The 137980-nt window shown below is 35.5% G+C and overlaps 19 protein-coding genes and 2 long non-coding RNA genes across 35 annotated transcripts in view; 16 read left to right on the top strand and 5 right to left on the bottom strand.

The window, feature by feature from the left end:
• Positions 1-2117, top strand: part of LOC105130446 (organic cation/carnitine transporter 7-like) — a 5174-nt gene extending 3057 nt beyond the window's left edge. Inside the window, exons 5-7 of the mRNA XM_011032960.1 lie at positions 1-346; positions 453-655; positions 1666-2117. The exon at positions 1-346 is cut by the window's left edge and continues 198 nt beyond it. Coding sequence (XP_011031262.1) covers positions 1-346; positions 453-655; positions 1666-1932 — 816 coding nt within the window. The 3' untranslated portion in view covers positions 1933-2117. The remainder of the gene's footprint in view (positions 347-452; positions 656-1665) is intronic.
• A 3082-nt stretch (positions 2118-5199) lies between these two features.
• On the top strand, positions 5200-8662 carry LOC105130444 (organic cation/carnitine transporter 7-like). The gene is made up of 6 exons (XM_011032957.1): positions 5200-5448; positions 5603-5871; positions 6390-6627; positions 7045-7573; positions 7681-7883; positions 8229-8662. The coding sequence occupies exons 2-6, from the start codon at positions 5603-5605 to the stop codon at positions 8499-8501; spliced, it is 1512 nt and encodes a 503-aa protein (XP_011031259.1). The 5' UTR covers positions 5200-5448; the 3' UTR covers positions 8502-8662.
• LOC105130445 (uncharacterized) lies at positions 8654-10245 on the bottom strand. Of its 2 annotated transcripts, XM_011032959.1 has the most exons (4): positions 9777-10245; positions 9445-9659; positions 9092-9333; positions 8835-9051 (listed from the first exon to the last, which is right to left on the bottom strand). In XM_011032959.1, the coding sequence occupies exons 1-4, from the start codon at positions 9864-9866 to the stop codon at positions 8993-8995; spliced, it is 606 nt and encodes a 201-aa protein (XP_011031261.1). In that variant the 5' UTR covers positions 9867-10245; the 3' UTR covers positions 8835-8992. The 2 variants fall into 2 exon arrangements, with proteins under 2 accessions (XP_011031260.1, XP_011031261.1); XM_011032958.1 differs by having other exon boundaries at positions 8654-9333.
• Positions 10246-11126: 881 nt separating this feature from the next.
• Positions 11127-16288, top strand: LOC105130443 (uncharacterized). 4 transcript variants are annotated; one of them, XM_011032954.1, is made up of 8 exons: positions 11127-11380; positions 12219-12295; positions 12443-12569; positions 12768-12844; positions 12922-13428; positions 14057-14596; positions 14969-15181; positions 15483-16288. In XM_011032954.1, exons 1-8 carry the CDS (start codon positions 11329-11331, stop codon positions 15849-15851), a joined length of 1962 nt encoding a protein of 653 aa, XP_011031256.1. In that variant the 5' UTR covers positions 11127-11328; the 3' UTR covers positions 15852-16288. The 4 variants fall into 4 exon arrangements, with proteins under 4 accessions (XP_011031256.1, XP_011031254.1, XP_011031257.1 ...); XM_011032952.1 differs by having other exon boundaries at positions 12395-12569; XM_011032955.1 differs by having other exon boundaries at positions 11128-11380; positions 12258-12295.
• A 1796-nt stretch (positions 16289-18084) lies between these two features.
• LOC105130441 (uncharacterized) lies at positions 18085-21668 on the top strand. Its single transcript, XM_011032950.1, has 6 exons — positions 18085-18536; positions 18781-18931; positions 19235-19495; positions 19936-20017; positions 20699-20895; positions 21227-21668. The coding sequence occupies exons 1-6, from the start codon at positions 18280-18282 to the stop codon at positions 21500-21502; spliced, it is 1224 nt and encodes a 407-aa protein (XP_011031252.1). The 5' UTR covers positions 18085-18279; the 3' UTR covers positions 21503-21668.
• A 786-nt stretch (positions 21669-22454) lies between these two features.
• Positions 22455-27519, top strand: SRF5 (STRUBBELIG-receptor family 5). The gene is made up of 16 exons (XM_011032951.1): positions 22455-22919; positions 23566-23698; positions 23795-23866; positions 23973-24038; positions 24190-24261; positions 24341-24412; positions 24506-24577; positions 24651-24716; positions 24905-24970; positions 25108-25397; positions 25574-25848; positions 26047-26315; positions 26469-26589; positions 26718-26854; positions 26967-27123; positions 27240-27519. Exons 1-16 carry the CDS (start codon positions 22835-22837, stop codon positions 27303-27305), a joined length of 2019 nt encoding a protein of 672 aa, XP_011031253.1. The 5' UTR covers positions 22455-22834; the 3' UTR covers positions 27306-27519.
• A 7503-nt stretch (positions 27520-35022) lies between these two features.
• Positions 35023-40567, top strand: LOC105130437 (beta-amyrin synthase). Of its 2 annotated transcripts, none has more exons than XM_011032946.1 (17): positions 35023-35201; positions 35334-35569; positions 36737-36922; positions 37036-37125; positions 37210-37407; positions 37511-37595; positions 37708-37874; positions 37975-38166; positions 38253-38366; positions 38458-38577; positions 38717-38839; positions 38948-39046; positions 39161-39217; positions 39299-39489; positions 39567-39825; positions 39980-40063; positions 40281-40567. In XM_011032946.1, exons 2-17 carry the CDS (start codon positions 35369-35371, stop codon positions 40395-40397), a joined length of 2283 nt encoding a protein of 760 aa, XP_011031248.1. In that variant the 5' UTR covers positions 35023-35201; positions 35334-35368; the 3' UTR covers positions 40398-40567. The 2 variants fall into 2 exon arrangements, with proteins under 2 accessions (XP_011031248.1, XP_011031247.1); XM_011032945.1 differs by having other exon boundaries at positions 35023-35218.
• Positions 40568-41025: 458 nt separating this feature from the next.
• On the top strand, positions 41026-43268 carry LOC105130438 (beta-amyrin 28-oxidase-like). The gene is made up of 3 exons (XM_011032947.1): positions 41026-42344; positions 42426-42613; positions 42748-43268. Exons 1-3 carry the CDS (start codon positions 41393-41395, stop codon positions 43051-43053), a joined length of 1446 nt encoding a protein of 481 aa, XP_011031249.1. The 5' UTR covers positions 41026-41392; the 3' UTR covers positions 43054-43268.
• A 1349-nt stretch (positions 43269-44617) lies between these two features.
• On the top strand, positions 44618-46655 carry LOC105130439 (uncharacterized). Its single transcript, XR_843236.1, has 3 exons — positions 44618-45021; positions 45103-46198; positions 46306-46655. It is a non-coding gene; the product is annotated as an uncharacterized LOC105130439 (long non-coding RNA).
• LOC105130440 (cycloartenol synthase-like) lies at positions 46434-53642 on the bottom strand. The gene is made up of 18 exons (XM_011032949.1): positions 53316-53642; positions 53046-53228; positions 52682-52771; positions 52228-52422; positions 52051-52135; positions 50837-51003; positions 50533-50721; positions 50237-50350; positions 49917-50039; positions 49714-49836; positions 49537-49635; positions 48961-49017; positions 48352-48398; positions 48110-48253; positions 47850-48027; positions 47573-47653; positions 47192-47275; positions 46434-46787 (listed from the first exon to the last, which is right to left on the bottom strand). Exons 1-18 carry the CDS (start codon positions 53532-53534, stop codon positions 46674-46676), a joined length of 2292 nt encoding a protein of 763 aa, XP_011031251.1. The 5' UTR covers positions 53535-53642; the 3' UTR covers positions 46434-46673.
• A 17590-nt stretch (positions 53643-71232) lies between these two features.
• LOC105130436 (beta-amyrin synthase-like) lies at positions 71233-76464 on the top strand. Its single transcript, XM_011032944.1, has 15 exons — positions 71233-71352; positions 71542-71825; positions 72606-72791; positions 73152-73241; positions 73354-73542; positions 73681-73765; positions 73865-74457; positions 74554-74676; positions 74763-74861; positions 74986-75042; positions 75144-75190; positions 75290-75611; positions 75700-75780; positions 75908-75991; positions 76113-76464. Exons 2-15 carry the CDS (start codon positions 71625-71627, stop codon positions 76233-76235), a joined length of 2280 nt encoding a protein of 759 aa, XP_011031246.1. The 5' UTR covers positions 71233-71352; positions 71542-71624; the 3' UTR covers positions 76236-76464.
• A 622-nt stretch (positions 76465-77086) lies between these two features.
• On the top strand, positions 77087-79569 carry LOC105130435 (probably inactive leucine-rich repeat receptor-like protein kinase At1g50610). The gene is made up of 3 exons (XM_011032943.1): positions 77087-77771; positions 77882-78499; positions 78584-79569. The coding sequence occupies exons 1-3, from the start codon at positions 77087-77089 to the stop codon at positions 79243-79245; spliced, it is 1965 nt and encodes a 654-aa protein (XP_011031245.1). The 3' UTR covers positions 79246-79569.
• Positions 79570-80101: 532 nt separating this feature from the next.
• LOC105130598 (kinase with adenine nucleotide alpha hydrolases-like domain-containing protein) lies at positions 80102-85682 on the top strand. Its single transcript, XM_011033173.1, has 10 exons — positions 80102-81071; positions 81326-81396; positions 81668-81789; positions 82442-82608; positions 82708-82795; positions 82906-83281; positions 83617-83718; positions 83790-84215; positions 84607-85419; positions 85647-85682. The coding sequence occupies exons 1-10, from the start codon at positions 80876-80878 to the stop codon at positions 85680-85682; spliced, it is 2397 nt and encodes a 798-aa protein (XP_011031475.1). The 5' UTR covers positions 80102-80875.
• A 1171-nt stretch (positions 85683-86853) lies between these two features.
• On the top strand, positions 86854-91895 carry LOC105130432 (Mitochondrial transcription termination factor family protein). The gene is made up of 7 exons (XM_011032937.1): positions 86854-87528; positions 88175-88312; positions 88579-88821; positions 88986-89099; positions 89685-89867; positions 90963-91180; positions 91462-91895. The coding sequence occupies exons 1-7, from the start codon at positions 86974-86976 to the stop codon at positions 91763-91765; spliced, it is 1755 nt and encodes a 584-aa protein (XP_011031239.1). The 5' UTR covers positions 86854-86973; the 3' UTR covers positions 91766-91895.
• LOC105130434 (uncharacterized) lies at positions 87733-94304 on the bottom strand. The gene is made up of 3 exons (XR_843235.1): positions 94091-94304; positions 90845-90858; positions 87733-87743 (listed from the first exon to the last, which is right to left on the bottom strand). It is a non-coding gene; the product is annotated as an uncharacterized LOC105130434 (long non-coding RNA).
• LOC105130433 (uncharacterized) lies at positions 92436-94162 on the top strand. Of its 4 annotated transcripts, none has more exons than XM_011032938.1 (4): positions 92436-92569; positions 93111-93258; positions 93374-93474; positions 93564-94162. In XM_011032938.1, exons 2-4 carry the CDS (start codon positions 93161-93163, stop codon positions 94067-94069), a joined length of 705 nt encoding a protein of 234 aa, XP_011031240.1. In that variant the 5' UTR covers positions 92436-92569; positions 93111-93160; the 3' UTR covers positions 94070-94162. The 4 variants fall into 4 exon arrangements, with proteins under 4 accessions (XP_011031240.1, XP_011031242.1, XP_011031241.1 ...); XM_011032940.1 differs by having other exon boundaries at positions 92450-92537; XM_011032939.1 differs by lacking the exon at positions 92436-92569 and adding an exon at positions 92775-92825.
• Positions 94305-96973: 2669 nt separating the features above from the next.
• Positions 96974-102953, bottom strand: DWA1 (DWD (DDB1-binding WD40 protein) hypersensitive to ABA 1). 7 transcript variants are annotated; one of them, XM_011032929.1, is made up of 16 exons: positions 102867-102952; positions 102697-102775; positions 102444-102483; positions 101877-102103; positions 101760-101791; positions 101593-101685; positions 101417-101493; positions 101187-101232; positions 100867-100927; positions 100693-100746; positions 100467-100547; positions 99717-99756; positions 99003-99115; positions 98501-98611; positions 97518-97634; positions 96980-97411 (listed from the first exon to the last, which is right to left on the bottom strand). In XM_011032929.1, the coding sequence occupies exons 4-16, from the start codon at positions 102057-102059 to the stop codon at positions 97322-97324; spliced, it is 1098 nt and encodes a 365-aa protein (XP_011031231.1). In that variant the 5' UTR covers positions 102060-102103; positions 102444-102483; positions 102697-102775; positions 102867-102952; the 3' UTR covers positions 96980-97321. The 7 variants fall into 7 exon arrangements, 6 of the variants coding, with proteins under 6 accessions (XP_011031237.1, XP_011031231.1, XP_011031232.1 ...); XM_011032930.1 differs by having other exon boundaries at positions 102444-102477; XR_843234.1 differs by lacking the exon at positions 96980-97411 and adding an exon at positions 98289-98418 and having other exon boundaries at positions 97568-97634.
• A 6-nt stretch (positions 102954-102959) lies between these two features.
• On the top strand, positions 102960-117995 carry LOC105130431 (Prolyl oligopeptidase family protein). The gene is made up of 11 exons (XM_011032936.1): positions 102960-103313; positions 103884-104170; positions 104288-104482; positions 105251-105597; positions 105848-106139; positions 106889-107047; positions 107829-108194; positions 108664-108729; positions 108915-108963; positions 117293-117416; positions 117693-117995. Exons 1-11 carry the CDS (start codon positions 103022-103024, stop codon positions 117778-117780), a joined length of 2265 nt encoding a protein of 754 aa, XP_011031238.1. The 5' UTR covers positions 102960-103021; the 3' UTR covers positions 117781-117995.
• Positions 117996-119261: 1266 nt separating this feature from the next.
• On the top strand, positions 119262-121001 carry LOC105130429 (E3 ubiquitin-protein ligase). The gene has a single exon (XM_011032928.1). The coding sequence runs from the start codon at positions 119440-119442 to the stop codon at positions 120730-120732; it is 1293 nt and encodes a 430-aa protein (XP_011031230.1). The 5' UTR covers positions 119262-119439; the 3' UTR covers positions 120733-121001.
• Positions 121002-131654: 10653 nt separating this feature from the next.
• Positions 131655-133942, top strand: LOC105130426 (Leucine-rich repeat (LRR) family protein). The gene has a single exon (XM_011032926.1). The coding sequence runs from the start codon at positions 131936-131938 to the stop codon at positions 133718-133720; it is 1785 nt and encodes a 594-aa protein (XP_011031228.1). The 5' UTR covers positions 131655-131935; the 3' UTR covers positions 133721-133942.
• Positions 133943-134143: 201 nt separating this feature from the next.
• Positions 134144-136056, bottom strand: LOC105130427 (high mobility group B protein 7-like). Its single transcript, XM_011032927.1, has 8 exons — positions 135792-136056; positions 135394-135476; positions 135245-135296; positions 135031-135138; positions 134874-134931; positions 134740-134784; positions 134553-134639; positions 134144-134457 (listed from the first exon to the last, which is right to left on the bottom strand). The coding sequence occupies exons 1-8, from the start codon at positions 135893-135895 to the stop codon at positions 134410-134412; spliced, it is 585 nt and encodes a 194-aa protein (XP_011031229.1). The 5' UTR covers positions 135896-136056; the 3' UTR covers positions 134144-134409.
• Between the last annotated feature and the right edge of the window lie 1924 nt (positions 136057-137980).

The following is a 137980-nucleotide window of genomic DNA, read 5'->3' as shown; positions in this document are numbered from 1 at the left end:
ACCGATAATGAGATTGAGCTACAGGGAAAGAACATTCCTATAGAAGACATGGTTTCACTGCCAGCAAGTAGAGATGGAGATGTTGCTCCTCTTCATCCTCCTCCGAAGTGGAAGGATTCTGACATGGGGGTCCTAAAATCTCTGTTATTGCTTATTTCACCTAAATTAGCTAGGTCAACCGTGCTTTTATGGGTGGTATTCTTTGGGAATGCATTTTCATACTACGGCCTTGTATTGCTGACAACTGAGTTGAACAATAGGAACAACACGTGCAATCACGCTAAAGCGCAGTCAGATAAGTCTTCTGATGTTGATTACAAAGAAGTCTTCATCACTAGTTTTGCAGGTGAGTTTTCACAGCAATTACAGCAGTGTTTTTATTTTTACAATAAATCTGATTTTGCAATCTCTCCAAGGAAGGTTATTAACACCTAACTTTTATTTGGCTCAAGAGTTTCCGGGGCTCATTGTGTCAGCTCTCATAGTTGATAGGATTGGTCGTAAACTTTCAATGGCGGCTTTGTTCTTTGTGGCCTGCATCTTCCTGCTACCATTGGTAGTTCACCAGTCACCAAGGATAACAACAATTCTTCTCTTCGGTGCTCGAATATGCATCACAGGAACGTTCACTATTGTCTTCATATACGCTCCAGAGGTGAGTCATGGGAATTGAATTTTCACTCCAGAGCCGCCTATTGATTATTGAATTTTTCGCTTTAATATTTCATAATCAAGAACGTTCAGGGAAAAAAAAACAGAGTTTAGCTCACGCCAATTCATTTGGGACAGATTGATCTTTAGTTGGGTTGACGAGAAACTATAGAGAAAAAAATGCAGGATTATTTGTCTGCATTAGAAGTTCTTTTGATGCCACTGAATTAAATTATTTGTTATACATGAGTTTATTCTTTCAGAAAAAAAAAAACTATGCATTGATGATACCCAATACAAATCTGAAATTGAACATCACTGGCTTTTAAGAGCTTTGGTTTAGAAGACTAGGCGACAGGGCCTGTACAATGTCTGTATGTGCATGCTTGGTGTGGATTGAACAGTGAATTCTAAGGGTGTGATGTCAGGATAGGCTGGGGGGGGGGGGGGGGGGATGGATGAGGGAATGAGAAGTGGAGGGATTGGATGTTCACTTTGTTTGTCAAGGACGGGACCTGATCCTTCCAGTACCTTATCACTTGTAATTTTTAATCCTCCTAATTTGAGCGGTTTGACTCTCATCCTTTGCCTCCGTTGTAATTTTCAATGCTCTCAATTTGGATGGATTGATTCACATTATTTCCTTCCCTTGTTAGCCAAACAACTAGATGGATGGTAACCTGTCCATCCTTTCCCTCCCTCATCCTGCTACCACTTTACCCCATCCATCCCTCCTAACAAACACGGCCTAAGGTACTCAACTCAACTGAGCACTTTAAAGTTAGAAGAGTGCTTGTGGCCCGTGTAAATCACTGCAGTTCTTGTGTTAAGTGTAACATCTCACCCTTTGATGTCTGCATTTTTCTTTACTTTCATCCCATTCATGGCAGCAATCTACAAGCAACTTTACATCCAGCACTCAACAGTACGCATGGCTATAGGAATTGAATCTTGAAAGCATCCTCATTTCGCTAAGTTGCTGGCTGCAATAACATGCCTTTTTTTTCCTTCCAGATTTACCCAACATCAGTGAGATCAACAGGTATGGGAGTTGCAAGCGCAATGGGAAGAATCGGGGGAATGATTTGCCCGCTTGTGGCAGTAAGTTTGGTGCAAGGATGCCATCAGACAGCAGCACTTGTTCTTTTTGTGTGCGTCATGTTCGTAGCAGGATGCTGTGTAATGCTGTTTCCACATGAAACCAATGGTCTTGAATTGACCGAGAGTGTATCCAGTACAAAAAATGAAAAAGCCCAGGCTGTGAAGCAACAAGAGCCTTGATCTCTCAGTCATCATGTCAAGTGCTAGGTTGAAGTTGTCCATAATATTAAAAACGGTCAGACCATTGCTGTGTGTACAATCGCTTGTATTTTTACGTAGACACTCGCTGTATGTAAAATGTTTGAAGTGTGATGATAGTACAATCACTGGAATTTGGAAAGTACATTGTCTTCTCTTTCTGTTTAGCATATTCTACTTTACCTTTTATTTTTATAAAAAATGTCATAAAAATCTAAGATTTAAAAGAATTAGTGCTACTACATACCAAGAAAATTTAAAAAATTTAGTGCTACTACATACCAAGAAAATTGAGTTTTATTGAAGGATCTATTAGCTTTGGATCCCAGGACTTGTTAAAATTGAGCCTTAGCACAATGCACAAAAGAATTGAATCCTTAGCTTGAGATCTAGACACCGAACTTAAAAAAATTAAAAAAATTAAATCAATCCTTAGCTTGAGATCTAGACACCGAACTTAAAAAAATTAAATATTAATGCAATACTTATTAGCCTTGGATTATTAACTTTGGATTTAAATACCGAATCCATTAAATAGGTCCTACATGCATTGCTCTTTTTGTTTGGCATGTATTTAGATAATTGTCATGTGATACTCGAGTTAAAAACAATTTTAACATAAAAAAATATTTAATTGTTATTAATTATATGAGAGTTTAGTTGATATAACTTGGTTAACTATACTAGTTCAAAAATAACTTATATATCTTATTAAAATAAAATTTGATTAAATAAAATTTTAAAATGATATATTTTTTAATATTAAAATAATGATATATTAGATTAATTTAAGATAACTTGATTAACATGTTAAGTCTATGATTTAGGTTACGAGACCAATAAATTTATAAAAAATAAATTCTAAAATTTAATTCTCAATTAATATAATATTAAAGAATAGAATTGAAAAAAATCAATTAAAAAAATTTAAAAAACAACTCTAATTAATATGTTAAAATTGTAATTTGAATTATAAAATCAAGATAATTTCATGAAAGCAAATCAAAATAAATAATAAATTTTAATTCTTGTTAAATATTAAAGGATAAAATTTAATGTTAAAAAATAAAAATATTAATTAAAAGATAAAATATAACAATGTTTTAATTAATATTGCAAGGGGTACAACACCCACCTTCTTTATTAGTTTATAGTTAATGTAAGAATATCAGTTCACAGAGCCATGATCTTTTTTATGTCCCATCTGACTAGCTACACTGCAGAACGATGATGATATGATTGGAAATATAGTTTTTATTTAAAAATATATTAAAAATATATATTTTTTATTTTTTTAAAATTATTTTTAACATTAACATATTAGAGTAATTTAAAAAATAAAAAAATGTTAATTTAAAATCAAAAATAAAAATTTTAAAATATTTTTAAAATTAAAAAATAAAGATTACAATAATTTTCAGAACACGTGCCAATCATGAGACTCCATCATGTAGCTTATTATGTTGGATCTTCGTTACTGTTCCTTGAAGGGTTTTTTTTTTGGGTTGGTCTATATACTGTTTATCAAGTGGTAATTATGACGAGGAGGTTTGAAACCTCTAATGAGGCCAGAGTCTCTCGTCCAAACGAGTACAGTGAGTGTGTGTGTGTATATATATATATATATATATTCACAATAACACGGCTGACAAAAAAATTTCTCAAACAAGCAATTTTTTTCACAATGGAAGATATTTTCTTCCGAACTAGCGTTGCTTGAGCAAACCAGTTAAGCTCCTGATGCCTGTAATACAGCAAAGAAGATCCAGAGACAGACAAGTGTCAGTGTGAGTAAACACCATGCATTCATAGAGACAGACAAGTACAGGTACTTTAGGGTCGAGGTAGACACCAGTCACAGAAATAGAGGACCAGCTTCAAATTTTATTTCCATATTTTTATATATTTTTCCCATTTTGTTGTTGCGATTGCATTGGAAGCCTGGCAGTTTTTCTAGGAATCTGGTCGCATGAAATTGCATCATTCAATGTTATAGCGGATGAGCAAATTAAGAAAACAAAATACACTGAAACCCTACCTACCTATCGATAATCACATCTCATTTCAGTCTGCAAACCCTACAAAGAAGAGGGAATCTTTTTCTTGGATCATCTGCATGTATAATCTCTGATAAGGTCTGTTTTCTCTATCTCCATGAACACCCCATTTTGTGCTTTGTTATTTTCGTTCTCAGCCCACCTGATGTTTTGGATTATTTCTTGTTTATCCTTTCGTGCTTTTCAAATTTCAGGATGTTGGTGCTTTCATGATGGGTTTTGTTTGGTTTCTTGTTGAATGAAAATCCATTCATATTGATGTTCGGTTCTCTTTGATATTAATTAACTCTTGCTTTGATTGTGTTTGAAACAACAAATAAATCTCTGGTGGATCCAATCAAGAAACTCATTGTTTTTGGCACAATAACTTATCATCAGCGGCTAATCCTAACCAGTACGTGAAGGAGAGAGTGGATTCATAATACCTGCATCTCTGTCAAATCCCAACATTCTTCGGCAGATAAGGTGAGATGGAACAAAAACACGTACCACTTTATATTGAAATGAACAGTAACCTGTAAGTCATAGGATTCATACTCGAATCGAGTCAACAAATCATGCTAGGCTAGACACTAGTCGGAATTGTTATCACAATGGAAAACATGTACAATTCCACTGCTTAATGCCTCAGTACTTCACCCTTGCACTGTCTCAGAGTCTTCTCTACTCTTGGAGAGGGAACTTGAATGGAAATAAAGCTTATAGAAGCAAGCTATTCAGCTAGCAAGTTATGGAGAGCATCAGTCAAGCAGAGAGATAGCTAAATTAGAGAAAAGTTCTCTAGCCTATGCTTGAGACTAATAAATTTATAGCTAAAACTTTGGCCCATCAAACAAAAGAATGAAAAAATATTCTGCATGTATGGCCCTTGATTATCTCTACCTAACCATTCCACTATGAGTGGTCTTTCAACACAGAAGGTACTGTCTTGAAATGACAGCTTATACATGTAATCAATGCACTCATACATGTAATCAATGCACTCATAGTGGAGTTCGTCATGATAACATGGACAGTATTGTAACTCTTTCCTAGCAATTATTTTTTATTTTATATATATATATATTATTTTTTTAAAATTATTTTTAATATTCATATATCAGAATGATTTGGAAAAAAATAAATTATTTTTAATATTCATATATCAAAATGATTTGGAAAAAAAATAAAATTTTAAAAAGATTATTATTTTTTTAAATTTTCATCGACATTGTTTTTGAACGTGAACAGAGCCGCCATGGCTTTGATTCTGCTGGCGAGTATATTGGCCATCCATGTAGGTATCCAGGATTCAAGCCTTACTGGCTCCGATTTTGGTGCTTGGGACTATTTGACCCTTCTGGGCCCTCCCATAGACCAATAAAAACTGAAGTTTTCAGGGGACTAACAGCATCTGTTCGCCCACGATTATCAACTCCTTCACAGTGTTACGCTTTTTGCGGTAGTTGAAACAGTACATGATATTGCAGGATCGTTCATTTGGCTAAAGATCATAGTCGCTCTTGATCTATTTAGTTCTAAGCTGTTTTCACTCATACAAGCAGCAAAATTAACTTGTACTTGATTTGGGTAGCTTATTTGCTTTACATTTTCAGATGGCGGATGGAGGTCCAAGGTATACAGTTGATGAAGCTCTTGTCACCGTGGGTTTTGGGAAATTCCAATTCCTTGTGCTACTCTATGCTGGGATGGGTTGGGTTTCGGAGGCGATGGAGGTTATGATTCTCTCGTTTGTTGGACCAGCAGTTCATTCGAAATGGGGTCTTACTTCTCGCGAGGAAAGCCTCATAACCACTGTGGTTTTTGCTGGCATGCTGGTTGGAGCATATACATGGGGCGTAATCTCAGACAAATATGGAAGGAGGTGCCTTCCTCTTCTTCTTTTCTATACGCAACCCCCCCTTTTTTTTTACTTAATAGACAAAACAATATGAAAATAATTATATAAACAATATGAAAATAATTATATAACCATCTTGAAGATGATTCTGCAATCATCCTGGTGGATCACTTCTTTCCATCTGTAGAGAGGGTCTCATGATGTGTGTGTTTTACTCCCTTGTCTGTCGGAGATAGGTGATATATTAAGCCAAAATACTCATGATTGGAAGTTGGAAGTAGATATTTGAGTTGTTTCCTCTAAAGTTGTTGAGTGACCTTTCATAACAAAGGAATAGAAGGAACCCTAGAAGATCAGGATGGAAAAGAAGGTTATATATTACAATTTCCAGCCACCATGATCTAGCAACCGTGGTTTTTGTGACTCTTATTTCTTGTTAAACACATATACGTGCTAACTGCTGTTATTTTGGGAATTTTTTTATGTACATGTATATATTTTAGTCTCTGAAATGTGTTTTTTGTTATTTTTTATTCCTTCAGGAAAGGATTTTTTGTTACAGCAATAATGACATCAGTCGCTGGTTTTCTTAGTGCCTTTGCCCCGAACTACATCGCGTTGCTTATTTCCCGTTGCTTGGTTGGCTTTGGGATTGGGGGCGGTCCTGTGCTCTTAGCATGGTTTCTAGAGTTTGTACCTGCACCAAACAGAGGCACTTGGATGGTGGTTTTCTCAGCATTCTGGACCGTCGGAACAATTTTTGAGGGTGGTCTGGCCTGGGTATGCTAATGATTTCTTGATTGTTTTATGGTCTTACATCTTGGTGGAAAATTATTGAACAGTGGACATCCTTCAACGATCCATGCCATGCCATGCCTTCTTTCTTTCTTTGTAGTGTCTGATTGTTATAAAATATATAGGGCCCTAAAAAATGGGAACTCTCATGCTTTTTAGCATCTCCTCCTAGAATTGATATATATCGATCCTTGAATATCGTCATTTTCGATATTTATTTTGTCTCCATCATGGTTTGACCCCCCCCCCCCCCCCCCCCCTCCAATAAAGGCCACATGGTAGTTGTTTCTGGTTCTAGGGCTGCATTTGTTGATGATAATCTTATGATCGGTGTCTTTTTTCTTTTTTTTTTGATGATAATCTTATGATCGGTGTCTTTTTTTTTTCTTCATATATTTGCAGATTATCATGCCAAGATTAGGTTGGAGGTGGCTACTTGCTCTGTCTGCTCTGCCCTCATTCCTCCTCCTTGTATTTTATACTTTGACACCTGAGTCACCAAGGTATTTATGCTTGAAAGGTCGAAAAAATGAAGCACTTGTTATTTTGAAGAAAATTGCCAAACTAAATGGAAAAGAATTGCCTCCTGGTGTTGTTGTTGCTGGTAACGAAATTGAGCTGCAAGGAAATAATCATCTACCCGTGAGTAAAGATAAAAATGTGTGTGCCGCACCTCCTCCTCCTCCTCCCAAGCAGAAGGATTCTCGCATGGGGGTCTTCAAATCAGTGCTAATGCTTTTCTCACCAAGATTAGTTAGGTCAACCTTGCTTTTATGGGTGGTAATCTTTGCAAATGCATTTTCATATTATGGCCTCGTGTTGCTGACCACGGAGTTGAACGATAGGAGTAATTCATGCCATCAAACTAAAAAGCAGTCACAAAAGCCTGCTAATATTAATTACAAACAGGTTTTTATCACAAGTTTTGCAGGTACGATTTCATACTTATTAGAAAAATGTTTGTACTTGTATGGTAAAGTTGATTCTTGTACTCTCTTCAAAGAAACTTTGTGACGTTGAACTTTTATTTGGTTCAAGAGTTTCCGGGGCTCATTCTGTCCGCACTCGTAATTGATAGACTTGGTCGTAAACTTTCAATGGCGGCTATGTTCTTTGTTTGTTGCATCTTCCTGCTGCCATTGGTAGTCCATCAGTCTACAGGTGTAACAACAGCACTTCTGTTTGGAGCTCGAACATGCATCACTGGAACATTCACGATTGTTTATATATATGCTCCAGAGGTAAGTTATGCAAATTGAATCTCTTACTCAAGCAGCCTTTTGTTGTTGAATTTTCATTTTGATTGCCTCATAAACAAGAAACACTAGAGAGGAAAGAAGACACTTTTTTAAAGCAGATTGTGTATTTGTGTCAGATTCATGTTGAAAATAGATAAACCATATTGATTATCACCAGAAATCTTTCAGATATAATTGTTATTTGTTAATTCTTTTTTTCCTGTGACAACACAAATCCGTCAAACTGAACACAATGGTTAGATTCTTCATTTTGTTTATCTGTGAAATTTCAGTTACTGATAGGTGATTATAGATGGTAACATATGGTTATTTTTCTTAACCATGCAGCTTTACCCGACCTTTATGCGAACAACCGGCGTCGGGGTTGCAAGCTCAGTGTCAAGAATCGGAGGAATGGTTTGCCCTCTTGTGGCAGTCAGTTTGGTACAAGGATGTCATCAAACTGCAGCAGTTGTTTTCTTTGCGAGTATAGTGTTTGTAGCAGGGATCTGTGTATTGCTCTTTCCATTTGAAACTAAAGGCCTTGATTTGGCTGATAATTTATCTAGTACAAAACAGGAAAAACCCCAAGACTCTGAGACAGGAAGAGCTTTGATCTGAGTAATTCTACTATATTAGGCCGAAGTGTCCATAATGAAATGGGTCACACCATTGCTTGGTCTATGAAGGGTTCTTTTTTCCTTTTCTTCTTCAGGGTTTGCAATCTGCACTTTCTTTGTATATTATACGATCTGTTCACAAATAAATAACCATTGGAGAAAGTATTTTGTTTCACTCCACAGCAATCTCTCCCTATCAATGGAGAGAGAAAATACTGACTTTTTGAGAACCTTGTACCATTTTGATTACAAAGTTTTATTCTTGATCTATGCTACGAAGCAGCAGAGCAACATTATAGCAGTTCATTCATCTAGTTTCAAAGCTCTCTCTGAATGATGCTTGCTTGGTTTCTATATTATAATGAGCATATCAATTCAACAGAGAAAATAACAACAGGAATGAACAGAGAGAAAAGAACACATACACACCAAAGCCTTTCATGTTCATATTGTAAATAACAATATTTAGGTGGAAAATATTTCTTATTTTCTTCAATAATGTTTGATCCTCTCACCGAGTCCACTTGATATTTCAAGCTTTGCCTCCTCCTGTGGTCTCATAGTCTGTAATTAGAACTTGACCATATTCACCTTTCTTTTCCTCTTCTACTTCATCAAAGTAGTCCTCTCTAGCGTTGCTTGTGAGCATTAGGCAAACCAGCCAGAAGAGGGAAGCATCTAAAGCCAAGAAGGCAGCACCACCAAAGAGACCAGTCTTGGCTGTGGGACAATCAGTACTGTCCACGTTATGACGGTGCACAGTTTTTGTCAAGTGAATGAGCTCAGTGGTTGTTGCCCACAGCAGCATCCCTCCAGCCAACATGGACACCGACCTGTTTCCACACCAACAAAAGAATTAATTTATTAGGCATGAATAACTTGACAATATCACAGCAGAAAATAAATCTTGGAAATGATGAGAACTCGTTTGCTTGTACACTTACAGGGCAATTTGGAAGAACACAACCATGCGAGTGCTGTGAAACAAGCCCTTGTAAGGAACAGATTTGCCCTTGTAAGGATAAAATATAGAACAGATTCCAACTAAGGTGCAAGCAATGAGAGCTGCGATCGATAAGAAGCCAAAAAAGAGTGATGGGTCTGGTGGATATTTGCAGGTAACAACTCCATGTGACATGCTAGCCTCTCCAGAAGCAGGCTGCATGCAGGGAATAAGTAGTAGAAAACAACAAGAAGACATGTTCAGAGAAGGAGATTAGCAAATCCTCTTGTCAATTTTGTATTGAATACATCGAAAAAAATATAGAGTTATTACCTTTTTTATTTCAGCAAGAATTCCAAATATAAAGGCTTTGACACCAAGTGCCGCCACTATAATAGCTATGCTCTTGATACTCACAGCCATAATTAACTAGCTCAAGTCCTCAAGCTAACTATTTCAATGGTAAATAAGACACAGAAAGAAGCAGTTTGATACCTGAACATTGATAAAGAAAAAGCAAAAGCACTGCATGGAGTCCTGGTTGCCCTAGGTGTAGTTAATATACCACCTGTCAACTCATCAATCATTGGTATCATCTCCATTTTTGTTAGTTTCCTTGTTTCCCTCATTCTATGGAAAATGACGTTCTTGTCGATCGCCCCCCACCTGAAATAAAAATGGAAACAAGGACAAGCTGTCTACATCGAAGACAGGTGCCTGCAGTGGCACGACACACAGAAGAGAGAGAATAAAAACCATAAGCAAACATCATAATTTGTTTGTTGTTCAGGGCCTTAAGGTCTACAATGCAAATATGTAGGAGGACGTGGTGGTAGCTTGGAACTAGTCAAAGTGATCACTGACGACATAAATAGCAACGCTGCCCAGTTCACTGACGACATAAATAGCAACGCTGCCCGGTGCTATATAACATTTTGATTCTCGCTATCTCAATTAACGAAAGCCACAGCAAATTCAAGCAACACACACCAATTCTTAACCATTAGCAAATCTCAAGCACCGATATTATTATTATTATTATTACTACTATAATTGCCTTTTAGTTTTATTAATTATACCTTCTTGCTAAAGAGATTAAGCATTGTTAATGCTTTAAAAAATATATTTAGCTTGTGTTCTATATTGTATTGCGATAATTTTTAGGATTTATATGATTTTTTTTAAAAAAAACTATGAAATGTAATTTTTTTTAATGGAATTCATGTAAAATTAAGGTATGTATTATTATTATTTCAAAAAAAAAAAGTTTAAATGAAGACTAAGGTAAGAAAGATGAGGAGGATCAAGGTATGGTTTTATGAATCAAAGTCAAAGTCATAAATTTATGATCTGGGCAAGCCCTGAACATATGTAAAAAAAGCTCATAAACTAGATAGGCCTAGAATTGTTGGTGTTGGGATTGGACAGTTTCTAAGACCAAACTCTCAAGGCTATGCTTTTTTTAAAAAAATTAAAATGTTTTTTTTTTTATTTTTTGATATGGATATAAAAAATAAAATTTTAAAAATAAAAAATAAAATTTTAAAATAAAAATATTTTAAAAAATAATCAATACTAAACACTATCAAATTCGATTCCACTTCTCCAACCACCACGTACCCAAATATAGCCCAATCTATGGACTTACCTTAACAGGCAACATTTCTTTTCAACTGTCCAATAAAAACTAATTCATTGCCAAAAAAGAAGACCTAATGTTAAATGTCTACTGTACACTGCTTATATAGATATAGGAAAGCATTATTTTTTATTTTCTCCCTCTCACTCTATATATCCATGTGAAGAAAAAGATGAATACTTCTTTGGTGTTTTGAGCTTGGATTCTGGTGCCCGTTCTGAAGAGATCATCCTCTGATCCATTCATATGGCGGCAACCCAATCACCATCACAACCTGCTCCAGATCGTGTCCCTGCTGGTACTTTTCTCCCTACCCCACTTCTTATCTTTATCATAATTATGTAAAGTTTTGATCTTTATGTTAATTCAAACTCTCCTTTTTGCTGGTTTGAGGGGTCTAAGTCATTTGGAGGATGAATTGGCTTGTGGGTTTTTTTTGTCTTGTTCGTTTGAACATGAAAAAAATCAATCTTTCTTTTGACTTTATGCTGTTTTCTTGGCCTTGTTTTTTAAGGAATCGTCTTTTTTATATGCGGAGAGATTGAAACTTGCATATGTTGATAAATCTGGGCTGTGCTTGGTGTTTTATCTTGAGATCTGAGATCTAGGTTGTGTGAGGTGACCTTAATTATTGCGAATTCTCAGTTTTGCTTGTCATGTTTAGATAATTATTCAGTAGAGTATTTTGGAGTGGAGGTTCAAGAAACTTAGTTGACTTGTTGATATGGTTGCTTTCTGGAATCATGAACCGGTGGTTTCTTGAATTCATGAAAAGAAAAAATGTTTGATACGCTTGAGATTTCAAGGCGATGTCCTGTATTTATGAGATTATTTATTATTGTCAGCTGATGAGATCTTTGACTGATCAAAGCATACTTGTAGTGTATAGAACCTGGTTATTAAATGAGTGGTTGCTCATTGTTTTGTATTATGTACGAAGGTTGCCTGTTTCATTATAGTATCGACTAGATCTCAATGGTTTTCCATTTTGAAAGTATTTTCATGTTCTTATATTTATCATGTGTGCATAGGTGTGAATGTGTGGATTTGTGCGCACATATTCATAGCTTCAAGTTTCAATATCCCCAATTTTAGCTTTGGTTGGTCAATAAATTTGTACTGCCTGTGTTTCTAAGACTCTACTAAGTCACTGAACTTACTAATCATGGATGCAGAAGAGAAACCTGGCGAATCAGATAACATGAAGGAGCAGGTAGTTCTTCTTAAACTTCAATCATTTTTTTTTCTATACTCAAATTTTAATGAAAGTATTTTTTTTAGTAAGAAACCTTATTTGTTAACTTATTTTCAGCCTCTATCGGCAAAAAATGAGACGTCAGTTTCTCCTAATTCCTCACAGGATACTGCCCCTTCAGGTCATCCTAGGGATACCACAAGTCAACTGGGAGCATTTGGTTCTCCTGGAGATCGTTCTGTCTATCCACCTAATATTTATGCTCCTCAGGCACAGGCGTTCTACTACAGAGGTTAGTCTTACAGTCCATTTGGAGGCCCTGAACTTGACAGTCACTGATCATACCTATCATTGATGGCACACAAAAGACACTAAATATTAATTTTTAGAAATCAAATGCATCTAACTGCAACATTCTTGTATTAGTTTCTGATACTTGATATCCTACATGAATTAATCGATGGACCATTTTATTGATGTGGTCAACCAGGTTATGACAGTGCCACCGGTGAATGGGATGAATATCCTCCATATATAAATGCTGAAGGTTTAGAAATCGGGTCTCCTGTAAGCAACCCTCCATCACATCATTTTATTATACAGACTGCCTTTGCTATTGTTCCCTGACATTTTGTCTTAACTAGGGTGTCTACAATGACAATCCTTCTCTTGTTTTCCATGCTGGATATGGATATAATCCACAAATGCCTTATGGGCCATATTCTCCAGTCACCACTCCTTTACCTTCTGTTGGTGGAGATGCACAGTTATACTCCCCTCAGCAATTTCCATTTTCTGGGCCACCTTATTACCAGCATCTAGGCCCTAACATGTCATATATCACTTCACCAACACCAGTTTCACAACCGGAGTTCAATGCATTGGCAAACATCGACCAACAAGGAGATAACAGGCTATTCGGGCCAAGGCCTAGTTATCCTCCTCCAGTAGGATCAATTGGTAGGGGCAGCTTTCCAGGAAACCATGGTTTTCATGATCAACAGCACGGGTTCGATGGATTGAGATCTGGAGGACTTTGGTCAGATTGGTCAAAGCCCTCAGATAGAAATAGGCCTTTGACTCCCTTTTCACCTTCAGTTTCCCCACAGCCTATTGGCAATTTTGTGTCATTTGGGCAGAATGCTGGAATGGTTTGTATTCTTACCCCTCAATTTTTTTTTTTATTAAGAATCTGTTGAGTCACATGATGCTGCTTTCTGTTTCTCATTACGAGATGTTACAGTATATAAGGAATCCATATAGCTAGTTAAGAAAAGGGGTTGTACATTATGGTGCAGATTGTTTTATCCTAGGTCTCTTTTATAAGCCTTGGTAAATGGAAATTTTATCAAGACTTTCAGTTGTGATATATGCAAGATGTGTGTAGCCTAAGCAACACCAATCATGTAAAGGTCCATATTTCTTATTTGCCAATATATGGGTAAATGATTGTTTGAAGGCTCTTGCTTGTTTCATAATAAATCTAGTAGGTCAACCGAATATGTTCTTTAGAATTTGTTACTTGGTATTTTACTAACCTTATCCTTCCTTTCTACCCAAACCTGAAAGATGGCATAAGAGGCCTGATAACAGCCCTTGGTTACTTTGCTTTGCCATGCATTTTCGGTCATGACTGCAAACAGTTTTCATGTTTGATTTGCATGCTTTGCTATTACTGATTACTTAAGTAGGAAGCGATGAGCACCAGGTATCATCATTACAATTGATGAAGCAGATTATGGCTTTTAGTGGTAATGCTAACTGACAAAGTTTTTGCAGGCATCTCAACAACAAAGATCATTTTATGGCCTTGGATCTGGTTCAAACTCCTACAATAGAGCCTATCTGCAGAGTGGTTACAATCAGGGATCTAGTTTTGGAAGTGCATCCATTTCTAGTTTGGGGACTAACAATCGGGGTTGGCTTTCTCTTGAAAACAACAGACGGCGAGGAAGGAGCAGTGTTTCCTTATGTGGCTGCAATGGTAGTCTTGATATCCTTAGTGAGCAAAACAGAGGACCAAGGGCATTAAAGCCTAAGGCCCAAAATACAGCTGAACATGGTCCTTCTGTTGAGAATAATAAACATAGCAAGCCATCTGCCAAGATCCACAATGAGTCATACAACCAACCAGATTTTGTAATTGAATACAAGGATGCTAAGTTCTTCATCATCAAGTCATACAGTGAAGATAACGTTCACAAGAGCATCAAATATGGTGTTTGGGCCAGCACTCCAAATGGGAATAGAAAATTAGACACCACCTATCGTGAAGCTAAGGAGAAGCAAGATCCTTGTCCTGTTTTTCTCTTATTTTCGGTAAATACCTGATTCTTAAGTGCTCACAAAACAGTAACTTGGAAGTTGGAAGGCAGACCAATGCCTTGGGGAAAAAATAAAAGAAAAAACTTGAAATATATCGTTAATCTAGAGAAACATATCTTTTAAATGCATCGGTACATTACTTTTGTTATCACTTGTATCGAATATTGAAGGAAAACTGAAGCTTCTGCAATGTCTTTGTTTTGCCTCTTGAGCTTCTAATTCTTTCTGATTGCTGTTTTTCTGTTATATTCATCTAAAAACAATTATTTTTTCCTCTTAGAGCAGGTGAATGCTATATCTTTGTTATTTCCTCTAAACTTCTAATTTCTTGTTTCTTCTGTAAGTATTTGTTACTCTTGTATGCAGGTGAATGCTAGTGCCCAGTTTTGTGGAGTGGCTGAAATGACTGGACCTGTTGACTTTGACAAGAGTGTGGATTACTGGCAGCAGGACAAGTGGAGCGGGCAGTTCCCTGTCAAATGGCACATTATTAAAGATGTCCCTAACAGTCAGTTTCGTCACATTGTATTGGAAAATAATGACAACAAGCCTGTCACTAACAGTCGAGACACACAGGAGGTAGGAATTCCTTTGGAACTTTGCTAGTTATGGGAATTTCTTAGTGCTCTATCAGAAGTGTTTTTTCAGTCCTTGAAAATCCAATTGGAGGAGAAGCTAGGTGGTTAGTTTATATTGACTCACTTGTGGTTGTTTGTGTGATGTCACAGGCTACGTGTAAGCTTAAATTTTAATGATTATGTGGCTGCTTCTTTTGTAGGAAATTATTTGGTTTTCATTGACATTTCTATAAAAATAGAAACTCCTAAACACCTATTTTTTCAGCTCTGTTGTGCCTAATATCAAGTTTGAATTCTTGCAGGTGAAATTGGAGCAGGGCATTGAGATGTTGAACATCTTTAAGAATTACGAAACTGATATGTCAATCATAGATGATTTTGATTTTTATGAGGACCGACAGAAAGCCATGCAAGAAAGGAAGGCTAGACAGCAAGCCAGCCTGATGGCTGTAGGTGTAGTTGGAGAAAGTGAGCACAGAAATGCAGTTACCTTACCAGCTGATATTATCAAGCAGATGACGAAGAGTTTTGCTCAAGTTGTCTGCCTGGATGAGTCTAGCAAAGAAGGCACTGTTACTGATAGGGTTAGTTCTGGCTCTGATGGTTCTGCAGGCGGTAGAGTTAAATTGGAAGATGGTATCACAACTGTCTCCCCCTCGCAGACCAGTTAGGAAGAAACAAATACTCCAAGATTTGGGCAGGCTCCTGGTAGTGTAAGTGACATGAACTTTGATTCCATCTTCTAGTCTCCCATTGTCTTGTGTGGAGGTGGATAGTCATATCGCAGAATTGATTGGAGTGCATCAATAGCTGGATGACGGGTCTTCTAAGTTTTGCAGGGACAATTCGCTACATGTATAATACATGGTTTTTTGAGTGTTGCGTTGTACTTGTAGTCAGTGTTCCTTTTGTTTTCTTGGTCCTTTACATTGCATTTTGAGCGAGAATAGTTAATGCGGAGATAGTGGTTGACATCTTGCATTTGCAAGAGTAACTCAACTTTGCAGGCAGCTTAATAAGGGAAATATAGCAAAAGATGTTGAAGGAAGAACCTCTTAGTGTTAATGCTTTCTACATAATGAGCTACTAATTTCTGTCTTTCATGTTATTCATCAATTTGTGAAATAATCAATGGCAGTGATACGACACAGCAAAGTTGGTAGTGGTGGCAGCCCGCGCTTGGCATCAGGTAACCCGAGTGGAACAAATGATTTTACATCTCAGTGAAAGGAGGACGAAGACAATGAATAACAAAAAGGAAAGTTGGGAGGACTGATGAAAACAATGAACTAGCTGTTTACTTTGTTTTTAAGCAAAGCATAATCACTTTCTTTCAGTCTGTAGTCTCTTCCTTGTCTAGCAAGATAATGACACTTAATTCAATTTCCAAGATGGACTGATCATCTTGAAGACTTCATCAAAGTATGATCCAAACCTAAACCTTTTCTTAACAATAGTACCTAAAATCCCGCAATGGGGTTGCCTCAGCACTGCCCGAAGTTGTTGGATCATCCCTGTCACCAATAAATTGCTACTTGCCTATGGCCATTGCTAGACAATTGGAGAGGATGGAAATTGTTGGTAATGCTGAGGCTAGTAGCTTATGCATATCCTCTTCTGCATGAACAGGAAAAACACCTTTCTAATAATTTGATATGACTTGGAGAAAGGAGTGGACTGGCCAGATACTCAAGCGATCCCGACATGATTCTCCACTAAAATTAAACACAATAAACTCCGTTCATTTTTCTCAAAAGTGACCAACCACATATTTGCATCAACTAGTTATCAAAACAAACTTTGGTGGATCATCTAAAATCAGACAAAATCTCAACATAGTAGTTGGCAACGCTAGAAATCAACTAATACATTAACAAAATAATAATAATAAAAAACATGACACCTAAACTGTCATCCTCATGATCTTCTTAGGCAATGTTTATGAGTGTGGAGGTATTTTGATAGTATTTATTTTTTAAAGTATTTTTTATTTAAAAATATATTAAAATAATTTTATTTTTAGTTTTTAAGATTATTTTTGAAATTACTATATAAAATAATTTAAAAATACACAAAGATTAATTTTAAATATATTTTTTAATTTTTTTATAAAATACCGTTTTAAACGCAGTTCTAATCAGAGACTTAATTTTCTAATATCCTGCTCATAATTTATCTGATTCTTTGAATCTTTTCAACTTTTCATATGAAAAGGGTAGTGAGAGTTACCACCAACTGGTAAAGTAGTCTTTCATATTATAGAAATTTAAAATATTTTTATTTGAAAATATAATAAAATAATATTTATTTTAATTTTTTTTACACTAACATACTAAAAAAATATAAAAATATAAAAATTAATTTTTATATTATAGAAATAATTTAAAAATATAAAAATAATATTTATTTCATATTATAGAAATAATTATTTTTTAAAATATTTTTTATTTGAAAATATAATAAAATAATTTTTTTTTTACACTAACATAATTTAAAAATATAAAAATTAATTTTTTTCAAAAATTCAGTGCCATTACAAAAACAAAAACTAAGAAGGGATGAGAAAAAGGGATAAATTATTTTATTTAGTCCTAAGGTTTTAAATGTTATTATAAATTAGTCCTTCATGTTTAGAAACCTTTAACATAGTGGCTTGACTCTTGTTGATCATTGTCTTGCTTATACATTATCTGGTTTCTCCTTCATCCAAAATGTACCATTTGATGATTTTAAGTCTTAGCAACAAACCATTCAAAGTTTATGAAAGACAACGATCGACAACAGTCAAGGGACTATGTTATAGGTTTTTAATTACAAAGGACTCAGTTATAATTCCTTTCAAGAATCAGATACTAAAGAATAATTTACTAAAAGAGAGAAGTATAAATATGCTGTAGGAACAGAACGTGAGGGAAAATCGAAGCAAAGCCAAGCTGTGAAGTTCAGCAATGGCCTAAACAACGGCGGAAATCCCAATTCATTAATGGCCGAAACAAAGGCGGGAGCCCCAACCAACCAGATACCCATCCCTTCTCTTCTTCTATAAGCCAAAAAAATAAAACATACTTGGTGGGTTTGATTTAGATTTGCAAAGGAAAGATGAGTTTCTTTGGTTTTAGTGGATCATCACTACATTCTTCTTCAAATGCTTCTTCTTCTTCAATGGATTTTTGGTTTCAAAATGAAAGAATGAATTTTGGTTATGGATGGGCTACTCCCTTTGCGCTCCTTCTCATTCTCATTTTCCACTTCTCCAAGCGACTCTTCTCTTCTTCTCCTCCTCCTCCTCCTAAACGAAACCTCGTTTCTTCTTCTCCAGCTTCCACTGCTACTGATATTGGTTCCTCTAATTTCAGGTACTTGCTTTTCTTATCTAGTTTGGTCCCTCTTTTTTTAAGATCAAAATGAAATCTTTTCTGCTTTTCTCTCTCTCTTTTTTTTTCTTACACGGGAATGCTTTGTTTTCGTTCTTTTTCATTTTTGTCAATAATTTGATGTTTGTGTTGGATTGGGGGTTGGTTTAATTGAATCAAAGTCCCAATCTTGGGAGGGTTTTGATTAATGAAATGCAACTTCTGTTATTTGCTACTGTTTTTGCAGAATTTCAGAGATCGTTTCAGAAGCTGATTTGAAGTTTTTGATTGAAGTTTTGGATGGGAAACTAACTGAGAACGAGAGTGAGAAATGGGAAAATGTTACAAATAAGAAAAACAATCTTCTAGCTTATACCGCCAAATGTTTCAAACCAAAGGTTGTTGCCTTCTATCCCTAATGTTGTACTGTTTTCAATTTCCTAAAGTTTTCTCCTTTTGGTTTGTGGAATATGTCAATAAAGTTCATTTCGAAGTTTAGTTTGTTTTGTGTTTTATGAGTTCATTACTTGCGGTAGAAAGGCTGGCTAACCAATCGATATCTCTTTTAAATTCGGATTGAGTTGAAAGGCTGGCTAACCAATTGATATCTCCTTTAAATTCGGATTGACTTTTATTGGTGGAGTATGGTTTTAGAGAGAATTGATGTAATATGATGGTGTTTTCTGGTTGTGTATTTGCAGGATGCTCCGATAAAGTACTTGAGTGTGATGGTTTTTGAAAACTGCACCACAGAGGTGCTTAGGGACTTCTACATGGACAATGACTACAGAAATCAATGGGATAAGACCATAGTTGAGCATGAGCAACTGCAGGTGGATAGAACTAATGGAACTGAAATTGGTCACACAATAAAGAAATTTCCACTGTTGACCCCAAGAGAATACGTTTTAGCATGGAGATTGTGGGAAGGAAAAGATAAGACATTCTACTGCTTTATTAAGGTAATCATCCACAGCAACTGGTTTGACAGCATAACTTAGTTGCTTCTACCTATTGCTATGATTGTGCAATATGTTCACCTTCGTGCACTTTATGTGGAACAATCAATTTGGTTATATGTATTTATCAAGAAATGAAATATCGTTAGCTGGTGGGAAAACAACGGACTAGCAATAACCTTTTTTTTTTTGGAAAAAATAACAATTATGAAGTAGATTTTCAATGGTGAATGGTGATTGTTTACTGGCTAGAGCAAATGAGATAATAAGCTCTTAAACTTTTTAATGCAAGAATTTCCTTTTGATTTTGTTAAATTTATTCCGCCATAATGTCTGGGAAAATCATTTTATATATGCAATTGGCGATTTAGTTCTCTTCACCCTATTTTTAAGTCGATTGTCTAATCCTTAATTTTTAATTTGATGTTGATTACTATAATTAGGATTGTGAACATCCTTCAGCTGCAAGACAGAAGAAGTTTGTACGAGTGAAGTTCTTTAGATCTGGTTGGAAGATCAGTAAAGGCAATTTCCTGACCTCCCTTTTTGCAGTATTTTTTGTAGTTGCAAGATTGATAAACAAGCAAAAAAAAAAAAAAAAGAGAGAGAGAGAGAGCATAAAGTGTCTTGTATTGAGCTTTTCTAATATTATTTTCTGGCCTTCATTTGGATATATTTTTTTATTATTTATTTTAAATAAACCGTATCTTTCTGACATTGCAGTATTGACAGCAAAAAAAAAAAAAAAAGAGCATGAAATGTCTTATATTGAGCTTTTCTGACAATGATTCTTGGGCCTTTGTTTTCTTAGTTGTTTGGAATTCAGTATTTTATAAAAATTGCATGTTTTCTCCCAGCATGAAGTATATAGCGTAGACTGTTTCATTTTCTGCTGGAGCTTGTATTATTCTTTATATAGTGAGAAATGAAAGATCTTTATATGCTGCTGAAGCTTTACTTATGGAACATATGGATCTTTCTCCTTTTATTTTTTTATGTGGTACAGAAAAGATGCATCATGGAACATATGGTCTGTGTTTTAGGAGGTTATAAGCATGATTTTCAATTTGCCTGGTCTTTAGTTCTTCCTAAATGAAAACAGTTGCTTTTGGATTGCCTATTTACTTGATGCTTTAATTCTTCCTAGATGGAAATAGTTTACTCATGTATTGATTATTTTGTAATTCCTATCGCTTTAACTTACAGTCCCTGGTAGAAATGCCTGTGAGATCAAAATGTTTCACCAAGAAGATGCTGGTTTGAATGTGGAGATGGCAAAGTTGGCTTTCTCTAGGGGCATATGGAGCTATGTATGCAAGATGAATAATGCACTGCGCAAATACCCTGTGATTAGTCATCCTCAGACAGGTCCAGCTGTCACTGCAGTATCTTTAATCCAGAAGGTGAGGACCGGCATCTTGAAATACTGATGCTTTTAAAGAACACATTCGTGACTTAGCACAGCCTATCAATAGAATGATTGGTGAAGTCAGGTTTCCTTTCTAACATCACACGTAATATATGAAAGATGTAGTTTAACAGAAGTTTCCAAAACCATAGTGAGGAGATAAAATTAATGGCTTTATTATATTGAGATCATGAAATGTGTGTTAAACTGACTGAGTTTCCAAAACCTTTGGTTGGTGATTAAACTGCTGCACATCAGCGAGGAGATGATAATACTGGCTTTATTATATTGAGATCATCAAGTATGTGTTTCCTCTTTTGGCACAGGTTCCACCTGAACTAGAAACAATGAACAGTCTTTTGGATACTCAGGCAACTCTGACATTGACTGCCCCACGGGGATTAGTTACTGGTGAAGCCAAAGAGAAGAAATTCCCAAGAAGGCCATCTAGGAAAATTATAGGAAATGGTCTGCTTCTTCTAGGGGGTATCATCTGCCTGTCTCGTGGGCGCTCTAGCCTATGTGCTAAAGTTGCCATGGCATATATCCTGACAAAGCTGAGAAAACGTGATGAGTCGTCAAGCAAAGGAAGGGAAAGATGAGGTATATGATGACGTTGTATGACCAATACTAATGCTGCCGGACTCAATAATATCACGCAGTTTTATTAAGCATGGAATCTGACCTGTATACCTTTTAAAGAGATAGCATATTAAGCCCCTTTGTCTACGAGGAAGCTGAATTTCTTTCTAATCAAGATTTTTGTTCCATGAATGCCTTTGTACAGAAAATTTGCAACTTCATTACCCTTATTACCATTTCCACGAATGTAATTATGAAACCAACTTCAGGAAGTCAGGAGCCAACACCAAAGTTTGAAGATTTGAGTCAAAACTAGAAAGCTTAAATTGAAGAGAGCTCTCACTCTTGAATCCTCTTGAAGACTTGAGTTTTGTAGTATCCAGTTTAGCCATGACCAAATTGTTGGGCTATATAATGACCCTTTTCCTCTTTTCCTCTTTTTTTTTTTTTTTGCCGTAGTTAGTTTGACTCAACATTCAATTCAAGGCTGCCATCACTCTTTTCTAGAGGTCGGCCTCGTAGTGATCAAGGATACCGAGTTAGCTTGAGAAGGGTGGGAATGATATAAGAATATCATAATGAAGCTTGATATTGTAATATTACCAAATTGGGGAATAATGATTGACAGGAGACGTTTTCTCCTTGTGATTCTCCAACCCCAAAATATCATTCATATATATTCAGTAATTACACCGGCATAATTATTGCCATGTTCAGTTTAGAAAACACTTCAGTTATGGGATCATGTTTATATAATACATTGATGTGTATAAAAAAGAAAATGATGCCTTTTCCAAACTGTCTTTGATCTACAAAAGCTATTCTTAGTATACCGATGATGTTTATGTATAGTCTTTGTTTATGTATAGTCTTGGTTGACACGTAAGTTGGTTCGACATATATATATATATATAAGTATGGATTATGAAGAAGGAAGAACGGTTAGTATAAGAAGGCGGGAAGATAGTAACAGGAGGCTTTGTTAGTAATAACTCATAAAGCCGGAAAACCTTGACGAGCTCTCATTTCTCCTAATCATTCGCAGTTTTTTCTTCTCTGAAAAAAAACCACTCATTGTTAGCTGTCTTTTCTTCAAATATAGCCTCTCTCTCTTAAAAAAAATAATAATTCAAAAACAACAAAAAAAGGAAAAGACTCCTCTTTTCTTCCTTCTTGTTCCTAGAAGGAAGGCCAGAATCCTGTTGTTGATGTCTGACTTCTGAAACGTCATTCATAACCATCCTCTTGAATCTAGATAGCTTCAAGCATAACAAAGAAACAAAACCCAAGTTACTCTTTTTTTCTTTTTTTTTTGCCTGCTTCATTTTTGTTTTACGTTTTGGGGTAGAAGAATGTACCATAGTCTTTTAGGGTTCTTGATTGTCTCTCTTGTAATCCTCACCACCTTGGTCCATTCGAAGACTGATTCTGAAGATGGTATGCACACTCCATTTACACATGCACTGCAAAGTTTATTGATCTTGCCTTACATTTTGTTTTGATTCTCGAATGAGGTAATGGTGTTTAGGAACACGTAATTATCTGTAACGTTTCAAGGTTCCACACACACACATGTTGGTTATCAAGGTGAAATTTCTGTACATGTTTAATCTCAGGAGAGAATGAAATTTGATTTATATAAGGGAGATCTATGATCTTTATTGCCTTTACTAATACTATATTCGTTTGTTGTTTAATCTATGGGTAATAAAAGCCGTCTCTCTTTAAATGCAATTAACTTTTGATGGGGTGTTCTTGGTTTTCATGGATTGCATCCATCAAGGGATGTTTTCAACTATTTGTTCATGTATATGTAGATAAACTCATTCAAGAAGAAAATAACTATGGTGAAAAGTTCAGTGCATTTACAACGGGGTTACTGAAAAGTGCTTGTTTTAACTACAAATTTGCAACAAAAAATGGATACTAATAGGCTTAACAACTGCAAATATTCAAAGACAGTATTGAAACTCAGAACCCTTCTTTTATGATATTCAGTTACATAATCATAATTTTCTTAAGAATTAATTAAATTTGCATTTCAGTATTCTGATGCTTCCCGTATTGTGATTGCTGATTTCAGTTTCGGCTTTGAATGTGATGTTTACGAGCTTAAACTCTCCTTCAAAACTGAGTGGATGGCAATCAAGTGGTGGGGACCCTTGTGGAGACTCATGGGAAGGAATCCAGTGCTCAGGCTCATCTGTGACTCAAATGTAGTTAGATTTGCTTGTCAAATATTTCTGGTGAAGAGATTTTACATCTCACATATTTAGCAGGAATAAACCTGAATTTTCTGAATGCTTTTGCAGAAAGTTATCTGGATTTGGACTTACTGGATCACTGGGTTATCAGCTATCAAACTTGAAATCTGTCACCTACTTGTAATGCCCAGTTTCTAAATCATAGCACTTTTTTTTTTACACCAGCTTTTTTTCTGATGAAGGAACAAAACCTCAAGACTTTTGGTATTTCTTTGTCATAGTACAGTGATGTGAGCAAAAACAACCTCAAGAATGATATGCCATACCAGCTTCCTCCTAATGCAGCTACGCTGTAAGCCTACTGACATTTTCTTTATCTGGAACACTGCTAAACAAGTTAATATATGTTGTGATTGTTCTTTACCCAAGCTCATTTTTTTTTTACTGGACTGATTCATGAATTTAAGTGTGTTCGATACTAATCTTGCAAGCTTAACGTGCAGAGATCTTTCTAATAATGGCTTCACTGGCAGTGTGCCCTACTCAATTTCACAAATGACTAAACTTCAAAACCTGTAAGCATACTTGGTTCTTTTGTTACAAAACCTTCCATTTGTTCTGAATACTCATTCTTAATTTTGATGCTTCCTCCAGAAATCTTAATCAAAATAAATTAAATGGACAGTTGAGTGATATGTTTCAGAAACTCTCAAAACTTAAAACACTGTAAGTATTACTAACTGGAATGATCAAAAGGTTCTTAAAGTCTTCTGTTTGTTACAATAAAAGTTATGATTCACTCATGGAAATGACTTACAGGGATCTATCCCACAACTCGATCTCAGGGAATTTGCCTCAGAGTTTTTCTGCACTTTCAAGCCTCAGCACATTGTAAGAAGTGATAATAAAATTTTTATTTAGGTCCTCTTAGTTTATTGCAGTGATTGTTTATGTCTTCGTACAGGCATTTGCAAGACAATGAATTCACCGGTACCATAGATGTCCTTGCCAGACTTCCCCTTAAAGATTTGTAAGTAACATTCTGAGTACTTCAATTGAGCAGCTATTGTTTTTCAGTTTAGGTCAGAAATATTGATGTCTAAAATTCTAAAGTCCGATGGTTCATTGATAAGAATGATGGTTTCAAACTTTAATACAGTAGTTGATGTTAGTGAAAAGTAAAGAACTCACAACATGAATCCACTGTTCCACTGGCAGGAATATTAAAGACAATGAGTTCACTGGTTGGGTCCCTGATTCGCTGAATGGCATTGATAATCTGGAGTAAGAATACCCTAATTGCCATTGATAATCTGGAGTAAGAATACCCTAAATTTGCCTCTCTCTCTCTTTGTTTTTTTTTTTGAGGATGTAGGCTGTAAGATATTGCTTCTCTGACTTCATGATTTTATTTTCTGAAGAACGGGCGGGAATGCGTGGTCATCTGGTCCGGCTCCTCGTGGTAAATCTAGTTCAGCACATGGCAAGGGAAGTGGGAAAGGTGGCATGAATGGACTTGCTATAGCGTTAATAGTTTTGGCTTCACTGGTTGTAGTTGGACTTCTCATTATACTACTTTCAAAAAGAAGGTCCTCTCCATCTTCAAATTTTCTTGAGGAAGATAATGGCAGCTGGCATAGAGCATTTACTCCCCTTTCATCACATGAACTATCCAATGACACCCGTGCTGCCATAAAGAAAGAGTTTAAAGGTAGTTGATTGACTTCAGCATAATTTTATGTGGAGAACTTTGCAAAATCTTTGTTATAAATATTTTACTTTGTGTTCGCACCTTTATGTCCCTTTTTAATGCTGTCCTGTTTCAATACTGTGCATGCTGATGGACATTGTTGGTGTGGACTTAACAATATGATTTACTGGTGAAAGAAATTGAACCAATGAATTTGTCTGGTTCGATTGATATAAAGAATCTTCAAAAAGCTCCTTCCGTGGGTTACAAGCCTCCACCTTCTGATTTTTCCGAGTCTATAAGTGATAACGAGTTTGCCATCCGTCTAAATGCTGGAAGAAGCACCTCTGTTCGTTCCATAGCTTTTTCCTTGACAGATTTGCAGACTGCTACTGGCAATTTTGCATCTGGCCGACTTATTGGTGAGGGATCCCTTGGTCCTGTTTACAGGGCCAAATATCCTGACGGGAAGGTATAATTAGTCATTTCATATTTTCCTTTCCATTTATTTTCTGGCACTACCTAATACTTGATCCCTAGTTCGTTGTCAACTTTGGCACATCATATATTTTATGTGCTTGATTGTTACTGGATTGTAACTAAAAACACAATTTGCAATGAATAGTTGGATTTTGCGTTCCTGCAACATAATTTATTTTTTGCTTATCAGGTTTTAGCTGTCAAAATGATTGATTCATCACTTTTTCAAGGCGCAAAACAAGAGTTTTCAGAAATTGCTTCAAGCATCTCAAAAGTTCACCATCAGAACATTGCTGAGCTTGTTGGTTATTGTTCAGAACAAGGGCACAGCATGTTGATATACGAGTATTTCAGGAATGGCTCACTTCATGAATTCCTGCATGTGTCAGATGATTATAGTAAACCACTAACCTGGAATACCAGAGTTAGAATAGCTTTGGGCACGGCACGTGCTGTCGAGTAAGTCAATATAAGCACATGCTCATGCAAATCTATTAGCCTAGTGGCTAAATGCTTAAACTGTAGAGAAAGAATGCAGATGAACGCCCTCCTGCAGATTGATCCCCGTAGCTGTTTCCTTTTTCTCTAATAAAATATCAATTCTTTGGGCAGGTACCTCCATGAAGTTTGTTCTCCATCCTTCATCCACAAGAACATCAAGTCATCTAACATTTTGCTTGACCTTGAGCTCAATCCATGTCTTTGCGACTACGGGCTGGCAAACTTCCATCATGTTAGTATTTCTTGGGACATACAAGATCTCCATACTGCTAGCATAGTCTGGAAATACGATGCCTGTTGTTTTGACAGCTTTTGGTATTAACATGTGAATTTTAATTATCGCTTTTCTCTTTTTCGCAGCGGACAAGCCAAAACCTTGGTGCAGGCTACAATGCTCCAGAGTGCACTAAGCCTTCAGCTTATACAATGAAGAGTGATGTTTACAGTTTTGGAGTGGTGATGCTGGAGTTATTGACTGGCAGGCAGCCTTTTGACAGGTATGGTTTTTCTGCTGCTGCAAAGTTCACCGTTTGCCAGTGGATGTTGATATCCAATGTAATCTCCATATCATAACTAATTAAGTTGCCATATTCCCTTGCTTCTTTGCAGTTCAAAACCGAAATCAGAACAATGTCTGGTTCGATGGGCCACCCCTCAACTACATGACATTGATGCGTTGGACAAAATGGTAGACCCTGCATTGCGCGGGCTATACCCTCCAAAGTCTGTTTCTCGATTTGCTGATATCATTTCCCTCTGTGCACAGGTAAGAACCATCGGGAAATTGTTGGTGCAGGGTATTGTTTGTGCTTTACTGTCTTCAAGCATGGTGATCTCTTCAAACAGAAGTAATATTTTGCTTTGCATTCTTTATATTATTAGGTGGAGCCTGAATTCCGGCCGCCTATGTCAGAGATAGTGCAAGCATTGGTGCGATTATTTCAGTGATCGAGTATGAACATAAGAGACGATATTGCAGTTTCTAATCAGATGGAGGATTCTGACTACTAGTGCTAGCTGTATTCTTTCAAGTTTGATACAGAACAAAGTCATTTCTTTTTGTTTGGTTCTCCCTCTTGTACATGTCTGCTAGTAGCCTTGGTTACATAGGACTCTTGGAGATTTTCTTTGCTTTTTTAACAACTTCAAAGGGTTTACTTTCTTTCTTCTTTCTTCTTCTTCTGCATGAAAGATTTTATGGAGAAATTCGACTTCCTGAGTGAGGTAGTCTGAGTATCGCTTGTCATTCTCACACAACCAAATTTCTCCTCTCGTCCGGACTGGCCCAAAAGAAATCTCCAAGCCCTTGGACAAGATAAGCTGTAACCTCATATATGGCTCAGGGCTTTTTTTTTTTTGACATGGCTCAAACCAAAGAATGATGGATCAAACCCTTCTTCCACGTCGAGCTGGTGAGTTCAGATAAATTATTCTGAAAACTTGAAACTTTAAATTTTGACTGGCAATATAAAACCCTATGAGCAACTGTCATTATAGCTTCCTTTGATAAATAAACTGTACAAAGCATGGTGTGATTGACTTAAAACATACAACAAAGTCCTGATTTCTTAATTGCTTTGTTGTTTAAAGCTTGCAAGTTTGAACAATCCCTTGAGAATTTAGTGAGATGAAGCGCTCAACAACCAACAACACTTGATCTCTTCCTAGCTACCAATCTTAATCTGTCCATCTGTATCGTGAAGTATGAACGTAGATAAAGTTGTTAAGTCAGAATCTACCAAGAAATTGAGAGAGAGGGGGAGTAACCTGTCTCTGTCTTTCTTTCCTTTCGGGGTTTGCTTTTGCGATTTTGATGTACCAAAAGTTAGCTTAGAGCCAACTAAAACACGTTACCGACAAATACCATATGCGATTAATCAGTGGTCAGTCAACTCAGCCCATTTGAACTCAGATGTGGTAGGATCCAGGACTCCTAAAGTGGGAATATTGTGTCAGCTTCAACTACCACATGTGTGTCTCACGAGGCATCTCCACTTACTTACTAGGAGTGCACTACCACATGTGTGTCTCACGAGGCATCTACCACATGTGTGTTTAGAAGTGTAATTGTTGTTGTTTTTTAAAGTATTCTTTATTAAAAAAAATATTAATAATATTTTTTTTATTTTTTAAAAATTATTTTTAAAATTAACATATCAAAATAATTTAAAAATATCAAAAATATATTAATTCAAAACAAAAAAAATTCAAATTTTTCCAGAAGCGCTTTTCAAACACAGTGCCAAACATACGTAAATGTTGATGGGAAATGTAATTCAATTTGTATTTTTAAAAAATTAAAAAAAAATTATTTTTTATTTTTATTAAAATTTAATATAATTTGTATGTTTTAAATTATTTTGATGTGCTAATATTAAAAATAATTTTAAAAAATAAAAAAAATTATTAGCATGTATTTTGGCATGAAAAGTTATTTGAAAAACAACCGCTATCACACTACCAAACATACTTTAAAACACTAGTCAATTAGCCTGTCAGCTCCGTTTTCATTTAAAATGTGATATATATATATATATATATATATATATATGAAGAGGGTTTTTTTTTAGTGTCATTTAAAATGACCAAAACCTCCAAAATTCAATATTTTAATTAAATAATATGATACTTGAGTTAATTTAAATCAATTAATTTTATAAGTTTAAAAATAATATAAATAACTGATAAAATCATGTTTTAATTTTCAGAAAGACTTCAAGATAATAATTTTTAAAAAAGATGTGGAGATAACAATAAAATGGATCAACCTCAATTAATCTCCTATCGACCTGGGTCATGGACTCTATTAGATTTAATAACCTATTTTATAATTTTTTTTATTTAATTATGTAATAAAAATAAATACTCTTAAAATTGAATACCAACCCTAAAATAGATATTTATTGAAGATTGTGATAAACCTATAGAAAACAAAAAAAAATAAATCATAGGTGTATTTCCTAACTAATCTAATATTGAAAGATAAAATAAAAAACTCCAAACTTGTGAACTAGGTTATGAACTTCACTAAGATTATAATTTTTTTAAACTATTTTTATTTAATTATATGATAACAAAAATAAAAGATTGCAAAATCGAACACCAATTTGCTCAAATTCCAAATTATTTTTTGTAATTGGGACGGATGACATGTTGTCTGCCTCAATTTGTTTTTAAAAAAACAACTAAACAACGTGTAGTCTGCTGAGGCAAACAAAGCATTGTCTGATTTGGCCAAATTTTGATCACTATAGTGACCATAAAATAAAAGCTTAAATTTTTTAACTGGAAAACTCATTTTTCAACCCATTTTGACCCAAAACATTAGAGGAATCGTGATAGACATATCTATAATCTTAAAAAACCCTACCAAAAACCAAAATCAACTTGAATTTAGATATGTTTTTTCATGAATTTTAAATTAAAAAAACATAATATAAACTCCCTTTATCAAATGGAATCGTTTGACATAAATTTTATTCATTTTGATAGCTTAAATCAGTGTCAAGAATATTTTTATATCTTTATCGCCATAATTCGGCGATCGTTGTCTCTCTTTTTCAACCATGGACTAAAAAATAATAAAAATTAAATTTTATACTAAAATTAAATTGAAAAATATTAAGGTACTGAAATTGTATAATTTGCATGATTTTTAAAGTTGAAGGACCAAAGTGTATATTTTTACTAAACTTATGGCATGCCACCCATGTTTAACATCTTTTTTTAGTTTGATCTTTTTTTTTTCAATCCCACCTTTTCATAAGAAATCAAGATTAATTAATCTTTAATTTATAACTAAATCATCAAAAAAAAATTAAGAATTAAATTGAAAAAACCCAAAATTTTCATAGCATCCACGGTAATGCATAAGAGTACGAAGAATAAGCAAATCAGTGCTTGGCCTAGCGGTGGAAGGGGCTTGTCTCCTTCCACTGCACCTGGGTTCGAGCCCTGACGTGCACGCCTATCACCCCCGTGGTGCCTTACATGCCTACTGGGTTTGCAGGATATTCAGTGGGCCGTAGGAATTAGTCGTGGTGCGCGCAAGCTGGCCCGGACACCCCACGTAAATAAAAAAAAAAAGAGTACGAAGAATAAAACCTTGTGCAATAAAATACAAAAAAAGACCCATGCATTTGAAAGTAATATTTAATGTTAATAATAATGGTGTGGAAGTAGTACGGATTTGATAAATGATGACTTGTAAGTCAAAAGAGATACTGCTGATAAAATTATGGAGTAACATAGGAAGGATGGGAGTAGGCAAATTTCATCATGTTATGAACATTCAGTGGTGTTTGGTTAATATATGTTAGGGCAAAAGACAACAAGCGAAAAGAAGATAGGATATCAGAGGTAGGATATCAGTGATCAAGTTTTATCTTGGATGATATTGAAGAAAGATTATAAATCAAAACCAATCTGCCTCCGTTGGCAAAAGGCCACTAAGTTAACTTCATCACCTACCTCGCTAGCTTCAAATGATGAGTTTGACTAGTTTGATCTTCATTGTAATCATATTTTTTTGTTTTTGTTTTGAGGTTTAGGGTTTGGCAGTTCGCCATGGATACAAGAAGGGCGATGTCCATCTCAAGAAGTGCCAACCCAGAACGGCGGCAGGTAGGTATCCTCCCTATTCTTTGCCATATAAAATGAGTCCGGGCGGCAGGTAGGTATCCTCCCTATTCATGTTAATTTCAGCAAGACTACATGTTTGGCGACGTTCCTCTTAATTATTGGCTTTCCCTGGTCACACATGGCCCACTGATCCTTTCTTGCATGGAACGTGGAATAATTGCTGTATATATCTCTGCTCACATTTTAAATATTTAGCACTGTAAATTAATCTCAAGAACCAGTACCATCGAGCTTCGCCTTGATGGAGCCCTCCATTACTGCACCTTGAATCCATCCCTGGTTTTAATTTTTCACGTGATCACATCACCTGCAAGGATAGTAATGGAGGGCTCCATCAAGGCTTTTGGTTAATTTTCTCCTCTGCTTGGTACTTAATTGAAACAAATAAAAAAAATAAAATTGAATAAACTTGCCCCACATGCAATTGTGCATTAGGGTGGGACATATGCACACCTCATTTATTTCTATACTTGGCCTAATTTACTTTTAGCGAGGTTAATTAATTAAAAGCTTCTTTATATTCAACTAAATCTAGGCGGTGGTTAAATGGTAAGGACTTGGGATCAAGGAGTTTGCTCCCTCTGTGGTCTCAAGGTCGAGTCCTTGGTTGCTCATATGATGACCACTAGAGGCTTATATGATTGTTAACTTCAGGACCCGTGAGATTAGTCGTGATGCGCGCAAGTTGGGCCGGACATCCACGTTAATTTAAAAAAAAAATGATATATATATCATTTTAGTTGAATATAAAGAAGCTTTTAATTAATATATAAACACTTGAATGCACCTTGTGTGCCCATTTTTTTTTATTAATTAAGATTAAAGTAAACATATAATTAATTACAAGCCCTGCTTGTGATTTGTTTTATTCTTATTCCTCAATAAAAATATAAATATATTCAGGTTAGTTTATAGATTAAAATTAAATTTCTAACTTTAAGGATATATTTTTATATTGGCCTGATGTATTCTAAAAAACTCAATAAATCCTTTTCCAAAATCCAGAGCATAATACATTTAAGGGTGCATTAATATACTCTTGAATCCACCCTAGCTACATGTAAATAAATACCCTAAGAATTAATTATCAATATACACAAAGTTAATGAACTTTGAACAAGAGTACCTTTACATAAACTTCAGTGGCAAAATACCAATCTAAGATTTGATTTTCTAGCTGGTGGTGAGATGATGCTGAAGTTGACATTATCTCAGCCCATTAATGTTTGTTGCATTCCACTTCTCATCAAGAACAATTTATCAATAATAAAGAGTTATTAATTGATGATTCATCTTTCTTTAGCTATCAGTCTTTTATGCCGTCTGCTGGCCCTCCCTCCTCCCCTCTTGCGAGGCGAAGTTCCTCCATTGAAGTCATGCATTGTTTATGACCAGGAATTTGGGTCATCAACTTCTTAAGTATACATGAGATAAATCCTTGACATACCATGGAGTTCTTTGCCGAAATTGATCTGCGACCTCCAAGTTCTTACCTTGTTTTTCTAGCCATGTATAATTGTAGACAGATTAACATATTTCTTAATTAATTGTTCAGAAGATTTCTGTTGTAGCCGAGTGATTAACACGTAAAAGTAATGTAAAGAATTAGAAAAAAGGCTAAGCCTTTTTTATTTAAAGAATTAGAAAAAAGGCTAAGCCTTTTTTGTTTTATTTATTTTTAGGTTGGTGGTAAATTAATTTTGATATTTTTTAATAAAAAATTAAAAAATTAACTTAATTAAGTGGAGTTCGTAACTCGAGTTATAAAATTAAAAAAATAACTAAATATTAATTTTATTTTATTAAGTTTAATGATAATGATAAAAAATTTAATGATTGAAATATATATTTTTATGTTTTAAAATTCATGTGTTTGACTCACAAAAATCTAACATATTTTAAATTTTTATTTAAAATTAATAAAAAAATTTGAATGAAACTCACCTAATAAAAAAAAAAAATGAAACTCACCTAAAATATTAAATATAAAGTATAAAAGTTACTTAGTCAATCAATTAATAGTTGAAATTATAAAAGACAACCAATCTTCTCGTCAATCGATACGTTTTGGGTAGGATCTCTCCACCAAGTATAATAATTTTACTTGTTAGACTCCCAGTCAACACTACAAGCAACAAATTCTTAGAAGGAGACGGGAAGAAGACATTTCACTGTTTTTTCTTTTTTTAGTATTTTTGAAGAGAGATAAATTATGTTCGAATGAATGACAGAAAATTGATAACTTTCTTCTGTTTGAGATGTTAAGAGTAATTTTTCCTATAAAATACAACAAGTAATGGTGATCGGTGAAACTTGTTTCCTGCACCTACTTCTTGCCGATTATTTATGGTATGGTTTATTTTCGTATTTTAAAATATTTATATTTTTTAAATTAATAATTTTTTGATATTTAAAAATATTAATATAAAAAATAATTTAAAGAATAAAAAATATTATTTTAATATATTTTAAAATAAAAAATATTTTAAAAAAACCACCACAACCATAGCTTTTAATCACGATAATTGCAGGTAAATTTCTTTAGTGCGTGGCACCTAACTTTTCAGCATCCTAACAAATATCATCCTAATAATTTGTGATTATTAAAGGAAAAAAAAACACTTTTGCTATGTTTATCGGTTACCTGAAAACTGTGGAAGCTTTAATTGTTGCTGTCAATGGTACTGTTTGGTATGCCGGATGGACATGATACAATTTTATTTTTATTTTTTAAAGGTTGTTTGGTGTATTTCTTGAATAATTCAAAGATTAATTTTTGTTATTTTAAAAGTTGTTTTAGTATGGGTTTGAAAATGTAGTTGGGGTTATTTTTTTAAAAGTTTGAAAATGTAGTTGGGGTTATTTTTTTTTAAAATATTTATGTTAAAATATATTAAAATAATTTTTTTTATTTTTTAAAAATTATTTTTAAAATCAGCGTATCAAAAAAATCTAAAAAATTAATTTTTATAAAAAAACTAAAATGTTTTAAAAACAATGTTCTCTAAGTAAAGAAGCTTTTGTCTTACTAGAAAAGATACTACAAGCTTATCCAATGCTTTATACAATGATTAATCTAGTTGATTTTGTTTGATATAAAAATAAAAATAATAATTATTATAATTATAAAATTAAATTTAGAGGTTGATCTTAGATCAAGCATGAATATAGATCAGATTGATTATTAACTTCAATCAATATAAGAATATAAATAATTGTTATTATAACTTTAAAATTTATTTTGGGGGTTGACTCGGATGGAACTTTAGTTAACCTTAGGATACAAATATTTATTATCATAATCTTAAAATCTAACTCGGGAATAAACTCAAGTCATGGGTCAAGATAGTCAACCGAATTGTTATGATAATTATAGAATTAAATTTAGCGGTTGATCTTAGATCAAGCATGAATATAGATCAGATTGATTATTAACTTCAATCAATATAAGAATATAAATAATTGTTATTATAATTTTAAAATTTATTTTGGGGGTTGACTCGGATGGAACTTTAGTTAACCTTAGAATACAAATATCCTAGCGGTGGGAGGGGTTTGTCCTCTTCCTCCGCACCTGGGTTCGAACCTTACTATGCACGCCTGTCACCCCCGCGGTGCCTTACCTGCTCACTGGGCTTGCAGGATGTTTAGTGGGCCGTGGGGATTAGTCGTGGTGCGTGTAAGCTGGCCCGGACACCACACGTAAATAAATAAATAAAAAAAAGATAAAAAACTTATTTATCAAGACATATATGGTACATTCCAATCAATTCTCTCCAGCATATCTAATATTACCTAACCAACTTTAACATTGAATTGAATCAAATTTAATGCGGGATGCTAATTTTTTTTTGGTATTATATTGTTGAGTGCTTTTTAAAATAATATTTTACTTAAAAATATATTAAATAAATTTATTTTTTATTTTTTAATATTTATACATAGAAATAAGTTTAATAATGTTTTAGTATAAGTACACTCTCAAGGACATTAGTTAAAATAAATAAATATAGCCACAAAACAATCTTCAAAACTGTGTCTGCAGAAATACTTGTTCTTGTCAATTGTCATCAGCAGTAGCAACCGCGTGTTATGCCCTGCCGAACCAAAGATCACTCAATTGTATCTTTCTCTCTACTTCATTTGCAGCCTCCCATTTTGCTCGTGTTAATTCTTGCCCTCCTCCCCACAAGACCCAGCACTACATATATAATTAATCTGTATACCTCCCTCTCCCTCTCCTATTTTATATGTTCCATGCTAGCTAGCTAGCTAGCTCTTTAATCGATCTGTCAGGGTTTCTTATTAATAATTTGTTTCTTGCGTGCTATATAGAATACCAATACGCACGACCAACACATAGATATATTATGTGGAGGCTAAAGATTGCGGAGGGTGTGAGCAGCAATGAGTTGTATAGCACAAATAATTTTGTAGGGAGGCAGACATGGGAGTATGATCCTCACGGTGGAAGTCCTGAGGAGAGAGCTGAGGTTGAAGAAGCTCGTCTCAGTTTCTACAACAACCGTTATCATGTCAAGCCCAGCGGCGACCTCCTCTGGCGTATGCAGGTATTGGTTAACTTACTACCCACTTATATATACATATATATGGTATGATCAACCAGAAATAATTGCTAATTCTATATAATTAGTTGATTAAACCACTGTAATTACGTACTTCTTACTGGCCGGGGTCCTATGGTACAGTCTTCATTACTCTCTGTAATCCATTACTATTATAGTTATAAGAACAATCTTTATGCTGTTTAGTTTTATTTTTCTTACAAATTAACGAGAGGTTTGAATTTTCCAAGATCTCTTAATAGAATAAATGATATAAATCTTAGCTGTACTACGTACTCTTCTTCTTCTTTTGTATTTTTTAGTAAATATCTAAAGCTATTCTGTATTCCTTTGTTAATAGGAGGGAGAAGCACCTCGATCTTTTTTGTTCTTGCTTTTGTCCTTTAGTGATGAAGCTGTTTGTTGCGTTTCCATCACCATCATTCAACAAACTTGATTAAACTAAACGCTCCGGAGAATTAGTGTGTGTGTGTGTGTGTGTAGAACATTAATGTTTTATACTTAATTTTCACCAATTTAAGGACGGAAGGTTCATATATTGTAATAATATGTCCGCTATAAATTAAGTTAAATTAGATGGACAGATCAACAAAGAGATCATGAGACAGTCTCTCTCTTTTTTTAAAAGTTCAAGGTCTGTATTAATAATGTTGATGCATGCCCCACACGTAGATCCAAGAGAACTTTCTTTTCGAGCTTTATGAAGATGGATTTATGCAGCTGCCATTGTGGCTTTCCCTTTAATTTTTCTTTGCAAATCTCCACCTTCCATAGTACAATATGTTAGCTGAGCAATCGATAATGGGAAAGGTTAAACGCATTCATACTTGATTTAATTAATGAATCCCATTGATTGAATGGATGGATGAAGTTCTTTGATCTCTTGTTCAATGGTGTGTGTATGTTTAAAAAAAACAAAAAAAAAACAAAACAAATCCATGCCATTATAGGCATCGCATTCTTTTTTCTTTTTTTTTTGAAATTATTATGGGCCTGATGAGTTGAAAAATATTTGTAACTATCATTATCAATGGAATATATAATTTGTTTTCTATTTGGTGGAAGAATTTATATGATTTGTTGTCTCTAGCTCTAATATTATATTATGATCCTTAATTATTCTTTGACCAAAACGATGTATGAATATTGCAGTTTCTCAAGGAGAAAAACTTTAAGCAAAAAATACCTCAAGTGATAATTGAAGATGGCGAGGAGATCACATATGAAAAGGCAACAAATGCATTGAAGAGGGCTGTCCACTTCTTTTCAGCTCTACAGGCTAGTGATGGCCACTGGCCTGCTGAAAATGCTGGCCCCTTGTTCTTCCTTCCTCCCTTGGTGAGCATCTTATATAGCATTTGTTGCCTTCCCAAAAATTTAGATGACTACTTGTAATTATCAGTCAAAATTTATGCTATTTTTTATTTTTTTTGGTTCGCTTGAAAACGCAGGTAATGTGCCTGTACATTACAGGACATCTAGATTCTGTATTCTCTGTTGAGCATCGTAGGGAAATCCTCCGTTACATCTATTATCATCAGGTACATTTATGCTAATTTTCTGTTCTTCATGGTTCTAATTTTCTGGTAGGTAATATGCTAATTATATCCGTGGGAATATTGCAGAATGAAGATGGTGGTTGGGGACTACACATTGAGGGTCACAGTACCATGTTCAGCACAGTTCTCAGCTACATTTGTATGCGAATTCTCGGGGAAGGACCCAGTGGTGGTCAAGACAATGCTTGTGCCAGAGCCCGGAAATGGATTCATGATCATGGTACTGCAACACACATACCCTCTTGGGGAAAGACTTGGCTCTCGGTAATGATCCATCCTGTATTCCTTAATTATCTATATATTGCAGAACCGATATAATTATGCTTGCTAGAACTGAAATCAATGTAAATTGTTCTTTCTGTCGCAGATACTCGGTGTATTTGATTGGTCTGGAAGTAATCCGATGCCCCCAGAATTTTGGCTCCTTCCCTCTTTTCTTCCTATGCATCCAGGTTCTAAAATTTCCGTGTGTCTTCGACAGGATTGCATTTTCTGCCTAACAACATCTGTTCATTTTCCCTCTGTTGCCTTTGTGTTAACACTCTTTTTGGCTTCAATATGCAGCGAAAATGTGGTGCTATTGTCGGATGGTTTACATGCCAATGTCGTATCTATATGGGAAAAGGTTCGTTGGTCCTGTTACACCTCTCGTTCTACAGTTGAGAGAAGAACTCTTTGCTGAACCTTATGATCAAGTCAATTGGAGGAAAACGCGTCATCTGTGTGCTGCGGTGAGTTCACCTTAAACTCGAATAGTTAGCACCATTCTGCAAATTTATTGTGATGTTGCTATATATTGGCAGTAACTGATACTGAATACTGTTGGTGCAGGAGGATCTCTACTATCCCCATCCTTTGATTCAAGATCTGGTATGGGATAGTCTCTATGTATTCACCGAACCTTTTCTTACTCGTTGGCCCTTCCACAAGTTAGTAAGAAAGAAGGCTCTTGAAGTAACGATGAAGCACATTCACTATGAAGATGAAAACAGTCGTTACATTACAATCGGATGTGTGGAAAAGGTGACTTACTGCTGAATAGAAAGGGGCCCTATATCTTCTACCTCTTATCTGATAATTTCTAATACTTTTATGAACTTGGTTTTCAGGTGTTATGCATGCTTGCTTGCTGGGTTGAAGATCCCGATGGCGATTACTTCAAGAAACATCTCGCTAGGATCCCTGATTATTTATGGGTGGCTGAAGATGGAATGAAAATGCAGGTTAGAAGGCTTGCATTCTTTAACTATTATGTAGAGTAGAGACCTCAAAGAGGGTATCATGTGCTTAATAAAATATGGAATATGTGTGCAGAGTTTTGGAAGTCAGCAATGGGATACTGGTTTTGCCATTCAGGCCTTGCTTGCTAGTAATTTTACGGATGAAATCAGAGACGTACTCAAGAGAGGACATGACTTCATAAAGAAATCTCAGGTTTGTTAATTTTACTGTTATTTATCCCTCTTAGAAAACATTTTGCCTTTTCCCTTAACCATCAAATAATGTTCATTTTCTCTTTAATTTTCATTCCGGTTATAGTTTTATCTCACCAAAACTCGAAATTAATTTAAAGGTCAAGGACAATCCTTCCGGTGACTTCAAGAGCATGTACCGGCATATTTCTAAGGGATCCTGGACTTTCTCTGACCAAGATCATGGATGGCAAGTTTCTGATTGCACTGCGGAAGGATTGAAGGTTATAAACTGTGTTCAAGCACTTAAAAGTCCCTTATCTTCTTTGCCATTTTGTTCGAATTGCAATATGCCTCTCACCAGAATAAACTAACTTGCATCTACTATGCAGTGCTGCCTACTTCTCTCAATGATGCCGCCAGAAATTGTTGGCGAGCAACTGGAGCCTGAGCGGCTTTTCGATTCTGTCAATGTTCTTCTTTCTCTACAAGTAAGAATTAAACTAGGACGCTTAACTATCTATAAACACTATATCTAGCAATTTGTTTCCTTCAATAAAGAATTTTCCAAGGTCACAAGATAAACTTTGTTGCTGAACATCCAGAGTGAAAATGGAGGTTTAGCGGCGTGGGAGCCAGCTGGAGCTCAGAAGTGGTTGGAAGTAAGTCCTTGAACATTTTCGGTATTTTTATCTGTTCTTTCATTTTCACTTTATTTTAATCGTGAACAAATGGTGTTTCAGCTACTGAATCCCACAGAGTTTTTTGCTGACATTGTCGTTGAGCATGAATATGTTGAGTGCACTGCATCAGCAATCCAAGCATTATCATTGTTCAAGAATTTGTACCCTGGTCACCGAAAGAAGGAGATCGATAATTTTGTAACAAATGCTGTACGATACCTCGAAAGCATACAAACTCCAGAGGGTGGATGGTATGCCCTCCTAATTAATTTTAACTTATGTTTATTTTGGTTCTCCAAGTATTTCAGAACCTGTAATTTAACCACAGGTATGGAAACTGGGGAGTTTGCTTTACTTATGGTTCATGGTTCGCACTCGGAGGCCTAGCAGCTGCAGGCAAGACTTACAGCACCTGCGCAGCCATGCGCCAAGGTGTTAATTTTCTTCTCAGCATACAAAAAAACGATGGAGGTTGGGGAGAGAGCTATCTTTCATGCCCTAAGAAGAAATATGTACCTCTTGAAGGAAATCGATCGAATTTGGTACATACTGCATGGGCTATGATGGGTCTGATTCATGCTGGGCAGGTTAGCATGCTGTTTATCAGTAGTTTTAGCCTACGTTGTTGTTTCATTTTCCGTAATTTATACCCTTTTCACAGCCCTGCCTCCACAAAAGCCTTAATAAGAAACGGCCTCAGAATTTCTGATTATAAAATCTGTTTCCTATCCATGGTTATAGATGGATAGAGACTCTGCACCTCTTCACCGAGCAGCGAAGCTCATAATCAATTCGCAGTTGGAAGATGGTGATTTCCCCCAACAGGTAACTTTCAAAGTATTAACCTATAGTCAGAAAACCACTTCAATTGAATTTTTTAAAGATGGGCCAGACTCCAAAAAGTCTGCCTGCGATTCCTATCAGCCCTTTGTGGGTGGGTGCTATATACTATGATGGACATGAAAAAATTGCTGATGATGCATCTTCACTTCAACTTTTATATCAAAAGATCCTTAACCCATGATCTTCTTATTGATGGCAGGAAATCACTGGGGTGTTCATGAAAAACTGCATGCTACATTATGCAGCATACAGAAATATCTATCCATTGTGGGCTCTTGCAGAATACCAGAGGCGTGTTCTTCTGCCTTCGAAATAATTGAAGTCCAATAGCAGAGTGTCTAACTCATCATTGCAAACACAAACGAAATAATGAATTTCAATCCAATAGCTATATCAGTTTGTTTTATTGCTTGTTCTTTTAGAATTTCCCTAATATGTATAGAGAATAAGGTTCTTGCGTAATAATAATAATAATATATTTTTGTACACAGATCGAATGTCTCTAGCAGAAAATTGTATCCTGAACTGTCTCAGGTTCACACTTTATAGAATCAAAAGGGCACAGATGTATCTGTGTTGGCTTGTTTTACTGGATTCAGCTGTCTCAGTCATTGCATGTTTTCCTCTCTTCCAAAACTTTCACCAAATCTAGCAAGCACCATCTCATATCCAGCTCACTGATCTTTCTACAAATTCTACCACTTTGTAAAATCTTGAAAGTCATTAACAAATTGTTTTTTAATAGAAGAATATCTTAAAGTCTACATGAAACTTGAGCCTCGGTTGACAAATTGCAATAACCAAACTAAGAAGTAAAGTAAGCTTGACCAATTCCTTTTCAAATATAACAAATCATTTCTCATGCAAAAAACTTTATGGTTTGATAATACGTGGGGTTAACCCCCATTTTAGCTGATTTTGAGAGGGTGGGAGAGGAGGAAGTTGAGGGAACTGTCCTGATATTGGCCCCGTTATCTGGCAAAGAGTTGTCTTAGTTTTCGTTTCTTCTATATAAATGTTTGTTTGGCCAATGCAACCTTCATGAACTAAAAACTACCTCTATAAAACACTAAATTCTTCAACAAACATTGGAGCTCTTTCTGTGTAGCCTAATCCTTTTCATTTTCTTCATTTTAGTTGATTTTGAGGGAGTAGGAGAGGAGGAATTTGAGGGAAGTGTCCTGATACTGGCCCCGTTGTCCGGCGGAGAGGTGTCTTAGTTTTCGTTCTTCTATATAAATGTTTGTTTAGCCAAAGCAACCTTCATGGACTAAAAACAAGCTCTGTAAAACGCTAAATTCTTCTACAAACATGGAGTCCTTTCCATGCAGCCTAATCCTTGTCGTTGTCTTCATTTCTATTCCTCTTTTATTATTAATCTGCGTCCACAAATCCAATGTTTCTCATCCTAATCTCCCACCGGGTAAGATGGGCTTCCCAATCATCGGAGAGAGCCTTGAATTCCTGTCTGCAGGAAGGAAAGGTTACCCTGAAAAGTTCATTTATGATAGAATAGCCAAGTACTCATCCCAAGTTTTCAAGACTTGTATTCTAGGGCAGCCCACTACAGTCGTTTGTGGGGCGGCAGGCAACAAGTTCTTGTTCTCTAATGAAAACAAGCTTGTTGCCTCATGGTGGCCAGATTCAGTAAACAAGATCTTCCCTTCCTCTACACAAACCTCTTCAAAAGAGGAATCCAAGAAGATGAGGAAGTTGCTACCTAACTTTTTCAAACCTGAATCCTTGCAAAGATATGTAGGAATGATGGACACTATTGCACAAAGACACTTGGAGGATAGTTGGGAAGGCAAACAAGAAGTAACTGTGCTTCCACTAGCTAAGACGTACACCTTTGGGATAGCATGCAAAGTATTCTTGAGCATTGATGATCCAAAACATGCTGCCAAGTTAGCCCATCCTTTCAATGATCTGGCATCTGGGATAATTTCTATTCCCATAGATTTGCCAGGAACATCTTTCAATCGCGGTATCAAGGCCTCAAAGTGGATAAGAAAGGAGCTGGTATCTATCATAAAGCAAAGGAAGGTTGATCTAGCCGAGAATAGAGCTTTGCATACACAAGATATGCTGTCTCACATGCTGTTAACAACTGATGAGGATGGGCAATACATGAAGGAGACAGACATAGCTGACAAAATTCTCGGTTTGTTGATTGGTGGTCATGATACTGCTAGTGCTGTAATCACTTTTATTGTCAAGTATCTTGCTGAGCTTCCTCACATCTACCAGGAGGTTTTAAAGGGTAAGTTTCCCCTCTGGTTAATTACGTTTCTGTCCTTTTCCATTTCATAAACATGATGGGTTTTCATTTTTCACTGAACAGAACAAATGGAGATTGCAAAGTGGAAAAGGCCGAGGGAGCTGCTCAACTGGAATGATATTCAGAAAATGAAGTATTCGTGGAATGTTGCATGTGAAGTACTGAGACTAGCTCCTCCACTTCAGGGTGCTTTTAGGGAGGCCATAAATGACTTCAACTTCGCAGGTTTCCACATACCTAAGGGTTGGAAGGTAGGGCAGTCCACATACCTAAGGGTTGGAAGGTAGGGCAGTTCATGCTACACACACACGCATTTATAGTACTTCAATTTATTGAGAGATGGCCTAAAATCTTTTGTTTTTCATTTGGGGGATTCATTTTGCAGTTATATTGGAGTGCCAGTTCAACACACAGGAATCCTGAATGCTTCCCGGATCCTGAAAAATTTCAGCCGGCAAGATTCGAAGGGACAGGACCAGCACCTTATACTTTTGTGCCATTTGGAGGGGGGCCTAGGATGTGTCCTGGGAAAGAATATGCACGGTTGGAGATACTCGTGTTCATGCATAACTTGGTAAGAAGGTTCAGGTGGGAGAAGCTGATTCCTGATGAGAAGATAATTGTGGATCCCATTCTAATTCCTGCTAAACAACTCCCCATCCGCCTTTTTCACCATCAGAAAAAATATTAACACTATAATAAATTAGCAATTCATTCTTGCCCTGTACAATATTTTACATTACAAGAAGAAATTAGGACTTACTATCCATGCAATCATGCATCTAAAACATTACTCGAAGCGTTAAGCCTGTTTCTTCTTTCTTACATTGGCTATGCAATATTGTATTCGTACTACTGTCTCTGCTCTAAAAGGCCAGGTTCCGACAGGACACTATTGCCTCTTTATAACTTCTTGTGAAGTGTGTGTTAAGATGAAATCCAGAGTCATGTGATTAGCAAAATGCCATGTCAATCCAATCCCCAGTATCAAGTAAACTGATTCAGCAACGCAAGTTATTTGTTTTTCTTTCTCGCGTAAGCTGGAATGCATACCATTATATTTAAACAATCTGATGGCACAAACTTGACTTTTCAAAACAACGACAAATTTTATATATATATATATATATATATATATATATATATATATATATATATATATATATATATATATATATATATATATATATAAAATAGCGACGGGGGATGGAATTTAGCAAAAAGAACATCCGATCAGCCCCCTCACAAAAGCAAGCTGAAAACGCTAACAAAGAAAAAGAAGGGCTGAGAAGCCACGCCAACCATGCAAGCTCAGACAGAAGCCATCCCTGCGACACGAACGAGACGCCTTCGTTCAGCAGCTCCTGCCCATTCCAAGCCGAAAGAATCTTGAAGCACACATAAGCCCCGGCCCAGATGAGAAGGGAGTTGAGCCCATAGGAATAAAACCATGTCCCTACCAAGCCCACACACAGCAGCTGAACAGAAGAAAATGAAAATAAGGTCGCCGAGAGCCGTTCCAAAGAGGAGTAATGTGCATCGATATACAGTGGAATCACCAAATCTTTTCGTTCTGTAATGTAATTGTGAAATGAACACAAGTTAAAAGTTTCAAACTTTACAAAACCAGCAAGTAGAAACATAGATAGGACCACACATCCGTAGCATTTTTCAACGACTAACATCTTAACTGGAACGGTCTGCATGAAAGACGTAATGGTTCAGTAATATAATAATTCAGTCTCTAATTTTAGATACCATAATTTAGCCCCATAATTGTCTTTCACTGTTAATTCATTAAAAGCTTCGTCAACTTCGTAGAAAATGATCAGGTTATCCCTGTGGGGTGGTGTTGGAATCTGATGAGAACCAGGCTGGAAGAAGCAAAGGCAGAGGCAGAGATTTCCAGAAAAGTCAGGGAAGCAGAAACAGCAGCAGGCACGGCAGAATTTCCAGCTGAGTCGGTACAGGAGTCCTGGCGGGATTGGGTTTTCCAGCACCTATAAGTCGGCAATCAGGGGAAGTTTTGTAGCGGGAAGTGGACTGGAAGAAAGTGGAACGACCCTATAAGGAAGAGGAGATAACAAGTACATAAATAAGAGGCATTCTATGTGGCAGAATCACTCCTAAAGTCAGCAACTAGGCAAGCCAGACTTAGGTTCCTGATATGTGTCAACTAGCTTAGAGTAGGATTAGGATTAGCTGGAATTACAGCTATATGAATAGCCAGGGTGTATCTAGCAATGATTCAAGCAATAAAAAAATTATCAAACACTTTTCAGAATTTTCTGAACCTATCTGTCCTAACGGTAGGTAGGAAATGAGAGAGTTTGCCAGGGAATAGGAGGGTTTTCTATGAACCTCAAACTCTAGTAACCATCAAAATCCTCAACACCGAAATGTACTCTTCTTCAAGATCTGCCCAATCATTGTGTGTCTGAATTTGCAAGCTCTTGAATATAAAAGGAGTGACTGCTTTTCAATCTAACATTTCATGTTTTGGTAATGAGGTGAGGGTGGGGCTTAGCTCATTGTTTCGTGCTTCGAACATGTCCTCGTAGCTGCATCAAAATGGAGTGAACGGCTTTCCTTGGAATCCAGCTACCACCAATATGTGGTGTGGTCAGCAGAACCTGAAGCTTGCCAAGCATCAACAGAGGTAGTGATTATTGGAAATTTTGTAGTTTCTTAGTAAGATTTTCACACAAAATATATCAATAATTTTATACTTTTTCTGCAGGAAATCCCTCAAGCTGTTGAATGGATGAACCAGTCAATTCCAAATCATGAAAAATTGGAAGATAAAAGCTACTGAGGAGCATTCCAAAATGTAGACTTGATGAAATCCAAGCACAAAATTTAGGTTTATTTGGTACCCTTTTAGTCGATTAATTTACTATTGGGAGTGATGGTATGCTTCGTTGAGGAAATGCTTGCTCATAATTTTCAAGCATCCAAGTTTCTACCCTACCCGCGTATTAAAGCTTCAAGTCTGGAAAGGAGCAGTGAGAGAATAGAAAGAGGAGTGCTGATATCCCACATCGATGAAGCAGAGTATAATGTTGAGAGCTGCACCTATAAAAAGAAATTGAATGAACGGTTTAAAGCATACCTTTCTCGGCCTTTTGGCTAAGATCAAGTGTAGGATCTGTTCTTATCAGTTTAATATCTGATACGTGGGCCATAGATCCCCACGATATTAAATTAATTTTTTAAAGGGAAGGGTCCATTACAGTAGCTTGCTACTGGGATCCTTAAGCGTCGCCCATGCGTTGCACTACTGCAAGGGCCTGGCGCACCCTCCATTCCCAAATTGAAATGTTTAGCTAGTTAACTACTCTTCAGCTTCTTGTTCGTGACAGTAAAGCCTCTGATGTAAGCTTCATTGGATTCCGATTGTCAATCGGGGATTATTACCTGGATAAATTATTACAAAAACAATACTGTGTTGTCTATGCCAGACGTTGTCATTGAGCATGCATTTGTCGAGCGCATGAGCTCAAAAGGGTGGATGTCGTGCCTGAGATTATGCTCAAATGTTTCCACCGCAAGTTTGGAAAATTGGCGGGGTTGGATTCATTTACGGAAAGACGGTTTGCCCTACAAAGCTTCGCAGCTGCTTAGCAAGAGTTCCAGTAATTGTGCTGCTAAGCCTGCTATGCATATTGTCTCCGAGTCTATACAAGTTCTAGCTTGCCAAGACATTGGCCTCAAAACTTCTAAACATTAATCTTTTTCCTGTACCGCTTAACAGAGTTGCCAAGCTGGTAATTAATTCACAATTTGAAGATGGTGATTTCCCCCAACAGATAACTTTCTGAAACTAATTTAGCCATGTTATTACTTGAATCAAAATTTGAAAAGAACAGTATTGAGGACGAATGCTATCAGCTTATTACGGGTAAACTTTTATGGTCTTAACCTATGATCTTATTCATGACAGGACATCACTGGTGTGTTAGTGAAAAATACCATGTTACATTCTGCAGTGTATAGAAAAATCTTTCCACTGTGAGCTCTTGCAGAATACCAGAGCTATGTTCCATTGCCTTCCAAATAAATCTAAACTCAAAAACAAACAACCCAACTCATCATTGCGAACAAAACTAAGTATGCGAGTCCAGTAGCAGATTTTTATAATAGAAATAAAGGTTTTTGTATAATAATGCTCTTCTATAACATAATGCTGTTGCAGAAAGGTGCACCCTCAACTGTCACAGATGGTGCATGCTCTCTTCTAGTGTTACGATTACAGGTGCTGCTTCTTAATATAAGCAGGACTAGTTCAAATATGGTAATGCCAAAAAAACCTCAAAGAGCCTGCAGTACCTGGCAACGATATTCTCCAAGGGCCCATATAGGGAAAATGTTCCGGTATGCTGAATAGCTGATCATACAATTCTTGTTGAAGACTCCCATGATCTCCTGTGATCAAATAGACAAGTTAGTGGCATGCCAAGAATTAGTAGCTCCTTCCTGTTTGATCATTAAATGAACATATCAAATTGTTCCAATAATGCGGCAATTCAAACCTTTTACTTTTAAAGCTGATATGTTGTTATACCTTCTCTTTTTTTTTTCTTTTTTCTTTTCCCAGGTAATGTTACATCTATGAACTTTAGGTCAAGCAAATTGAACTTTTCTCCCAAATTTTCACCAAAGTATTCAAGTTGTTATAGCAGATGACAATGAAAGACCCTCATGTTACCCAATCAGTTTGTATTATGTTCTACATATATACATTCATTTCTCCTGAAGACAAAATTCAGTTGATTACGCGTAGTTGCATTCACGAGCTACAACCAATTTACAGAAACAGGGATGTTTACCTCTTGAGGAAAATCTCCATTCTCCATTTGAGAGTTTATTAACAACCTTGCAGCGCGGTGCAATGGTATTGGATCCCTCTCAGCCTATTACATGTTAGAAAAAAAAAACAATTATCATGCACCATAACAAATCTCGAACTCATCACGTTCCTCTCATCATGCACCCATAACAAATCTCGAACTCATCACGTTCCTCCCTCTCATCATGCACTTCAAAAACCAACTTTAATCTTGCTAATTGAAATGTTGTTCTTTTTGGTAAAAACCAAGGGTGCTATAGGTAGAGAGGCTTCAGCAACTTTATCTCTAAAATGCAATTTAAAAACAAAACTAATTGGGTAACCACAAGTTTACGAGAAACAAAAAAATTCCCAAATGTACCTGCCCAGCTTCAATGAGTGCTAACATAGCCCATCCAGTGTTGACTATATGTGGTCTGTCATCTTTCAGATTCGTATACACCTGTTTAATAAGAGATAATGAATAAGAAAATCATACTGTCAAGTGATTTTAGAAAAGTTGACATAGGATATGCAGCATGGAAACTATAAGCAGAATTAGCAGATTGGGAAGGCAAAAACTCTGACAAAAGGTGTGATACAAGGCATGCCTAAATTTGAAAATCACAGAAAATATGAAATAGGATTTTTAGTCCAACCTTGTTTTGACATGATAGATAACTCTCTCCCCAACCACCTCCAGCAAGTTCTTTGGACAGCATATAATTACAAGCTTTACGGATACTGCTGGAGCTATTATATGTCATGCCAGCTGCCACCAAGCCCTTTATCCCAAACCACCCAGCATAGGTGAAGCAGACTCCCCAGGATCCATACCTGTTAAGAACATCCAGAGAACTTGCCATTGAATGAAGCAATTGATGTAATGAAAGTATACAAAATATGGGCACAAACCAACCAGGAACCATCTGTCGCTTGAATCTTTTCAATGAAGTTTGCAGCTTCTGCAATGCAATTATCTATTTCTTCCCTCCTATGACCAGGATACAATTTCTTGAATGATGCTAGTGCTTGGATTGCCGCTGATGTGCATTCTACATATCTATGTGGACATTTCAGTCAACATCACAAATTAGAAATCCACAAAATTAATGAAATTCTAATGCATAAACATGAAATTGAAGTGTGCTGGAACCTCACGGGTAATCAATGACAATGTCACCAAAAGTTTCTGCAGGATTGATTAACTGAAACAGAACAAAAATATTAAATAAATCCAGTAGTAAACACAGCATCATCAATATAAACTGATGCGTGAGTCATTAAGCTTAGATTTAAATGGAACCACGCTAGTAGTCAGGGTAATGTTATAAACAAGGATTAAGAAAAAGCAAATGGCTCAGGATATGCATTAATTCACACTCAACTTTATGCTAAATAAGTTGTAAGAATAGTTGAAAGAATATGTGAAGAGACAGTTTTAACGAGGAAAAGAAATCATCATGCATAATCTACAAAATACTCAACAATTAAGGCTTATTTAAGATGGTTGGATTCTCTCGCAGCATTGACCTTCCTATGAAGTTAGCCCAACCAACAAAACACTCAAATATATAGTTTCTCACTCGCAGAACTAAGAATTCCTTAAAAGACCTCCTTCAGCAAGGAGAGCAGCCATTGACCACCAGTTCTGCAAATCTTAAGTCCTTAATATTAAAATTTTCCATGGGAATATTTGCATTTTCTCAGGAGGAATTCATAATGTCAGAGTGAATTCAAATGAAAGGCTTGATCACTTAAGGAAGTTACCTCCAACCACTGGTACGATCTTGTCAATTCATATGTTGCAAAACCACCATCAGCATTCTGCAGCAGTGTCCAAAATTATCACACATTTCCTATCAGTAGAGTACTCCTGAATGCATAATATGGGAATTCCTATTCTGAACTAACTTTCAGATGCAAGATCAGATTGAAAAATATTGAATGATTTCACTGTGGGGGAATCTAAACTTGGAGCTAACAGAGATTCTCATTAACTCCAACTTTGTATCATGAGCTTGCTTATGGTTCATATACTTGGTCATGAGCAAACACTTCTAACCCAGGCATTTATGAAGCAATCTATTATGATAACCCTACTATTCTACTATAATTTAAGGTCATGCTTTCACTAAATCAAATGTTATGGTATGCCTTTGGTACCTTATCAACCTGCATCATTCCCTATTTTTCTCCTTGCATGCAGCACCATTAACCAATAGAATTGCACTAACATATTACATATAATAAATGTAATCTTGCATCCTTATGTGATAATGCTTTAATCCCACTCTTGTGCTAGATCCAACATCTGTGTCAATGCAGCAACTAGGACTTAAATACCTGTAAAGAAAGGATTACATTTACAGCATCACGGAGCCTCTCCACACCTAAGGGATCCCCAACCATTTCAGTTGGAAGTTTTGATAGTAGTAAAACAGCCTGTACAGGTAGATAAATATCAACAAGACACATATGAGACAAGAATATGAACTTCTACAGTTTCATTCACGTTTTTACCTTCAATCCTTCTGCAGTGCAGTCAGAGATGGGCCACCCGTGATCTGCAGTTGAAAATGGCCAAGCTCCTTTAGAGATGTGGCGATACCAAAAATTTAAATCTCCAGGACAATCTTCTAGGACCTTCAAACAAAGTATAGCTGGTTGAGCAAGGAGGGCTAGCATTGGTGAATTATGGTAGAGCTATATCTACAATTGAGAACCTGTGAATCTTTAAGGTACTTGTGTGCTTTTCTCAAGGTTGCACTATATTCTTCAGCAAGGTTGGTAGAGACAATTGCTTGAACAGCAAAAGCAGTATCCCACAACTGACTTCCATTATATCCCTGCAAATTCAGTACAATTTCACCAGCTAATACAATACATATGTATCCAACTCAAGTGTCCCCTCATCAGTAACACCCATCAAGGATGAACCATCTTTTCTAAGCAAAAATAGGAGGAGAAAAGAAGAAAACGGATCTGAAGTAGAAGGAGACTCTATAAATAGTTAAGGAGAGGGTAATGCTTTTTTTTTTTTTACCTGCATTTTCATTCCATCTTCAGCAATCCACAAATAGTCTAATACTCTTGGCAGATGCAATTTAAATGCCTCTGAGTGTGGATCTTCTACCCAACAACAAAGCATATTCAATACCTGATACATACAAGCAGTCATATAACTGAACACAACAAGCTAAGGCCCAAGCGCATTGGCAGAATTATATTGGATCTTATTCTTAACAGATACTGCACTGGAGCGCTAAAGCTGTACGTTTCCTCTGCATTTTCTTCTTATTTAACAGAAAAAAGAGCATCATCAAAATCATCAATCTGTACCTTGTTGACCGGACCTATGCATATGTACCGTGTATTTTCATCTTCATAGTGGATATGCTGCATCACTTTGTGCAAAGCCTTCTCTCTCAACCTATTAAGAGGCCAGCGTGTAAGTATAGGCTCATATGCATAGTGAAGAGAAGCCCACAGAATATCCTGAACCAAAGGATGAGGGTAGTATAGATCTTCCTGCCAAATTTTGAAATAAATAAATAAAAGGTCCAGAATCAACATCAAAAAAAATTTCCTGTAAGGTATTTAGAGTACAAGTTTGGCAAGAAAACAAAAAGGATCTCTAACCAACCTTTGCACATGTATTACGAGCTGTATTCCAATCTACTTCATGATATGGAACAATGTAGATCTCCTTTCTCAAAGATTGAATTGTGGGTGTTATAGGACCAACAAACCTCTTCCCATATAGATAAGACATTGGTAAATACACCATACGACAGTGGCACCACATCCTTCCTATGAATATAAAACTTCAAGGTTGCTCACAAAAAGCAAAAGCCTATTGATATTTGACAGAACTACATCACAATAAAGTTAAAATGAAAGGTTGTATAACGTTTGAACTATATTAACAATGAGGTAAATTGCAGGGAAGCCCCCAGCAAGTACACGGAGATAGAGAACATTCTGTTAACAGAACGAAAGCAAGAGATAACATAGCTAAATAAAGAAAACCAAATTATCAAAAGTTTAGCTCATTCAAAAAGCAAAACCAAGCAAAACAGCTAGAAATCTATGAGAAGAAACATGTAATGCTCCAAGTGTGAAAAAAGAAGGTAACTAATAGTCTAACTGCACGAGAAATTAGTAACCATCTCTAACATAACATGTGTGTTTGGTCAGACACAAGCAATTTTAGTTTCCTTTTCTATTATTTGTTTTTTAGTTAATCAGACTATTGTCCACTTACTTGGTGCTTGGGAATGCGGTAGCTTTTTGTTTTTCAGTACGTTTCAAAAGTGCATTTCACATGAAAAAGTATTAAATTAATGTTTTTTAGTGCTTTTTGATGGTTTTGATTTATAGATGTCAAAAATAAATAAAAAATTGATAAAAATCGTTTCAATGCATTTTCAAGCAAAAAGCACAAAAACACATTGCACCACAATGCCAAACACACACTAAGTCCCATCCCAGTTTAGGTCTTTGGCAGTGAGCAAAACATATTTTGATGAGGGCTCCTATAGAACATTTTAAAAGACTATTAGTCTTCAATGGTTCGCTGAAATGAGGGCTAAGAGAAGTGAATTAAAAAAAGAATTCATCCTTCAGTATCTTTGTGTAAAATGCGGTTGCTATCAAGACTTTAGCCTGCACACTTGTGATTGCAGGGCCAAGATATTTTACCATTACACCAAGCAATGGACCCTTGATGGATCATGTAATAGTTTCACCTTTTATATTTTTAACTTGAATTAGTTGGTTAAACAGCATAAAAGAAAATATATTCCACTCTCCTTTGCGTGGCTGAAATGAAATAAGCATGTATAACTATTCAGGAACCTGGATGCATTGGGAGAAGGTAAGGACATAGCCATACTTCTGGAGGCAGTGGATTATTCCCAGGCCATTCATAGACTCCAAGTACCTATCATCATCAAAGATCAACCAAATGGCACCAATATTGTCATAATCTATAGATTTTGGAACAAACCAACAAGAAAAAGACCAGGTTCATACCGAAAGCCACATTTTCCCCCATGAAGTAATCTCAGTTGCACCACCATGGTCCAAGATCCACATACGTCCCTTTTCCATTTCCCCATCACCACCCTCAGCTCCTTCACCAAGTAACCTCAAGGTCACATAGTTTAGACAAGTACCAAACATGGTGCTTGGGCCTTCAATATGAAGACCCCAACCCCCATCTCTATTCTGCAGCAAAATGTGGCACATTTACAAAATAGTTCCCATAATCTGTTCATAAAGGTCCTAATGTTATAGCTAAAATTAAACGGCTAGCTTATGGTTTTGGTCAAGCTACAGCTTGAGAACTGAACTTTGGGGCAGAACGCTAAGATTAATTAGAGAAGGCATTCCGACAGCCCCCCACCCCCTCGATGTCCAGCAAAGTTGTTTTGATATCAAAAGATGAACTAATAGAGGTTCAGATGTTGCCAGATAGTACACTTACCTGATGATTGTACAGATATCTGCACATCTCTCGCTGATGTTCTTTTGACAAGACAGCATTCAGAGCTCCCGTAATAGATAAAGTAATGATCTGTAGCAATTCAATAGCAAGGCTAAAATTACATGCTAATATAATCAATTACTCCGAAGAATGCAATCCTTCTGTCTAACCATAGCAAAAAAATCAAAATGCAACATTGCCATTAACACAAACACTCCGGTTCTCATTCAAACAGTATGTATCAATCATTAACATGCAAAGCAAGTACCTTTTCTCTCAATCATGTGAAGCCAAGCAATTGGTAGTGAACAATGAAACTGTGAACTTAACACGTGAGACAACAAGTTAAGGTTTCAGACTTTACCAAACCAGGAAGTAGAAACATAGGACCTCCATAATCACCAGGCCAATGACCATCATGCGCCTGAATTTTCCTATAAAAATTAACAGCCCTTCTCAAGGTAGTAGTCACTGCTTCATCAGTCACATCTTCATCGTCTTTAACTTTAATTTGAGGCAAATTCACACATGGGTTCTCCTTTTCAAACTACATTTCACAGTCAAAACAATCAAAAAGCTCCAAACTTTGACATAAAGATCCAAACTTTGAATAGAATTCACAAACGGGTCTAACCTGAAACCTCATAAGAAGGTCAGCACTGTGTTTTTTGTCAAACCTTTGAGCTTGAAATGAAAGGCAAGCATTTTGTAATTGCAAAAGCTCATCTGGGGAGCCAAGTTGTGGACAAAATTCCCAAACTTGACGACCCAGATGATTGTTAACACTTCTAAGCCATGATGATGATTGACTATTGTCATGAACACTGTCTGCTCCTATCGTAAGCTTCCACATTTGACAATAATTAAGATGTTTTTTGTTTTTTAGTTTAGAGGGGGAGAGAGAGATAAAGGAGGAGGACTGCAGGTAGTAGATTCATTGTAAACTGAGATTTGACTATTAACTATGAATTGTATTAAGGTATTATAATTAACTATTAACTAACTATAAATTAGGTATTAAGTATAACTAGCATTGTTCATGTATTGACGAGACATTAAGGATCTCCTGTGTATTTTTTATAATTTATTTTGGTTCAAAGATTAAATCTTAAAAACCAATAATATAAATTATATAATTTAGATTCCTTTAAATTTTTTTAAAATAAATAATTTTGCTATAAAAATTTATTTATATTATTTTTCAACTTTTAGATACAGAGATGAAAGAGAGAAAGATCATTGAATTTTGATGATAAGAAAAAAAGTTACTGTTTAAATCAATTTCGACATCAAAATAAATTTTTTTATGTACATGGATTTCATGAGATGAGAGAGACTTAATAGTGATTTTTTAGTGCCTTGATATTTTCTAAAACGATTAATCTAGGTTAAGAAAGATAAATCTAATTAAATTTCAGGTTTTTGGACCTTTTCAGTGTAAACTCAAGGTATAAATTGAAAATAATATAGATGAAAAAAAAAAGAAAAAAAAGAGATATAACTCAAATTGTAAAAAGAAAAATGAATAAGGCTAAAAATAAAACATTTAAGTAAGTAGGGCCAAAGTGTAATTAAAGAAAAACTAAGACTATAAATACCTTATTTTTCTTCCTTTTAAGACTGGCTGCATTGAAGATAAAATAAAAAAGAGAACTTTTTTATTTTTGTACAAAAAATTGAGAGAGAAACACCAAAACTTATTAGGTTTATGTAAGATTTAGATCAATTGATAGGGAATCAACAAGAAATAAGTGAAGAAATCGGGAGGGGAAAAGAATAAAGGGCCAACTAGTGTGCAAAAAAAAGAGGAGTTGAAATTTTTCAACTGGTTAAGGATCGAAGTCCAGTTTATCACCATGTGAAGAGCCCTAAACTTGATTATGCAAACCAATTTAAATTCATTTAGGTATTGATGCATTAATTTTGAATTTAAACTAGGGTTTTTAAGGAGAATTTAGGAAAAATATAAAATGGTGTGAAATTAAAATAATTAGAATATTGTAGGTTGCTTAGAATGTGAAATTATATAGAAATATCAAAGAAAAAATCAATGGTTAAATAATCATAGGTGGTCAGCCATCGAGGAGGGGGATTAGAAGAGAAGAATTTATGATTTTCTTTATAAATTGCTTGTGACGTGTTGTTTATAATGTTGACAATAGTTAGTGAAGATAATTTTTATGCGAGATGAATTTGGTTCTCTTAGGCTAAGTTTTGGCCAAGGTAAGGTTAAGAAAACGAAATGAGAAGTTTTTTGAGATTTTGTATGTTAATAATGAATAAATTATGTATTTGTAAAATATAACATTTAGTGAGGTTACCGTATATACAATGTGAAATGGTTGTTTGAAGGAAAACTGAAAAAAAAAATTGTTTGAAAGTTCATTTAAAACTTTGATGAAAATTGGATAGATTTGTCTATCTAAATTTCAAAAAGAATTCGAGCCTAAAAATGATAGAATTTGAGAAAGGTGTCTCTATAGAAGTTATATCCAAAAATGTTATATTTTCAACGAGACTAACCTCACTTAAATTAGAGTTTTTTAACTCTAAATATAAGTAAAAATTTGAGAAGAAGTTAGGCTGTAACCCTATAAAAAATATGTTATGATGTGTCTTAACATTTAAAGGAAAGTCGTGTTCGAAACCAAAATTTATAGTATTAGATATGACAAAATAAAAAAATAATGATATTAAAAGATGCAATGAAAAACATAAATGTAAATAAAAAATTATTAAAAGAAGGTCAACATTTGTTATTATTATTGTAATTATGAGAAATGTAACCTAAATAGAAAATAATATGGAACACCTGTGGATACAAGAAGGAACATATGAGTTGCATAATAGCAACAAGGGAGCGTGAGCAGAGCTTTTGCAGGTAGATGTTCTACACCTATGTCCTTTTTAAATGTATATAATTATGAAATTTTATTTAATTGTTTTGGATTTTAAATGTATATATGTATGTTGACAATGTGTGTGTGTGTGTGTATGTGTGTGTGTGTGTGTGTGTGTACATGTTGCCAAAAAAGGGAAACATCTATTAAAATGAGTGAGAAATAGAAACATGCTTAATTAACTATCCTAGTTAAAAATGGTTAATGCTATTAATGGGTTTTATCAATATCAGTATTTCTTTAGATTTGATTAATCAGTCCCGGATGCAGGCGACTAATGATGTTAGTAGAGTTTGTCAACATCATTATAATCACCATGGAACATGAAGGATATTGAACTTGATTAATTATTTAGGTTAAGAATAGTTAATGATATCAATAGGCTATATTGATATTGGCATTTCCAAAAAAATTTGATTAGTTATTCCTGGTATGGAAGCTAATGATGTCATGGATATTTTGCATTGATATTTCCAAAGATATTTTAAGGTACTATTAGACCTTCATTAGTTATTTAGGTTTAGGAATAGTTAATGGTATCAATGGGTTATATTGATATCGATATTTATGACAAACTTTATTAGTCAATCCCGATATAGGAGACTAATGATACTAATGAGATTAGTATCGGTATTACTATCTAAGGGTTCTTAAGAAGATTTGATTAACTATATGGTGAAAAATAGTTAGTGATACCAATAAATTGGTATCGGTACTTTCTTAAAGGAATTGTCATTCGGTATTAATATATGATGTTGGTCGAAAATTGAGAGTGAAATAAAAAAATATTAGTGAATTCTTAAGAAAGAAATCCTAAAAAGACAAAGTGAGGAATTGTAAAAGGTATGAATGCATGTAGTCTTGAATAAATTACTTAATTACCAATGTTAATATTGTTTTTTTATAATATTTATTGTCCAAAGTTATATTTATTTTAGGTTTGTCACACTCATATCAGGAGTGGATATTTGACATTTCTATCATTTTGTTATCTAGTTTAAATTGAATGTTTTTGTATCTTGTATTTTAAAAAATTATTGTTGTTATCCAATTTTTTACCCATGTTTTGATAAATTTTCAAAAATAAAAAATAAAGGTTTACATGTTGCGATAATATAGAGCATCATAGCTAATATTAAGGAAGTAATATATCAGAGAGAATTATATATAATTACTGTAATATAAAATACTATAGATATATGATTTGATTTGTGCTGGTTATGAAAAATAATCACTGAAATATAAAATATCATATATATAGAATTTATTGGTGCTGGTTATAAAAGATAATTTCTACAATAATTATTGTAATATTTCCTTGAAAAGCACATGTACAGATTTTTTATAGAAGTGAACCTCCAGCTATAATAAAAGGAGGAGAAAAATTTATAAAAGAATAGCAATTTTAAAACAAAAAATTAGGGCATCCACAAAATCCTAAACCTATCCTCCTTGAAAAAAAAAAAGAAAAAAGGAGTTGCCGCCCAAGGAAGCTCTCTTCCTTCTCCTTTCAGCCGATAGAGCTCCCCTGTATTTTTTTTTCCCTGCCATCAACATAGATCCATAAACACCGAACCACAACACTAACACTTCCTTCTCCCTGATTCTAGCCTTTTCCCTTTGGCTTTCTTCTTCCCCTCAGCCGACCAAATAGCATATTGGCCCCTTACCAGCCTTTCCTTCTTGCAGCCTCTCTAGCTGCCCCTCATTAGGCAAAGACAAATCTCCTAAAACCAACCTCCGCTTCTCAACACCTGACTCCCCTCTTCCTCAGCCAATAGATCTCACTCTCCCCCACAAACCGACCTCTATTGTTCCCCCAATTTTTTTTCCTATCATCTTCTCCCAGACCCACACACACCCAGCTCCAACATATAGGAGCAGCCCCACAGTTGTTTCTTTTTTTCTCAGACTGAATAAGGCAACAACCCCCGCTGCATTCTTCAACTGCTCCCATATCCGCCTTAGCCACAGTCTCTTTCTTGCTGGCCGTTTTGATTTCTTCTTACCACCGATATGACAACCCTATCACCAACAGAACAACCACTCTCATCTCAATAACAGCTTCTGTGGCCAAGCGCACAACAGCAAGGCTAGCCTCATAACTACCCTAATTGCTCGATCTGACATCGACAGAAAGTAAAACAAAGTAGGAGGAAAAAGAACATAATGCTTTAAACAGATTTGAAAAAAAATACCCAAATAAAATTGAATGCCTGTGTTTTTTCTTCTTTTGCAAGTGATGGTGAGCTAGATCCCACCATTTCCAGGTTCTTCCTCACAGTGGTGCGTGAACCCACGCGCCGCCATTATTTTTTTGATCCATAAGCCTTCCCAGCAATTTTCCTGGATTTTTAGGGGGCTATTATGTAATTTTTTATATGTGTGATGTATTATGTAATTTTTTATTTGTGTGATGTGTTAGTTTTATTTTAAATTTTTTTATTTGTAATTACATGTAGGTGTATGAGAAAAACATAATAAAAAGAGATGTATATGTGTTTGTAGGCTTTTATGTATGTTATTGAATTATAATATCGAAAAGATAAAAAAAAAAAAAAAAGGAACCTAATGTTTCAATTTGGTATATGGTCAAGTATTGAAAGACAAATAAAATCATGTTGTATTTTTCGTGAAAATATAAGAACATGTTTCTACATATATTCTGGGATTTAATAGCTAATTTATTAAAGACTTAAGAATTTGATTAATATATAGTTTGTTGTCTTTAATTGCGATTAACTGTGATGTGTTTGTATTTTTACAAAGAAAATATAAAAAAAATATTTTTTTTGTGTGTTGCATACGGCCAATATCCTAACATGTTTTGATCGTTCTTTTTATATAAAAAAATATTAAAAGTTTTAAAAATATATTTTTGCATGAATTTCTTAAACACAATAAAAATTATTTTCTTACATTTCTAGATTTTACAACATGTTTGTAAAACTTCAAAGGATGTTGGCCAATATTTCAAAAAATATAAAAATCTTATTTTTGGATTGAATTCATCTATTATTTACCGTTAATGTTTGGATAAAGAAATCCAAGTGGTTAATATTCAAAATATTTTTCTATAAATATTAAGTCACCACACATCCTTAAAAACAAGTGGTTAATATTCAAAATATTTTTCTATAAATAATAAGTCACCACACATCCTTAAAAGAAGCCTTGATTATAATTGAAGATATTTTAATTTTTGCCTTCACGGTTTACGAGCCGTGAAAGTATGAAATACTAAGGCAAATGAAGTTTTTAACGTGCTCTGAATTTCTTTAGATTTTTAAATATTTGTCCCTCCTATTTGCGATTTATGAGTCACAAACTCTTGAAATACTAAAGAAAAAATGAGCTTTTAAAGCGCATGGAATCTCCTTAGATTTCTATTTTAATAAATTTACTTTGAATCAAACGTAGGAAAATAGATGAGATTAGAAAATACCAACATCATAGCAATCATAAAGCAAACCAAACATCAAGCAACTTACCTTAGGTAGGACGTACTAAGGGTGCTAATATCTTTCATTTATGCAACCAATCCCTCATCTTAGAATCTCTGAAAGATCAATTAAGGTTTCTAGTTATCAAAACACTAGGTGATGACTCTTTTATCCACAAATCAAAACAAAAGACCCTGAAATCAATGGAGGGGCTTGCGACATCGAGGTTCACCGCAAGGATACGACAATTATCATGACTACCATTATATTAATATCTTTTGAATTGAATTTATAAACTTAAATTATATTTTCATGTATTTATAATTTACATGCAAGTTTGTTTATTTATTTAGTGTCGTTTAACACTTCATTTCTATTATAATAATGTTTGAGAAATTGTGATTGTATTTATATGGATTGTTAGAGTTGAGACTCAAGATGATTGAATTGTGATTGGATAATGATTAATAGAAGTATAATAAGTTGTTGTTGATAACTTGGGTTTTTCTGGTATAAGAGAGACTCTACCAAAATTTCAGTGAACTTTTATATGAATTTGATTTAAAAATATTACCATGTTTTTTTCTATATTACAATTGGTGTGTTATCTCATTAATTAAATTGTTACATTTGGGGTGATTTGATTTGATGGATTGGTTTATGAGTATTTTAAGAATATTAATGAGATGTTTTTGGGTTGTAATAACTTAAAGTTTTGGATTTTTGACCAAAAGAATTGCGGCGTTGATTTTTAGTGGCCACCACAAATTGAGTTTGCAAGCGACGTGTTCCCTGTGTAAGTTTTTTTTTTTTAAAAAAGACAGACAACAAATCTTCTTCTCCTTTACAAAATAAAATAATAATAATAATCAATCCCAAGCGTGCAGCCTTATGAATGAAAGCTCATCGATGCTCATAGGCTTTGTTTACGGGCTCTTTTTTTACCTTTTTTTTTTTCCAGAGCATATATATTATACATTTAAGAGAAAAAAATTATTTAACTTATTTAGTTTCACAAAGCCCAAGCCATTATTTATTTTCTTATTTTTTAAACTTTTTATTGATATCTTTTTTCAATATTTCTTTTTAAAACAATTATTAAATTTATGTTTTGTGTATGTTTAATTTTTGAAGTTATTTTCCTGATTCATTTATATTTTTTTTATCTTTTACATAGATGAATTTTTTTTTTTTAAAAAAATTATTTTCAAATAATATTTTTAATATGTAAAACCTGACATGGTATATTTTCTCCTTTTATTTTTTTCAAGCAATTAAATGAGTGTCTTGCAAAATTAAATATCTTAATCTATATTTTTTTCAGTTTTATTTTTAATTATCATTAATTATTTTTTAATATATCAACATACATAATTATTGATTTATTTTATTACATGCATGTATAAAATTTTTTATTTTCTCTTAAAGAACATTTTAGCTATAGAATTATGCCGAAAAAACCTATATATAAATTTTTTTTTATAAGGGATAAAAATATCTTGTTCTATGTATAAATTTAGAGAGCATGAGGATTCCACAATTTGAAATGCAATATGGATGCCTTCGTATAGCATTGTAAACAAATTGTTCACAATGTCTTTTTTATTACTTCTTTTTTAATTTTATTTTTATTGTATCGAATTATAGACCAATGTATTAGAAAGGGTGAGATTTAAATAAAATAGATCAAAGTGAAAAACACAAAGAGAATGGGTGGACCAAATGTTTGTTGTAGTTCCTATATTTTTAAAATTATAAATATTAAGTTCCTTCAATTTTTAAAATTTAAGAGCAAAATCAAATTTGATCTCAAATTTTATTTTTCTTATTTTTTTGTCCTCGGTTTTAAAGAAGTGAGAGAAAGATGTTAGAATTTAGCACTAGAGAGAAAAAGTTTTTGATGTACTAATTCTAGCTACAAAAGTGATCAATATTGATGTTAAATTATTGCATTTAATTAAGGGAGTTCTTATTAATTGTTTTCCTTAAAAATTGTCTATAAAAACATATATGAGTTTGGTAAGATTTTTTGTTTTGGATTGATTTTTAAATTATTTTGTTTTGGTTTTTTTGGTGCATGTATTTGTTTATCAAGTTACTTAGAATTTTTTTTATGTGTCTTGAGTAAAAAATTAGTTGAAATTAGTTTTTTTATCAAAGAAATTTCCTCTATTTTCCGGTCACCACAATGTTCTAAAACTGGGTAATATTAAATGACACGTAATTTGACTTGTTTTTTATTCTGGGTAATATTAAATGACACGTAATTTGATTTGTTTTTTAATTATGTTTTTTATTTATTATTAATGACTTTTTATTTATTTATTTACACAAATAATTCTAAGTTTCTTTATTATATGTATACATAAAATTTTTTATTTTAACTTTTGATTTTTTATATAAAAAACATCTTGAAAGGGTTTGCATATTTATTTTTTTAGGGAAAAAATCCAACCTACGGCGGAGTGCGGGCCTCTACATATTATCAAATATTTTCAGAATTCTTAAGCTTATGAAAATTTTATTAGTTTAATATTTTTAGTTTATTTCTTAATTGTGTCCTTCTGTTAATTTTTTTTTAATAGTTTAAGCCTAATTTGCATAATTTGTGTGCTTAAATAGTGCCAAGATATCTTAAAAAAGTCGATGGAGAAGTTAATAATGTGGAATAAAACAACATCAATTTGAAGAAGATTTGACAAAAATACCTGATTAAAATACATTTTAAAAGTTGGGTGACCTAAATGATAAAAACTCAGGTTGGGGATGCAATTAAGAACGAATTACAGGTTTGAGACAAGAATTGAGGTTGTGCTAAAAATGAATTGCTTGCAAGTATGGTGGGCCGTGGTATGTTCACATTTCTATTTTTGAATTGGGCCTGTCAGGGTCATATCATGTAACTGGGCCATCTATTATAGTATGGGCTTTTTCAGATTTATGTACAATATAAACCCATCACAAGCTCAAAAATGAAGAATCATTGTTGTTTTGTGTTGTGGGCCCAAATCATCTAGCTGGGCCATATGCTGATGCACCTGTCTCCATCTAGTTCCATGACTTCAAGCCAATGTTTCTTGATTTCTTACACGTTAATTAGCTTTGACATTGATTCTCTCCAGCGGATTGTACGAAACACTAACCTTGTTCTTCATGATTTTCATCGTGTAAATGGTGATGGGCACAACAGAAATGGCTTCGATCCAAATGTGTCACCGGTTGCATGTTCTGTTCTCCGACCACCAAATTCTCTCCGTTGCTGAGGTGATGATATAGACCCTTGAGAGTCATTTTCTTGTTGAGTAAAAGGGAAACTTGTACCACCAACAAGAAGACGACTCCCGTGATAAGAAATCACGGGCATGAATCCATTACTCTCTCTATATAATCCAGCACTGTGATTCCTTTTGAAGGTGATGAACATTATTCACCCCTAGTTTCCTATTTCTTTTCACAATATTCTCCGTCGGAAGTCCCTGGCCAAAGATTTTTGGATAATGGATGAGTAGTCATTCTCTTCCATCTCAACCGTTGCAGAAAACTCTCCACTGCTGTCTATCGTAGGAGTTTGGGTCGTGTCTCAGTCGTCCTCGTGTGGCCGACTGATCATTATCTTGGTAAGCTATTGCCTCACCAAGAGAGAATTATGAGAATTATAATAGACCAACTGATTATTTATATCAATAAAATAATGAAAAAGCTCGATGCAAAAAAAACACATATGTTGAATCCTTAAAACATTTGGAATCATTTTGATAATAATCGGTCTTTTTTGCACCACAAATTATAGAGGCTTGATTAGAGACTCATTATTTGCAGGCACTTTTGTTAAACGCAAAATAAAACCACTATTTGCCATAAGAAAATTAAATTTTTTTAAATGTAAAAAGAATTATTAAGAACACTAAGAGTTTTTTTTTAAAAAAACATCATTAAACATAATTAAAAGAATTAATATTATAATTAATCTTTTATTTCAATTCTTTATACAACTTTATTTTCTAATTAAGTTATGCGGGAGCTAACCCAACTTGAATCAATCAGTTTAATAGATCTAAAAATAATTTAGATGATTAATAAAAATATTGTTTAATATTTTAAAATTTTTTAATTTAATAATAAATTGAATAAATCTCAGTCTCTTCAAGATCCAGCATAACTCAAATTATTTTAGCAAATTTAAAAACCTCTCTTTAACTATATAAAAAATCAAAATAAATAAAAAAAAATTAAAAAAAATCATTTCAAATAAAATAAAAAAAAGGCAATGCAATGGAAGTGGGTGAACGGCCTTCAATCAAAGTTGCTGAAGTGAAATCCTTGTTTTTGTGTTGTGGTAGAACAAAGAACAACCAATCAATCGATTGCCTGAAAATATTGTGGCTGACTTTTGGAATGGAAGCCTAGTCTATTCATTTCTGAGTGATCGTGAGAGAAAATGACAAAACATTTATTATATTATTGATGATAATATTTATTATTGAAGTGGAATTAACCCTAACATTTCAGTAAAGCCATCGCAAGAGAATTGTGCTTCTCCCAATGATTAATTCATACATGTAATTCCTGACGTCATTCCCTCGTCAAAATACTCAGCCTTTTTTTTTTCTTCTTTTTTATTTCCTCTTCTTTTCAGTTCAAGTCTCGAGACGAGGATGCATGTACATATTAGCTTGGGCCTTGAACCGTGATGAAATCTTTATCCCAGCTGTGTACATGGCTTGGAATACTCTTGCATGCCGATAATTAATGATTATTGGTGGTTCGTAAATAAACAAACATAAACTAGTCATGAACAACGCATCACATGGCAACCAATAAGTGTGGATTTGATCATGAACTGATTTCTACGGTATCCTTACTGGTGAAATTAATAAATATAGGACTGAATTGTGAAGATTGAGAGGATCAGCTCGGCGGATGGGATGAATTAATTATATTTCAAGACATTTAATTTTATAATATACACACATCACCTACGATGCCTTACCTTCAGCCATCACCTCTACTTCTAGCTACCCTCCCCAATATTTATAAATAAATAAATAAATAAATAGAGAGGAAAGAATTAAATGCCCACAACTTCCATCCGATCAGTTTCCCACCACTTGAGCTAGCTAGCTAGCTTGGTTAGGATCAGTCGTTCAATGTTCTTGCAGCCCTACGTACAGAGACGAGTGAAGATTCAAACCCTCTTTTCTTTCGAGGAGATGAGATAAATATTAATATCATGTTTAAATTGGATGTATCAATTGACTAAATATTGTGCTCCCATCCTGGCTGGGTCAGATTGACCAACGGAGAGGGTAAGGTGGCAGGTCGGGAATTAATTTCCGAAGTTGCCAAGGTTGAGAGTTCTCTCCATATAGTTTTTTTCTTCAAGTAATTTCTACTCAAATGCCGAAGATTAAAGTAAGAGATAAGGCCATTTTTTATGGGATGGTGAAAACTCAGGTGCAAATAATGGATTTAGCTGCAAAAAAAAAAAAGAAGTAAAAATTGAAATTCAAAATTTTGAAAATGGTTTTTATATTTTTAATTAGGATGATAACTAATAACATTGGTGTTTAGTTTAAGCATCCTATTATTAGCGTCTCTTTCAAATTATATATATATAAACCCTGTATTATAAAGATTTCTTCATTTATAGAACCTTGGTTTATAGTATAGAGGTAAGGAGTCGCTTTAGAGTGCAAGGATGGATGTTCTTAGTTCCAATCCTGACAATTATATTCTCAACTTTTACATGTAATTAGTTTATAATCATTGATGGATATATATTGAGCTGACGAGTTTTTTTTTTGTTTTTTTGATGATTTAATTCTTGAAAAACAACTGTTTATTCGTGGGTGTCATTTAATTAACATATATCAGTGTTATAAGAAAAAATATATGTTCATTTATTTATACATTTTATAAGCGCTGTTTTATCACATGAAAAAAAGATATTCTGGTTGTTAAAGAAAACAAGAAGAGAAAGTCTAGCTCAAAGTCTAAAATGTAAGCGGAAATTTGGAACATTGACTAAGTGAGATTAATGTTTGTGCATGGCCTGCTCTACCAATCAGCTTTCAGTCCTATCCTGACATTAATTCAATCGAGTCAAATCAAATCAATTCACTATTTTTATATATATATATATAAATATTAAAAAAGGGGAGGTGGGAGAGATAACAGAATGTCTTGACCGCTATGTGGTGATGAGGTGGGAGTTCAAGAAAGACAGGCTAACAAATCATAATATTATTCAATTAGAAAGGGAGGTAGCGGTCAAAATCTCCTTCTTTCCAAGAAGTCTCTCCCCCCACCTCTCATGCTTTTCGTAGACACACCTGCATGCCTCAATTCCATGCTTAATTATTAATTAATTTCTCACCAGGTTAAATTAAAAAAAAAGGAAGCAATTACATGGTTGGTAGAAATTAATATTTGACGTGTGTTCTGTTCTCGTCACCTCCAAGCCATTTCTTATCATGAATCCACTATTTTGGCATTTGCACTAGTTATTTATACATATTCTATGACAGATTATGCATTACGCAACGCAGATAAAACAATATCAATCCCGTTTCTTATATATGGATGCTTACTCTAATACCTGTCGGCAAGGGTTAATTCAATCTTAATATATGAAAATTAATTACCCCTATATATCCCCCCACACACAATTTGTAGAGAAAAATAAAATAAAATGAAGGTGAACAAGCTAGCTAGCTGTGAGTATAGTGCAAATTCATCTCCACTTGTTCATAAGAGCTTGGCCCGCCTCCATCTTGCTAAGACTGGCAAGAAATATCAGGATGGTCAATAATTGTTTGATCAATCAATTAATTAATGCTTGACATCAAGCTCTTCCCTTTCATGGAAAGATACTCTCAGGATTTTCTCTTTAAAATAAATAAATAACTTGCACCGTAAGTAAATCAGAATAAATAAAATAAAACTTAATTTCAGCCACCACTAGCTAGCTAGCTGGTAATTTATTTGGAATTTAGAAGTATAGTTATGATTGTTTTTTAAAATATTTGTTATTTAGAAGTAAATTAAAATAATTTTAAAACTGGAAATGATGGCAGGATGAGAAAGAGTCGCAAGAAGCATGGAAATTAAAGACAGACGTGAAACACATTGTTGATAGGCATGAGCTCGCAAAGTTTTAGAACTAGAAATGATGGCAGGATGAGAAAGAGTCGCAAGAAGCATGGAAATTAAAGAACACTCGGAGTAGGGTCTAGGGTCAGCAAAAGGCATGATGATCCTCTGCCCTATAGAGAGCGATCATCACGACGCATTAGATAATTTCCAATTACGCTATTCATTAATTCCAAAGAGATATAAAGTATTGATATAGATTAATTTTAATATATCTAATATTAATATTTTTGGTTTTCTTAGAAAAAAAAACATTGAGAAAAGCTGTGGAGATTCAAAAATAAATCTTTAAATAATCCATTTTAACGCTTCTAGCTTGTATGAATGACTATATATATATAGCACTTTATTAATTTGACTATCTTTTGGAGCTGCAAAATTAGAAGAAAAAAGGTTAAAAGAATTATTATACTCTTTCTTTAGCTAACAATATATATAGCGTTACTTACAATCAGTCATATTTATTTGACTTTTTATTTATTTATATTGTTTGTATATATTTATGCGAGTCCCACGAAGTGTTTGTGCATATTTACCAAACCTGTAGTGTTAGCTATTAAAAAAATAATAATAAGGAATTCTCAAGGATACATTAATATCATTATTCAATACTAAAGTTTGCGTAGTATCAATAGTTTTATTTCTCCTCGAATAGTATTATCATTGAAATTAAGAAAATTAATAACCATTAAAAAATCTCGTGCTAAACACGTACGAGTGAATATTAATCTTAGTCTTTTGACGAGCATCCACATATTGTGGAGTCCATGGGAGAGAAGAAAAGGAAATGGTAAGCAGTTTCGAATTACTTGACTACCACTTTGGAGAGGACCAATTAACGGGGGCTGGGAAACTACTCCGACCATATGAAAGTTCAAGTAAAAAAGATACGTTTCAAACTATCTAAAAAAAAAAAAAAACAATGTTCATTATAAAACCAAAATGAATTACACGTTCTAATTAAAATCATATAAATTAAAAAAAAATTAAATGTTCAAAAATAGCATACCAAACCCTCGGAAAGGAGAGCAAAAAACTAGTCATCAACTAAAAACAATACAAATATATTACATGGAAAAAATCCGATTAATTGATTTTTGTATATGTTGGGAACCTGTATAATTAAGTTGATCACCCCCACAATATCTTCATATTTTCTTAGTGCAATAAGACATATATAATACATTAAATAGTAGCACCTGATATTTTAATCACTTCAAAATCAATAGTTATGAATTTACCATGTTTTTCAATGAAAATAAATATTTTCTTTAAACTACTATTTGTAGGCGTTGTGATTTCATTTCTTTTAACTAAAAATAATATGAATGAGAAGTAATTTTTGAAAAAATAGAAGTTCAATAATTTTTCTTAACATAACCAATAAATAATGAATGGTTTGTTAAAATTTAATCCAACTTGTATTGTAACGCGAGTCAATTATGTAGTCTGACAAAATATATGTAGACATGATGCTTTCCATGTATCGGAAGAACTACATAATATATGTAGATCTAATGCATCCTTCATCAATCAAACTAAATTAAACCAAGTATAAAATTAACAGTAGCTAGTAAAATGTTATTAATATACCAAGATTATTTGAAGATGTATATGTAAATAAAAAGATATAAACCCAACCATAGCACATGCATGTACCAACAACAACTTAATTATTACACTAATTTAGCCTGATTTGTTGATTTTGTGAGGGGTTAAATTAGTCAACATAGTTAATTAATTATTTAACATTGAGACCTCAATCCAACCCAAATTAATTATATGTTAATTTTTTCAATTAATAGTTAAAATCTAGACTAGCAGCCAACCCAATTTGACCGATAATTATGTGGAGTAATTAATAACATTTTTTACTATAGGGTTAATTATATTTAATAATGTATCAATAGAAATCTAATACAATGGTAGTTAGTTTCTTTTTATATATTTATATTTATAAGAGGTCATGAATATTTCAGGGTTATTTTTAGAGTATTTGAGTTTAAAAATATTTAATTATTTTCATTATAAATTAAAGAAGGCAATTAATATATATTATCTTTTCATTTTTGTAGTGGTGACCGATTAAATTTATGCAATACTAGGTTTTTCTATCCTGCTAATTATTGATGTTAATATATGAAGTTATCAAATTAATCACTTGGTCTCATTGATTTAACTTGATCACCGGCATTGACTTTGCTTGAGTTTTATTAATTTCGAGTAGTTGATGAAGAAAAACCCAGTTTAATTTGGGCAAATTTAATTAGTATCTAGCAAAGTCAATTTAAGAATTTTTTTAATTTTTTTTTTTGTTAAGAATTTTAGTTTTTTTCAAAAAATATATATTATTCCAGCAGTAAAAGTAGAGGAAGGGACGTCTGAAGAGACAACAACGGCGATGAACAGGTCAACCAACTCCCTCTTAATTATTCCGCTTTGCAGGCTACTGACGGCCACTGGCCTGCTGAAAATTCTGGGGTCCTCTCTTTCCTTCCTCCCAACTAAGTACTATCTCTTTATTATTTTTTTAATTTCTTCTTCTCATTAATTACTTAATTTTACAAAATCCCTCTAAATCCAACTCGGTACTAAGAAACATAGAAGAAATTTAAATGCATTCTATACAGTTCTGTAACTAGGCATATAATATAATATAATATAATATAATATAATAAATTATTAAAAATATTTTTAATCGTTTCATTTAATTAGATCATTGAAATAATTTTATGATTCTCTAAAATTATTTAATTCCCTTGTTCCCTTCTTTTATTGACTATAAAATAATTAATCATATCTACATTTGATTATTTTCTTAACTTGCTCCTATGATAATTTTATTTTTAATAAGTTTGGTACGTGTGTTTAGCATTATATTTTTTTAAAAAAAATTTAAAAAAATTAATTTTTTTATTTTAAATTAATATTTTTTTATTTTAAAATTATTTTGATGTGTAAATTTCAAAAATATTTTTTTTAAAAAATATTATTAGTATATTTTTCTGAGTGAAAAGTATATTAAAAAATAACCTCAACTGCATCTCCAAATATACTCCGTTACCTCATCTATTTATATTTAATAATTACATTTTTCTAAATATGGCTATTCTTAACTATTTTTCTTTTTTATTGTCATATTTCTCAACTAAATATCTATTTTCAAGATTTAGTTTTCCAAGTGGCGATTTTATTTTAGCTCACTCTTCATCAAACTAATGTTTTCTTCTTGTCATAACTTCTTGCACGTTTTCCATCTTTTTTTTTTGTAGGAAAATGTTTTTTTAAATGTGTGGTTTCTTTAGTAACACTTTATTTTTTTTAGTAACACTTTATTTCTTGTGCAAGAACCTGTCAACTTGCATTTTTATATCTTTTTTTTGATGTAGAATTTTAATTTTTTTATTGGGCGTTGTCATCTTATGTCTCTAATTTTTTTATTCTTTGGATGTCATTAACCATTCACATGATCTTGAGATTTTTTCTTATTAATAGTTGATTTATCATTGAAAAATTATAAAAAATAAAATATTTAATAGATAATAAAAAAAATTATAAATAAAGTGTTTTAAAATAATCGGACACAAGGTATAAAATTATTTGCTGAAAAAAGTCAAAGCTAGTATACAAAACAATGTATGATCTACTCTAGTATCAAAAAAAACTTTAGAATAAGATATCATGTTATTATTTGATAAATTAATATATATTACATTTAATTCATATAGAGTTTATATAGAAGTATAAAAAACACATAAGGAAATATTTATACGTGTGTAGCTAATTAAAAAAAAAAGGGGATATGCTTAGACTAATGACATAAATTTCTTTTTTTCTATTGCTATTTTCTTTATATATATATATGGTTGTGATGGTCATATTTATGCGACTTTTTTATTTATTTATATTATATGTATATATTTATGCGAGTCCCACAAAATGTTTGTGCATATTTACCATACGAGTAATGTTAAGTATTAAAATAATAATAATAATAAGGAATTCTCAAGAATACATTAATATCATTATTCAATACTAAAGTTTGCGTAGTATCAATAGCTTTATTTTATTTTTTCTCCTCGAATAGTATTATCATTGAAATTAAGAAAATTAATAACCATTAAATAATCTTGTGCTAAACACGTACGAGTGACTATTCTTAGTCTTTTGACGAGCATCAACTGTGGAATCCATGAGAGAGAAGAAAGGGAAATGGTAAGAAGTTTTGAACTTGACTTCTTAGGAGAGGACAAGTTAATGGGGGCTGGGAAACTACTCCGACCATATGATTCCTACATCTTCCAAGAATTAGAAAGACTTAATTAGGTTTGATTCTCTTTTGTGCCGGCTCGATATTTAACTGTCAATGATGGCACCGATTGTAAATTAAAAACACAATATTTTGATTTATTAATAATTAGATGTAAGTACTGAGAAATATGGAAATATAGATTTATTTGGGACTAAATTGTGTTTTTTATGAATTTAAAATCTTAATCATGGATTAAGAATTCTAATTAAGATTACCCTTGGATTTGATCTGATATAATATATGTAGAGTTGATGCTCTACATGTATTGGAAGAACTAGGTAAATATTAATCCATCGATCCTTCACGAACCAAACTTAGAATAAATCAACCGGAGCCAGTGAAATGTTATTAATACACCGAGATTATTTGAACATGCATGTGTGATCCATATATATATGTGTGTGTGTGCATGTATGTGTATGGATGATGATGATAATAGTAATGGTATGTGTATGGATGATGATGATAATAGTAATGGTAATGGGAGTGCAGGTGGTGGAGGATTTGGTCTTTGTTCAAAGATGTAAACCTAATAAAATAAGAAAACATTATGTTTGTTGAAGGAGTCAGATTTTGAAGAAAGAAACAATGCGTGCCCTATGATCTGTTCTCCACGCACAACTACATCAATGGCGGTATTTTTTTGCTGTATATATACGACGACGTCTTTTAACTTTTAATTGGTCAAGAATGGTGGGGTTGAATAATTTAATGACGAGAATGGGGCTGCCCCAGCTCCCTCTCCATTCTTCTTTATAAAGAGTATCTTCGAAAGACTACCTCCACACTCATTACTCACTGCTCCCCCGTCATCTTTCCTCGACAAAACTCTCCGATCCTTGGATTATTTTTTTCCCTTTTGTGGTAAGTCGTTTGTGCTCTAGATGCCTACTCATTTGGGTTGCTCCAGCCTGATCACCCTGTAGAATTATAAGCCTTTCTCTTCTCTTTTGATATATATATATCCCAAACCTGCAATGGTTATTTCGTAAAGCTAGCATTTACATGGATGATAACTGAGAACGTGATTTAATTTGCATATGCTTAATGCAGGGATTGAAGGGAGGAATTAATTGAGATAAATTAATATTAAAGATCATATATTATAGTTAAGAAGAGAAGAGATCAATATCATCATGTGGAGGCTAAAGATTGCAGAGAAAGGGAACAGCCCTTACATTTTCACCACGAATGACTATGCTGGAAGACAGATATGGGAATATGATCCTAATGCCGGAACTCCAGAAGAGCGAGAGCAAGTGGAAGAGGCTCGCCGGAACTTTACTAAGAGCCGCTCTAAGGTCAAGCCCAGCGCCGACCTTCTTTGGCAATATCAGGTACCCTAAATATCTTCTTTTGTTCTTCCTCAAAATTTACTAACTGACAATTAATATATACTGCTTTTTTTCTTTCCTCTTTTTTTTTTTCTCCCCTCTAAGAAAACAAAATCATGTGAAGCATGGATTAATTACTAAACTTAATAACTACTCCCCATATTGAATATTGGAGTCCTTTTTTTTTTTAATTTTGTAAAATAAAAAAATCAAAAAAATTGTAGTAATATATATGGCATCCTCCTTATATATTGATCATGGAGTTTCTTTTTCTTTTTTTTTATGCAAAATAAAAGGAATCCTTTAGATAGTACTGTTCAAATACGACGACTTGAAAAATATTGGCTAGGAGATCATGCTTCGACGTTGACATATGAAGCTTAGTGTAGATGTACAGTATCACACACATTAAAACAAAAATAAAATGATGCCGTAGATTTTCATCCGCTGTCTTAGGCTGATTACTTCAAGTAAAATACTATATTAATTTTAGTGCGAGATTAATTCAATCGGTCCATACAGATTTTGTGAAGGATTTAAAGTAGTCAAACTAGTTTATTAATTACTTAACATTAATCATGAGACATCCAACCCCCCAAATAAATGACTCTGTGTTAGTTAATGCTGGAATCATGACATGTTTATACCATGATTTGTGTGATACGTACTATGATTTCTCAGTCATACTAATTATTAATGTTAATACTGTCTTAACCACCTCCAATTATGAGATGGAGGGAAGGGAAACGAACGCGAAAGAATTAACATGAATGAGTGGTGCAGATTCTGAGGGAGAAAAACTTCAAGCAAACAATTCCGGCTGTGAGAGTTGAGGAAGGTGAAGAAGTTACGTACGAAAAGACAACGACAGCGTTGAGGAGGTCAGCCAGCTTTTATTCAGCCTTGCAGGCTAGTGACGGCCACTGGCCTGCTGAGAACTCCGGGGTCCTCTTTTTCCTTCCTCCTTTTGTAAGAACAATCAACCTCTTTAGTTTTTCTAATCTCTCTCTTCTTCTGCTCATTAATTGTTTCTTTTTTAATAAAACCCCACTCATGACGTCACCTTGGTAATGATCAGAAACGTGTACCAAATCATGGCTGCTAGACAGCCTTCCCTATTTATTCCACTAGATCTGTTGATCGTTTCTTAATTAATTATCTAATTAAAAAATGTGCGCGCGCGTGTGTCTTCCTTCTGTAATGGTGGTACTAAATATTTATATTCTTAGAGTTTGTGTGTGCGTGGCTAATTAAAAGAAGGAAAGAAAAGGGACTACTTTGGTGGTAATTGAAAGACAATTAACCAGGACAAATAACGTTAATTTGCAGGTGTTTTGCTTCTACATTACTGGGCATCTCAACACCATGTTCCCTCCCGAGTACCGCAAAGAAATCTTTCGTTACATATACAACCATCAGGTAATTAATTGATTCCTCATCACTTGAAATAAAAATTAATCTCTTCATCAGAAATCTAATTAGTTATGCAAAATCAACACTTTAATTGAGATGATATATATGCATGCTGCAGAATGAAGATGGTGGGTGGGGTCTGCACATAGAAAGTCACAGCAACATGTTTTGCACAGCCTTCAGCTACATTTGTCTACGTATGCTTGGGGTAGGGCCGGATGAGGAAGCTTGTGCAAGAGGAAGAAAATGGATTCTTGACCGTGGTGGTGTCACTTCCATTCCCTCTTGGGGCAAGACTTGGCTTTCGGTATGAATGTTTTTTCTTTGGGTTATAAGGATTCTTAGACAATCACACTCATATATTTATATATTTACTAGCCTGGTCCAATTCATGATTGATAAGTGGAGTGTAACGTAATAATGTTTCTTCTTGATTTTGTTATAGATTCTTGGCCTGTTTGAGTGGTCTGGATGCAACCCTATGCCCCCAGAGTTTTGGATTCTGCCCACTACCCTTCCTGTTCATCCAGGTAATTGATTTAGCAAAACAGGACGTTTCATTGTTTTTTTTTTTAGCTTGATTTGCAAGTTAATGGTGCTAATTAATATATATATATATATAAATGCAGCAAAAATGTGGTGCTACTGTCGATTGGTTTACATGCCAATGTCATATCTGTATGGAAAACGATTTGTTGGACCAATTACACCTCTGATTCTGTCATTGAGAGAAGAGCTGTACCTTCAGCCTTACGAAAGTGTAAAGTGGAAGCAAGTCAGACATTTATGTGCAGAAGAGGATCTTTACTATCCACATTCCTTGATTCAGGATTTTCTTTGGGATAGTCTGTACTTGATGTCTGAACCTCTTCTTACTCGCTGGCCCTTCAACCAGTTAATCAGAAAGAAGGCCCTTGAAGTAACAATGAAGCACATTCATTATGAAGATGAAAACAGTAGATACATTACTATTGGTTGTGTTGAGAAGGTGCTGTGCATGCTTTCTTGTTGGGTGGAAGATCCAGATGGTGTTGCTTTTAAGAGGCATCTTGCTAGAGTTCCTGATTTCTTATGGGTTGGAGAGGATGGAATGAAGGTCCAGAGCTTTGGTAGCCAGCTATGGGATGCTACTTTTGGTTTTCAGGCTTTGCATACTAGTGAGCTTGGTGAAGAAATCAAGCCTACGCTCGCTAAAGCATTTGATTTCATCAAGAAATGTCAGGTACTAAATCATTAATTCAACCCAATTATTTTTTTTCTTTTCTTGCTGTAATTTGGTGGCCTTAACTAATCAAAACGAACTTGAAATCTGCTCAAGGTTGTGGATAATCCAGCAGGTGATTTCGTGGGCATGTATCGTCACATTTCTAAAGGATCATGGACTTTCTCTGACCAAGATCACGGCTGGCAACTTTCTGATTGTACAGCCGAAGCTTTAAAGGTTAAAACCACATCAACCGAAGTTAAATTTTATGATAACATTTTTGTAAAACAAAGCAGCACTAAATTTTATACTCTTTTGTACAGTGTGTTCTCTTCGCTCAAATGTTGCCCACTGAATACATTGGTGAGAAAGTGGATCCTCAGATGATATTTGAAGCAGTCAATATCATTCTTTCACTACAGGTGAGTGATTTTTGGTGCTTTGTGTTATGAACTGTTCTGCTCTTCACATGTTTTTTTTTTTCTTTCAAAGAAATTCATCTAGAGTACTGGTATCGGAATTTTGATCTTCATTATATAAATTCAGGGACCAAGAGGTGGTCTAGCAGGCTGGGAGCCGATTCGCGGTGAAATGTGGTTAGAGGTAACTTCTATGCTAACATTTTTCATATTCTTTTTAGAATCAAAATTTTCTTTTAAGACCATATATCAACTGAGTATTTTTTGGTCCTTTTATGTTCTTAGAAACTCAATCCTATGGAATTCCTGGAGAACATAGTCATCGAGCACGAGTAAGATTTTTCACACAATTACTTCTTCCTATTTTCGGTTTCTTTTGCACCGTAAATATTAATATCCTCCGAGCCTGATTTTATTGTCATACAATGCAGCTATGTTGAGTGTACATCATCTGCAATCCATGGATTTGTGATGTTTATGAAGATGTACCCTGGACACAGGAAGAAAGAAATTGAGACTTTCATTGCAAGAGCTGTTGATTATCTCGAAATGATTCAAATGCCCGATGGTTCATGGTATGGAAACTGGGGAGTTTGCTTTATTTACAGTACATGGTTCGCACTTGTTGGTCTAGCGGCTGCTGGAAAATCCTACTATAATAACCAAGCAATGCGTAGAGGAGTCGATTTTCTACTCAGGGCACAGTCTCCAGATGGTGGATGGGGCGAGAGCTACTTATCTTGCCCAAACAAGGTAAGTAACTTCATTTCTTCAATTGAATTATGCCTAGCCAAGAAGACAGATACATTGAATAAACATTAATGTGTGTTTCATTGCTCAGATATATACACCTCTCGAAGGAAAGCGATCAACTTACGTGCAGACAGCATGGGCTATGCTTGGTTTGATTCATTCTGGCCAGGTCAGTTCCTAGTGAACCTGTTAATCTTTGCCTTGGTGCCCTGATTTGTATATACTTTTTCCTCAATTTCTTTTCGGATTTCAAGTCATGTGGTAATCTTTTTGTTATGGTTTTTTTCATGAAATAGGCGGATAGGGATCCAACTCCACTTCACCGTGGTGCTAAGTTGTTGATTAACTCTCAGGCTGAAGATGGAAGCTATCCTCAGCAGGTATCCTCATGTGACCTAGTCATTGTAACAACACACACACGTTTGATTTGGCCATTATTGCTCAAATTTTCTTGGATTTTCACTTGGTTTTGTTTAGTGATCATTTAAATATCTTCTGCAGGAAATTACTGGTGTTTTCAAGAATAATTGTATGTTGCACTATCCAACATATAAGAATGTTTTCCCCTTATGGGCTCTGGCAGAATACCGCAAAAATGTTCCATTGCCTTCCGAGAAGCTTTGAGTCAATCATAGGATATTGTACAAGAGAAAGATATATAGCTGTTTGTGTAGAGAAGCTGGAAATTAAATTGTGAATTTTAAGACTGCACAGACCCCATATGCAGATGGTTCTGGGGCAGGTCATAATAAATATGCTCACAGAAGCTTGTAAAAAGTTGAACCAAAAAGTAAGGTTCTCTTAATACCATCTATCCATTATATTAATCAAAATTTTTCAATCTTTCTTGTCCTGTAAATTAGCATGGATAATCTTCTAAAAGAAACTATTCATTACGTCGGCGCAATCGATCATCTATTCTAGGCACGAATCATTTACAATCCCAGCTAGTTTCATCTGTCAATATGGATTTTGGTGATTTGCTTTGATTTTTGTTTCTTGTTAGTGCCTAAGTAGCCAACAAAGCAAAACTTAAAACTGAAAAAGAACTTCAGATAGTGGCTGCATAGATATAGCAGGTCAAACAATTAGTCCAACATTAGACATAACCTATAATTAGCATATCTGCCTAATATAGCAGACCAACTACTAATCAGCATAACAAAATCAAAGGCTGGCCCTGGATCTCTCCTGTATTCATCGCAACCTCTAAAATACTTACCTTCTAAGCTGTTACACAGGCAAATCTTAGTCACTTAGCCAACTTCTATTTTTCTTTTCCATTGTAACCTATGATGCATCCTGATCATCTTTACTATTCCTGGCATTGCACACCAACTTCATCTCTGTCCTGGCTAATGCGTTTTGCATTCCTGCAAGGCCAAAAAAGGCAAAAATATGTGATTCAAAACTTCTTACATTTGAAAATTCTGGAGAGAGTAGTAAGCATTTGAGAATTCTTGAGCATTGTACTAATGGTAATGGGAGCGCACGTAGCTATGCTTGTGCGCGCAACCACCTCATCATTAGTCCTGCTTGTTCTCGCATTCGTGTTATCTATTGTTGTTACATCATTTGGCTCACCAGATTCTGATGCCCTTTTAAAGTTCAAGGAACAGCTAGTGAACAATGAGGCTATTAGTAACTGGAATGTCTCGGTGAATCCATGCGAAAAGGATAGATCAAATTGGGTTGGTGTGCTTTGTTTCAATGGAGGCATTTGGGGTTTGCAGCTTGAACATATGGGACTCGCTGGCAATATTGATTTGGATGCACTAGCTCCCTTGCCTTCCTTTCGAACGTTAAGCCTTATGGACAACAATTTTGATGGTCCACTGCCTGATTTCAAGAAACTGGGGAAGTTAAAAGCGTTGTATTTGTCAAACAACCGATTCTCTGGAGACATTCCTGACAAAGCATTCGACGGCATGGGTTCATTGAAGAGACTGTTTTTGGCAAATAACCTGCTTACAGGAAAGATTGCTTCATCACTTGCAATCTTGCCTAAGTTAACGGAATTGAAGCTTGATGGAAACCAATTTGAAGGCCAAATACCCAATTTTCAACAGAAGGGTATGAAGACAGCAAATGTAGCCAACAATGAATTGGAGGGTCCAATCCCAGAAGCCCTGAGCAGATTGAGTCCAAATTCATTTGCAGGCAATCGTTTTATCCAGCCACAAATTACTTACGTATCTTTATGATTTATCCCTGACCTTTTTTCAGCAGCATTTCCCTGATAAAATCTTTCTTAACTAAATCATTTTCAGGCAACAAAGGACTATGTGGACCGCCTCTAGGACCATGCATACTCTCTCCACCTTCTACCCCTAAAGCCCATGGGAAGAAATTCAGCATTGTATATATTGTAATCATTATACTGATTGTTCTGCTAATACTAGCAGCCATTGCTTTTGCTTTCCTTTTGTTTTCCCGAAAACAAAGTAAAAGAAGAACGCAGAGGAGAGCGTCATCATCATCAGAGAACTCCAACAGAATTATGTCTTCCTATTATAGAGATGTACATCGTGAAATGCCGGAGACTAATTCGCATTCAAGGATAACTGATCATGGAAAGTTGTCATTCCTGAAGGATGACATTGAGAAATTTGATTTGCAAGACTTGCTTAGAGCATCAGCAGAAGTTTTGGGGAGTGGGACATATGGATCTTCATACAAAGCTGTCGTCGGTGGACAACCTGTGGTTGTTAAGAGGTATCGGCATATGAAAAATGTGGAGAGAGAAGAGTTTCATGAGCACATGAGAAGGATAGGGAGGTTGAAGCATCCAAACTTGCTGCCTCTTGCGGCGTATTATTATAGGAGGGATGAGAAGCTTTTGGTTACCGTGTTTGCCGAGAATGGTAGCTTGGCTAGTCACCTTCATGGTAAGTTCCTTTGAAATCAACTGTAATTTTTCTGAAACCATCAAGTCTTTGTATTCTTACAGCCATTGTACCTGTCTTCCTCAGGAAATCATTCACTGGAAGAAGATGGACTTGATTGGCGTATCCGCTTGAAAATCGTCAAAGGAGTAGCCAGGGGCTTGGCTTTCCTCTACAATCAGCTTCCTATAATTGCTCCTCATGGACACCTGAAATCTTCCAATGTGCTCCTCGATGAGTCATTTGAGCCTCTCTTGACAGATTATGCTCTAAGACCTGTGATCAACCCTGAACATGCCCACATGTTCATGATGGCTTACAAGTCGCCTGAGTATGCACAACATGGCCGGTCATCGAACAAGACAGATATATGGAGTTTTGGCATATTAATACTGGAAATATTAACTGGCAAGTTCCCTGAGAACTATCTAACACCAGGGTATAATAGCGATGCAGACTTGGCAACTTGGGTTAATAACATGGTGAAGGAAAAGCGAACAAGTGAAGTGTTTGATAAGGAAATGCAGGGAACGAAAAATAGCAAGGGAGAAATGATAAAACTTCTGAAAATTGGATTGAGTTGCTGTGAACAGGAAGTTGAGAGAAGGTCGGACATTAAGGAAGTTGTCGACAAGATTGAGGAATTGAAAGAAGGAGATGATGATGAAGACTTTTACGGAAGTGAAGGGAATGCACACAGTGTTAGAGGAAATAATCAAGAAGGTTTTTCTTTCACGTACGATCGATGATGATCGGCAAGTATGAAGGAAAAGGCATATAGAACAATATCACAAGGGCTAACAGGTTTCCTGGGATTTCCACCCGCGCGGTGAAGAACACCAAGAGTGGAATGATTGTTATGGGGGTTGTTAGCTTTCCTCTATCAACTGTAAAAAAAATGTTGTAAGTCAATAATGGGGGTTGATTAGGTGATAGAATTTTATGCTTTTGGGTTTTGGGCGAAAAAGGAAAAGCATAAAGAAAAAATATTTTTCACTCAGTTCATTTTTTGTCATCATCTGTGTTATCTCCCCACGTTAAAAGTAACAGGTATCCTGATTTACATGATCACAGTAAACCAGGTCTGCCCATACAGCCACACTTGTGCATACACAGAAAACTCGGCATTGTTTTTTGTACTTGTACACTTGACATTCAATTTGACAATGCAATTAATTTCTAGCTTCCTAAGCTGCTATGATTCCCATGCATGCCCTAGTCCTACCATATATTCTCTCTCTCTTTTCTCAGCAAGTTTATGATGTATTTGAATTCTTCCTGCAGTTTATGCTCCTGCCATGAGGTACCTTAGGCTTAAGCTTTGCTCTCGTTCTCAAGCTTGAACTGGGATCTTAATTTATACTTTTTTTTTTCTATTGGGAAGCCCTACAATCACATGCTGTTAAGGTTCCTTTCCCTTTAAAGGCTTCAAATTGACAGTTAATATTGCAAGCTTTATAACCAGATATCAGTCAAGAAAAGATTTCTTCAAGACATAAAAATGTCTCAATTTTGTTTACTGAGAATTTTATGCCATCAGACTCATTCATACAATTGGAAACAAGAATCAGCAGATTTAAATAAATTATAGACTGCATCCTGCAGTGCACAAGGACTTCTGATCTAGGAGAAGGTGGAAATATATATACACTTGATATTGGTACAATAAAGTTTACATTACAAGCTAATATATCAACACTTTAACAAGAAAGGGAACGTAAAATATTTCATGGAAATGAACATCCTATCTCATTTGTCATTTCCTTGATTTCTATGCATATCACCTTCTTGTGAAAGGGAACAGCAGTTACTAACAGTTGAGCCATTTATCTGTTTCCTGAGCAAATCACCATCTTGAGAATTTTGAAGCTTTGCCTGCCAAGTGGGCTACTGAAATTCTTTTTTTACCTTGTACCATTAATTAAAAATTTGCATATTTTGAAAAGAATACGAAGATACAGAGGCCATCAATATGTAAACTTTATCGGAAACCATTCTTTTTTTGGTAACATTGTATGTGCATTGAAATGGCGCAGCTTCATTCTTAGCCATCGATAAATATAGGTGACCTAAACAAGGACAGAGAGAAAATGAGAAAGAGCAAGAGAGAGAGGGAGAATGAAGGGTGTCATTTCTGCTGGTAACACACAGAGAGGCTTGCATCCAATTGACATTTCCCAACAGAAAGCACATAAAACTCTTTGATCACAAGGCATCATACAAAATTGTTGTCTCCAGAGAGATAGAAGAAAGGTTTTCTAGGTCTCTCAGGTGGTCTTTTGTAAATGACTGCAAGAATTGTTATCCACTTTTGTGAATATATTTTTCCTGTCCTTTTCAACTCTTTTTTTTCTTGAGTGCTGAGAAACAACACAGAAAATGTGGCTTTCAAAGGGACAGTGGAGCAGGAAGGGAGGAGAAGGAAAGGGGTTGGTGGCAGTTGCAGTAGACAAAGACAAAGGGAGCCAAAATGCATTGAAATGGACTATGGAAAATCTTCTCTCCAAAGGCCAAACTGTTGTTCTAATCCATGTTTTTAGCAAATCATCATCATCATCATCATCATTTGTTACTAGTAACTTCTTTTCTCTCTGATATTTCATTATCTACAATAATAATAGATTATAATTATGATGATACTGCAACCTACGTGCCCTACATTGTAAAGGGGGTTGCTCAACTTACATTCAACGTCCTGCAGCTCCTTTGATCTCTCGAGTCAATCTTCAAATTCCAGGTTTCATGTTCTAATCTTTTCTTTCCACGTGTTTTCCTTTTTTCTTGTTTCACAATTAGGCCACGGAGCAGCTGGTGATTATTTTTCACCAGGGAAGCAGCAGCTTGAAAAGATGGCCAAGGATCTCTTCCTTGCATTTCGATGCTATTGTACCCGTAAAGATGTAATTTTTAAGCCCTGTCATTGTCATACCTCCTTTCAACAATAAAATCATGCGTCTTTAGGCACCTTGCATGGAAAAAGTCTACAACATGAGAAGAACAAAAGGAACTTAAAAAATCTGCAGGCATCTCTTATAAACATATAAATATATGCAACCCCAACGATGGAAGAAAACCCTCATTTGCAAATTCTCATGTCATGCAAATAGATGATAAATGTACCTTGCTTTTCTCCTTTCCTTTTCATCATGCAGATTTTTTTTCATGCATCAGGTGCGTTGCCTTGATGTTGCACTTGAAAGCACTGATATAGCAAAAGCAATAACAGAATATGTTGCCCATGCTGCAATCGAGACTTTGGTTCTCGGCACCCCGTCACGGAGTGGATTTATGAGGTATTTTTGCGCCCCTCAGCCCCATCCTAACTTGGAAACTCTACTGGCAAACACTCAACCAGAATATAAATTCAGGGAACCTTCCATCTGCAAAGAAACAGGAAGCGCAAGCTATTTCCAACAAAAGAGAAACTCGGTTTTACCTGAATGACAGGTTAATGGCAGGCCATTTGGTATTGTGGTTCTGGTTCTTTCCAAAGTGAATTTTGGTTTATGCCTTTTCAGGTGTTATTTTTTTTTAATGGTTTTGAGATCCTTATATCAAAACCATTAAAAAACAAAATCAAGTGTTTTTCATATCAAAAGCACTTTAAGAAAAGCATTTTCAACTACATTCGCGACCACTATAAAAGCAGAGCAAGCCACTAATAAGCCATTCTTTTCTCCAAAGCGAGAGACGAGTTCCAACATATGCCAACGTTCAGAACACTAGCAGCACTTTTATACATTCTCAATTCTGAAATTTGTTTGGAAATATCTGATAAGTAAAATACTGAACAGTCAGGATGACTTTATGTACGGATGGAAACATAATCAACAATAACAATCATGAGAGAGATGGCAATTGACAAATGAATTCCATTTTCTTGCAGATATTTACGTGCATTCAGTGACTACAGATCCTCTTAACTCCAATGGTTTTGTTATGCAGAAAATTCAAGGCAGATGTCCCAAGCACTGTGTCAAGAGGGGCACCGGATTTCTGTACTGTGTATGCAGTCTCGAAAGGAAAGGTCTCTTCCATGAGAAATGCTTCTCGTGCCGCCCCATTTGTCTCCCCACTGCTAGATCAAATAAAAAACCAACAGAATGAAAAAAGTGCAGGAGATGACTCTCATGAAGCACTATACAAACATAGTTGGAGTATAAAACGTTTGTACTCTCAATTATAATGTGTTTTATTATATATTGTTGTAGTCCTAATCCAAAATCCAATTTATGGTCTTTTGCTGACAGAGAGGACGGCGTCAGTCAACCATCACATCTCAGTTGATGAAAACTTCAGGTAAGTGAGGAGTGCATCAAATCATTTTAAGAAATTGGGGGATGAGGGTGAGCTTAGTATAATATAATATCTTAGAAGAAAGTGATAGACTGGGATGTCTTGTAATAATTTCTTGGTTTTTGGTTGCTGTGGCTTGCCTATGATTCAATTTGTTCAAAGGCTAATCTCAATACAATTGTGGGTAACAACAGGTCACCGTTTGGAACAGGAAGATATGGTCATAGTGTAAGATCATTTGCAGATTTAATGTCAGAAACTGACATATCATTTGTAAGCTCAAGCAGGCCAAGCACTGACCGCATGTCTTCTACAACCTATGATTTCATGGATTCTGGACTAGCCCCACGACTTTCAACTAGTTCAGCAACTAGCTTTGCATCTATACATTCAGGACCAAAGTCCGTTGGCCACAATTCCCAGCAGGGATTGTCGTCAGTTTCACATGATAGTGGAGGAACGTCATTTTCCGGTTCAACACATAGCCTGGTAAGGAATTAACCACCTTGACAGAAGCATGATTTGGTAAATAATCATCACTAACCATCAAACGTGCGCCGCAAACATTTCAGGAAATAAAGGATGTTTATCCTAGAGTTAATATTTGATCAACTTAGATAGATTGAGCAACGTCTTATGATGGAAAATTATAGCATAATCTTACATCTTTACATGCTTGAAAACAGCAACTTCATATTTTGATTTCTTCATTGTCTTTCACGTGTTGTTTTAACTATAAAGTGAAGAAGACTGCAAAATGTGTGATCACAAGTACAGATGTTTGATCTAAATGATTTCTACTTATCTGTATTGTAAACAAATAGGATGGCATGGAATCTGAGATGAGGAGGCTAAAACTAGAGCTGAAGCAAACAATGGAAATGTACAGTGAAGCATGTAGAGAAGCACTTACAGCAAAACAAAAGGTACAGGGAAGTCATGTTTGCCATGAGAACTTTTAAGATTCCCTGTAGGTTCTAAAATCACACGTATATAGGCAACGGAGCTGAATCGCTGGAGAATAGAAGAAGAACGAAGATTGGGAGAGGCAAGATTTTCTGAGGAGGCTGCACTATCAATTATAGAACAAGAGAGAGCCAGGTGCAGAGAAGCCATAGAAGCTGCCGAAGCAGCTAAGAGGAAAGCAGAAATAGAAGCTCAAAGGAGAGTCAACATAGAGAAAGCCCTCAAAGAAGCTGCACAAACGAAAAAATCAAAGGGTAATCTATCCTATAATGATATCAGATACAGGAGATACTCAATTGAGGAGATTGAAGAAGCAACACAATACTTTTCGGAATCAAAGAAGATTGGGGAAGGAGGCTATGGCCCAGTTTACAAGTGTTATCTCGATCATACACCAGTTGCAGTCAAGGTTTTACGTCCTGATGCGGCCCAAGGAAGGTCACAATTTCAAAGAGAGGTGAGGAACAAAGAAAAACTGGTTAATGATGCTCCTGTCTACTGGGTGCATGTTAGGTAATGTGGTTGAAAGTTATTCCTTTGTGAAAAAGCACGAATTCGATGGGTTTTTTTTTCCCTATGGTTTTGACTTTCTTATATGAAAACCATAAAAAAAAAACATCTGAATCTAAAAAAGCATCAAATCCCACACTCTTTGAAAAAGCACCCTAACCACAATACTATATGGTGCCTAGTATTTTACATTGAAAGAGGAAAAAAAACAAACAATAAATAAGCACACCATTTTCAAACTCTGGCATATGATAGTGTTGAATCGAAGTTATGGAGGTGTAGTTCTTTTTAGACAAGACAACGATCATTTTGTGAAAAATCTAACCTCTACCTTTCAGGTTGAAGTGCTTAGCTTAATACGGCATCCAAACATGGTACTGCTTATAGGAGCCTGCCCAGAGTATGGCATTCTAGTCTATGAACACTTGGCAAAAGGAAGCTTAGAAGATTGTCTTTTCAAAAGAGGGAATACCCCAGCTCTTTCTTGGCAAATCAGGTTTCGAATTGCAGCCGAGATAGCCACAGGCCTACTCTTTCTCCATCAGACCAAGCCAGAGCCACTAGTGCACCGTGACCTAAAGCCAGGAAACATTTTGCTAGACAACAACTACACCAGTAAGATTGGGGATGTTGGATTGGCCAGGCTTGTTCCTGCTACAGCTGAGAATGTAACACAGTACTACATGACATCAGCTGCTGGAACTTTCTGCTATATTGATCCAGAGTACCAAAAAACTGGAATGCTTGGTGTGAAATCTGATGTATATTCCTTAGGGATCATGCTTCTGCAAATCATTACAGCCAGGCCACCAATGGGGTTGACTCACATTGTTGAACAAGCTATTGAAAATGGGGCATTCAAAGAAGTTCTAGACCCAGATGTGCCTGATTGGCCAGTTGAAGAGGCTTTAATTTATGCAAGGCTTGCACTCCAATGTGCAGAACTGAGACGGAAAGACAGGCCAGATCTTGGCACAGAAGTCTTGCCAGAGCTCAACAAACTGAGAGATTTTGCTGAAGAAAACATGAACTACCTGTATTTCGCTGGCAGTTTCGGTCCTTCTCCCAACCACAGCCAAGCTTCAATAACTCCCCCCCTCAGCCAAACTTCAATGACTCCCACCAACCTCAGTCAAGCTTCAGTAAATAAGGTAAAACTCCCAGAAAGTTAAACCCAGGAAAAGCTCCTAAAGAATGAGATTAAAAAAATAGAAGGAATATTACATCAAAATCCCAAGACATAAGCATTAAATAAAAGCCACCGCAAGAGTTCACATGAGCATTGTTTTGTAGAAGCAGGCATATAAATTTTCCATTTTCCCGAGTAAACAGGGGTGGATAGATTCTGTTCTAAATATTGTCGATAAACATTCTGCAGGAAGTGACGTATGATTTCGTAGTTGAAAACCCATGAAGCCCAAGAAGCCAATCAACCGCTTCATGGCAAACAAAAGCAGAAGCAGGTACTAAAAATTAGGAAACAAGATGGTCATTCTATTGCATAGAAATTGAAGTCATCTTATAATTAACTTGTTTAAAATTCTCTACTCACAGAATCAACACCAGCAGGCTAAAAGAAGGCCAACGGTAGCTTTCTTGCAGCAACATTTTTTTTTTCCGGAGAATCCATCCAACAGGGCAAGTCTAGCTCGTGATAGCATAAACATGAAGCTGGGGGATTTGCTTTGCTTTTGGTTTTCAATGGACATGCACTTACATACTTAAATTTTGTATGCTTGTTCAGACATGAAAAGAACATGTTCAAAATGTATCAAATAAACACTTGAAACTCTATTAGAAAATGTTTCTAACCAACACCTGCATTTTCTGCTACTTTCTACTCTACTCTGAAAATCTGGGAAACAGGAAAAAGAAGAAAAAAAATCCTCACTTAAACACACTCACCATAGCACCACCACACATTTTAACTTGATCTCATTTTTTTTCCTTTCAATTCTCAGTGAAAATAAATTTGATTGCTAATTCCTAAGAGAAAATAAATTTAAGTACTTCCTTTATATGTTCAATTCTTGTATTCCTTAATCCATTTATAATTCAGTGCTTCCTTCAGTTTCAAGAAAATTATTAAATTAAAGATGATTAAGAGATTATTTAATTGCTTTTATCCAATGGGGACTAATTAATCAATTAATTAACATAAGTTATAGCTAAATCAAAGAAAGTAATTAGTTTTTTTTTTTTTGAGAAAATCTAAAAAGAGCTTCCACCTATAGGTATCTTCACTTTTATTTTCAAAAAAAATCCTACAACAAATTTGTCTTTCATATTTTAGAAAATCTTAACCGAGTCTCTTCATCCTTAATAATAAGTAATCTAAAATTTATCTACAAAATATTTTATATCAAATTATACTCTCTCTTTTTCTTAAGAAACATTATTTTGTAGGGTCGTTAACCTTTTCTATTAAATAATTATAACAGAAGGTATCGAACTTTTTGAGGGATGCTATTGATATAAAAATGTGTTTGAAGGTAAAAGTGATACTAATCCAATAGTTGGGGAACATGTTTGAAGTTTGCCCTTTTATTTGTGAATAACAACGCTTAACTCACTCTCATACCATTCAAAACGGCGTAGCAATAACATGTTTTCTCTTTGTCTCGGTCAGGGTTTTAGGGTTTTAGCCAGAGCAGGAAGAGCCTCTGGTTTTATTTTTCGATGCAGCATCACTGCCCAGTTCAGCTATGACTACCAAATCCCTTTCAATCCCTCTGGACTTCCCATTCCCTTCTCCAAAAGCTCACCCCCTTCCCACACCCCACCCCAAAATCCAATTCCCTTGTAAAGTCCCTCTCTTTTCTCTCCCACAAAGAATCCAATTCCTTAGAAACCAATGCCCCCTCAAATGCCAAAACCCCAACGACAACAATAACCCAGTACCATACACCAGTCAACAAGAAGCCCAGTTTACTGAAACCCAAGAAGCCATCTCTCAGTTTCTTCAAGAATTCGGAATCTCCGCAGCGGAATCCAATTCCATTGCTTTGAATTCTCCAAAATATGCTAAAATGTTGTTTGATAGTGTCAAGGATTTGGAAGAGTGGACTTCGTGGAAAAGTGACGGGGATGGAAATGAATTTGCAACCTTGGGTTTTAAAGAGAAGGTGGCTTACATGGCAAAAGAGAAAGGTGATAATGGTAAAGTTGCTTTCTTGGAGAGTCTTGGATTAAGCTTGTCTTCTTCCATGAATGTTGCTCGGTACCTCCATGGAGAGTCACTTCCTAATCTTATTCACAAGGTAAAGTTTCAAACTTTGTGCTTCTTTTTCTCTCTCTTTTGAGTTAGTTGATAGTGAAGTCGGGCACTTTATGTAGTATGGATGCACTATTGAACTGTCTTGTATCTTGGTGAAATAGAAAAGTGCAGTTGATTTGAATAGCAATTTTTTTGTTTTATGTTCACTGGAAAATGAATCGAAGTGACTTCTATAATTCGTTTGAACTTTAAAATTTCCTTCTTTCTTTTGTTCTCAATGTATCTACAATCTTCAAACTGTGGTTGATTAGATTATTCGAATAAGGATTTGTTCATATAACTACGAAGCTTGTGTTGATATTGCTATAATAGTCTAGTTGTTGCTTGTTAATCATTCCAGTGGTTAGTTGGCTAGTGAAAAAGCCCATGTAAGTATCTGAATTCATAAGGATAAGTCATATTAGTCATCTAAGCCTTGATTTCCTACTGTTACTGTTTTGTTTCCCTATCATTGTACTTTGGCACCATATGTCTTCATTCCAAAGATTGTGCTAGTTAGAGAAGAATTCCTTTGAATTAGTCGATCCTTTTCCTTTTCTTAGGAAAAGCTCCTTGCTTTTATTTATATGTGGATAAATATTTCTTTCTATTCATTCTGCAGAGTTGCTTATTTTTTATTTGGCTTTTAGGTTAAGTATATGAAGGAAATATTATTTTCTGACAGTGATGACAAAAGGCTTGTTGGAAAATATGCTCGCTGTATGATGATGAACTTATCGATACCTATTGATGAAGACTTGCAGCAGACCTTGTCACTTTTTGAAAAGGTCAGGGTGGTTCTCTCTTCATTTAGAATTCATATTATGAAAAACCTGCCTCTTACTATAAAATTTTGGTTGAAAGAATTTTCCTTCATCTCCTTGGAGGGGTCTGTGTGTGCATGGTGAGGAGAGGGAGGCAATCCATGCACCACTTTACCTCTTGAGCTGTAGCCCAAGGATTTTTTTTAAAAAAGAGGAACTGATGAGCTTAGCTGGGCATTGTTTTTTATTGGTTTCAGATTGTAAGATAAGCTTGCTGTGCTATGATGTAGGTTGAAGCAAGGCGTGGAGGTTTAGATATGTTGGGTTCTTCAGAAGTCACTTTTCGATGTCTAGTCGAATCATTTCCACGTATTCTTTTGTTGCCATTAGATTTGCACTTGAAGCCCATGGTGGAATTTCTTGAAAGTATTGGAGTCCCAAAGGAGCATATGAGAGAGATATTCCTATTATTTCCACCTGTTATAGTCTGTGACATTACAGGCATTAATAGAAAAGTTCAGGCTCTCAAGAAGGTAACTTTTCATGTGTGAAACAGGGAACACCATCTTTCTTGTGTTAGATGTTTTAGTTTGTGCACTGAAACAGAGTAGCTTCATTAGATGGATTTTATGCTATCACTTTGTTTATATCTTGCCTTTCTGTGATGTAAGAGAATTTTTTCATCTGTTGGTTTCAGGTTTGGGCATTTGATAAAGATTTTGGTAAAATGCTTCTAAAATATCCATGGATTCTTTCAACAGCAATCCAGAAAAATTACAAGGAGATCGTATCTTTCTTTCATATGGAGAAGGTAATATTGCGTAAGTTCATACTTGCTGATGCTGAACATTGGTTTCTGTTTCTGGTGTGATTTTTCCATAAAACCACGCTTACTTGCTGATGCTGAATTGCTCATACATTAGGATACACTGGGATCACGTAGTTTTGGGGAAATATTATTCTAGATAAGTCTGTATAATTGCTTGCTGTAAGAATATCAATGAAAATTGAAGGCCAAGGTTGTCTTAGCAAAGAAAAATATAGAAATTACATGGTGCACCATGTAATTTGTTTATTCACTTCTTCTAAGTTAAGTGAAGGAAACAATGAAATGATTTCCAAACTAATTTAAATCAGTGTAACTAAACTCCTATTAAGTTACAGGTTTTGCTAGACATCTTTCATTCTTGTACCTCACTACCGTTATAAAATATGAGCATTCAGTAATACTTGTCCACTCATGCTTAATGTGTGTATATGTATCTGCTTATGTGCACACATATATGCTCCCTCTTCAACTCCACTGATGCTTTACCTTTCTCCCTTTTTTTTTCCCTTCCAATTTTTGTTATTATGTTGATTAATAAAATAGTTGGTCTGTTATTACTGAAATCAGGTAGACAAATCAAGTGTTGACACAGCAATAAGAAGCTGGCCTCACGTATTAGGTTGTTCAACTAGCAAGCTTATGGTAATGGTGGAGCAGTTGGCTGAGTTGGGCATTAGAAACAAGAAGTTGGGTCAGGTTATTTCCAAGAGTCCTCAATTACTACTAAGAAAACCCCAAGAGTTTCTTAAGGTATGCAACTACTAATTTTTATTCTAGTTTAACATGAAAAAACACATTTGGCAATCAACAACGTCACTGTGATCTTTGCTGTTTTATTAGTTTTAGATCAGTTTCTTAGCTGGATGCTCTATATTCCTATAAATATTTGGTTTCTAAGGAAATCAACAAGTATTAATCCATGATAAAATTTAAGGTTCCCGCTTATGGTATGGCTGTTCAATTTTCACATGGATTTTTGGATTCACAGAGAGAGAGAGGTATATTCTTTTTTTTGGGTGCATGCACAAGCACACAGAGATGGATATATGTATATGTGTATTCTCTTCTTCTTTTTTTGTGCATAATGAGATCTTGAATGACAAATTTGAAAATGGACAAAGAAGGGGGGAACATAATGCTTGCGAAATTATATAGGAAAAAATCAACAAGATGTGTGGAACGGACAACCACAAAACTATGATGTAGATTAACGCCTTCTGGGAAATCCTGCAAAGAAGTTGGCTGGTGCTGCTGCTGCATCTCAGCCTTATGGAGGAATAAATAGCCCTCAGGGCCAATTATTTCTTTGTCAGTAGTAAGATCGACATCATATCTGGGGTGGGGAATATCAATGGTTTGACTCATCTATCAAAGAGAAGACAAATGGAAAATAATGGATAAAAAGCATAACTAGATGATCAACTACTATACTCTGTGAAACAATTGGCTTTCACACTTCAGTATTGCTAAAGGATTTAGCTCTTGATTTATTTTTTGGATATTTTAAGATAGCTCTAAGGAGCCTGGTTCAAGCTCAAGTTTCAAATGAGCAAATTAGCTGCAGGCTCTGCTAGTTAGCCTGTGAGATTTAGCAACATGTTTATTGAAATCTTATAATCTTGAATTATTGTAACCAAGTAACATGCCATAGAATCCAAATGCTTCTTTAGGTTTCCCTATGGTATAGCTTGTTCCCAAAGTTTCTGAACTTGAATGAAAAGTAAAACAATGCCGTCGATACCTTTTATCTGGCAGCTGGGAGGAAATATTCATTATATAAGTGCATTGTTCTGTCTGCACCTTTCTTTCTTGAATATAACAAAATGCTAACACTATAACGAACAGGTGGTTTTGTTTTTGGAAGATCTCGGATTTGATCGTGAAACTGTGGGACAGGTAGCCAGTCGCTGTCCTGAGATTTTTGCTGCAAGCATTGAGAAAACTCTAAAGAAGAAGATTGAATTCCTAGATCGAATTGGTGTTTCTAAAGACCATCTTCCTCGTGTTGTTAAAAAATACCCTGAGCTTCTTGTCTCTGATTTCAACAGAACTATACTTCCTCGGTAATGCCTTTATCCTGATATCCTCTATTAGATTGTCACATCTTCCTCGGGTTTCTTTCTGAGTGCCTGGGTCGCATTAGTTCCTCCATCCAGAGATTGTCTAGTTTACATGTCACTTATTCAGTGCTAAGTTCTTTATAGATAGGCCATTCCAATGCTCAAGTTCTGGGACTGGAACCTAATATTTATCATTGTTATGTATTACTCAGAATTTCACTCCATGAGTCATGTCAGAGCTCTATTGAACTGTGTTCTTTACTAATTGGACTGCATGGTGGCAGGATGAAATACTTAAAGGATGTGGGACTGTCGAAGAAGGATATTGCTTTCATGGTCCGCAGGTTCTCTCCTTTACTAGGGTACAGCATAGATGAGGTTTTGAGACCGAAGTATGAATTCCTTGTGAACACCATGAAAAAACCAGTGGAAGACATAGTGGATTACCCGCGGTATTTCAGTTACTCGTTGGAGAAGAAGATAATGCCCAGATTCTGGGTGCTAAAGGGAAGGAATATTGAATGTAGCTTAAAAGATATGCTTGCAAAAAATGATGAGGAATTCGCTGCTGATTTTATGGGTTTTTGAGGGATGCCTGTTCCCCTTCCCCTCATCACTGAACTGTAAAGTAGTGGTGTATCATAATAGTTGTTTCTCTGTAAATAGCACACTACAGTAAATGAAGAAAAGGTTTTATCCTGTTAGCTTTGCCAAGTAACTGATACCAGCGTGCTTGCTTTTCTTTGTTCCCACAAGTAATCACGTAGCGGCCCAAAATTCTGGTGGCTGCTTAACCCTACTTGCCTGCCTGCTTGGCTTGAGAGTTTTGTTTTTCAGTAGTCTGAACTTCTCTTCTGTAAAGGCATTTCTCATCTCTGCTGGCCTCAGGTTTTAGCCTGTGCAATCTTTATTGGCCGTCCCATACCTATATCCTATATAGAAGTGATGATTTTTCTGGTAAAAATTATAATGCATAAGAAATGTCCCTTTTCTTTTCTACATTTCTTTTTCTATAATGCAATAAAAAATCAACACAGATGTACAAAATAAATCAAGCACAAGATTCAATTCACCTTTTCTTTCTATGGTCCTGTTCTCTTACAAACTGATGGTCTAGAAATTCAAATATATATATACATGAAGAAAAATGTTGTATTTTTCTTTTTTGAAGTAGTCTTAACCTTTTGATAACCTCTTCCATATTCTATAATTGGGCTGAATATGGGCAGGTTTTGAACTTAGGGCACGGCTCCAAAAAAATACTAGTATGTATTAGGGCCCACACCTGTCCTTGCCGTTAAAAACCGTTTTTATTCCCTCCCTCTCGCTGAACTCTCTTTGGTTTTGTTGAGATTTAGAGGTCAGTCGGGCCATTTCCGTTTCTATTTACAGGTTTGGAATCTTAAATTTTTGTTTTAATTTTCTTTTATCATTTAATGCTTTTGTTTTTTTAAAGTAGTTTTACCTTTTGATAACCTCTCCCATGTTCTATAGATGGGCTTAATATGGACCAGGTTTTGAACTTAGAGCACAGATCCAAAAAATAGTAGCATATATTAGGGCTCACATACCTTTCCTACCGTTAAAAACCGTTTTCCCAAAAACCGTTCCCCACCCCCTCTCTGAAGTCTCTTGTTGAGATTTAGAGGTTAGTCGGGAGATTTCCATTTTTGTTTTCAGTTTTTGAATCTTAAATTATTGTTCTAATTTTCTTCTTTTTTTTAATTTCCCCCATAACTGGTCTCTTTGTTTTGCATCTTTTTAATGGTGTCTATTTCAAATATCAATATTCAAGGTCTCGACTGTGCGTGTATTTTTATAGTGATTAAGAAGAATTTAGCCACAAATGCAGCATTTTGGAAACAGGGTTTGAATAATTATTACCAATTGATGATTATTTAATAATTATTTCTTGTGTTTTGATCTTGAGCAGTAAGGAATTAATTTGAAAGGGGCACTATATGATTGTGGAGTTATTTAAAAATGGGGTCTGTCGTTAGTCAAGCTGCTAATGGAATTGGAGGTGTTGTTGGAAATGCTTTTGCAGTTCCGATCAAGACTCTATTCGGCGTTTCATGCGAGTATGTATTAGCACTATAATTCCCTTAATGATTTTGTTCTATTTTTCAAAAGTTTGATGATTATGTTCCAGATGATGCTGCATGCATCATGGCATTTGCTGGTTTGAATCTGCAGGGATGTTTGTTCAGGACCATGGGACTTAATTTGTTTCATCGAACACTTATGCGTCTCCGATCTGTTGAAATTGTTGATGATATTTGCCCTCTCCTACATGAGTAATCTTTTTGTTTTCTTTTGTTTTATCATCTATACATATCATCAACATAAAGTGAATGATTTCATGTCTTGTCTTTATGACTTGCAGCTTTGATGTTCTTCTACCTACTGTTCAAGATTGGGGTTTGCCAATGCATAGGAAAAAGCCTTTGCAAGATGTGTTGGGCTGCATGTGAGACATACTGGTTTGCTTTAGAAGATATAGCCTGTTTCTTATGGCACAAGTTAAAGAACACAAAGCGGGTGAATAGACGCCGACGATTCCGAGACATCGAAGCTGGCTACACTTCAAGTTCAGAAACTGATTTTTCAGAAGATTATCATCATTTAGGTAGAAAACGCAAGTCAGTAATGGAAAGAAGAAAAATACGCTCGCGGTCTTGGAGGTCTCTCCATCATTCAAGCAGGTTTGGCAGTCGAAATAACAACCATCGGCAGCACCATCAACACCATGTCAGGTTGAAGACTAGGGAAATCTCTGTTCATGTCAAGGGTGGATCGCGAAGACCAAGGAATTCAAGACAGTTTCAGTTAGCTAGATTAAGAAATCCTCGAAGAAACATGGGAATGTTCAAAAGAAAGCGACTTAGATGATTATATTAATGAAATTTTCACTAACGTTTTAACCTTCTTTTAAAGTCGGTTTTAGCACCGATATTAACAAATAAATATGTTCAATTCCAATAATATCTGTTCTAATGATTGAGCTTTTCAATTGAAAAAAGTTCCTTATTAATTGCCAACAGACACACTCCTATTCCTCAATGTAAGCCCTCACATGTTCATGGATAAAGGGAGAAAAATGCGGAGAGGGGAGAGCATTATAGGTTATGCAAATTATAAGTAAATAATTTGCTCTCCACTTATTATGCTTCCAATAATGTTTTGTAGTTGAGCCCTAGACCTAAGTATGTATATGACTTGGATTTTATTTATTTCTTGCCAAAAAAAATTATATCCAGTAAGAGATGATTTACCATAATTAAAGTAGAAAAAATCAAAAACTTTCAAAATGGTCATAAATCATAAGAGTAGGTGCAAGCTCAAGAGTAATTATACTGTATTTATGTCCTATTACTTTCTTTCTTGATTTTACTCCGAGAAAACTTCCCTTCTTTAAGAGCTACCCTCTCTCTATTTTTCTGACCAAAAGACTTCGGTGTTCTGCTTGGCTTCTCCCTCTCTGGTAAGTAGACATAAACAACTAAACATATACAACCTCTTTGTTTTACAGTTTTTTGTATCTTGTTTATCTTTAAAACCAAAAACCTTCGCTTAGTACTTTTATTTTCACTCTGAAAAATTCCATTTATAAGCAGATGCAAACAAACATTCAACAATATGTATACTTGTTTGTTTCGTTGGCCTTTGGATGTAAGATATGCAATTCTGTCCTGTAAAAACTACGTTTATTTTCATTGAATTGAATAATTTCATGCAAGTTTTCTAGCTTCTTTGATGGTTTTATAAATGATAGTAGATGCATGACTTATCCCATTTTGACCATGAAATCTGGCACTGATATTCTCAGTCATTCAAAACTTTCGTAGAGGCCTGCAATCTGCGTATGATTGATACTAATTTTCTTTTGAAAGGTTTGTGCACTGGTATAAAATGTCTAGCAGCAAATAAAGATGCCATACTAGGCAGTACTGGTTCTCTCTTTTTTTTTTTCCCCTTCATAATTCTTGTAGCTTGAGAAAATGCCTCCGAAAGAGAAACCAAAAGAGGACTACACCGTCGAGGCGACATCATCTGATATTGGTGGAAGGAGAACCATAGGCAATGACTAGCGTACCCTGGTCAAGCAAAGACAGTTTCTGTAGGCAATGACTAGCGTACCCTGGTCAAGCAAAGACAGTTTCTGTATGTCAGAATTGTGAGAGCTGATGGCTTGCCAGCAAACAATGTGACTGACACTTGCAACCCTATCGTTGAGCTAAAGATTGGAAACAGCATGGGAACAACCAGGCATTTTGAGCATACATTGAACCCAGAATAAAGGAACCAATTCTTTGCTTTCACAAAAGATAGGCTTCAGGGTGGGAGATTAGAGACCATGGTGAAGGATATGAAATCCTTCAATTTGGGCGATATTCCTCCATGGTTTCCACTAGATGGTCCATTGGCTCCACGGTGGTGTAGATTGGAGGATCGCAGTGGGGTCAAGGTTGCGGGAGAGTTGCCGTTAACTGTTTGGATGGGGAATCAAGATGATGGTGCTTTTCCGGTTACTTGGCATTCTGATGCAGCTGCTGTTAGTTGAAAGCGTGTCAAACACTCGTTCTACTGTAAACAAGTCTCCTAGACTTTGGTATCTTAGAATTCAAGTGATTTAATCACAGGATTTGGCACCTACCGACAAGAATAGGAAGCCCGAAGCTTACGCCAAGGCTATTCTTGGGAACTTCGTTTTGAGGGCTACAGTTTCAAAAGATAAGAGTCTGAATCCTACTTGGGATAAGGAAGTGGTGCCTGTTGCAGCAGAGCCAATTTGATGAGCCTTCGATTTTAAGCGTGGAGGATAAGATAGGAGCCAGCAAGGAGGCATGTTAAGGGAGGTCTGTAATTCCTTTGTACAAAGTGGAGAAGAGATTGCTGGCTGGACCTATTTGGTCTCCGACGATTAATTTTGAGAGGTACGTTGTGGAGACTGAAGAGAAGCAAGAAGTGAAGTTTGCCTGTGGGCCTCATTTGGGGATCTTTTTAGATGGTGTGCGTCTTGTTTTTGAAGAACCAACTTACTACAGCGGTGATTTGAGGGCAACGTCTCCCTAGTTATGACCAAAGAGAATTGGGGTATAGAAGGGTTGCTTCCTACGTAGTCCAGGGAAGGTTGTGGAATCAACAATGCTGATGATTGCGCAGCGAAATATGGGGCGAAGTGGGATTTCTGCTCCAAAGTGGAATGAGGAAATGGTATTGGGATTGTCTATGATCCTGTCGGCTTTTTTTATAATTGTCATTTACAGGGAGGGGATAAGAATGGAGGGATGAAGGATCTAAGACTCGGCAAGGATCCAGCTGTCTACTCTCGAGATGTCCTCTCCATTCAGTTTTGATTTCACAGACGGCAAATAGACAAGGGGTGGTCTAATGGCTTCTATGCTATTTGGATTCCAGTGCGAACGTAGGCTACAGGTATGGATCCAAGCGTTCGCAGACATTTCAACCTGTAATCCTATGCATGACATCCAGTGAATTAAATTGAAAACAAACCCTGCTTGCATCCTTAGAGCCCTGTGGATCATTATGCAAGCACTAAAACAACCCCTACAGGCCAACAGGTAGAAGCATGTTGACACCTCCATGGCCATGGGTGTCAATTATGAGAGAGTTTTTGTACTAAAACATTTTTTTTTCTTAAACATAATTTTAGTATCAAATCCTCCATGAAACATGCCAAACCAAACAAGTTGCCCCTACCAAAAACAATCAGATCACCAAGTTGCTATAACAATCCTTGATCTAATGAGGCATTTTGTCCGCGAGATTTCCTCACCATACAGAAAAACACAAGCATTTTACTTGAAACAAAAAAAAAAATCATAGATATGAATGGCATTGTTTGCCCTATGCATGCAGCTTAATATCTCAATTGCTGGAAGAAAACATGGCAATACAAAGGTCAAAGGAACCTTCTCTACAGTAACAGAACATATCCAGGTATCCCACAGTTCATCATTTCGATGACATGTTAACCACCACCATATATTTTGGTCGACCCATGGAAAATCCTGCAATTAAGTGCCTGCTACCCTTCAACGTCTCAAAGTCCATGCAGGTAACTCACCTATAATTTCTAGCATCCAATTACAATCCCAGAAATAATGATTAATTTCTTCTTCAGACGCATTGGCAGTGGAAAGTGCAATAGTGGCTTCCAAACTGAGAGATGATATCTACAAGACCCCCATAACCTCCAACTGCAGTCACCTGAAAGGGCAATCAGGGCAAGAGCATGAGAAGTCTAGTGACAAGCATTAGGGGTACAGAAAAGGGAATAAATTGAAAAACCAGACGGGAAATAATAGGAAAATACCCCCGATGGATGTACAGAAACAGAGAATGCTGATTGAGGAGCAGATGGTATTTGAGAAAGAACTGCCCCATTTATGTCAAATTGACTCATTACAGGCTCTGCTCCGACAGCTAGAATCTGAGATGGTGATACACTGAGTATTAGTGTCTCGAAACAGATAATTTAAGAGAGTGAAATTTTAAATATTACTGTGCAAAATTTTTAATTTTCAGAGAGAACGTGACAAATACCACACTATCAGGCAAGTACAATGAGACACTGTTCACTACTTCAAAAGCATGGGATATCAAGGAAGATCATTGTGGATGTGCAATAGAGTATAGACCATTGTGTACAATACCATATAAATTCTTATAAGGTGGGTTCGATGAGATTGGAGAACAACAGATAATGACGTTGAAAAAAAGTGGGCACAGATAAACCAACAAAAAAAAAAACAGAAAATTACTCCACATAAATGAGAAATCAACTCTTTTTTTTAGGGTAATCAAAGATTATTTTATTTATGGCTAAAAAATTAAAGTAGCAATAAACAACAAATGCTTTTGGATGCCTTGTGGAGATGCATGACAGGAAAATGGAGACTTGTGCAACAAGCTTAAACACTAGTTTTGGGGACCCAGAAAACTTGTCTACTGATACAAAAAATTCACAGCCATCACCGGCAACTACCTGTGATGACAGCTATATTCTATATGACCCCCCACCATCCCGAAGAAAGAAAACAGAAGAAAGAAAACAGAAAAACAACGTTACTTAAAGTGAAAGGACCTGTTTTATTACAGAAGTTCCAAATACTTTGGCAATTCACAATTGTAACTTCAGAAATAATTTCTACGCAAAAAGTGTTGCAGTCCTATGCCCTATGCCACCCATTAATAATGTCCAAAACCTGATCAAACTACAACAAGTATATGAATGTCAGCTATAGTGAAGAGATCTATATACTGTTAAACTTTCAAAAAAAAAAAAAATTCACTTACTTGATTGCCACTAAATATTACATCCTGTATGGATGCACGAGTGCACATCCTTGAAACACATTCAGAAGCAGGAAGATTCCAGACCGATAAGCTGCGACCACTGCCACAAGCCTGAGGCAGAAGACTTGATCAAATGGCGTCATGACATAAGCCACATAACCACAACAGCGAACTATTCCCAACACTTGAAAAGAATAATGAATAGCATGTTCACTTTCCCAACACTTAAAAAGAATAGCATGTTCACTTATTTGGCTTACATTCCAAGCATTTGATTCACATAGCTATGGCATTTCACTAAAAAAGCATGTTATCATAAATTATTTATGTCAGCATGCAAGAAAGTAAGTGGCTTCTATTCACTTCAAAACGCATGCTTTTCATGAATACTTTTTCCAGCACACACCAAAGTCCCTTCTAGAAACCTCAAAAATAAAAATAACTACAAAGTATCTACAAAAAGGAAAAAGTAATGGCATCTTGATAGCATGAACTCTCTTACCAACCAGCTCTCACTTGCATCAAGAGCAATGCAGCTGACAGATGAGGAAAATCCTTTGAACTTCTCATCCTTCACTGAATCAATTACCCAGATACACTTTCCACTTCTGCAATCTGAATAAAATCTCATTAGGTCATAGCGCTAAGAACAATCACCAATAGCTACATGATAAAAAATATAAAAGTTATGCAAACAAAGAAATGTTAGAAGTAATAATGTGTCCTGACTCACTTTGGATGATGTTGGCAAAGGAATAAATCCACTCTATTCAAGATTGTATTAAATGATATTAGTTACTCAGATGGAAAGATCATATGCTAAGTTCAAAGAAGGCACTTGCTCTTTTAATCCCCCTCCCCCAAAAAAGGAAAAGTGAAGGTTTTGACAACATGCTCTCCCCATCTTCTTGTCTATACAATTAACACCACCATTACAATATCTGGAGTTTTGAGTATAGATACATCCAAAGAAAGAAATATCTTCTAAAATGATTGTCACTATTTACAATGAATACAACCCATGTCAGTATAATCTTATTTGGATTTTCCAGGAACGTGACTTCCAGTGAATCAATATATTCTTAGGTATACTGAGTCATGATTACAAAGTTGCAGATAAAATTGAAGGAAATAGCATGAAAGTTGACAACATATGCATATTGTCATGTGTAGACTTTGTGGCTGAAACCAATGACAATCAATTACAGGATTTTACCCCAAAGTCTTGCAGAACCATCCTCTGAACCAGTTATGATCTGAAAGACAAACAAGATAAAACAAATAAATAAAGATAGGAATCACAAACTGATTCCGCAACCCAAAATACAGCAGCCAATGTTGTTGTTCATGGCTCCTCTAAAAGTAAATAAGAATGGATCCAACCAATAATTTAGCCCAAAAAATAGCTTTTTGGAAGCATGGTTATTTAGCCACAATTCATAGTGGACACGTATGATTTCTCTGCATTAGCTTGGTCTTTGCTATAAATTTAGGAAAAATTATGAATACAGATTATTGCGGGAAAAAAAAAAGCATGGAAAAGGACCTATTTCTGCGGGTAAAACAACATTTTCATAACTTCTTTTCCTTCTCTTTTCTTGCAAATTATTTTTGTAACACGCATTATACTGCATGGTTAGAAAGTAGCTGGTGTATCAATTTTCCCACAAAAGTTTGTTTAACTCCTCCACTTCCAGGAAGTTAAGAGCATGATGATCTATATGAAGCCTTGAAATTCAGTAACATAGTTAATGCACAATATGTGAGTACTGAACTCTTGGTACATTCCTAGAATGATCCTAAGATGATGCATATAAAAAATATCTTGTGAAATATGAAATTGCTTTTAAATGATATCTAGACATGCTCACACACATACACGCTAGTAGAACATCCAAATTGACATAATTTACAAGAAATTAGAGGCAACAAAATTCTGATGACCAACAAATAAAGGAAGCATGACCTGATTAGCGGAGTTACGAGCAACTATACAATACAAGTAGTCCAAGTGTCCCTTAAAACACATTTTGATCTTACAAGTTTCCTGAGAAGATCCACAAACAATCATTCCATTGTTAGTGCAACAAATCAAACATATGAAGTTATCTGGAATGAGATGAGATTCAAAAATATTTCAAAAATGGAAGCTAATAATATGAAAGGTTCATTCACCTTGAACAAATACATACCACATCCCAACAATATGCACAAGAATCCCCAGCAGCTGAGAAAATGGAACCCCCCTGGAGCAGGAGATAATGTTAATATACAAACATAAGCAAATAATTGCTTGCCAATATACGAAAGGAAGCTGAACACAATTGGAGGAAGGGGGTAGTTTATGGAGAGAAAACATCTTGAACCTGGGTATCCACTGCAATGGCATTGTTTTCTGGAATTGGGGATAAAGCACCCCAAGGACCCCTGATAGATAGGAGCAAGACAAGATATGCATTTTAATAAAGTGCCTAGGGGCTAGGGAAAACAAACATATTCACCATATAATAGATGATGATTCACAATTTTATCACAGAAATAACAAAGGTGTGAATCTCAGCTTGGCATGGGTGTCATGCCAGACAATAGGTTAATTCTACAAATTCTCCTTGTATACAAATATCAAAACAAAAAAACTATGCAAAGATGCACACTAGCACATCTCATGATGTTGGTGGTCACTCACTTGTGCTGGGGATTCACCATATCAACTACTGGCTGTATGTGGTTTCCTGACAAAACATTGAACATGAACAAATAGAAATGGACATAATTTCATCACATATATCAGAAAAATATTGAGAGAAAAACTCTGCAAATCAAGGAAGGGAGCTAGTAAAGCAAGAAAGGGTATGATAAAACTGGCTTTGTGATGCTCTTGATGTTTTTCAAACATGATTTTTTATTATATATTACCTTGCAAAGCAACAGGCACCTGAGATTGCATAAATTCCTCCCACCTCCATCCTCGAATTCGACCATCATCACCACAACTACAACAAAAATTAACAAACCCATTAAATATCAGACCAATTAGATTTCAAATCAAAGAAAGCACTATTAAATTAAAATATTACAAAAAAAAAAAGAACCTTAGTAACAAAGCATCTTCTTCAGCATTGCCATAAAATTTGACATCATAGGCAGGTCCATCATGTCCTTGAAGGAATGCATTAGGTTTAACCCTAACAACAATGAATGAGCATAAACCATAAAAGAAATAACTACGGATCAAGAAAACACAACCCACCATACTTACTGTGGTGCCCTTGAATCACTAAAACCCAATGGCTGTAATAGGAGAAAAAAATAAAATCAAATTCAACTATACCACAATTAGTATGTTTTTTGAGTGATTAAAGAAAGGGAAAAGTACAATTTCGGAGATGGAGTAAGAGGTGAGTGAGCCGTCGCTGGAGGCGAGGACGATAGTATTGGGGTTCGTGTTTGAAGATGGTGGCCACGCAGTTCTAAAGACAGTTAGGGTTTGGATTTCTCGATCTTTTAGAATGCTCTCTTTGTATGCATCCTCATTCCAGTTGGTTGCGTCTCCAAACATTTTTCACAATATAAAGTTGACTCAGAACTCAAACCTGTTATTGTCTGAAACCATGCCAGGATTGTGAATAGATCAATCTATTACTTGGCAAAAAACAATAATAGAACAAAATGCTATTAGAAAATAAAAACGTGATATTATAAACATCAAAATCAATAAAAATCAAACCCGCTCAAGCGCAAAATACACACTCAAAGAACACATGAAATTTCATACTTGTAACTGCACAAACAATAATCAATGGATACTTTATATTTAATTTGAATTCCATAAAACTAATGTCACTCAATACTCAGTACACATGAACATTAAGGTTTCACATTGTAGCAAACCCTAGCTAATCTATACTGCTAATTACAAGTAAACTACAAAATCAATCTGTACCTCGGCGAATAAGCGAAGTCTTCTCAAACTCTATCTAATCCTTGTGCAAGCATGGAACAATTCAAAAAGTTTTTAGAAAAAGTTAGTCCGCAAGTAACAAAGCCGAAGGCAACAAGGAAAAGAAGAGAAAGAACACGAGCCATCAGGCTCAAATGATATTAGAAAAAAAAAGGCGATATTTTCTGCATTAATTTACAGTTCCTCAACTAAAACGTCAATAAATAATACTAAAAGATCAAGAAAACAGACTAACCAAAGCATAAGCAGTAGTGGTAGCGTTGAGGAATTCTTGAATGATAGTATCAAGTTGGTGATAACACAGAAAAACACAACTAGAGAACATACCCTTTTAGTCATAAAAAAATTTCAAGAAACAAATAAAACAAAATTTATTCATGAAGACGAATCGTACAGAGAACTTACCTTGGTTACAGTAGCGGCACCGGAGGAGGAGCGAATGTTTACAATGGTGGCGGCGGAGGAGGAATATTTTGGATGCGAAAAGAAATGGTTTTTATTTATATGAAATTGACTTAGATACCCTCAAGTTGTTCAGGACAATACGCAAAAAGTATCAAATGTTGCGTCTTTTTCCTTTTTCCCATTTTAACACTCGCAGCCTTCTTGTCAATGCACTTCCACTCTCTGGTTCTCTTTCATCTCCTAACACCGTGAGATCAATGTCCTCTTCCTCATCAACGGCCACGATGCATTCTCCACCGGTTGCAAAGAAGGTCGAGCACAAGATGGAGATGTTTGGTGACGTTAGGGTGGACAATTACTATTGGCTTCGTGATGATTCACGAACTAATCCTGAGGTTCTTTCTTATCTTCAACAAGAGAATGCCTACACGGATTCTATTATGTCTGGTTAGTCACTTAGTGTTGTTCCTTTAAGGATTTATTACGTAGTTTTGCTTTTGCTTATTGAGAAAAAAGTTTGGAACTTTTAATGTTAAACGAGAAAGAACATGGGTTAGTGTACTTTATTGTGAGATTAATCGTGTTTTAAGTGGTGGGTTATTATTGTGTTTTGTTGTTTTGTCCATAGATAATTAAAAGTTTGTTTCTTGCCCTTGTTTGTGAATCTGAGAAGTAGATATTTGTAATTTACTTGCTAAAGATTTTTTTTATGAGATTTCAGGTTGTTTGTTGAACTTAGCTAGAGTTGGACTTTATTCACATTGAGAAATCTAATGGATATTGAAAAAAAAAAAAGAGTGAAACGTGTGTGTTGTTTTTTATAGAACTTGTGATGTAGCAATTGATGAATTTGAAGATTTGACCTTAAGGAACTTTCATTGTTGAGTTTGGTTTATACGGTTGGATAAGAATCAACTTTTATGTATAGATCATGAAAGCTAAATTTGAAAATTCATTCAAATTGAAAAGGCCCTTTTTGTAGAATCGAGAATTAATGGAGTGTATAATGTGTTTTAGGAACCAAGCAATTTGAGGATCAGCTATTCAAAGAAATACGAGGGAGAATCAAGGAGGATGATATATCAGCGCCTTATAGAAAAGGGCCTTACTATTACTATAAAAGGAATTTGGAGGGAAAGGAGTATGTTCAGCATTGCCGCCGGCTTATACCCAATTACAACACGACACCATGTTCTGTCCATGATACAATGCCAACTGGACCTGATGATCCTCCAGAGCATGTTATTCTTGATGAGAACATTAAAGCCCAAGAGCACGGATTTTACAGCATCCAGGCTTTCAAAGTAGCAAATCTAGCTACCACTGCTTGATTTTTTTGTTCCTGGATTTGAGTTGTCTTGCATTTTTTCTTTGCTGATTTCTGTTTTTTTTTAAAAAAAAAAATTCATCTGTTTCTTCAGGTCAGTCCAAATCATAAGTTGGTTGCATATGCTGAAGACACAAAAGGTGATGAAATTTATAGTGTACATATCATCGATGCAGAGACTGGAGCTCCTGTAGGGAAGCCTCTAACAAGTGTAACATCTGATGTTGAGTGGGCCAGTGATGACACTTTGGTTTATATAACAATGGATGATATCCTTCGGCCTGATAAGGTAATTGTAATAGATCCTTCGGCCTGATAAGGTAATTGTAATCTGTTTTAATTTTATGCACAGAATTAATTGCTTCAACTTTGACAGTAGAAGTGCTTTCTTCTTACCTTTCACATGCACTTAGTCCATGCTTCACCATGTTTCGCACACTTCTAATTGCAGCCGCACTTCACTATGCCTAGAAAATTGAAGAGCAATTGGTTAAAAGCTTATCATGCTTTTTTTAACTTGGTCCAAACTAATAACCTCTCAGAGGCAGAGAATTGACATGCATAACAACTTTTCTGTCCTATACATTATAACGTCCCCCCTCCCATGTGAAGGAAACCAATTATTTATTCAGCTGTACATTAATCTCTAAGAGATGAAGCATGGCTGCGTGTTATATCATGTTAGCTATGGTTTTGCTTCTCAAGCATGTGGTTCTTTAATTGCTCTATATTAGATTCTAAGGGTACTCTCTACAATATCCTAACCCTTTTTGTTGTCCAATTATATTTCTTTGTGTAAATTTTAGTTTCTTATTTGATGAAGTTGCACTGACCCTGCATTTTAAAGTATACTCTACTTCATAATGTGAAACCATTATGTGACCCTGCATAATTTATTATCACAACCACCCTGAAAATCATCTGTTTAGGTCCAGCCTCTGCAGTAAATGAATTTCTCATTCAAAACCATCTTTCCCTTTTTTAATTGGAACTCCATCAATTTTATCTTCTTTGTTGGATTAATATAGTGATGGCTTGGATTTATTTCTTATGATAGGTGTGGTTACATAAGCTGGGAACAGACCAATCAAGTGATATTTGCCTTTATCATGAGAAGGATGATACATTTTCTATTGATCTTCAAAAATCAGAGAGTCAAAAATTTTTGTTTGTAGGGTCTGAAAGCAAAATTACAAGTTTTATCTTTTTTATTGATGCTTCCAAACCCGAGGATGGTCTTAAGGTTTTGACTCCTCGTGTTGTTGGGATTGATACCCGGGCCAGCCATCGTGGAAATCATTTCTTTATTATAAGAAGAAGTGAAGAGTTTTTCAATTCAGAATTACTAGCCTGCCCAGTGGATGACGTGTCTGTAACAACAGTTCTTATTCCTCACAGAGAAAGGTAACATTCACTTTCTTAGAAATGGGATTCTCTTTATTTGTTTGGATTGAGGTGGAATCATCTTGTCTTGCAACCAAATGGAAAATATTTAATGTGCCAAATTGTAATTATGCACTGTATTATGTTCACAACTGTTTTGTGCAATGTGTTTCTCATGAAAATTGCTTTGGATTTTATGTATAAATATGAAAAAGATATTGTCTGTCATTGCTGACTCTTATCAATTTTATCTATTTTGGATTTTAACCAGAATAAAAATTCAGGATACCCATCTTTTTGCCAACCACCTTGCTGTATATGAGCGTGAAAATGGTTTGCCCAAGGTAACTGTATATCGCCTACCAGCTGTTGATGAGCCACTTACAAGCCTTGAAGATGGCCAGGCTATTGCCTTTATCGACCCTGTATATACAGTGGATCCAGCACAATCAGAATTTAATTCTAGTGTTTTGAGATTTTCTTATAGCTCATTGAGAACGCCTGACTCTGTGTATGACTATGATATGAACACGGGCACTTCTGTTGTTAAGAAAATTGAGACGGTAAGATATCAACAAGCACTTTTCATATATTACTAAATATTTATCTAGGTATTACTTGTGTGGGGCATGAGACATTTGTTTCCTTTACAAAAAAACATTGTTACTGTTGTCTTTGAATATTTTTTCTTCCTACATTTTGGAAAATCAACAAGTTTTCTCTGTGTTAGACTTCAAGCTTTTTTATAATCATGCAGCGTGTGCCTGCATAGCGAAATGTAGAAGCTTCACATTGTTTTTCCTAGATTCTTCACAAGTCTTATGCTTGGGAACTGCAGCAAAGTAGCTTCTCTTCATCCTTTAGTGATTTTGCGTTTCAGATTCTGCATTTGTTTTATGATATCTTTCTTATCTTCCCTTTTCCTTTGTTGAGAAGTTTACAGCATTTGATATGCTCAAATTGATCCCTCTCTCTCACACGCACAAGCATGCACCAATTTTCTTTTGCAACATTATCAACTGTTACATTACTTTTGGGTCCTTAAAATAGTGTTTATAGGTATAATAATATCTTTTCTGGTTCAAATCCCACAAAACATGCATCAAGTTAGTGTTTTCAATAAAACTAGAACTTGTCAAGGCTTTGTTTGTAAATATTTATGCACCAAATTCTTTTCTGGCAACCAGAGTGAAATCAGTGAATTCAAATAAGTTAGATGCACCTTCTTTTATTCTTCATATATGAAGATTTTTGTTAATCATTTGCATTCAAGTAGTTTGTGATAATCAATTTTGTTCACTATTGTACTAAGGTCCTGGGAGGCTTTGATGCATCTGAGTATTTTACTGAAAGGAAATGGGCCACTGCTTCTGATGGCACTCAGGTCCCTATGTCAATTGTCTATAGGAAGAATCTTGTTAACCTTGATGGATCTGATCCATTACTTCTGTACGGATATGGTTCATATGAGGTAATATGAGAGTTGCATAAGTTGTTTCCACTTACCTTGAAGTGTTGCTTCTTTGCTTTTTATTAGTCACGGATTTGCTTGCTTTTATGTAATTTATTTGAAGTGAATCTTTTTGAAGATAAAGGTTTTTAGTGGGCATTATTGTGAGTTGTGATGTCACATTAACACATCCTTGTGTCATTTATTTAGTGTGGGCAACTTTTAATTCAAGATAGAATCAAGTGTGATCTCCACATTCATCTATAGTTTTTCTTCCATCATGATTTAGTTATGGCTGTGCAAGTCATGAAAGTTTAAGTCATAGTTTATTTAATCACTTCAGACTCACAGGATATCATTCATGAAAAGTGTGCATGCAGATGCTAAGAAGTCTTTGGCTCTTCTATATTCTGATATGCTTATTGCTTATTTAATTATTGGTAAACATTATATAAATAGAGTCACTATACAAATATTTACTTTTATTTTGTTCATCCAGAAAAGATTGTGACCTAATTATGATTCTTCCAAGATGAGGTCCTGATTGGAAAGGATGTGGAGGCTGTCTTACTCTTTAGTGCTTTTGCAGGAAGCAGCTGCACTTTAACTCTAATATGCACTCTTCTTTTTAAATTTGTCAGTCACCAGTGGCATGGAATTTTCAAGTTTGCAGGCATATTAACTAGGATGTGTCTTCTTTTACATTATGGAGTCTAAAGTTTTAAGTTTTTCTGATTTCACTCCTGTGTTTTACAGTTCCATTTGAAATGCTTGATATCACGGAATCTTTTGTTGTGGGTAGGTATGCATAGATCCCTGGTTCAAGGCATCAAGATTATCTATATTAGATCGTGGTTTTATATTTGCCATTGCTCACATTCGTGGAGGTGGTGAAATGGGAAGACAGTGGTATGAGAATGGGAAGTGCTTAAAGAAAAAGAATACTTTCACAGATTTTATTGCTTGTGCGGAGTATTTAATAGAACAGAGGTACTGTTCGAAGGAAAAACTGTGCATTGAAGGAAGGAGTGCAGGGGGGTTGCTTATGGGCTCTGTTCTTAACATGAGGCCTGATTTGTTTAAGGTTGCTTTTGCTGGAGTACCTTTTGTGGATGCTTTGACAACAATGCTTGATCCAACCATCCCCCTTACAACTTCAGAGTGGGAGGTAAACTTTTTTCCCCTTGAAATTTGAGCTTTATCTACCTTTAAAATTGACTTTCAATGGGATACGTTTATATGGAATGTGACTTTCCACAGATTTGATGACTCGGTGCATCCATCATACTTTCCACAACATATGATGTGCATAAAGCAGCTACATTTGGATATTAGGGCAGTATCCATATATATAAACATTAGTTCTGTTGACCATCCAACTTGATCACCTCTGAACCTAGTGGCTTCCTATAGAAATAGCAGGCTCCAATATATATTATATATATTAACATCTATGTATGATGATGTCTTGACATTTGAGGTCCTGCATTTCATGGAGAGTTCAAATTTTTCCTTCGGAGTTGAAATCCTTTATATATATATATATATATATTAGATGTGCATAGTTTGCCTGCTGCAACTATAACATGTGTTGGTGGCTTGGTGCTAATTGCTTATCACTTCTTTGGTTACTGTAGGAATGGGGAGACCCTCGGAAGGAGGAGTTTTACCACTATATGAAGTCATATTCTCCTGTTGATAATGTAAGTTTTCAGCTATGAATTGGTTCCTAATGTTCATGATCAATAGCACAGTACGCATGAAATCAGAATGGCCTCATTTAGTTACTGTCACAACTTGACAAAACAGCCTAGCTTTATACTAGTCCTGCAGTATTATTCTTTATCTAATTTTTCAATGACCAAGACCTGTGATTTTTCCTGCACAGGTTAAGGTTCAAAATTATCCTCATATTCTTGTTACAGCCGGCTTACATGGTGAGTGTTTTCTTTTAGTTAGTTAAGATCTTCCATTACAAGTTCTTAATGCACATGAAGTTTTCTAGGATGGACAGGTGGATGAGTGGGGAAATTGTTTTCATTGCTCAGCAAAACTGACCTTAACTATCTGCTGAAGCTGATTCAGAATCCACTATAAATGAATTTCTTGCTGAAAATTTTCTGTTGTTAGAGGGAAGTCTTTGGATAAAAAGAGAAGGCATTGGTTACTGCCATTATTTTGTTAGGTGACCAATCAAGCTTGTTTTTTACATCTTCAGGCATTAGGTCTCATTGAGAGTGTGGACTTGAAATGAAAACCTGGGTACTTGGTACTGACTCATAGATTTGTAGCGTGTTAAACATTTTCTTCAAAACTCACTCTCATTCCTATAGAGATGATGTAGAATAGGGTAATAACGAAGATAGATGAAGCAGAATCCCTTATAGGAGAAGGATTAAATAAAAGACAAAGTAGAGAATGAAAACATAGAAGAAGAAAACAAATATTCTCGCATACTTTGTTCATTGATCAATCTATACCTTATATACAAGATAGGAACCCTATGTAGGAAAGTAGACTAATTAGGATTCCTACAATTAGGCTCTATATTATTTCCTAATTACACGCTATTTACAACTTGTAACACTCCCCCTAAAGCTAGAGCATAGATATTTATCATGCCCAGCTTGTTACAAAGATAATCAACCCGAGCCTTGTTTAGAGCTTTCGTGAAAACATCCCCCAATTGTTCTCCAGTCTTCACATACCTTGTGGAAATCAAATCTTGCTGTATTTTCTCTCGGATGAAATGGCAGTCAATTTCAATATGTTTAATTCGTTCATGAAAAACAAGATTAGATGCAATATGAAGAGCAGCTTGGTTATCACACCACAATTTTGCTGGTACTAAAGCCTTTAGGCCTACTTCAATTAAGTGCTGATATATCCATATTATTTCACACATAGATTGTGCTATGGCTCTATATTTTGATTCTACACTCGATCGTGACACAACATTTTGCTTTTTACTTTTTCACGAAACCAAATTGCCTCCAACGAAGACACAATAACCTGATGTGGATCTTCTATCTATCTTGGAACCTGCCCAATCTGCATCTAAAAAACATTCAATGAGTGTGTCCATGATTTTCATAGAAGATACCACGTCCAGGTGCTCCTTTTAAGTAACACAAAATCTATTCTAAAGTTACCCAATGGTGAACTGTTAGGGATGACATAAACTGACTTACAATACTGATAGAATAAGCAATATCTGGACAAGTCACTGTAAGATAATTCAACTTCGCAACCAACCTTCAATATTTCTCTAGATCTTCAAATAATTCACCATCTTTTGTAAGTTGTGAATTAGGAATCATCAGGACACTTCATGGTTTTGCCCCCAATTTCCCTGTTTCGGTTAATAAGTCAAGCACGTAGTATTTTCTTTGAGATAAGAAGATACCTCTTTTGCTCCTATTTACTTCAACACCCGGGAAATACTTTAGCATCCCTAAATTTTTCGTGTGAAATTGAGTGTGAAGAAAGGACTTAAGAGATGAGATTCCTGTAATATCACTTCCAATAATGACAATGTCGTCTACATACAGAACTAAAAGAAAGATGCCAGTTTCAGATTGTTTGTTGAAAACAGAGTGATTGGATTTACTTTTGGTTATGCCAAACTTTTCATTTGCTTGACTAAACTTTCCAAACCAAGCATGAGGACTCTGTTTCAAACAATACCAAGATTTGCGAAGATGGCAAACTTTCCCTTACTCCCTCGGAACAACAAATCCAGGAGGTTGCTCCATATAAACTTTTTCCTGAAGATCACCATGAAGAAAAGCATTCTTGATATCCAACTAATGCAAAGGCCAACTATGAGTAGTAGCCATGGAAATAAATAACCTGACATATATCAATTTTGCAATAGGAGAAAAGATGTCAGAATAATCCACTCCATAGGTTTGAGCATATCCTTGAGCAACAAGTCGGGCTACTGACCCATCAGGATGTACCTTAACCGTGAACACCCACTTACATCCAATAGCTTGTTTCCCTAGAGGTAAATTGACTAAGTTCCAAGTACCATTGTCATCTAAAGCATCCATCTCCTCTATCATTGCATTATGCCAATCAGGATAAGATATGGCTTTATGAATAGTTTTGGGAATAGAGATGGAATTGAGAGAAGCAATTAAAGAACAAGAAGAGAATGACAAATGGTGATAAGGAAGAAACAAGATAAGAATATTGACGTTTACCTTTACATAAAGCAATAGGAAGAGCATCGCTTGAGAGTGGATCTGATGACGGTGGAGTTGATGTAGGACATGTAGCCAAGGGATTTGTTGTTTGGAGTAGACTTGAAGAACGGGAGGCTTAGCGTGACCCAATTCAGAGACAGGTTCAGAGGATGTGATAGTATATACTAACAAGTCTTGATCCTCCCCCTGATGAGCAAGAGTGGAAGATGGAAAATATAGGGTAACTTCCAGGAAAGCAACATTAGCTGAGACGATATTTATTAAGGCTAGGATAATAACATTGACATTTTTTTTGAAGATGAGAATAAACAAGAAAAGTACACTTTAAAGACTTAGAATCTAATTTGGTGACGTGGACGAAAATCCAGGACAAAGCAAATGCTACGAAATATCCTATGTGAAATAGGAATCAATGACTTGGTTGGAAAAAGGATATTGTAAGGGGTCTCATCATGAAGAACAGAGGAAGGCATGCGATTCATTAGAAAACATGTTGTTGAAACTGCCTCAGCCCAAAAAGTTTTGGAAACGTTCATGTGAAATAATAGGGCTCTTGTTGTTTCAAGAAGATGTTTGTTCTTCCATTCTACTACTTCATTTTGAGAAGAAGTATCAACACATGAAGTTTGATGAAGGATGCCATTTTGAATTATATAAGTTTGAAATGAAGCTGACAAATATTCTTTGGCATTATCACTATGCAATGTATGGATAGAAATATTAAATTGAGTTTTAATCTCAACACAAAAGGCGCAAAAATGAGAAAACAACTCAGAATGATTTTTCATTTAGTATAACCAAGTCACACAAGAGTAATCATCAACAAAAGTAACGAAGTACCTAAATCCATAGATGAAATTGGATAAAGACCCCAAACATCAGAATGAACTAATTCAAAAGGAAAACTAGTTCTTTTATTAACTCATGGATGAGAATGAAGATGATGGATGAGAATGAAGATGATGGTGTTTGACAAACTGACACGACTCATTCTAATAAAGACACCTTGCTAAATTGTGGACAAAGTTTCCTTAACAAAGGAAAGGAAGGATGGCCCAACCAACAATGCATCTCAAGAGGGGTAGTTACACCATAATAAGCAATGGATTTAGGTATCTATGTGTCAAGGATGTAGAGACCCCCAGACTCATGTCCTTTACCTGTAATCTTCTTCATCATAAGATCCTAAAATAAGCAATAATCAGGAAAGAATAAGATGCATCAATTAAGTGTGTCGCTACACGACGTCGGGCGACGGCTCCACTCCTTTTTTGTTTGTTTTTTTTTTTAAACAAAAGGAATTTAATTTTGTTATTTGATTGGGGGAAATAAAGATTTTATTGGAGTCGCCATCTAGTAATTTGAGGGAACTAGAAATCCAAAATTAGACACTGGTCCCAGAGATTCGGGTACTGGGTTAGTTATGATTAAGGGAAGGTAGACACCACCCTTAAAACATCCTTTCAGAGAAAGGTTACCTTTACTTGTGTGTTTTTCTTATTTTGATTCAAATGCTATTATATTTTTGAGGATATTTGTAAAATTTTTAACATGGTTAACGTCGGTCCCTAAAAATAGGAGACGCGTTAAAAATGACATCAGTCCCTAAAATTAGGAGACTTTGTCTAAAATGTCGACGTTTATCCCTAAAAAGGAGAGTTACGTCTGATTTATCAAAATAAATAATAATGGACATAATCCATATTTGGTATTTAATTTTTTTGACATCGGTCCTTTTCTATAAATAAAAGAGACGTGTCGAGAAAATTTATTTTATAAAATAAAAATTATTTTGATATCATTCACAAATAGATATATCAATTCTTGAAAATTGGGTTTTTGACCTATGAACAGTGATATGATAAAATGGGTGTTAAACCCGCGTTGTTATTTATTTTGGTTTTCTTTTGTTTTTTTTTTTTTATGCACGAATTTACAAGTATTTATATATAAAAATATCAAAAAATACAATAAAATATCATAAAAAATTACCTGAGCACCCCTGTATAGGCAAAAGACTGAAATACCCTCGGATTTATCGAAAATTTACGAAAATGCCACTGGACCCGCGGTTACTGTTCACGCGCGGTTACTGTTCACGGGCGAAAATTTACGGCGAGTTTCCGGCAAAAGATGGTCGATTCTAGTAGATCTGAGGACGAGGATTCTGATGGTGGTGGTCTCGTTGTCCGTTGATGGCTGAGGAGGGAGAATCGACGACTTGAAGGTCGATTGGTCGATGTCGGTCGCGGCCTTTTTCCGGCCAAATTAGCCGGTGCAAAAGTGTGAAACTGCCGGTGTTTTGCTCAGGTGGAGTCGATGCACGATTATGTGACGGTTTCACGGCTTGAGACGGCCGGAAATGGGAGATCGGCGGAGAGAGAGAGAATCGCCGGCGAGAGGAGAGAGAAGCTCTGGGTTTTGATCTGGTGTGGACGAGTGTATGGTGCACTCCTGCGTCTGAAGGCTGTGAACCGCTGGATCCTGGATGAACAGATCGTGCGGCTGTGATTCGTTTGATCTCCTAGTTGATCGGACGGTCAGGATTGAATGGGCTACGATCTGGTGTGGCGCGGTGTACCGAGTGCTCGGTATACCGGACGACGTGGCGCAACCAGATCGAAGGGCAGATTATTTGAGCGGCTGAGATTGATTTGGAGTTTAATCTGGTGTGGTAAAGCCTATTGTATCCTAAGAAATCAAAGGCTCAGATCTAAACACTATTAGATCTAACGGTTGGAATATTTTTTATATTTTTTTATTTATTAAAAAAAAATTTAATATCTTACTAGGGTGCAGAAAAATATAAGAAAAATGAATAGTGCTCAAACAGGAACCCAAATAGTAATACGTGAATTTGAGAATTGAGAATGCAGAATCAATTTTTTAATCTTTTCCTCTTCTTCTGCTGTCTTGAATTCATTGGCTATTTATAGCCAATGAATTCAGACAATAATTCACGGATGAATTGTTAGCAATTCACGGATTCAAACTTCCACCGATTACTATTTGTCTTATTATATATAATAATATTAAATATTAAATAATAATACTAAATAATAATAATAATATTTATTTACAGGGGTAAAAATTAAAAATTCAAATCAGTATTATAAAAAGTTTTTCATCCGCTAAAAATTAATTTTAAATTATAAAAAAAACTTTTTTATACGGGTATCAACTCGGTGGACCGGGTTTTTTGACCCAAAAATACCAGTTTTGACAAAAATAGTCCGAAACTCATTTTTTATCGCGGTTGGCATGGTGGGACCCGTATTGACCCGGTGGACTCGGTTTTGACCGAAAATGATATTGACCCGATGGACTCAATTTTGACAGAAAATGATAGTTTTGACCCGAAACAGCCCGAAACTCATTTTTCACCCCGGTCGACATGGTGGGACCCGTATTGACCCGGTGGACTCGGTTTTGACCGAAAATGACGGTTTTGACCCGAAACAGCTCGAAACTCATTTTTCACCCCGGTCGACATGGTGGGACCCGTATTGACCCGATGGACTCGGTTTTGATAGAAAATGACGGTTTTGACCCGAAACAGCCCGAAACTCATTTTTCACCCCGGTCGACATGGTGGGACCCGTATTGACCCGGTGGACTCGGTTTTGACCGAAAATGACAGTTTTGACCCGAAACAGCTCGAAACTCATTTTTCATTGTGGTCGACATGGTGGGACCCGTATTGACCCGACGGACTCGGTTTTGATAGAAAATGACGGTTTTGACCCGAAACGTCCTGAAACTCATTTTTCATCCCGGTCGACATCGTTTAACCCGTATTGACCTGGTGGACTCGGTTTTGACAGAAAATGACGGTTGACTCGAGAAAATATATTTTAAACTCTTTTTTTTTTTATTTATTATATTTTTTTGTCATGAATAATAAGATAAAATAACATTCCTAAAAAATTTTAGTGAATCCAAAATTGGGTTACAACAAAGTGCATGAGTAAGTGTGCTTACAGAAGTTAAATTAAAGGACAACTGAGGCAAATGTAGAACAGATGACAAAGGAATCAAAGGAGTTGGGATAATTGTGTCAGACCCAAAAACACAAGATATTGACCCATCTATGAAAGTAACATGAGAGGTGGATGTATGTGACTGAAATGTAGAAAAGAGATTGGAATTACCTGTCATATGATCTGTGGCACCAGAATCAATGACCCATTTGGAGGAAATAAGACAAGTATTTGGTTTACTTGACTCGGCAATGGTAGGAATATGAGTAGATGAAGATTTTAAAGATTCTTGGTGCTGAGAGAACTTGACAAATTCATCTGCAGAGATAAGAACTGACTTTTTGAATGTATCATTAATAGATGCAATATGGGCCGAGTGAGTTTTCTAAGTTTTGTTTTGTAGTCCTCTACAATCCTGCTTTAGATGTCCTGGCTTATGACAATAATTACACACAATTCCTCCTAACTCCTGTGTACGATCAAAATTGCTTATTCCGCCTTTGTTACCACCTCTATAATGTGATCACCCAGCTTCATACTCATTGGTTCGACTGACAAGAGCACCGCTATACTGGACAAGTGGAGAAGTTTCTATGCGAAGTACCCTACTAAATACATCTTGTAACGAAGAGATCTCAGAGCTAGAGAGAATCTGAGATTTGGCAGTCTCAAATTCAGAAGGGAGGCCAGCGAGAAAACTCATGACATCCATCTTTTCCCTTTGACTTTGCTGTGTTTTTACATCAGGACTAAAAGTTACAAGCATATTAAGCTCTTCATAAGTTCTTTTAAAATCCATAAAGTAACTTGTAAGAGATCTGCCATGTTTTTCCACACGGTATAAGGTTTTACACTCCTCATAAATATGGGAAACATTCTCTTTTCCAGAATACAAGAAATCCAAATATTTCATCATTTCCTTAACAAATTCACAATGATTAATCATGCCAGTTACCTCATTGTTAATGGAATTTTGTATCTGAAAGAATAATCGGGCATCCTCCCTCAGCCATGTCTGTCTTGAATCATCTGTAGTTGGATCATCAGTCATATGATTACCCTTATTGATCTTACTCCAATCCAAATAATTGGAGCCATTGAGCTTGTGTTCAATTATTTTTGACATCACGGGGATTACGTTAGATATTACTGCTGTCTTTTTATCAGCCATAACTCATAAAATTTTATTTGTAAATCTCAACAAATAAAATTGTAGTTGAAAAACATGAAAACCTGTTCTGGATCTTAACAGCCACACCAAGGGATAAATTGACACAACAGAGCACAAATATGTGCTATACCAAATTTTCTAGTATTAGGTCAGATATGAGCAACCATGCTGTAATAACATTAAAACATAGAAGAAGAAAACAAATACTCTCTGTTAATTTTTTCATTGATCAATCTATCCCTTATATACAAGATAGGAACCCTATATATGAAAGTAGACTCAATAGAATCCTTATAATTAGTACCTTAAATAGAAAAGTAGACTAATTAGGATCCCTATTAGGCTTTATATTATTTCCTAATTACGTGCTATTTAAAACTTGTAACAGAGAATAAAGAAGTCCTATTAGGAGAGGGATAAACAGAGAAAAGAAATGAAGAAGAGAATGATGATAGCAAAGTTGAATATCAATTTTCAATTCAATTATCAATAAGCCTGCATAAAACATTTAATAGATGCTCTTAAATAGGCAACCAAACCCTAGTGATATCTTTTTTAAAGAAGTAAAGTAATTAATGGTGATTAAGATAGAAGAATTCTAACAGGCTCAAACAACTAAAATTGTGCAACCTTATTTATGTATATTAGAGGAACCACTGTGCTCAAAAAACTTTGAACTTTTCTGAAGACCATGCGCTGTAATGCATTTGCTAATTGTCTTTCAGGGATAAACATCTGATATTTAAACAGCATTGCAAATTTTTAAAGTTTCTTTAGATGTTCAAAAACTGGGTTGCCACATCATCAACCAAGCAATCACATTGATCCTTTATGATATTTTCAACTTCTAATGCTTGTAATCCTTCTTTTAGCATTTGATCTATATTTTGGCATGTTACAACAGATCCTCGTGTTATGTACTCGGAACCTGCCAAGTTTGTGGCAAAGCTAAGGGAGACCAAAACTGACAATAACATGCTACTGCTGAAATGTGAATTTGGTGCTGGGCATTCATCGAAGTCAGGAAGGTATTGTTTTCTTCTCTGTCTAAAGTTACTCATTTCATTCCACGATTCCAAACTGTGAAGAGGAACTCGAGCAAGAGAGTTAGTTGCATTGAGGATGATGTTAGAAGACCTGATTTGTGCTGTTAAGGATTTGCATAACTAAGAGTTTTCATGACCTTTATACTATCTTTATCTTGAAACCATAAATACGAGATTTCATCGTTTCTTCCTCTCTTTTAAAATATAGGGGTGACTTTTTAGCTAATCTGTTACGATGTTATATTTTGTTTGGTGCAGATTTGAGAAGCTTCAAGAACAAGCATTCATATATGCTTTCGTTTTGAAAGCACTAGATATGATTCCTGAACTTAGCTCTAGCCTCTAAGCCTAATGAACCACACCCAGAAGCTGAAAGCCTGCTTCATACAAGGAATTACTGGTGCCGACTCTTCCAAAAACAATGTTTATTTTTTTCTTTCTGTGACACTGACTGGCAGTTTTATTATCATTGGAGATTTATCATTGAAATCAACTACATGCAATGCAATCTGCACCTGCAACAACACATATAATTGAAAGTTGGACATGATTTTAATTTTTTTTCGGGTGCAAAAAGAGAGAACCAATGAAAAAAGAAAATGATAGAAAAGAGGCAGGAAGGTTGAAAGTGTGGTAGTGGTTATTTTTTAAAAGTGTTTTTTTATTTAGAAATATATTAAAATAATATTTTTTATATTAATAAAAATATAAATATAATTAAATAAATAAATGTTTTGTTTCCAGTGTTTGACTATCTGATGCATCAGTAGTTAGTCAGGCATTCATGGGCCCGCGCTTCGATTCTGGCTTCAACATCTTTATTTATTTTTTATAAAGTGAATTGATGACCCTTGATCCGCTCCTTATTTAAAAATAAAAATAATACACAAAGATTACATGCCATCCCCATTAATTTATTTTGTTTAAAACATTCTCTCCCACTTTGATTTTTATAAGTGCACCAACTAACTATTAACAGAATGATTAAATAAATATATTTACTGGGTTCAACGGCGGAGCCTGTGCTAAACGAATATACAATTTTTTAAAAGATTAATCATTAATTCATAAACATGAATTTATAAATTTAACAATAAAATTTTAATTCATGTAAAATATTAAAAAAATAAAATTAAAAATAAACTTACTATTAAAATTATATTTTGATATTTCATGAAATAAAATTTATCTATAATAAAATCTAAATAGATATTTTTAATAAGTTCTTGTTTAATGTATATTATTATAAAATATATTTTGATATTTCATAAAATAAAATTTATCTATAATAAAATCTAAATGGATATTTTTAATAAGTTCTCGTTTAATGTATATTGTTATAAAATATGTTAAAAATATCTTTTTTATTTTATTATAAGATATTTTTAATATACTTTATAGTTAAAAATACTCATTTTTTTTGTTGCAGTACTAAAAACATATAAAATTAAAATAAAATAAAATAATTTATTAATTAAATAATTGTATTGCAACTTATTTATTTTTATTAATCTTCTCTATAATTTGTATGAAAATAGTAGGTATATTTTAAAAGCTTCTATGATAAATCAAATTAATTTAATAATATTTTAGTTAAGATTTTAAATAGTATATCTCTTATTTATTAAATTTTAAAAAAAATTATCAACAAACTTTAAATAACAGCAACTTTAAATAATTTAAAATTATTTTTAAATTTAAAAAAAATAAGTATAAAAAATTCACTATCTTATTATTGAATTTAAAATTCAATTGTTCCAATTAAAAATTTATTAATGAATTAAATATATTATAATGATAAATCAAACACTTAGAGTCGTAAGTGATCTCAACTCCCTCCCACGACAAAACAATCCTTATCCCTTCCACCTGATCAGCCATTTTGATATGTTAAGAGAATCGGTTCCCTGCACGCCTCTGCTACTTCCCACCCATATCTTCTTTTCTAGCAAAATCCTCCTCTCCATCCATTTCAAGCTCCTGTAGCTCACTCAACATCTAAACCATGCCCTCATCCTTCACTGTCCCACCATGTCAAGATTCTCAAGAAACCAACTACCTGCAAACCCTTTTGGCCTCAGCTCGTCCTTTCCTTAGAGGAGAGCTAGAATCCATTGACAAGAACTTGCCTTCCCTCATTTCTGTGTTACGTTCTGTTGGTGCTGGTGAATGCTGGCACAAACATGGCAGCTTTCTTGATCACCTAGTTGACATTTACCGTATTCTCAAGATATGGAAAGCCCCTGACTCTGTCTGTCTCTGTGGCCTTTTCCATTCTGCCTATTCCAATTCTTATGTCAATCTTGCTATCTTTGATCCTGACACCGGTCGAGATGTTGTTCGCAACCATGTTGGTGAGGCTGCTGAAAGGTTGATTCACTTGTTTTGTATTGTCCCTCGCCAATCATTGATCCATGATGATCTGTTGTTCAAGTATTCTGATATAGAACTTGTTGAACACCTTAAAGCTTCTGAGTTGTCACTGAGGAATGCAGAAGATAAGGGTTTGTTCAATGGAGAGGAGTCTTGGAGGAAGAAACTGGCTTCTCTTTTGCCTGCCAGTGGGATAACAGTGAAGCATATAAAGACTGGAGAAGATGTTTTAGTGACCAGAAGAATGGTGGGTGTTTTTCTCTTGATGACCATGGCTGATTTTAGTGATCAACTTTTTGGTTTTCAAGATTTGTTGTTTGAAAACTTTGATGGTCGTCTTGAGTTTCGAGGGAATAATTTTGGTGCTTTGTGGCCTGGAGATGGCAAGCCAGGGCTATGGATCAATTCAGTATCAAGGATGGGTGCAATTTACTCTCTGATTGTGAGAGAGGAAGAGATTTTTATTGAAGAGAGGAAGAGGGCTGGTGGTTTTGAAGTTGACAGAGAGAGAGATGAAGATATAGAGCTCGTGTTGGCACCAGTTTTTGAGAATTGTACTCAAGTTTTGGATGCAAGAGAGCAGATAGTGGCAAGGGACTTGTACTGGGAAGCTGTTTGTGATACCTCCAAGGGAGGGTTGGAGAGGGCTGAGGAGTTGTTGTTGAGAAGCATTGAGAAGAACCCTTTTGTCGGTGAGCCTCATGTGGTCTTGGGTCAATTTTATTTGACAAAAGGGAGGTTTGAGGAGGCCGAGAGAGAAGCTGAGAGAGGGGTCATACTCTTGGTAGAGTGGGGCAGTCCTTGGGATAAGAGGATGTCTTGGGAAGGATGGATTGCTTGGGCCAGGGTCTTGTTGATGAAAGCTAAAGAGAAGTCATGGCCGCAGACATCTTGGGGCATCCTTAATTTAGGGCTTGTGAGGTAACTGGTTTTGTCGCTCCATTCATGTGTGCAGGCACTAAAGAAGATGCGCTCTACCTAGGTAGGTAGAAGGAGGCAGAGTCAAGGCACTCTTCCACCCTCTGCTTAGTTGGCCTGAAAGAACACAATATTTAGTATTTTGTTTTGTGAAGATCCATTTACTTATCCGGGTTTTCTTTTCAATTGTGGACCTATAATGGTATGGCTACTTTTCTTTTCCTTCTTTTTTTTATTTGATGACAAGGATATGTCATATTGAGACGACGGCTCCAATATGGTTGGATGTGATTGACAATTTTGTTGATAACCTGAGGAAAAAACCAAAGACCTCCCGAGTCCTGGAAAAATATATTTTTAACGGTCTAGAAAATATCTTGATGGATTCAAATAAAAAAATTCAAAAAAAAATTACATAAACTCCAAAAATCTTTCTAAATAGACTCAACAAGAATGTTTTTTAACTCGAGCTTGTATCCTAAGTCCAAATTACAACAGGAGTCCAAGAAGAGTGAACTCGGGCATTATAGCTCGAACCTAACATACAAAAAGCCTAGCCTCAAGCTATTACCCATGCTCGTGCAGGGTGCACGCCCAGCACCCTTGTAGGCTCGGGTTTTTATATTTAAGCCCAATATACTTAAGTACACATAGCACATCTTGATTTATTTATCACCTCTAATATATCAGAACCAACATGTTTAAGAGTGTGTTTGGCAGTGTAATAGCTGTTGCTTTTCAAATAACTTTTTTGTACTCAAATACATGCCAATAATTTTTTTATTTTTTAAAAATTATTTTTAACATCAGCACATCAAAATAATCCAAAACGTATAAACTATATTAAATTTTAGTAAAAAATAATAATTTTTTTAGGAACGCGAATTGAACTGCGTTCCTAAACGGTTCCTAAGTCCATATAACCCGTCTAGACCCACTTCCACCTTTCGTGGGGTCAGACTATCACACCCGAGCCCAATGTGTTTGTGTCCAGACAACGCTCTCAGACCCATTTTTACCTCTCGTGGACTTAGGCACCTTATTGAGCCTAACACACAAGGGATTTTTTTCTTAGACCTTATATAAGTCTCTCAGTATTTTATATCAATTCAATATGTGTTATTTTGAGTAGATTACAACTTAAAATATTACAAGGTAAAAATTACACTACATACCCTCTTTTTTATAAAAGAACAAGAATCATGAGTTATACATACACCATAAGACCTTCAAAACAAAGGTTCACAATCTCTTCATTCTTAATATTTTTAGTATGTATATTTTTAGAGTCTATCTCTCTAAAATATTATTATATTTTCTCTTTCTATAAAATTATTGACTTTACCATTGAAGAGTCTCAACCTTTATCAAAGGATACCTGTTGCAGGTACCAACCACAAGCCACCTTGACCTACCAAGTACTAAATATAGGCTATCAACTACCTTTGACAAGGAAGAATAAGTGAGACTTCTAGAACTAATTAATTAACCGATTATCCAACCTGAAAGCCTTATTTTTAGGCTACTTGGATTTTTAAGGACATCATTAATGGCTCTATCTATGGGAATCTAATCAAAAAGCCATCAGCTTCCAAAACTTATTTTTGACATTTTCAAACTATTCCATGGCACACAATTAAGAAACACATGGGTTAAGATGTAAGGTAAATTTACTTGTTATCACGAACACTTCTACCCAGCCAGACCTTTAACAACTCACAAGTCATGTGCAATTTCTCACCTAAATAGTATTGGCAACTCAGGGTCAAAATTAGACCTTTCCACCCTAACAAGTCTTGGAAACTATAGTAACACACTTGAGCCTATCACTATTACCATTGGTTGCTCCCAGCATCCATAGTTCATTACACTACTCATAAGAGTTTAGGCAAAATGACTTTCAGGAGAGTATTTTGCCTTTATACAAGTCCCTCTAGGAGTCGCTTGTGTCATTGCGATACCTGTATATATAATCGATACTTCAAACTCTGTCTTTCAATTACAATAGGATGGACCTTAGTTACCAATCTTGTTGTTTCATACCAAACTCTTCAAGCTCCTTGAATCCCAACGAATCACCTTATTATGTATAATCTTCAAAGAGAATGTAAGTTTATTTTTTAAATAAAAATAATATATCTTTAGCATATATTCCCTAACTACAAATTTCAAATGAGGGCTTTCGGCCACTCTTTTTAAATGGAATTGATTTTGTCGCACATCACCCGCGTGACATTGGCTGGCAATTCTTTTGTTTCAGTTGTGCTTTGATTGATTCATTGGGAGTCGCCACCTGGTATTTAATTGAAGGCTACTAGGAATCCTGGATGTAATGGTCTTGTCAAAGATTCACGAGTAAGGGACTAGTTATAATTAGGGAAGGTATTAGCACCCCTAACACATCCTACTTGAGGTAAGTTGCTTTGTAACTTTGATGTGTTAAGGAAGTTTTAAAAATTTTATCTTTTCATCAAATATTAGAAATACAACTTACATATAAGTGAATAATTCTTAACCGTGAACAAATCTAAATATTAAATTATTCTTTATTCTTTGTAATTTTATCATTAAAAAAATAAAAATTATCCATAAATAAATAAATAATCAAAGCACACAAATTCACTTTTACTATATATTTTTTTCTTTTTTATCTTTTTTTTTTTACATCCACACTACACATAATAAAAATTCAAAACTAAACAAAAACATTACATCAAACAACTTAAAAATTACAAAATAGACCCCTAACAATCCATAACAGTGCTAGGAAGCCTTCTGGAACCACGGGAATAGTGCTGGAATAGTGGTGGCACGTTGCTCCACGCGCCGTCGTCGATGATGGCAACAAAAATCGGTGGATTAAGGACCTCTTCCTCTTCTCTGTCTCTCTATGTCGGCAGTGACTTTCAGAAACAACAAAACCCCAACAACCAGTTGATTTTAGTTTTTTATTTTCTTTTTTGTTCACAGATTAATTTTTTTTGTTTTAATTTCGCCTTCTTCTCTATTTCAAGTGGTCGGCTGGCAAATGGGTTTATGTCAACGACTGTGCAGCTGCTGGTGGCCAGTCTGTGCAAAGGAGAGTTGGTCGATGGAGACAAGGGGGCGGCTCTGTGGTGTACGACCGGGGGCTGGTATGTGGGTACTGTTGAAGTTAGGTCGTTACTATTGAGGGAGAGGTTGGCCTGTATGCAGCCGAAAGAGGGAATTGGCTAGCTGTTATGGGCACTGTTGAAGGCCGGTTGAAAAAAAAAATTATCAGCCATTAAATCTTTAGTAAGGACAGCACTGCTGCTGTGGTAGGCTCTGTGTGGTGGCCGATTGCGGTGGGTAAGACCAGAGGAGAAGAAGATGTTGCTCTTAGCTTGTCTGGTGAAGGAGAAAAAAATGTGGCGATTGTGGCTTGGAAAGGGAGATGTAAGGTCCGCTAATGGCTAAGAGAGGGAGAAGGAGGTGATGGCTAAGAAGGGAGTCTGGGGGGCTGTGGATGAGGAGAAGGAGAAGGGTTTTTTTTTGCAAGTGGTGGCTTAGTGCGGCTGCTTGGGGGGAATGGGAAGAAAGAGATAGGTTTTTAGGGTTTTTTGTGGTTTTTTCCTCTTTACAAAATTCTCCACCTTTATATGTGTTGAGAAGGCCAATATTTATAAGTAAAAATATTGTTAGGTTTTCAAACTTAGTCCCTCAACTTCTTCTTTTTTGTAATTTTTATTTTTATTTTTATTTTTCTTATCAGCATCAACTCGAAATGAGAAAAACAGTGATTTTAAAATATAACGCGTTAAAAGTCGAATAGGTTCCAAAGATCTTTGAAAATTTAAACTCTTTTAAGATGATACTGAAAATGTTGAAAATGATGCAGATATAATAAAAAATATATTTTTTAGATTTTTTTGTTTTTCACTATTTTTTGGATCTTTCAAAAATTTTATCAAAAAGATGGGTCAAAAATTAGGTAACAACAGATTTGGTCTCCCTAAATCAATATCCTCACAATCACCAAGGGTTGATCTAGGATCCTCATTTTCTAAGAGATGCATAGGGGTCTCTCACTAATTCATTAAGAATTGATTTTGGATCCCTATTCTTCAGGTAATGCCTAGGGGTCTCTCACCAATTCATTAAGAGTTGATTTAGGATCCTCCATTTCCTAGGTGATACCTAAAGGCCTCTCACCAACTAGCCAAAAGTTTATCTAAGATCCTCATTCTTCAAATGATGACTAGAGGCCTCTCAACAATTCACCAGGGTTTGATTCAGGATCTCTCATTCTTTAGGTGATGTCTAGAGGCCTCTCACTATTTTATCAAGGGTTTATCTAGGATCCTTATTCTTCAAGTGATGCTTAAGGGCCTTTCACCAATACACTAGGGGTTAATCTTGGATCTCACACCTCTTAAGTATAGTATCAAACTAGCTGTACTCTTTAGTGAGAGACTTTCACGTCTCATATCATTCTAGAAAGGTCACATATCTCTCACACACCACTAACCATTCTTTAGTGAGGGGCTTTCAAGCCCCCATCACAAAGAAGGTTACAAACCTTTAAAAGGCTCTCAACTCCCCCCACGCCACCATCAAGAAAGCTACATACCTCTCACTCTTTAGTGAGATCTTTCTTCAATTAAGGGTTTTCATGCCTCATGCCATCTAATGAGGTAGCATACCCTTCACACTCCAGTATAACCACTCTTAAAATGATGGACCTGGTTTTTCTAGTGCAATAAAACCACTCTCTATAGATTTGTCCTTTCTGCCCTTTAGAAATATTTTCAAGTATAAATATCACTAAGGATCACCCTCTATGGATTTCCACCACCATCTATATGTTCCCCTCGGCTCTTTAAAAAAATTTCTAAGTATGGAGTCTTTTACATCTTACCTCACCCTCTTAAAATTTTCTTCTAAGTATGGATTCCTCCATTGTTCCCCTCTATATACTAACAATTTTTTTCAAACATAGTGCACACCCTTACATATGGGCTTTCCGGTTCATTACTCAATTTTTGACTCCTCTTTTTATATGAAAGAAATTCAACGAACTCATCAATGTAAATGGTATTTGTACATGTTTTTATAGATTAATACCACAAAGACTTGGGATGATGCAGTCATAAAAACTTAGGGGACTAGTGATCGATCCAAATAAAATAAACCCAAAATAGACCTAAAAAGTCCCACCAAAACAAACCCAACATGAACACCCCTTAGGCTTAGACTTGGTATCTCCAGCCTAAAATACAGTAGGGAGCCGAAAGAAAGAAGGCTCAAGCATGGTAGCCCGAGCCAAACACCCAATGACCTTGGGCCTAAGCCTAATTCCCTAGAAAGCATGGGTTGGGACTTCCCATACAAGGCTTACGCCTTGTTAGGTGTCCACCTAGTGTGGGTATGACATGCCCAACACCCTTGTGGGCTTAGTCTCGAGAAAGTGCCCCAAGCCCAACATACCTGGGTTAGGGCAATGCATCTAGACCCATTTCTCACCTTTAATAAGCCCAAGCCCAACATATTTGGGTCCATGTAGCATGCCTGAACCCACTTTCACCTCTCATGGGCTGGGGTTATCAAGCTCGACCCCAAGTTTGGATCCAAATAGCGCATCCGAACCTACTTTTACCCCTTGTAGGCTCGAGTTGTCATGCTCAAGCCTAATGTGTTTGAGTTTAGGTAATGCTCTCTGACCTATTTTCATCTCTCATGGGCTTGGGTTGTCATGTCCAAACCCAGCGTGTTTAGGTTAAGATTGTGTCCGGATCCATTTTCACCTCTAATTGGCGTGGGCACCTTGCATGAGCCCAACACTTGCTAGGAAAATTTTTTTGGGACCCTATGCTAGTCCCTTAGTATTTTATACTGATTCAATACATGTTATTTTGAGTAAAATATAACTTAAAATATCACAAGAGTATAATTACACTTTAGACCCTTCTCTTCACAAAAGCACAAAACTCATTGGCTGTAAATACACCGTAAGACCTTTAGAACAAAAATTCACAATATCTTAGTTATCAATATTTTTAGCATATATATTTTCAAAGTCCATCTCTTTAAAATATTTATAATGTTATTGACTTTATCATCGAAAAGTCTCCATCTCCATCAATTAGGATTTTTTGCAGGTACTAGCCACAAGCCACCTTGATCTACCAATCTCCAAGTATAAATTATCAATTATCTTGGTTAGGGAAAATAAATAAGATTTCTAAGACCAATTGATTAACTGGTTATCCAACCGAAAAATCTATTCCTAAGCTATTTAGATTTTTTAGTACATCATAATATTCCTAAACCATAGAATTAAAATTTTAATTTTTAGTTATCAAATCCTAATTTAAATACAACTCTTGTCTCCCAGGGAAGGCTATTTTTCAAGCATGGGACATCATTGTATAACACTTCAATCTTACTTTATAATTGGAAATGGACCTTCCTTAAAGTGGATAACTAGTTAGGTGTGCATTCACTGATTTTATCCTTGCAATGTATGGCAAGCCCAATCAAAGTCATTGTTGATTGAAGGATGTCCATTCATGATCTCATCGAACCCATCATTGTCCTATGTTATAATGACTGGAATGGAACCGCTTCATGGCTACCATTCTGGTTGAACTCTTAAGCCTTGGCCAAGATATCCCATCCAATGAAGATTCGATGGTGGTGGTGGTGGTTACTTAGATTTACTCTCTGTTGATTTTAATTTTTATAAGTTTGCAATCCTGTGATCATTGTAAATATATCAAACCGTGTTAAGGAATGACAGTAAATTGTTTTTCTTAGAATTTTTTTTAAAAAAAAATATATTGACTAGTTATATTAACTAGGTTTTAATGAGATTAATACCTTTTAAAATTCAATATATCTTGAGTTTTTTGGGCCAAGAAACTGAATTAAGTGTAACAACCGAAATCCCTTAACCAAAAAATACGATTTAGAAAAGACTAACTTATACGCACACGAAGAGAGGAGGAGGGGTAGTCGAGAATAGCGTGTGCTCGTAAAATTGTGGTGATCTTATTTACTGTGTAGCGGAGATAATTGAAGCAAGCACCGGATTTAATCTGACAGCAAGGTCAACAATCTGGAATGATCTAGCTAGGCACTATTTTTTGAGATTACAAGAGGAAGAAAAGGGGCATGTAACAAGGACTTTTTGCAACTAACATGTGTTGGTGCTTCTTTTTGGAGTAAAGGCTGGCTTGCAAAAGTTAAACACAGCTGTAGTAGCTAGGGTAGTAGCCCACCACCGATTCTTATAAAATGTTTCTCACCACTTTACCAATCTCTCCGCTACTCCCTGTGCCTTCGGTTTTCGCAGTTCAACTCGCTAAAACGGGTATCAATTCTACAGCCAAAATGAACAGGGATGGGTGCTCAATCCACCAATGCAACGCCCGTACGATTTCGGTTTTTTGCTGTGAAATATATATATATATATACGTGCTAATTAATATTATTAGAAACAGTACTTGCTCTATATATCCATAACACTGCTAGGGATCGCTGGGTAAGCATCAAATGAAAAGGGAATTCGAAACATGTCAACGATTAGGTGAGATATTAGGGTGAAATGGACCACCATGCTCCTTTTCCTTCCCTTTTTCTTTATCGTAATCTACATCACATTGTGACATTTGTGTAAAGCATGGGGAATCGTTTTCGTTAGGGTTTAGAATTTAGACTGCGTTCCATGTCGTTGAAGCATCAAGAAGAACCCTACAAGCTACCTGATCCCTCCTCACATCTCCCCTTTAAAACATCTCGAGATCATTCATTACATAGTAAAACTGGCCGGAGGCCATTAATTAATTAATTAATTCATGTACGTACATAGTACACACAGCCATGTCACGATCATAAGTGCAGGTGACCCCTTACATGTGTTAGGGTTGCTCTCATCATCAAGAAAATTTGGACAATGATCTTACCTTTATTTATCCAATGTGTGTTGGTGCCTTCCATGAACTTCGACTTAAGAGGGCTCCAAACTGATCACAATCCAGGCTGAGAGTTGAGCAAGAAATATTATAATGATGTTAGACAGTCAACATTGTCGTTTCCAGGTGGGACATTGCTCCTCTCGTTCTACCGCAATCATCGCAACCTATTTCCTCCTCCTCCTCTCTTTTCTTTGACGAGAAACTTGCTTGAGGAAAGTCATATCGAATGTCAATAATGTCAGTTGAAATGGGATTTAAAGACGATATTGTTTATTTAATAACTCAACTGGGAGTTCATGATTAAGAAGAACCCATAATTGATTTCCTTCGAATTAGATTCATAATTATTGATCATCTCACTAATTCTGTTTAGGGTTTAATACATTCCAGCTCTCGTGAAGATTTTTGAACCATAACCGTTGGTAACGTTCTCTTCTCTCTATACGCCACTAAACGGTCGGATGTGGCCCCCACGACAAATCAAATAGGTTCGTGTCTCGTTAGTGGAAGGTGAGGAATTATAAGGGTGATCGGACAGCCAATAAGACAATTTTAAACTTGTCATTAACCAGTTATTAGTGATAATTATCCATGAGTCCATTCCACCCTCGGCTGTGCGGTGAGGATCCCACTTGTGATCTTGGGTCTGCTGCAAGTATAATTCCTGGATGCGTCTGATCTTTGGGGGGTTTTAGGGTACATTTCTTGATCAGGTCTTAAATATATAAATCATACTGAAGATATAAAGGTTAAAACCCCCGACTCACAGGCATGGAACACCGATCAAAGGTAAGTACTGATGATAATTGATAACAGATGCCAAGAAAAAACTCCAAGAAGAAAAAAACACATTTCTTGACAGCATTATTGAAAAGCGAAGGCAGGCTTTTGTCCTTCTCTTGCCAGGACAAATATCGACACCACATGTCTTGGCTGGGGAGCTTTTTCAATAGCCAAATTAATGCTGTGAGTTCTACGAACAGGACAGACGAAAATAAGATGTAGCCGAAAGTAACAATCCTCATCATTTTAATTCTGATCTTGGTAATTATTTTTCACATATGGAGATTTGAGCAGTGAAGATGATCAAAAGGCGCAGAATGTAACGAGGGCTTCCTTTCTCCTCTAACATCATTGTTGGAGAGCTAGATAAATTAAATCCCCGTCTTTTAATCCCTTCATGCGTGTTTCTCTTTTCCTTTTTTCTCTTCTATATATCCTTCTTTCCTTTTAGACTATTATTAGACTTGGGCAATTTAAGCAAGGAATGGCGTGTATATAACCGGGAAAAAGAAGACAAAAGGACAATACATCTATGGTGAAAAAAAAAAAAAAAACCGTAGAAGCAGACAAGTCAATCTGTATGACAAGAACGGTAGTTTTGACAAACTCCATGTAAGAAATTCAACATTTCTGACTTATATGACTTATACAAGCCTTCTCCTGCTAATTATATATCTTAGAGATTAAATGCAAGCTTTTTCTTTAATGACAAGGGTGCTTTTGAATCTCCACCAGAAACAAAGCTAGGAATCGTGATAAAGAAAGGCGAAGACAAAAATATTATTTCAATACAGTATAGAATAGCACTGCTCTCATGTAATATTGACCTAAATTCTCTAATGAACAGGAAAAAGATTGGCTTTAACCAAGCAAGTATTCTTTTCTTTCTGCAGTTAGGGGGGCACAAGCATGATCCACTAAGCTAAAGGACTGACCCTGTTGACATGATCTAAGGCCTAAGCAAGGAAGCAAGCAAGCTTCCTTTCGGATTAATTAGGAAAAGCAAAGCCAATAATCATAAGCATATCGTCTTCCCTTATCTATCCCTGAAGGGGAATTATATGGTGGTGGTTGAAACTTGACACATGAAATCACTAGGTGTAGTACAGAATGAATCTAAACCATTCCTCTGATTAACTGTCATCATAATTACTTTTGTCTTTTCGATCAAAAGAAATTAATTACTTTTTTGTCAAGATTTTCCTTTCAATTTCAACTTGTATTATCATCAAACGGTCACAGCTTGCAATTAACGTTCCATCACATTCTGCTCTCCTGCAGTACCACGACAACATGCATGGTAGGCCCTTCATCTCCTTCCTAACTGCTTAGGGTCCTGCACTAAAGCCATCTCTTGCACCTCCCCCAATCACTTGAGTTGGGGCCTCTGCTATCCGTTCCGTAGCTTTTTTATTGATGGTAGCTCTACATATGCCCTTCAATTTCATTCAAAAAACTTATTTTTAACCTTGATCTCAATATGGCTGTGTCGGAAATCCCTGCATTCCAATCTTATTGTGCTTTTAGTCTTTTTTAAAGGTCAGTACAATGGAGGTTTCGCTAATATTTTTCTCTAATCTTATATGTTTTATAAAAAATTAACAAGAATATTTGTAAGGGATATATAAACTTTAATTTTTAAGATTTTATATTAATAAGACCTAGTCAAAATTAATTTCAATAAAACTAAGACAGGGGGTAATAACAACAGGTGAAGAGCAAACTCGGATCACATGTAACGGAGGGAGACAAAGCCTCCTGTACAAATTCTATGACAATCGAAATAGGAGATTATGACATGAGAGCTATCAAACAGAGGAGAGTAAAAAGGCTCTGGTGTGGTACGTTCACTCACGTGAACTAATTAGCTACGAAGCAAATTCCAGCTACAGAAAATGATGATACTCCATAGGTCCATATTGTAATTGGGAGGGCATCAGGTTATGGACTATACTATAGCAAAACAAAAACAAAAAAAATAATGATTTGATTTGATTTGATTTGAAACAGGGTGGAAATGCAGTAAATTTGAATGAAGTGCGCTCCAACGTTCAAATAACATATAGGATCCTCGTGATACATCTATCAACGGTCACAATTTTCCATGTGAATCTCTTTAAACTCATCAAGAATTCAGTAAAAAACAACCTAAGAAGGTATGTCCTAGGGTTTTTTTTTTTTTTCCTTCTTTATTATGGTACTGCTATAAATAAAAGAGACATGGTTCAGTTTCTTGCAGCCCTCTGTTGAAACCACAATTATATTTCTTGAAATCTCTCTTAAGAATCATGTTTATCATCATTATACCTTCCTGTCTACGTGAAGAAATGGAATAGAATAAACCACAGAGGTCTGCTTTACACCCTTTTCTTACTTTATTTGTGCTCAGAGTGTATTAGCTTTTTCCCATTCAAAGTTCTTCTTGTCAGATCAAAAATCCATATATTCTAAGACCTATCTCTGTGATCTGATCAAGACCCACCTCCCAAAATGCAGATTCTAAGATGGGTTTCTAAGCTTTTACTGCTACCCTTCTTTCTTGCTGTGGTTTCACCACTGTCACTTGCTCAAACAATAACCCCACTGCAGACCTCAGTTTGTGCAGAGGCGGACAGGGTAGCTCTTCTTGGCTTCAAAGCAAGAATCTTGAAGGATACTACAGATATTCTCTCTTCATGGATAGGGAAGGATTGCTGTGGAGGGGATTGGGAGGGTGTTCAATGCAACCCTGCTACAGGTAGGGTTACTGATTTGGTGTTGCAGGGACCTGCGAGGGACAGTGGCATTTACATGAGGGGCACTTTGTCACCTTCTCTTGGCAGTTTGGCATTCTTGGAGGTGATGGTGATAAGTGGTATGAAGCATATTGCAGGTCCTATTCCTGAAAGCTTCTCTAGTTTGACCCATCTCACACAATTGGTCCTAGAGGATAATTCTCTTGAAGGGAACATTCCTCCTGGTTTAGGCCGTTTGCCCTTGCTCAATATCCTCTCATTGAATGGAAACCATTTGAGAGGGCAGATTCCTCCAAGCCTAGGGAATTTTAAAAAGCTCCAGCAGTTGAGTTTAGCAAGAAATTTGTTATCAGGTCCTATCCCAACCACTTTCCAAAATTTCCTTAGTTTGCAATCTCTTGATTTGAGTTTCAATTTGTTGTCTGGGTTGATTCCAGATATTCTGGGGCACTTTCAAAACCTCACCTTCATTGACCTGTCCAATAACCAATTGTCTGGGCTCTTACCACCTTCACTGTTCAGCCTGGTCAAACTTCAGGACTTGTCCCTGGATCATAACCAGCTGACAGGAAGAATCCCAAACCAAATTGCGGGCCTAAAATCTCTTACTCATCTGTCTTTGAGTTCTAATAGGCTTACAGGTCAAATTCCTGCATCCATTTCAAGCTTACAGAACCTTTGGTACCTTAACTTATCCAGAAATGGGCTCTCGGACCCCCTTCCAGTTATTCAAGGCAGAGGTCTTCCTTCTCTATTGTCAATAGACCTGTCCTACAACCACCTTAGTTTAGGCACAGTTCCTGGTTGGATCAAAGATAGACAACTTTCAGATGTTCATCTAGCTGGCTGTAAACTTGGAGGAAACCTTCCAAAATTTACAAGACCAGATTCTTTGAGCTCTTTAGACCTATCTGATAACTTCCTCGTAGATGGCATTGCTGGTTTCTTCACCAACATGTCTAATTTGCAAAAGCTCAAGCTGTCAAACAACCAATTGAAGTTCGACCTTCTCGACATCAAATTGCCAGATGGAATTTCTTCAATCGAGATCCAATCAAATCAGCTCAGCGGGTTTCTCTCAAGGATCTTAAATAACAGGACAAGCAGTTTTTTGGAGGTTTTAGATGTATCAGGGAACCAAATTTCAGGCACAATGCCAGAATTCATTGAAGGATTGAGCTTGAAGGTTCTAAACATAGGAAGCAATAAGATTACAGGTCAGTTCCCTGGTTCAATCTCAAACCTGAAAGAACTGGAGAGGATGGATATTTCAAGGAACCAGATAACAGGCACCATTCCATCTACCTTGGGGCTCTTGTCGAATCTTCAATGGCTTGACCTTTCTATCAACAGACTCACAGGGAAAATCCCAACCAGCTTGTTGGGGATTACAAATCTGAGACATGCAAGCTTCAGGGCCAACAGGCTTTGTGGAGAGATCCCACAAGGTAGACCTTATAATATCTTCCCTGCAGGTGCTTATGCTCACAATCTATGCTTATGTGGCAAGCCTCTGCCACTTTGTAGGACAAAGAAATGAAAAATAAGGAGAAATGGGCCAGTCTGATGCTGACTCAATTACCAAGGATACAAGCTCAATATCAAATGAGCAGTCACCTGAGAGGCAAGGATGACAGTTTATGTTTTCTGCAACAGTTATAGTTCATTTTTTGTTCTTTTGCTTAAAATTCCTGTAGCCATGTTTAGTGATATACATATCATGTCACTGAAGAAATAAATAAAATCCCATTATTTATAGCCATTTTCACTCCATATTTGCAATGTACCATCCTTTTTTCACCACCTACAAGCATGAATGAAAATACAACTTGTCTACGGAATTGGAAACTTATGATTGGCATTGACCATGTCATAAAAACTGCTATTTGGCACAACTCATCTTACAGGCCATGGTAGAATCAAATTGAACATCCAAATCTCAGCAACAGCAATTCATATCTCATATTAAAGGTATGAAGGGGCTCCATCAATCACCATTAAAGAAGTTAAAAAGCTCAGCCACATTAATGGCTCAAAAGATAAGAAGCTGCATCCAATAATCTAATGAAACTGCAACTCATGCTTAAAAACACCAAGATTGCATTGCTCTAAACAAACTCCATACCAGTTAACTAAAGCAGATCCAAAATTTACAAGGCAACTAGGCAGGCTCACTACCAGAAAACAGAACTACAAAATAAATACTTTCAAATTTTCTCCTTTTCCATCTCACAGTTCTTGATCGGCTACTTCCTTCTCTGAAGAAACCCCTTCGTCCTGCATAAGAACAAAGGAAACAAACAGCTTATAGTATTAAATCCATAACAACATTGTCAATAAATCAATAAATTCAGAAATGATTGCTAACCCACATCTTCATTTTCAGCATTGTCACTCTCCAATGCCTTGTCATACTCTGCCTTGAGCTCAGCAGCCTTATCCACATATTGCTTTTTCTCCTGAGTGAAATTCGAGTTAAAACAAAACAATTGCAAACCATTCAATAGCTATTAAGTGTGTATACAAATGATTATAACAATGTGTTAAACCAACACTCACTTCATCGGTCATTGATTTCCATCTCACACCACCTTCCTTCGCAACCTGAATTTTGTTAAACACAGCAATAGCATTAGTAAACCCAACCCACAAAATAAACTTGAAAATGACATACAACACTACATTTAATTTACCTTCTTAACATCCTTGGAGTCCGGGTTTGCTTCCTTGTATTCCTTCCTAAAGTCATCCCTATTTAAACAATGAAACACGTCAATGCAAACATCCCCAATTAAACACATTATCACAACATTATATTGCATCACACAAACAAGCAGCAAAAAGCATTACATAAAGAGAAAGAATGCAGTGGGAGGGCGTTTTGGTGCATTTGGATCCCTGCCCTTCTTTTCTTTTTTAGCTTTCTTCAATTTTGGCTCAGTTGAACTTCCTTTCTTCCTACAAGAGGAAAAATAAAATCACAAACCAAATCGTAAATTCATAATAACCAAATTATAACAAATAATTAGCCAATTAATAAGCTAGTACAAGAAACGAGTAGTACCTCTCAGCTGGTTTCTGCTTAGCTTCAGTTGGCTTTTCAACAACTTGAGCCTCTAAATCATAAAAAGTAATGAAAACCCATTTAGTAATTGACATCCCAGCAAGTGATAAAATTGTTCAATTACACAAAGACGATGGTACCGAACCAACCCAAATTCATCTTGATCTTAGCATCAAGGCTACAGCTGTGGAAACTTATAAGAGCCACTGGCACATCCTTCTTGCACTCCTCACTGCATAAATTTATTTCACATTTCAATCCAATTCCCCTCATCAAATCAACTCAAAAAACAGAACCCACCAATTATTTCATTAATTTATCACTTTCTGTGACCGGGTTTCTCCATTTCTTCGGAAATTCAAAGAACCCATAATTTTAAACCCCAGAACCCAGTCAATGACACGGAATTAGATTGAGAAAGAAAAACCAAGAAACAGAATTTGCCTAAAAAAGCTACATTTCTTTAAAACCTCCAGACAAAGATAAGAAAAACTCAGGATTATTAACATAAAAAAAAGGTGGGGGAAAATGGGAAAGCAAGAAATACCACTTAGCAAAAGCACTGCCATCTTTCGCACGAACAAGTGAAGTGGTAGTATTGGCATCAACAGACCCATCTGTAGACTCGGCCTCCACTCTCTTCTTTGCCATTTCTTATTCTACTTCTTCTAACTCGTGAGAGATTTGTTTTTTGTCCCCCTTAATTCTTCTCTTTGAGCGATGCTTTTTATTTTTTCGTTTTGAGAATAAGAAGAAATGGGCATAGCTGTGTTTTTTAAGGAGGGAAATGAAAATAAAAGAGAGGGAAATTCCAGCTTTGGCGGTTTTAAGATGGCGCCGATTGGTTGCTCTCGGTTTTTGATGTGTGAGGGAAATGATTAGTTGACGTGGATCCATGACTTGGCAACATATATCCACCCTTGGAGCTTTCTCAGGTTCTTATACCGACGGTCTAGATTTCTCTCTCTCTTCAAGGAACTTGCGCGGGGGTCTTTGGAACCCCTAAAGTTAGAGAGTTAAAAATAATTAATTATGATGGGGTCCCTGTAGTTTAAGAATTTGATTGGTTAGTCCTCATGGTCTCAATAACTATTATTTCATACCTACGTTTTTACTCGACCGACCATCGAGAGAATGTTCAAGCAAGTTTGAGCATCAACTAGAATGGAATCACCTCCATGCATATTTCTTAAGAACACAAATCCTCTATACCAGCTTCATTTTCTTTTTCAACATACTCTCGTGTAAAATAGTAGGGGAAATGGGCAAAGAAAGAAAGGATAAAAACCAGAACATCTAACGGCGAACTATTTAAACCGCTGGAACCACGATACAAGGTTCTGTTGATACCGGACACGCACCAAGTGAGAGTTAGGACTGGTCTGACCCGCAAATGAGTTGATATCATATACAGAGGTCGGGCTCAGACTCGGTGGTGAAATGGGCCATTGCTGTGATGATGATGACCAAATGGTCCCAGCCTTCGCATGCATTTCTTTAGTCAGAGGGCGGCCTCCAGCGGAGCAGGAGGACAAATTCCATATAATATAGCTTATGTGATAATGTGGGTTCAAAGGACATGGATGGATGATGTGACGATAATGGGTGCTGTCTAAGATATTTTTTATTTTAAAATAATATTTTTTGATTCTTTAAAAATTATTTTTAAGATAAAAATCTAAAAAAATTAACCAAATAAATAAATAAATTTTAAAAAAATATGGTTTCAATCACCATTCCAAACACAGTTTCCACGAACTCTTGCGTAATATGATAATACCACATGAAAAACCAACAGTACCCAATTCAAGCCAAGCTGGCATGCATTTCGTTTGCTCTCTTCATACTTGCTACTTGCTACATTGACTAATGTAAGAATTCAAGTCATAAAAAAGGCTCTACGTTTTCATAATGGTCCACACTCTTCAAACTCGAACACCAATAAATCAAAACGGGAGCAAATTTCCCATTTCCACCAGTTGCCTATGCATAAAAATGACAAAATTCTGATTGTACAAAATAATAATGACCTTACAAGTTAGTTGGGCAGCATGGTGCAACACAAAATTACTGCAAGCAAGGAGATCAGAAAGAATGGTAATGGACGGCACTGGATAACAAAACAAGTAGAAGATGTTGATAGATGATTCAAGCCAAGCTGGCATACATTTTGTTTTTGCCTTGAAGTGGTGCGGGAGGAGGCTAGAGACAATCCAACCATGTCCTCCTAGCCATACAGTTTAGAAGAAATGGATGGTGAATTTAATCAAATCAAGCAGAGGATTCACAAATAACTAGTGTATAAAATGACAAGCCATTGAGTTCTTGGCTTAAACCAAAACTAGCCATGTAGATCTGCGCATACAGGATGGTGAAAGCACAACAGGTTTGGCATTAACAGTACTGAAAGCAACTACTGCACCAGAAAAGAATAGGATCTATACCTCACTCTGTACTCTCTCCTTGCTTCTTTCAGTTTTTTGAAGTGGGATCCCAGTTAGATTAATGACATAAAGATCAACTTTTCTTGCTTCCACCTTGATCCATTGATGAATTGTTAAGAGAAAGAGATCAAGAACTGAACATATGATGTTTCGAAAGATCATGTATATATATAAGCTAGAGCAGTAACCATTGGAGGTTGGGTTCTAATTTCAAAATTACATACACTGATCTCTCCACTAAATATTAAAACTTGACCTAGAACTAGACTTCGAATAGCAAGGAGTTAGAATC

This window comes from Populus euphratica, unplaced genomic scaffold (assembly GCF_000495115.2).
Source record: "Populus euphratica unplaced genomic scaffold, PopEup_1.0 scaffold21.1, whole genome shotgun sequence".
NCBI classification, from domain to species: Eukaryota; Viridiplantae; Streptophyta; class Magnoliopsida; order Malpighiales; family Salicaceae; genus Populus; species Populus euphratica.
This window is presented reverse-complemented; position numbering and strand designations above follow the sequence as displayed.

Bases quoted from the DNA above. Each gene is read 5' to 3' on its own strand.
- LOC105130598 (XM_011033173.1), top strand. From the start codon at position 80,876: ATGTGGCTTTCAAAGGGACAGTGGAGCAGGAAGGGAGGAGAAGGAAAG. The intron at 82,609-82,707 runs GTGCAGGAGATG...ATATTGTTGTAG, and splicing joins AAACCAACAGAATGAAAAAA to TCCTAATCCAAAATCCAATT. The intron at 82,796-82,905 runs GTAAGTGAGGAG...CTTGTAATAATT, and splicing joins TCAGTTGATGAAAACTTCAG to TCTTGGTTTTTGGTTGCTGT.
- LOC105130426 (XM_011032926.1), top strand. From the start codon at position 131,936: ATGCAGATTCTAAGATGGGTTTCTAAGCTTTTACTGCTACCCTTCTTT.
- LOC105130432 (XM_011032937.1), top strand. From the start codon at position 86,974: ATGACTACCAAATCCCTTTCAATCCCTCTGGACTTCCCATTCCCTTCT. The intron at 88,822-88,985 runs GTAACTTTTCAT...TGTTGGTTTCAG, and splicing joins AAGTTCAGGCTCTCAAGAAG to GTTTGGGCATTTGATAAAGA. The intron at 89,868-90,962 runs GTATGCAACTAC...TATAACGAACAG, and splicing joins AACCCCAAGAGTTTCTTAAG to GTGGTTTTGTTTTTGGAAGA.
- LOC105130431 (XM_011032936.1), top strand. From the start codon at position 103,022: ATGTTGCGTCTTTTTCCTTTTTCCCATTTTAACACTCGCAGCCTTCTT. The intron at 104,171-104,287 runs GTAGCAAATCTA...CTGTTTCTTCAG, and splicing joins ACAGCATCCAGGCTTTCAAA to GTCAGTCCAAATCATAAGTT. The intron at 106,140-106,888 runs GTAAGATATCAA...TATTGTACTAAG, and splicing joins TTGTTAAGAAAATTGAGACG to GTCCTGGGAGGCTTTGATGC.
- LOC105130444 (XM_011032957.1), top strand. From the start codon at position 5,603: ATGGCGGATGGAGGTCCAAGGTATACAGTTGATGAAGCTCTTGTCACC. The intron at 6,628-7,044 runs GTATGCTAATGA...ATATATTTGCAG, and splicing joins TTGAGGGTGGTCTGGCCTGG to ATTATCATGCCAAGATTAGG. The intron at 7,574-7,680 runs GTACGATTTCAT...ATTTGGTTCAAG, and splicing joins TTTTATCACAAGTTTTGCAG to AGTTTCCGGGGCTCATTCTG.
- DWA1 (XM_011032931.1), bottom strand. From the start codon at position 102,059: ATGTTTGGAGACGCAACCAACTGGAATGAGGATGCATACAAAGAGAGC. The intron at 100,928-101,186 runs GTGAGTGACCAC...CCTATCTATCAG, and splicing joins ATGGTGAATCCCCAGCACAA to GGGTCCTTGGGGTGCTTTAT. The intron at 97,412-97,517 runs GTATTTTCCTAT...TTGCCCTTTCAG, and splicing joins TTTCTGTACATCCATCGGGG to GTGACTGCAGTTGGAGGTTA.
- LOC105130437 (XM_011032946.1), top strand. From the start codon at position 35,369: ATGTGGAGGCTAAAGATTGCGGAGGGTGTGAGCAGCAATGAGTTGTAT. The intron at 39,047-39,160 runs GTAAGAATTAAA...CTGAACATCCAG, and splicing joins ATGTTCTTCTTTCTCTACAA to AGTGAAAATGGAGGTTTAGC. The intron at 39,490-39,566 runs GTATGCCCTCCT...ATTTAACCACAG, and splicing joins CAAACTCCAGAGGGTGGATG to GTATGGAAACTGGGGAGTTT.
- LOC105130435 (XM_011032943.1), top strand. From the start codon at position 77,087: ATGGTAATGGGAGCGCACGTAGCTATGCTTGTGCGCGCAACCACCTCA. The intron at 77,772-77,881 runs GCAATCGTTTTA...AATCATTTTCAG, and splicing joins GAGTCCAAATTCATTTGCAG to GCAACAAAGGACTATGTGGA. The intron at 78,500-78,583 runs GTAAGTTCCTTT...TGTCTTCCTCAG, and splicing joins CTTGGCTAGTCACCTTCATG to GAAATCATTCACTGGAAGAA.
- SRF5 (XM_011032951.1), top strand. From the start codon at position 22,835: ATGTACCATAGTCTTTTAGGGTTCTTGATTGTCTCTCTTGTAATCCTC. The intron at 23,699-23,794 runs GTAGTTAGATTT...ATGCTTTTGCAG, and splicing joins GGCTCATCTGTGACTCAAAT to AAAGTTATCTGGATTTGGAC. The intron at 23,867-23,972 runs GTAATGCCCAGT...GTCATAGTACAG, and splicing joins TTGAAATCTGTCACCTACTT to TGATGTGAGCAAAAACAACC.
- LOC105130440 (XM_011032949.1), bottom strand. From the start codon at position 53,534: ATGTGGAAGCTTACGATAGGAGCAGACAGTGTTCATGACAATAGTCAA. The intron at 53,229-53,315 runs GTTAGACCCGTT...TGTGAAATGTAG, and splicing joins ACCTTCTTATGAGGTTTCAG to TTTGAAAAGGAGAACCCATG. The intron at 52,423-52,681 runs GTAAGTGTACTA...ATTTTGCTGCAG, and splicing joins GATATCTGTACAATCATCAG to AATAGAGATGGGGGTTGGGG.
- LOC105130427 (XM_011032927.1), bottom strand. From the start codon at position 135,895: ATGGCAAAGAAGAGAGTGGAGGCCGAGTCTACAGATGGGTCTGTTGAT. The intron at 135,477-135,791 runs GTATTTCTTGCT...AAATTTATGCAG, and splicing joins GGCAGTGCTTTTGCTAAGTG to TGAGGAGTGCAAGAAGGATG. The intron at 135,297-135,393 runs GTTGGTTCGGTA...TTTATGATTTAG, and splicing joins TAAGATCAAGATGAATTTGG to AGGCTCAAGTTGTTGAAAAG.
- LOC105130443 (XM_011032952.1), top strand. From the start codon at position 11,329: ATGGCGGCAACCCAATCACCATCACAACCTGCTCCAGATCGTGTCCCT. The intron at 12,845-12,921 runs GTAAGCAACCCT...TGTCTTAACTAG, and splicing joins GTTTAGAAATCGGGTCTCCT to GGTGTCTACAATGACAATCC. The intron at 14,597-14,968 runs GTAAATACCTGA...TCTTGTATGCAG, and splicing joins CTGTTTTTCTCTTATTTTCG to GTGAATGCTAGTGCCCAGTT.
- LOC105130436 (XM_011032944.1), top strand. From the start codon at position 71,625: ATGTGGAGGCTAAAGATTGCAGAGAAAGGGAACAGCCCTTACATTTTC. The intron at 72,792-73,151 runs GTAAGAACAATC...GTTAATTTGCAG, and splicing joins TCTTTTTCCTTCCTCCTTTT to GTGTTTTGCTTCTACATTAC. The intron at 75,781-75,907 runs GTCAGTTCCTAG...TTCATGAAATAG, and splicing joins GTTTGATTCATTCTGGCCAG to GCGGATAGGGATCCAACTCC.
- LOC105130445 (XM_011032958.1), bottom strand. From the start codon at position 9,866: ATGGCTGTGAGTATCAAGAGCATAGCTATTATAGTGGCGGCACTTGGT. The intron at 9,660-9,776 runs GTAATAACTCTA...CCCTGCATGCAG, and splicing joins TTCTTGCTGAAATAAAAAAG to CCTGCTTCTGGAGAGGCTAG. The intron at 9,334-9,444 runs GTAAGTGTACAA...GTGTGGAAACAG, and splicing joins GTGTTCTTCCAAATTGCCCT to GTCGGTGTCCATGTTGGCTG.
- LOC105130441 (XM_011032950.1), top strand. From the start codon at position 18,280: ATGAGTTTCTTTGGTTTTAGTGGATCATCACTACATTCTTCTTCAAAT. The intron at 18,537-18,780 runs GTACTTGCTTTT...CTGTTTTTGCAG, and splicing joins ATTGGTTCCTCTAATTTCAG to AATTTCAGAGATCGTTTCAG. The intron at 18,932-19,234 runs GTTGTTGCCTTC...GTGTATTTGCAG, and splicing joins CCAAATGTTTCAAACCAAAG to GATGCTCCGATAAAGTACTT.
- LOC105130438 (XM_011032947.1), top strand. From the start codon at position 41,393: ATGGAGTCCTTTCCATGCAGCCTAATCCTTGTCGTTGTCTTCATTTCT. The intron at 42,345-42,425 runs GTAAGTTTCCCC...TTCACTGAACAG, and splicing joins CTACCAGGAGGTTTTAAAGG to AACAAATGGAGATTGCAAAG. The intron at 42,614-42,747 runs GTAGGGCAGTCC...TTCATTTTGCAG, and splicing joins ACATACCTAAGGGTTGGAAG to TTATATTGGAGTGCCAGTTC.
- LOC105130433 (XM_011032938.1), top strand. From the start codon at position 93,161: ATGGGGTCTGTCGTTAGTCAAGCTGCTAATGGAATTGGAGGTGTTGTT. The intron at 93,259-93,373 runs GTATGTATTAGC...TTGAATCTGCAG, and splicing joins CTATTCGGCGTTTCATGCGA to GGATGTTTGTTCAGGACCAT. The intron at 93,475-93,563 runs GTAATCTTTTTG...TATGACTTGCAG, and splicing joins ATTTGCCCTCTCCTACATGA to CTTTGATGTTCTTCTACCTA.
- LOC105130429 (XM_011032928.1), top strand. From the start codon at position 119,440: ATGCCCTCATCCTTCACTGTCCCACCATGTCAAGATTCTCAAGAAACC.